The following is a 117,867-nucleotide window of genomic DNA, read 5'->3' as shown; positions in this document are numbered from 1 at the left end:
AGAGGGTGAGGAGAGAGTGTGACGGGTGGTGCTCCAACGATGAAAAGGAAGTGATGAGGAGCTGCATGGGGAAACGGAGATGGGCGGAAAGAGCGGTACGGGAGAGGATGGAGGTGAAGGTGGTGCTGGAGTGATGGAGGAGAAGGAGGGACCAGCTGAAGACACGTCAAGGCAAGCATGAGTAAAAAAAAGAAAGAGAAAAACAAAATAAAAGAAAGCAATGCAGGAGAATATAAAAGGAGGACGTTGGAAGTGAAAGCGGAAGTAATGGGAGGAAGAGGAGAAACAGGAAGCGACGAAACATCGGAGCCTGATGGGAAGAGGAGTTATGCTGGGTCTAAGGAGAAAAATGAAGGAACGCCGGGGGAGGAGCAGTCTGGGAACGTGAAGGTGGAGAAGGGTCCTGACGACGGTGAACGAGTCTCCAGAGATGTGAGTGCGGAGGCGGCGAAGACGGCATGAGGCATGAGAAACGACAGATGGACATTCTACGGGCCATGCCAGATATGCTGTAAAGCTAAGACGGAATGTGGCTCATTTTGAGGGGAAAATCGTCAGTGTCTGGGACCTGATGGTGGGGACAATAAAGAGAGACATCAGACTTTTGTACATATATATGAGAAAAGAAGAGTTTATAGAGGAATATGTGGAAGGATGTTCATTGATCGAAGAGGAGGAGGGGAAGTTACATTTCACTTTTGTGATGCAATAAAGAATGTTTTTGTTTTTTGATGATGCTGGATCCTTGTAAAAGGGGATCCTTGTTGTAAAAAGAAAATGTTATAAACTGTAATATATGTGAATTTTGATAATAAAAGAGAAAAAAAAAAAAAAACACGCCCGATCTCGTCCGATCTCGGAAGCTAAGCAGGGTCGGGCCGGGTCAGTACTTGGATGGGAGACCGCCTGGGGAATACCCGGTGCCGTAAGCTTTTACTTTATTCCTTCGTCAGCAGACGGCGCTGCCCTTTCAATTGACACAGCTGTAAACAGACTGAGGACAATGCAAAGTTAACTATTGCTCTGATAAACAATTTGCTCAAATATTGACATTTAATAACTATTTAAAAGCCAAACCAAAAAAAGGACCACTGTCAATCAACAGGGTGTAGGGGGGCGGGGTTCGGAGAGAAGCAGTGCCGTGAGTGGCTCTGTCCATTGTGATGCTGTGACGTGATTGGCTTAGGTCCAATCTCTACAATGGAAATGGAATATCATGATTGGATGATAGATGGAGATTGGCTAACCCTCAAAAGAATGTGCAGGGACCTCTGCCGATGAAGGAAGAGAAAATAAAAAGCTTACGGCACCGGGTATTCCCAGGCGGTCTCCCATCCAAGTACTGACCCGGCCCGACCCTGCTTGGCTTCCGAGATCGGACGAGATCGGGCGTGTTCAGGGTGGTATGGCCGTAAACGAAAATTGAACCGTCACACATGCTACTTATAGCTGCTTCAACGCAGCCTTCTTCTACAGCTAAAATACAATCTATCCTCTTTTACTCAAGCTTGGAGCCTAAACTACGGGCAAGAGAAAGCGAGGAGAAAGATTTGAAGTACAGACAAGCTTTATTAAAGTACAACCAAAATCAATAAACGGAGCAAAACTGCCATAGAAACAGATTAAAAGTCGTCAGCGTAGTTCCCCCTTCAGAACGGACCATCGTTTGGGCAGATCTTACTTAAATGGCAGCCGATTCCAGCACTTTGCAAAAGAAAGCTTGAATTGAACTTTCCCGCCAAACACTAAACAAGCATTCACACACCAAGACTGAGATGCTCTATTTTATATGACTGCATTGTGGATAAAAAGTCATGATTCAAGATGTAATGGGCAACTTTCAGTTTTTTGCAAAATGTCCATGTAATGTGCCAGCAAACATGGGGCTCCAAACAGGTGATTTACAGGCGTAAAAGAGGATAGATTGTACTTTAGCTGTAGCTGAGAAGGTTCAGGGTTATCAGCGGCGTTTGAGCAGCTTTAAAAAGCATGTGTGCCGGTCCAATTTTCGTTTACGGCCATACCACCCTGAACACGGCCCGATAGCGGACGTGCGGTCAATGTCTCGTGAATGACAGACGGAAAATATAGAGAAATAATCAGCTGAAATAGAGAAATTTTTCTTCATATCTGTGGGTTAATCCCTCCACAAACAGCTCAGCTGGCTGGGGGTTCTCCCCATTTTGAGTTTTTATGGCAGGAATGCCTGGAATAATGGGACAAAAGGCGCGTACCAGCAGGAATGACAGCGGCCGGAGGGAAAGAAAGCCGTTACGGAAAAGGAGACTAAAACGGTGTCTAAAACGGAAAGGCAAGTCGATAAGGGACCGGAAAAGAAGGAAAAGAAAGAAGGAAAGGATGGAGAGAAGAAGTACACGGGTGTTGAAACTCCCAAAGGTGGAAATCGAGAAGATCTAAGTGGTGGAGGAATGCTAACTGCTGCGGGTGAAGCGGCTGCTGGTAAGCTAACAACAACAAAGGATGGAGAGATGGCGGGAAAAATAATGGCGGGGATGGATGATGATAAACGAGAAGAGAGGGGTCAAAGTGATAAAGTGAACGGGGGGAAACAGTAGCGGACCAAGAAACAATGATAAGCAGGAAAAGAAACGCGAAGAAAAGGAGACAATGGGTGTGCAGAAAGAACAAGAAGAGGCGGGAGTCTGTGTTAAATACGATGTTGAGCTAACAGTGATCGTCTCCGTGGAAGGGAAACTTTCGATGATGGACTTGCTGTTGGGTATACAAAATCAATGCGGAATAATTGAGAGATGCAGATCCAAAGTGGATGGATGCTACGAAATAACAATGAAGACACTGGGAGGGAAAAGGGCACTATTAGATGGTATAAGGGAGAAGGGGATATTAGTGAAGGCGCGGGAATTAAGAGTAATGGAGGTAACAGTGTCGTTCATGCATCTGCCGGTCTACATCAAAGATGAGGTGATTTTTGGGAAGCTGTTGGAGTGGGGAGTGGAGCCTGCTTCGCCTATCAGAAGGAGATTCCTGCCAGGAGAGGGGAGAGAGAGGATAGCGGACGGCACACGCATCCTGAAAGTCCGTTTCAATGACAAGGTCTGTTCCCTCCCATATTCTGCCAGGTTTGATGTCGAGGGGGGCATGGAATACTTCAAAATAATGCATGACAGACAGACACAGGTGTGCAGGCAGTGCCTCAAATCCACACACATTTATAGGGAATGCCCGGAAATAGTTTGCCACAGATGTAAGGGGTTGGGGCACTTTGCAAGAAACTGCGAGATGGGGAGAGAGAGACACACGGTGGAGGTCGAGCCCGCAGCTGAAGGTATCACGGAGCAGATGGAGGAGAGAAGCAGGAAGCACGAGAAGTGATGGGGAAGAAGAAGCAGGCGGGAGGAGTAGAAGAGCCCGCTACAGATGTACAAACAGAGGGTGAGGAAGAGAGTGTGACGGGGTGCTCCCAACGATGAAAGGAAGTGATGAGAGAGCTGCATGGGGAAAACGGAGATGGGCGGAAGAGCGGGTACGGGAGAGGATGGAGGTGAAGGTGGTGCTGGAGTGATGGAGGAGAAGGAGGACCAGCTGAAGACACGTCAAAGGCAAGCATGAGTAAAAAAAGAAAGAAGAAAAACAAAATAAAAGAAAGCAATGCAGGAGAATATAAAAAGGAGGACGTTGGAAGTGAAAGCGGAAGTAATGGAGGAAGAGGAGAAACAGGAAGCGACGAAACATCGGAGCCTGATGGGAAGAGGAGTTATGCTGGGTCTAAGGAGAAAAATGAAGGAACGCCGGGGGAGGAGCAGTCTGGGAACGTGAAGGTGGAGAAGGGTCCTGACGACGGTGAACGAGTCTCCAGAGATGTGAGTGCGGAGGCGGCGAAGACGGCATTGAGGCATGAGAAACGACAGAGATGGACATTCTACGGGCCATGCCAGATATGCTGTAAAGCTAGACGGAATGTGGCTCATTTTGAGGGGAAAAATCGTCAGGGTCTGGGACCTGATGGTGGGGACAATAAAGAGAGACATCAGACTTTTGTACATATATATGAGAAAAGAAGAGTTATAGAGGAATATGTGGAAGGATGTTCATTGATCGAAGAGGAGGAGGGGAAGTTACATTTTCACTTTGTGATGCAATAAAGAATGTTTTTGTTTTTTGATGATGCTGGATCCTTGTAAAAGGGGATCCTTAGTTGTAAAAAGAAAATGTGATAAACTGTAAATATGTGAATTTTGATAATAAAAGAGAAAAAAAAAAAACACGCCCGATCTCGTCCGATCTCGGAAGCTAAGCAGGGTCGGGCCGGGTCAGTACTTGGATGGGAGACCGCCTGGGAATACCCGGTGCCGTAAGCTTTTACTTTATTCCTTCGTCAGCAGACGGCGCTGCCCTTTCAATTGACACAGCTGTAAACAGACTGAGGACAATGCAAAGTTAACTATTGCTCTGATAAACAATTTGCTCAAATATTGACATTTTAATAACTATTTAAAAGCCAAACCAAAAAAAGGACCACTGTCAATCAACAGGGTGTAGGGGGCGGGTTCGGAGAGAAGCAGTGCCGTGAGTGGCTCTGTCCATTGTGATGCTGTGACGTGATTGGCTTAGGTCCAATCTCACAATGGAAATGGAATATCATGATTGGATGATAGATTGGAGATTGGCTAACCCTCAAAAGAATGTGCAGGGACCTCTGCCGATGAAGGAAGAAAATAAAAAGCTTACGGCACCGGGTATTCCCAGGCGGTCTCCCATCCAAGTACTGACCCGGCCCGACCCTGCTTGGCTTCCGAGATCGGACGAGATCGGGCGTGTTCAGGGTGGTATGGCCGTAAACGAAAATTGAACCGTCACACATGCTACTTATAGCTGCTTCAACGCAGCCTTCTTCTACAGCTAAAATACAATCTATCCTCTTTTACTCAAGCTTGGAGCCTAAACTACGGGCAAGAGAAAGCGAGGAGAAAGATTTGAAGTACAAACAAGCTTTATTAAAGTACAACCAAAATCAATAAACGGAGCAAAACTGCCATAGAAACAGATTAAAAGTCGTCAGCGTAGTTCCCCCTTTCAGAACGGACCATCGTTTGGGCAGATCTTACTTAAATGGCAGCCGATTCCAGCACTTTGCAAAAGAAAGCTTGTATTGAACTTTCCCGCCAAACACTAAACAAGCATTCACACACCAAGACTGAGATGCTCTATTTTATATGACTGCATTGTGGATAAAAGTCATGATTCAAGATGTAATGGGCAACTTTCAGTTTTTTGCAAAATGTCCATGTAATGTGCCAGCAAACATGGGGCTCCAAACAGGTGATTTACAGGCGTAAAAGAGGATAGATTGTACTTTAGCTGTAGCTGAGAAGGTTCAGGGTTATCAGCGGCGTTTGAGCAGCTTTAAAAAGCATGTGTGCCGGTCCAATTTTCGTTTACGGCCATACCACCCTGAACACGCCCGATAGCGGACGTGCGGTCAATGTCTCGTGAATGAAGACGGAAAATATAGAGAAATAACAGCTGAAATAGAGAAATGTTTCTTCATATCTGTGGGTTAATCCCTCCACAAACAGCTCAGCTGGCTGGGGGTTCTCCCCATTTTTGAGTTTTTATGGCAGGAATGCCTGGAATAATGGGACAAAAGCGCGTACCAGCAGGAATACAGCGGCCGGAGGGAAAGAAAGCCGTTACGGAAAAGGAGACTAAAACGGTGGCTAAAACGGAAAGGCAAGTCGATAAGGGACCGGAAAAGAAGGAAAAGAAAGAAGGAAAGGATGGAGAGAAGAAGTACACGGGTGTTGAAACTCCCAAAGGTGGAAATCGAGAAGATCTAAGTTGTGGAGGAATGCTAACTGCTGCGGATGAAGCGGCTGCTGGTAAGCTAGCAACAACAAAGGATGGAGAGATGGCGGGAGAAATAATGGCGGGGAAGGATGAAGATAAACGAGAAGAGAGGGGTCAAGTGATAAAGTGAACGGGGGAAACAGTAGCGGACCAAGAAACGACGATAAGCAGGAAAAGAAACGCGAAGAAAAGGAGACAATGGGTGTGCAGAAAGAACAAGAAGAGGCGGGAGTCTGTGTTAAATACGATGTTGAGCTAACAGTGATCGTCTCCGTGGAAGGGAAACTTTCGATGATGGACTTGCTGTTGGGTATCCAAAAACAATGCGGAATAATTGAGGGATGCAGATCCAAAGTGGATGGATGCTATGAAATAACAATGAAGACACTGGGAGGGAAAAGGGCACTATTAGATGGTATAAGGGAGAAGGGGATATTAGTGAAGGCGCGGGGAATTAAGAGTAATGGAGTAACAGTGTCGTTCATGCATCTGCCGGTCTACATCAAAGACGAAGTGATTTTTGGGAAGCTGCTGGAGTGGGGAGTGGAGCCTGCTTCGCCTATCAGAAGGAGATTCCTGCCAGGAGAGGGGAGAGAGAGGATAGCGGACGGCACACGCATCCTGAAAGTCCGTTTCAATGACAAGGTCCGTTCCCTCCCATATTCTGCCAGGTTTGATGTCGAGGGGGGCATGGAATACTTCAAAATAATGCATGACAGACAGACACAGGTGTGCAGGCAGTGCCTCAAATCCACACACATTTATAGGGAATGCCCGGAAATAGTTTGCCACAGATGTAAGGGGTTGGGGCACTTTGCAAGGAACTGCGAGATGGGGAGAGAGAGACACACGGTGGAGGTCGAGCCCGCAGCTGAAGGTATCACGGGAGCAGATGGAGGAGAGAAGCAGGAAGCACCGAGAGAGTGATGGGGAAAGAGAAGCAGGCGGGAGGAAGTAGAAGAGCCCGCTACAGATGTACAAACAGAGGGTGAGGAAGAGAGTGTGAAGGGGTGCTCCAACGATGAAAAGGAAGTGATGAGAGAGCTGCATGGGGAAAACGGAGATGGGCGGAAGAGCGGTACGGGAGAAGATGGAGGTGAAGGAGGTGCTGGAGTGATGGAGGAGAAGGAGGGAACGGCTGAAGAGACGTCAAAGGCAAGCATGAGTAAAAAAAGAAAGAAGAAAAACAAAAGAAAAGAATGCAATGCAGAAGAATATAAAAAGGAGGACGTTGGAAGTGAAAGCGGAAGTAATGGAGGAAGAGGAGAAACAGGAAGCGACGAAACATCGGAGCCTGATGGGAAGAGGAGTTATGCTGGGTCTAAGGAGAGAAATGAAGGAACGCCGGTGGAGGAGCAGTCTGGGAACGTGAAGGTGGAGAAGGGTCCTGACGACGGTGAACGAGTCTCCAGAGATGTGAGTGCGGAGGCGGCGAAGACGGCATTGAGGCATGAGAAACGACAGATGGACATTCTACGGGGTGAGGCTAAATTGAAATGACTTTAATAATGATGTATCTCCTTTTTCTCCTTATAATGGTGACAATATCATCATTTAATGGACATGGGCTAAAACAGACGGACAGAAGGGAGAGGGCGATCATGCTGTGTGCCACTGACATTGTTTGCTTCCAAGAAACGCACTGGAATGATAGGTGTGTGGATGATGTGAAAAAGAGTTGGTTTGGTGATGTATATGTGAGTAACGGGGGTACGAATGCTAGAGGGGTGGCGATACTAATTAAGACAGGGGTGGTGGAGAATGTGAGCAAAGTGGAAGATGATGGTGATGGAAGAATGATTGGTGTAATGTTTGATTATATGGGAGAAACATATAAACTAATCAATATATATGCACCAAATGATGAAAGGGAGAGAAAAGGGTTTTTTTGAGGGCTTAGAAGGGAAGTGTGGGGGGAACTGTATGATTGTGGGGGATTTCAATGTGTGGTGTGGGAAAATAGATGTGTCTGTGGGGATGCGCTTCAAAAGTGACTCTTCACGTGGTGCATTGAAAAAGGTTATGAGGGAGAATGGAATGAGTGATATATGGAGAGAGAGGAACGCAAATGAAAGGGTGTTTTCTAGGAAACAGGTGGTAGAAGGGGCGCTCAAGCAAAGCAGGATAGATTTATTAATTTGTAAGGCGAGCATGGGGGGGAAAATTGGGGATATTGAACACAGAACTGCTGCCATGAGTGATCACACGATTCTGTGCTTTAGTTTCACTGAGGGTTGTAGAGGGAAAGGGGGGGGGAATTTGGTGTTTGAACGGGATGCTATTAAAAGAACAGGGATATAAAACTAAAGTCAATGAATGCATTTTGAAGCAGGGCAGTAGGGAAGGAGTGGATGTGGCAGTGTGGTGGGAGGAGTTAAAAAGAGACATCAAAAAAATGAGTATAAAGTATAGCAGTGGGAGGAATAAAAGAGAGAGAGAGAGGGAGGAAAAAGTGAGGAGAGAGCTGGAGAGGGAGGCAGAGAAGATAGATGCAGAGATAGGGAGAGATATAGGAAATTACACTAGACTTAAAGATGAGATGGGTCAGATAGAAAAGGGCAAGTGCATGGGAGCAATCATAAGGAGCAGGGCGGAGTACTTAGTTGAAGGGGAGAAGAGCACTGGTTTCTTCCTGGGAATGGAGAAAAGGAAGCAAGGGAAGAATTTTATTAAGCAGATAGAAGGTAAAGGGGGAGAAACGATCACAGAGTTAGTAGGGATAGCCAGCAGGGTAGAGGAGTTCTACAAGGATTTATTTAAAGAGGAGGTGAACGATGAGAGGAGCTTGGAAATGACCATGGGCAGCATGGATAAGAGCCTGAGTACTGAGGGGAGAGACATGTGTGAGGGGGAAATAGGGGAAGGGGAGATTGAAAATCTGATAAAAGGAATAGGGAGAAATAAAAGTCCAGGGCTGGATGGTTTGACAGCAGAATTTTATATTGAGTTCAAGGACATTTTGGTGCCCATACTACATGAGCTGTTTAAGCAGCTAGAAGAGAGGGAGGAATTGCCGGCTGACCTTTCAACAGGGGTCATCAGTATTCTATATAAGAAGGGGTGTAGGGACAAATTGGAGAACTATAGGCCTTTGAGTATGCTAAACACCGATTATAAAATCCTGGCACGGGTATTATCGAACAGGTTAAAGAAAGTGATTGGGACGGTAGTGGGGTGCACACAGGCCTACAGCATACCAGGGAGGGACATTAGCGACACAGTGAGTAGTATAAGGGACACTATTGCACACATGAAGGGGGGGAAAGGTGGGATAGTTGTCAGTTTAGATCTAAACAAAGCTTTTGACAGGGTTAATCATTCATATTTATTTAAGGTTTTAGAGAGAGCAGGATTCGGGAAGGGATTTATTGGATGGATAAAGAGGATATATGCAGGGGCGGTTAGTTGTGTCAAAGTCAATGGGATCATCACAAATGTTTTCAGACTGGGGAGGTCAGTCCGGCAAGGGTGCCCTCTCTCTGCCATGCTTTATGCGCTATCAGCAGAGCCGCTTGCTACTCTGTTACAGAATAACGAGATGGTGAGAGGGATAGAAGTACCAGGAGGAGGAATGAGTCTGCTGTATCAGTATGCTGACGACACCACTTTAACAGTGAGGGACATGGTGAGCATAAAGGGGATTCTTGATAGCTTACTTGTATATGGAGGGGCGTCAGGGGCTAAGGTCAATGTGGACAAATCAGAGTACATGGTGCTAGGAGGGGTGACTGTAGGAAGAACAGATTTGGGGCTAAAAGAAAACAAGGACTATTTCACAGTGCTTGGGATAAATGTAGGGATAAAAGACAAGGAGGGCAGAGACATCCAGTATGAAAGAATCACAGAGAGCATAAGGAAAACGCTGACCTTTTGGAAAAGAAGGAAGCTCAAATTGAGAGGGAAAATTATAGTAGTGAACGGGCTGATTATGAGCAAACTGGTTTATGTGTTGAACGTTCTGGAGGTTCCTGAGAGGGTACTGAAAGAAATAGACAAAATAATAAGTGAGTTCTTATGGGATGGGAGGGGAGTGAAGATAGCAAAGGAAGTCTTGGAGAATGGTTACAAAGATGGGGGATTGAAGCTAATTAACTTAGACAGGAAGATAAAAGCAAGTAGGGTCAGGAGGATGATAGGATACCTGAGCATTAACAATGACCAACTATGGAAGGTCTTTCTTGGGGATGCGCTGAGCAAGTGTGGAGGGTGTGGTGACAGTGTGATTTATATGAAGATGGGGAAAGGGAGAATGAACGGCATGAGTGAGTTTCAAAAGGAGGTTTTGAGTGCATGGGGTGAGTTTTTGCCAAATGTGAGGTACGAGTGCGTGAATGTGAGGCAAGTGTGGAACCAGCCTATCTTCCTAAATCCTAGGATTAAGGGTGAGAAAGGGTTAATTTTCAATTTGCCAATGTGGAGGGCGGGCTTCAGAACGGTGAAGGATTTGGTCTACGAGTATGTCCCTGGGTTCATGAGGTCGCAGGTCATCGTAGACGAGGTGAGGGAAAGGGATTTAGTGATGGGTTTGAGGACAGCTGAGAACGTGATGGATAGCATAAAGGAAGGGATGCCGGATGAATGGAGAAGGAGGATTGAGTGGGAACAGGCGGGAAGCGATGAGAGCAGGGTTGAACTATATGTAGGAACGGGGGAAAAAACAATCACACTGGGGAAAATAACAACGAAGGGTATTTATGACATGATGAGAAAAGACTGTGTAAGGAGACCAGCCGCTGAGAAAGTGTGGGAGAAAGTTGTGTGTGAGATGGATGTGAGAAAAATGTGGGTAAACTTAAGGGTGAAGGGAAATAGCCCCGAATGTGAACATTTTGACTTTTTATTACGACACAATAGAGTGTTTAATAACTTAATTGTGAGCATGTTTGATAAAGAGGTAAAGAGGGAATGTGATGTGTGTAAAGTGGGTGTAGAGAACTGCATGCATGAGTTTGTGGAATGCAGTGAATTGAGGGGATTCTTTGAAAGAATGAAAGACATGTTGTACAGGTGTTGGGATGAAAAGGAAATAAAGACGAGGGACTGGAAGGAACTGTGGTTATTTGGATGGAGGGGGAGAATGTGTGGATACAATGTTAACCTGCTGAACCTTGTATTAAGCCATGCCAGATATGCTGTAAAGCTAAGACGGAATGTGGCTCATTTTGAGGGGAAAATCGTCAGTGTCTGGGACCTGATGGTGGGGACAATAAAGAGAGACATCAGACTTTTGTACATATATATGAGAAAAGAAGAGTTTATAGAGGAATATGTGGAAGGATGTTCATTGATCGAAGAGGAGGAGGGGAAGTTACATTTTCACTTTGTGATGCAATAAAGAATGTTTTTGTTTTTTGAATGATGCTGGATCCTTGTAAAAGGGGATCCTTGTTGTAAAAAGAAAATGTGATAAACTGTAAATATGTGAATTTTGATAATAAAAGATAATTAAAAAAAAACACGCCCGATCTCGTCCGATCTCGGAAGCTAAGCAGGGTCGGGCCGGGTCAGTACTTGGATGGGAGACCGCCTGGGAATACCCGGTGCCGTAAGCTTTTACTTTATTCTTTCGTCAGCAGACGGCGCTGCCCTTTCAATTGACACAGCTGTAAACAGACTGAGGACAATGCAAAGTTAACTATTGCTCTGATAAACAATTTGCTCAAATATTGACATTTTAATAACTATTTAAAAGCCAAACCAAAAAAAGGACCACTGTCAATCAACAGGGTGTAGGGGGCGGGTTCGGAGAGAAGCAGTGCCGTGAGTGGCTCTGTCCATTGTGATGCTGTGACGTGATTGGCTTAGGTCCAATCTCACAATGGAAATGGAATATCATGATTGGATGATAGATTGGAGATTGGCTAACCCTCAAAAGAATGTGCAGGGACCTCTGCCGATGAAGGAAGAAAATAAAAAGCTTACGGCACCGGGTATTCCCAGGCGGTCTCCCATCCAAGTACTGACCCGGCCCGACCCTGCTTGGCTTCCGAGATCGGACGAGATCGGGCGTGTTCAGGGTGGTATGGCCGTAAACGAAAATTGAACCGGCACACATGCTACTTATAGCTGCTTCAACACCGCCTTCTTCTACAGCTAAAATACAATCTATCCTCTTTTACTCAAGCTTGGAGCATAAACTACAGGCAAGAGAAAGCGAGGAGAAAGATTTGAAATATGATCATTTAAAGTACAACCAAAATCAATAAACTGAGCAAAACTGCCATAGAAACAGATTAAAGGTGATACACAATATAAACTGTTATTTTTTCAAAGACATGTTACATTTCAAAAGCATATATTGCTATGTTTAGGACAAACAATTAAAGCAGGGTCGGCTCCAGAGCAAATCGAATGGGGGGGGCAAGCATTTACACACACACACACACACACACACACACACACACACACACACACACACACACACACAACACACACACACACACACACACACACACACACACACACACACACACACACACACACACACACACACACACACACACACACAACACACACACACACCCACACACACACACACACACACACACACACACACACACACACACACACACACACACACACACACACACACACACCACACACCATTACGCATTGGTGAAAGCAAAAACGGGCTATTTGAAATATACTATACTATACTCTACATTCATAAATGCAGACAGACCCCCAAATCTTTCAATATCAACATAGCCAGGGCTGGCATCATTAAGTAAATTAAAAGCAAGTCTACCTTTAGAAGAGTTGCAAGCGGTGAGTGTTGGTGCTGAAACTCAAGATAATGGTGTTCTTCCATTCGGTTGTGCATTTTCTGGTTAAGTCTCTCTCAAACGCAAGTTGAACCAGCTGGGCCTTTCTTTTGTGGAGCATTGCACGTCTATGGTCCGAAAAAACGTTCCTTAGATTGGAGAATGAATTCTCGCACATTGCTGTGCAGGCGCCAAATGTTAAGGCATGTTTGAAAGCAGTCATACGCTTGGCATTGCCTTAAGGTGCGTGTGGTAATTGGAGAGGATGTGCTGTATAGTCCAATCCCCCTCGATTGGCTGTGACTGTGTTTGCATGCTGAAAAACTGTTTCGCAGCTTCGTACTCTGCCTCAATTACAGGTGATCCTGACAGGTCCATAATGTGCTTCACAGCCTTTGCATCAAGGAATGTGTCACTTTCTGGATTCAGCGCAGCAAGTGATTTGGCCAGCTGCGAGTTGCGCTTGCTGAATCTCTGATCCATTTCTCCAAGCACTGAATCAATCGTGCTGTAGTACAGTCTCTGAAGTTCTGTTTTGTCATCATCCCTGTGTCCTGTAGTTCCCTCGACTACATACCCATCCATATTCGGGTTGGCTCTGTGTCTCCATTTGGGCACTTTGGGTCTCGGAGTAGCGCTGGCAGCCATGGCCATGTCCCACACTTTGTTAAACTCCTCACCACAATGGAGTTTGCGTACACAAGCTGTTGCACAAGAGACTTAAACCTGTCATCAAGTCAGTCTTTTCTCTCTGTAAAATCTTGTTTGGTGGGTCCAGCAGGGCAAGAACTGTGTGCACTAACTGAGCAATGAATGGGAAACTGGGCTCAGTCATCTCACGCAACAGGCCTGTTGCTTCCATTCGTATCTCAGCGCCGTGGGCCATCACAGAATTAATCTCAGTCAAAAGGGATGTTATGTCGTTGAAGGATTTTATAATTACAGACACAGTGGCAAGATGTCCTGTCCATCTCTGTTCCAGAAGGCGTTTAACGTGCACATCCTTATAATGCACAACAACTGTGGGCTTCTTGCAGAACTTGTAGAGGGCATTGCACACATGAAATAAATCCACTAAAGATGTCTCTGCTGACATAGCATGTACTACAACTAAGTGTAGCTGGTGGTTCAAACAGTGTACATAAGGAATCTCACAACCTATTTTTTTTTAGCAGGAGCTTCTGGACGCCACCATGTTTCCTAGACATCAGAGCAGCCCCATCAAATACCTGGCTTAGTATCTTTGATGTGTCCAGTTCAACTTTGTCCGTTAATGTCTGTGCATCACGTTTGTCAGCTGTCGATTAGGGGTGTAACGGTTCACAAACATTTAGGTTCGGTACGTACCTCGGTTTTTAGGTCACGGTTCGGTACGTTTTCAGTACAGCAGAAAAAATTATCACAAAACATAAAATATATTTTTTTTTTTTTAATTATTATTAAACTGTGAATAATGTATTCACTCAAATAAATACAAAATATAATAAAATAAACATTAAGGTGCAGCATTTTGATGAACTGAAATAATCTGTATTTGAACTGTACTGTACTAGTACCTAAGTAGCCAGTTTGATATTATGACTTGCTTGTCATTGAATTTTCATGTTTTTTTAAAGAAAAATTAACTTGTCCAAATTGCTTGCAGAAAGGGCAGATCTGCTGGCACTAACAATGTCTCCTGCTGTGGAGAACACCCTCTCGCTAGGGACAGAGGTAGCAGATACAGCCAGGTAGCGCTTTGCTAACATGGCAACATAAGATATTTGGCGTTTGTAGCTTTGGCTCGGTCTGAACTCTCTGCGAGTGGTGGAGGCTTAAATGCTAGTGGGAGTTGGGTTTGCACTTCAGTCTTTTTTCTTTTGGTACCGTTGATATTCACGTTCGGGTGATGCCTTTAAATGAGTGTGCAAGTTTGATGTATTGCCAGCCGCGTAACCAATTTTAGTTGAACAATGCCGACAAACAGCTTTGGTTCGGTCCACCTGTCTTTGTCCGTCATCCTTGTACATAACTGCGAAACCAAACTGTTCCCAAACCGGAGACTTCAATGATGCTGGAGGATTTTCGAGCTCAACTTTATCTGCGTTCGCAATTTCGACAGTTCCTCAAATTACTGACTAAATTTGAACGCATCCCTGTGACCAGCTCTCATAGTATGCCTCTCGTCCAATGAAATGACTTGCTCACTCTATGACGCGTTGAACCCAATGTGAGCAAATTACTCTGAATGCTGCGACGCAGCACCTGAGATTATTTCCAAAAAGTTGTTCACGTTCTCAATTTTTTTACGTTTGACGTTATATTCGTTCGGTACACTTCGGAACCGAAGGGCCCGTACCGAAATTTTTCGGTACGGGCCCTTTGGTGTACACCCCTTACTGTCGATATGATCAGCAGGTGCTCTGTGCCGTCATATGTCTCATTTACAAATCGAATGACAATCGAAATGTTTTCACACCCCGTGGGGTCACGGGCAGAGTTGGGTGTAACGCGTTACTGTAATAATATTACTTTTGTCGGTAACGGAGTAGTGTAACACGCTACTTTTATAATTCAGTAATCACACTACAGCAGTGGCAGTTCTAGAGCATTTTACATGGGGGGGCAAGAGGTCATGCCAGGGTGGCATGGGAGGGTCGACAGTACGTGGTATTTTATACTGTATATATAACCTATTTATTGTTAAATAATGCCCTAACACCAGTGTTCTTAATGCACAAGAGAAACAAGGTGTTCAGACAAACAAACTCAAATATAGTATAAAACAGCTCAATACTCATGATACCCTAGAATTCTGTTTACTGTAAGTACAGTAAAAGTACTTAGTTATAATTAAGTACACAAATGACATCACCCATCTCTTAAGAGAGCTAAAGGTGACCTGTGCAGCAACACATTTCAACATGTGTCAATACTAAGAGCTGCTAGATTGTGCTGCTGTGATGGAATTCAGTTGCAAGAAAAAGTATGTGAACCCTTTGGATTCTCCACACATAGCGTTGTGTGTTCCTTCCAAACAACTCAACTTTGGTTTCATCTGTCCACAGAATATTTTGCTAGGTGCTCTTTTGCAAACTTCAAACATGCAGCAATGTTTTTTCTAGACAGCAGTGGCTTCCTCCGTGGTGTCCTCCCATGAACTCCATTCTTGTTCAGTGTTTTACTTATCGTAGATTCGTCAACAGAGATGTTAGCATGTGCCAGAGATTTCTTTAAGTCTCTAGCTGACACTCTAGGATTCTTCTTCACCTCATTGAGCATTCTGCGCTGTGCTCATGCAGTCATCTTTACCATTGCAGTAGTCCAGTCTACTGAAGATAAAAGCATGGACAAGTTTTTCCAAATCCTGCTGTGACATTAATCTTTTAATCCTAGATATATTCTTTAGGTGATAGTAGGCTGATTTAGTAACTGTTTTAATGTGACTGTTGAAACTCAGGTCAGAATCCATGACTACACCTAGATTTCTGGCTTTATCTGTTGTTTTGAACATTGCAGACTGAAGCTCAGCGCTAACTTTTATACGTTCTGTCTTGGCTCCAAAAACCATTACCTCAGTTTTATCTTTGTTTAATTGGAGAAAGTTCTGACACATCCAGTCATTGTTCAATGCACTTACTCAGTGTTTGAATTGGAGGATAGTCTCCTGGTGAAATTGTTACGTAAATGTGTGTGTCATCTGCATAGCTATGGTAACTTATTTTGTTGTTCTTCATTATCTGAGCCAGTGGTAGCATGTAGACGTTAAAGAGAAGAGGCCCCAAGATGGAGCCTTGAGGTACCCCACATGTCATATTTGTCAACTCAGATGTGTATTTACCTATAGAAACAAAGTTGTTTCTGTCCTTTAAGTAGGATTCAAACCAATTTAGAACTGTTTCCGAAAGTCCCACCCAGTTCTCCAGTCGGTCTAGTAATATGTTGTGGTCAACAGTGTCAAACGCAGCACTGAGATCTAATAATACTAACACTGAAGTTCTGCCACTGTCTGTGTTTAAGTGGATGTCATTAAAGACCTTTACAAGAGCAGTCTCAGTGCTGTGGTTTGGACGAAAGCCTGACTGGAACACATCGAAACAGTTATTTAAATGCAAGAAATTACTCAACTGTTGAAAAACAACTTTTTCAATGATTTTACCTACAAATGGGAGGTTTGATATGGGCCTGTAATTGTTCATTACTGAAGCATCTAGATCAGGGGTCCCCAAACTTTTTCCTGTGAGGGCCACATAACTTTTCCCTTCTCTGATGGGGGCCGGGTCAGTATGTAACAGAAAAAGTGTGACGATCGCATGGGTGTCTAAACGTAAACATTTATTGTTTTCTAGAAAGCCACACATAACCAAATATTAATAACCCTTTCCGGGATCTTCACAGAAAAAAAGTCAGGAAATAAATAATAACACTATTAATGAAATAAATAACACTATTTATGAAATAAATAATAACCAAATAACCCTCTCTGGGTTCTTCACAGAAAAAAAGTCCATTGAAAATTACTGTAACTTTCTGTTGTGCCGTGCACAATCTTAACAGGTAAAAGTTTAGCTTAGTTGTCAGAGCAGAATCTCTCAAAAATAAACGTGGATTTACGTAAAAAAAACTATTTTTTCGGGGTTCGGGTGTTTTGTTTGATTTTAAATAAACAAAGTCTTGGCTTTCAGAATATGAAACTTTTATTTCCAATTTATTTATTTCTCACTCGCAATCTGCTCTTCCGCAGCGCCGCCCCCCCCCTCACTCCGCTGAAATTATGAATGTAAGAGTATAGTAATCATAGATAACACTGCAGGGTCCGTTACAGTTTGTTTTCATCTGAATTCAATTAAACAAAGTCTTGGCTTTCAGAATATTAAACTTGTTTCGGCAAATTCAGATGATAAATACAACTTTGAAGCTTCGGCATAATTACAAGCGGAGAACGGCAGGCATAACAACAGCCGGTGTTTCTCGTGAGTGTTTTCCCCGGGAAACAAACACAATACACACAAACACAAAATTACACAAGCACACACACTCACACGTATACACACACACTCGTGAGCTTCCCCTCCAAACGAAAATATCTTCCCTCTGTAGTATTTTGATCATTTGCTCCGCTAATAATCAATCAGATCGATGGATTCCAGAGAAGAGACAACTTTGAAGGCCTTTTTCTCAAAATGATGACTCGGTGACAGTCATTATATAATGTGACATATTTCGCTTAATATTTTAAGTACAAAAACAATCCGGATATCATTAGAAAGCTAGGAATATCCTCTTTCCAACTGTGTATACAACTCAAAAGGTGTCTTCGGGTCAATGCGACTGATTTCGATAGAGCAGGTCACAACATTTTGACAGGGGCTAGTCTAGGATTCGCATGGCCAGACTGAAAAATAAAAAAATAAAAAAAATTTAAATCATAATGCGTCTCTGGTATTGTTCAGGGGGCCGGGCCAAATGTGGAGGCGGGCCGTCGCGGCCCGCGGGCCTTAGTTTGGGGACCACTGGTCTAGATTATTCTTTTTTAAGAGCGGTTTAATGACTGCAGTTTTCAGGGCCTGTGGAAAAATACCTGAGTGAAGAGATTTGTTTACTATATGAAGTAGATCTGAGGCCATGCAAGGCAAAACATCTTTGAAAAATCCTGTTGGAATAATATCAAGGCAGCAGGAGGAGGATTTCAGAAGTTGAATAATGTCCTCTAGGTTTTTATCATTAATCTGATGGAATTGTGTCATGGTGTTTGAATTGATGTTATGTGGACACAGAGACCACACATTTGCTGTTCCTGATGCAGAGGCACTGACTGCTTGTCTGATTTTCTGAATTTTGTCAGTGAAAAAGGAGGGGAAATCATTGCACGCCCTGGTGGATAGAAATTCAGAGGCTACTGACACTGGGGGGTTAGTTAGTCTGTCGACGGTAGCAAACAAGGCACGTGCGTTGTTTTTGTTTTTGGTAATGATGTCAGAGAAGAAAGACTGTCATGCGATTTTCAATTCCAAATTATAAAAGGCCAAGTCTCTCTTTATAGATTTCAAAGTGAACCTGGAGATTTGTTTTTCGACACCTGCGTTCAGCTTTTCGACATTCTCTTTTTTCTGTTCTCACGGTCATGGCCTTTCTCCATGGAGATATTTTCTTGCCAGACACTTCCTTTACCTTAGTTGGAGCAATGGCATCTATAACATTTTTAATTTTTGAATTAAAATGATCTACTAACTCATTTACTGAGATGTTAGCAGGGGCAAGTGTGGAAGAAAAATTCTGAGTAAACATTTCCCTAGTATTTTCAGTTAAATATCGCTTTGTGGTTACCCCTTTTTGAACATTTTTGTGAACAGAAATGAAGCTCTCAAAGAAAACACAGGAATGGTCAGAGAGTGCAACATCAGTCACCACAACCTTAGAGATATTCAGACCCTTTGAGATAATTAAGTCCAGAGTGTGCCCCTTATTGTGCGTGGGCTCCGTCACATGCTGAGTCAGTCCATAGCTATCAAGAACACAAAACAGTTATTTTGCCCCTCTGTCCTGGGGGTTGTCAACATGGATGTTAAAATCACCAACAATGACTAGACGGTCAAAGTCAATACACACTATAGACAGCAGTTCGGTAAAATCATCAAAAAAGCTTACACAGTATTTGGGTGGTCTATAGATATTTAGGAACAGAGCTCGAGAGGAGCATTTCAGCTGAAGGGCCACATACTCAAAAGAAGCAAAGTTCCCATAAGATGTCTTCCTGCATTGAATGGAATCATTGAACAGAATAGCAACTCCACCCCCTTTCTTATGCATTCTTTTCTGACTCATAAAACTAAAGTTGGGAGGGGTTGATTCGATAAGAACAGCTGCACTGTTATTTTGTTCAATCCAAGTTTCTGTTAAAAACATAAAATCGAGATTGTGCTCAGTGATAAAATCATTGATTAAAAATGTTTTTCCTGCCAAAGACCTGACATTTAATAAAGCTAGTTTAAGTTTGTTAAACACACTATCAGTCAGGTTTTTTGTAACAAGCTGTGGCTGACATGGAATCACTGCTAAATTAGATAAACTCACACAAACATTTGAGCGCTTCCTGTATCTAAGATGATTCACCGCTCTTAATCTATTACCTATCAACACAGATATCGGCAAAACCAAAGGCAGGTAGGGTCCCGGCATGTCCTGGAAAGAGTTGAGAGTGCCATACGCCCTTGAGCCTGGACCCAGCAGATATCAGTTTGCAGCGTTTTGTACACACACATCTCTATCAGGCTTTGAAGGGGAGGGAGGACCCACCACCCTGCTCCTCTCATCATAGGAGGGCAGGGTGAGGGCTACACTGTAGAAAGGGGGGTTTGGAAATCTGCTTCCATCTTCCTTGTATTGTTGTGGTTTAGATGATTGTGGTAGGCATGGTGATGAAGCCGGGGGAGATGGTGCGCATCTCTGCTTCTGTGATTTTGGTGGGCGTCGTTGAGGGGCGGGGGTAAAGGACATGCTGCCAACCCTGCGTGTCGCCTTCATGCGGTCATCAAACTCCAGGGGGGTGGGCGAGGGTGAAAGGGTGAGCAGAGAGTAGAGAGCTGGGGAATGAATGAAGAGTATCCTCAAAGGCGTTGACAGGGAGGGTGACGGGCAGTGGAGACTCCTCCATTTGTGTCATAGGTCTCCCATAATCAGAACATTCCTCAGGCGGGTGCAGTGATACTTCTTCAGGGTTTTCTGCGCGATGTGTTGTGTCTTTCTCCTGTTTTGATTCCTCTTGCCGCTTGTCCTTGGCAGAGGGAACAGATTGATGACGCAGGCAGTTGAATATGTTAGAGATAAACAATTTCACTCCTGACTTGTTCAGGCAAACTCCATTTGCCTTGAAAAGATGTCTGCGATCCCAGAAAAAGTTAAAATTGTCAATAAAATGGACAGAATGGTCAGTACAGACAGTTGAAAGCCAGGTGTTCAGTGCAAACAATCTGCTGAATCTCTCCACTCCTCTTCTGACTGGCGGTAGAGGGCCACTGATGAACACCTCTGCATTTAGAGAGCTGACAGTTTCCAACAGACATTTAAAGTCTTTTTTCAGCACTTCTGACTGTTGTTTCACAACATGATTTGTTCCAATGTGTAGTACCACATTCTTCACAGTCGGATGTTCAGCCCCAATATGCAGGATCTTCTCAGCCAAGTCAGAGACCACATCCTTGGGAAAACAGAGTACTTTGGTGTTGTTCTTACTACACAGACCTTTTACATCTCTTACAGCAGAGTCACCCACAATCAGAGTTTCAGGCCCAGTCGTTAGCTTTCCCTCTAGCCTTTTACTTTTGGAGTAGCTATTGGTCCTTACCCTGCTGTGTGAAGAGGACGGGTTATCCAGGTCATCAGAAAGAGATCTCCGGCTCTCGGTCAGCGGAGTGTATCTGTTCTGGATTGGCACACTTGGTGGTTTAGGAGGATTGTTTGTAATTCTCCCTTTAGCAGCTCTGTCCACGGCTGTTTAGGGGTTGAAGAGGCGCTCTTCCTGGGTGATAACAATGCAGGCCAGCCGGTCGCATCACAGATTTCAGAGCGCTGGGCTCTTCCTGTTATCCGTCCTCCCAAATCCCATGGAAATGATTTACTCTTAGGCTTTCCACCCAGAGAGTTCCAGGGAGGACTACCACTTGTAGATTTATTACCCGGTACATAGCCTTCCTGTTCCTTGGAATCCTTGTAGCTGCTAACTAGCTGTGAGTTAGCATACCCTTTTCCATTATTTTGCAACACTGGTAAAGTGGTGTCATTCCCACGACATAGTCCATTCACTTCCACGTTAACTTCCAACCGTTGCATTTTCATTTCCAACACAGCCATCTTCTGTATAAGTTTGTGGATGTCATCTGTAGAGAACGGAGGCATTTAGCTACCAACTAGCTTAAGCTAAATAGCATGCAGTAGCCTACCAGGCTTTAGCTGTTGCTAGGCCACGCTACTGTAAGACTGAGGTCGTCGTAAAAATGTTGAAATATGGCTGAAACCCTCCGTCTATTTACGAAGATGAACTGTCCCAGTGATAAGTTAATGTCCAGGAGCCGCTGCTCGAAGTTTTCAGAGAATAAGAATAGGAAAATCAGCATAAAAAGTAAGCAGAGGCAGGAGCAAGCAGAAAAGCGTCTGCACTGTAAGAAAGATAAGCATAGCCATGGTCTCACTAAAAAATCTATTAGAAAGCTGCAACTGATTCAGAACGCTGCTGCTCGAATCCTCACTAACACTAAGAAAGTGGATCACATCACTCCTGTTCTGAAGTCTTTACACTGGCTTCCTGTGTGTCAAAGAATAGATTTCAAAATACTGCTGCTGGTTTATAAAGCACTGAATGGTTTAGGCCCAAAATACATTTCTGACCTCCTGCTAAATTATGAACCATCCAGATCTCTCAGGTCTTCAGGGACTGGTCAGCTTTCTGTCCCCAGAGTCAGAACTAAACATGGTAAAGCAGCGTTCAGTTATTATGCTCCAAATATCTGGAACAAACTCCCAGAAACCTGCAGGTCCGCTGCAACTCTGACTACTTTTAAATCCAGGCTGAAGACTTTTCTTTTTGTCGCTGCTTTTAATTGAACTATTCATATTTTAGACTGCCCTGTAACTTTTATCCATGTATTTTTTCTTTTAATGTTTATTTTATTAGCTTTTCTTTTTAATGATGCCCTTTTCTTAATGTCTTTCATTTTTTGTAAAGCACTTTCAATTGCCTTGTGTTGAAAAGTGCTATATAAATCAACTTGCCTTGCCTTGCCTTACAGGACGGCCACTCCTAGGGAGAGTAGCAACAGTGCTGAACTTTCTCCATTTATAGACAATTTGTCTTACTGTGGACTGATGAACATCAAGGCTTTTAGAGATACTTTTGTAACCCTTTCCAGCTTTATGCAAGTCAACAATTCTTAATCGTAGGTCTTCTGAGAGCTCTTTTGTGCTTCTTAAGAATAGCAAAACTGGTGTGTATTTTTTATAGGGCAGGGCAGCTTTAAGCAACACCTCCAATCTCGTCTCATTGATTGGACTCCAGGTTGGCTGACTCCTGACTCAAATTAGCTCTTGAAGAAGTCTTTAGCCTAGGGGTTCACATACATTTTCCACCCTGCACTGTGAATGTTTACATGGTGTGTTCAATAAAAACATGAAAACATATAATTGTTTGTGTGGTATTAGTTTAAGCAGACTGTGTTTGTCTATTGTTGTGACTTAGATGAAGATCAGAACACATTTTATGACCAACTTATGCAGAAATCCAGGTAATTCCAAAGGGTTCACATACTTTTTCTTGCAACTGTATGTAAGGAGAATAAACACATACCATGTGGTCCAGCTGGAGTCTCCTCTGCCTCCTGATCCCTGCCTCTGTCCCTCTTTCTGACACTTCATCTTTATTCCTCACATACATGTCTTCTTCTTCACTAATGTCTTCATCTCCTCCTCCTCTTCCTCCTGCTGCTCTGACCCTCCTGGTCTCTTCATCTCCTCTTCCTCCTGCTCTGACCCTCCTGGTCTCTTCAGTGATCTCTATTTTCCTTTTCCTCTTTCTGTTCGTCCTGATCTCTTCTCAGATATGTCTTTGTGTTGTTGTTGAATTACTCCAGCTACTCTGGCCTGCAAGAGTCTACTTGTGAAAAGCACTGGTACAAATGCTTGTATAACTTTACACGTTAGGGCCATGTAGCTAATAAGTAGCATAGCCTATAATAAATATAAAATCAGAAATTATTTATCAAACGCACACAGGCAGCTGTGTTTAGATCCAGTTTGATGGTAAAGGATATATCCTGGTTTAATTTATCTGGCTTCATTGCTGTGATGTGTAATGTACGTGGATTTAATAGTACCGCATAGTTTAGCAAATAAAGTGATCAATCTCCCAGCTAGCGCTGTCTGCGTAGTATTTTGTAACGTAACGTCCCAAACAGCGACTGTCTGTTAAACGCTATCGATTCAAACTGCAGCGTTTTTCTCCTGATGGAGAGAGGTGTTGGTCCTGGTGGCGAGAGGTTTTGGTCCTGATGGAGAGAGGTTTTGGTCCTGATGGAGAGAGGTTTTGGTCCTGATGGAGAGAGGTTTTGGTCCTGATGGAGAGAGGTTTTGGTCCTAATGGAGAGAGGTTCTGGTCCTGATGGAGAGAGGTGATGGTCCTGATGGAGAAAGGTTCTGGTCCTGATGGAGCGCGGAGGGGAGTGAACAGTTTGTGTCCAGGGTGGGAGGGATTACAGCCGATCACCTTCTCTGCAGAGCGGATGACACGCTGCAGCCTGCCCTTATCCTTGGCTGTGGCTGCAGCGTACCAGATGGTGATGGAGTATCCTCGGCTGTGCTTTTTTGGTGAGGGAGCAGATGTTCTGCTCCCGTTTGAGGTCCTGGGCGATGATGGTGCCCAGGAAGCGGAAAGATTCCACAGCAGTTACTGGGGAGTCACACAGAGTGATGGGGGTGGTTGGGGCTGCGTTCTTCCTAAAGTCCACAACCATCTCCACTGCCTTGAGAGCGTTGAGCTCCAGGTGGTTTTCCCCACACCAGGTCACCAGATGGTCCATCTCCCATCTGTAGGCAGACTCGTCCCCACCAGAGATGAGTCCGATGAGGGTGGTGTCGTCTGAACTTCAGTAGCTTGACAGACTGGTGACTGGAGGTGCAGCTGTTGGTGTACAGGGAGAAGAGCAGAGGGGAAAGAACACAGCCTTGAGGGGAACCGATGCTGATGGTCCAGGAGTCAGAGAGGTGTTTCCCCAGCCTCACGTGCTGCTTCCTGTCAGACAGGAAGTCTGTGATCCACCTGCAGGTGGAGACGGGCACGTGCAGCTGGGAGAGCTTGTCCTGCAGCAGAGCCGGGATGATGGTGTTGAAGGCGGAGCTGAAGACCACAAACAGGATCCTGGCGTAGGTTCCTGCTGTGTCCAGGTGCTGGAGGAGGAAGTGAAGTGATAACTATTAGTAAACCATAATGATGGATGTTATTATCAGCAGCTGCCAATAGATCCCCTACATCTTGTATGGTGGACCTTTGAAGCAGGGTTACACAAAACACACACACACAAAATTGTAAAACAGTTATTGAGAGCATCCCAAGGGCATTGATCCTATGCTAAACCTTCCAGTACACCAACTTTCTAATACCTTAAAAACGACAACTAGCCGTTGGCACGAATGTAATGCTTCAGCTTCCTACAACTTTAAAGCTGTGTGGACGTGGCTCTATGAAGAGTCGTTCATATTTTCTCATTATTTCATAAGTTTAGAAGGGGTAACAACAGTTACCTTTTGTTAATTTTACCTCGAGCCAAACTTGTGCGACTTGTTTCTGAAATCCCTTTCTCTTAAAGTGAATACATAAAATAAAAAAACAGTGGAGCTTACCCTAAAACTAACCACTGGATAGGGTTAACCCTAACCCATATATATTTTTGTATTATTATTTTTTAAATATATATCATATAGCACCAAATTGCAACTAATTTATATCTACGGTCACTTTTCACATTGAACATGAGCTCTTTTATTAAATAAACTAAACGCTTTCATTTTAAGTTGAGTTTAGTGTTTTTGACCCTAAGAAACACTGATGCATTAATCAATAACAATAATCCACAGCTCCGCTCTCTGCTCCAGAGGATTTAAAGAATATATTAGGGATCGACCGATATGGCTTTTTCAAGGCCGATACCGATACCAATTATTAGTAATCAAGGAGACCGATAACCGATATTTGGAACCGATATACATTTGCAGTAAAAAAAAAAAATCTTGGTGTCAAAATGTCGAATAACACAAACTCCAACACAACTTATTTGAAATACATTTAAGCATAGCCTATATTATGTTTAATTAACTTTTAAACATCTTACAACTGGTTTCCTCTCTGTGCCCTTTTCTTTAGTGCAGTCATCTGCAATGAGTTAGAGAGAGAGACAAGAAGTGGGGCTGCAGGCTGACATGCTTAACTAACAATAATGCTTAATTTATTATATATCTGTCTATCTACTGTAGCATAAAATCCCAATAAACTGCTAGCAACTGCAAAACACTAGTGCTAGCTAATGTTTTGCGAACTATTAAAAGTGAGGCTATTACAGTAGACCTAGCGTTAGTCTAGTAGCCTCACTTCTAATATTTTGCTAAACATTTGCTAGATACATGTTGGCTAGCTAATGAGCTTCACATATCAACCTGAAAAACTGCAAGGCTCCACTTGCAGCCCCTCCCCCCCCGCACCACAGTTACTCCGCTGCGAGACACTGCACGCACCCCCAACTCTGACTGACTTCCCGCGTCCCTGTGTAACTGGGAAACTGATAGAATTGGATCATAAGATCGTGGTGTTTTTGCAACTTCAGCATAGGGGACTGGGATGTTTATTAGGGCTGAACGGTATACCGTGTCATGGCGATAACCGCGGTATGCACATGCGCGGTATTCACACCGCAGGGACGTGCGGTTTTATTCTTTTTTTTTTTTTAAATGCTAACGCACTTTAGCACAGAATTCAAAATAAAGATATCCTTATCACTTATCGAAACTGCACATACAATATATCCGATAAAAGCTGAGACTCCACATATTATTTAAGTATAGTATCTAAGCGATCCGATCTCGCAACAGGGGAAGCAAACAGACATCACAACACGTACCTTTTACGGAGCTTTTAAGGGAGATCGTCTCACCGTAGCTGTCAATCTGATCAAAAGACGTGTTCAATGGTATTAAAACGAGAAAGAAAAAACGCGGCTGAATCGGTTGATTCATAGGTTGATAATGTATCTGTGGCTTTGAAGCAATTGTTTATAATCCATAATTCCATTTTTATGTAAAAATCGGAGCACAAAAGTTAGCTGCTAATGGTAGCCACCGGTTTTTGGCTAAGCGTCACTCTCACTCCTTATTTGTTCATGTGTTGGTGTGTGTAGAACTTCCCCTGCATGCACAGCAAACCACCAATCACAATCATTCTTGATCAGATCACAGCAGGCCCCGCCCCGCTAGTTTGCAGACCATCAAAACACTGGTAAAAAATGAGCGGTAAAAGCGGTAAAAGCTTTAGGAATCCAAAGTACAACATATAATAAGTACTCTGTATCAAGATTGATGCAAAACAAGTGATATTTGACCTTTTTAGACAGATTTAGCAAAAAAAAGCTCTTCTGGGGCCATTTGGGTGGATTTTCCATATCTCTGGCCCACCTTACTGGATTGTGACATGTGACATCTCTTTCTGACCGTCAGAGCCAATGGAATCGAGGGGAAATCACACATTCCTTATTTGGTAATGTGTGTGTGTGTGAGACTTCCGGATCGCCAAGACCGGAAGCAGCAGCTACCATTGCAGCTACCAGTGGCTACCATTAGCAGCTAACTTTTGCTCTGCGATATTTACATAAAAATGGAATTATGGATTATAAATTAAATCATTTTTTTTATACAGAGACGTTAAAAACCTATGGATTAACCGATTCGGCCGCATTTTTTTCTTTCTCGTTGTAATGCCATTGAACACGTCTTTTGATCAGATTGACAGCTACGGTGAGACATCTCCCCTCGAAGCTACGTAAAGGTACGTGTTGTGATATCTGTGTTTGCTTCTCCTGTCCGAGTTCAGATCACTCAGTGATGATACTATATACCTAAATAATCTGTGGAACCTCAGCTTTAATCGGATATCTTGTAAATGCAGCTACGATAAGTAGTAATAAGGGTACTTTTATCTTGAGTTCTGTGCCAAAGTGCGTTAGCATTTTTCGCTCAGGGGTCATTTAGATGCTTCTTATGAGACTTGTGTTTTGTTTTGGTATAAAATGGTTTGTATCGTCAGTTAGCTGAGATTATTTCCGTTAATCTGGTATAACACATTAATAGGTTCTTAAATATTACGATCCCCTGAGACACTGTCGTGAAAAAAAAAAGTAAAGTACCCGCCGGGACTTTGGGGTTTAACAGGTTAAAAAAACGCGATATATACCGCAGGGGGGGGGGGAAAACCGCGATGTCAGTTTTTTTCAATACCGTGCAGCCCTAATGTTTATTGAACTTCGGTTTAACACATGTATGGCTCTGCCGCTCAGCGCTGCTGCTTGCTTCAGTCTGTGTCCTTTCGCACCTGCCTGTAATCTGAGAAGGTCCCGCCTCTCTGGCTGGCTCCCGCCCGGAAAATCTTCAGTAATAGCCTATCAGATAGCGCTGTGGGCGGGACATTGCTCGTGTACACAGAGTGGTGACTGCAGCCAGAGAAACGGCCGCATCAGAGGCAAAGTTTTATCGGCAATTTGATTAAAAAAAGGCCGATACCGATAATCGGTCAAATGCGGAATATCGGCCCCGATAATCGACCCCTAGAATATATCAGCAGTAAACCTAGGGGAAACACTGACATTCAATATTATGTTAGAGACAAGTTAGTTATTACTCACATATCAAAGTATTTTCATCTGCAAGATGGACGAATAGCTGGGTGCTGCCTGGAGAGACTGATGAGGAGTCACCGGCTGGCTTCTGCAGCTTTCCACACAAAGCCATCACATGTTCTGTTCCATAGTCTTCACTGTCCACTGGTGCTCTGTCAAAAGAGTGAACATCACAGCTGTCATGGTCATTGTAAATATCTTTGCAATAAATTACCTCCTCAATTAACCTGTTTTGATCAACACCAATTCTAATTTTCATTTTAACTTTCTTGTAAAAATCATGTTTGTATCACTACACTTCTAAGGCACAACATGGGTAAAAAATTATCCGTATTATTTCCTATGTTATTCCTAGTGTTTCTTTAAATACATTGTTTTTGATTACCACAAATCATTATTTTAATTCTCCAGTTCTAATTGATTAACTAAAATAGTTTATGCCAAGTGTGATACAAATGCAAAAAAATAAAGATACTTTAATGATAATTTTGTTAAAAATAATAATTTTAGCAGAGATTTGGACCAAGCATGTATGATGTAGTAATACAACAACTATTTTAGTTCACACAGTGTGACATTAGCTAGTCATGTTAGCTTGTAATATATAGAGCAGAGCTAACTAGCAAGTTAGCCAAACGTTAGTGGTTAGCAGTTTATGCTATGATAGCTGTTGGCTACTGAACATTAACAAACTGGATTCCGCAGTAAAAAAGCTGTGAAACTTTACAATAAGATTGGCGACAACACTGTGACACCCTGCTGCACGTTTATGTGTAATCGTCCCGCGTTGGAGACGAGAGGATGGCGGCAGCACTGCAATAAGCTGTAAGCTAACGTTAGCAGCCACCTTGTTAACCTGTATAGCCCGATTGTCCCGCCGGTGGGACATCTTGCAAGAAACAAAATCTCAGGACTTCTTAAAATGTACTAACAACCTATTAATGATGCTTACCTACTTAACGGGAAGAAACTCAGCTAACTGACGATATTAACCATTTTTAACTAAACGAAACACAAGTCTAACAGCTAACGGGGCTAACGCTACTTTAGCACATAACTGGCAAAAGCGATCTTTTTTACTTCATGCTATCTGCACAAACGTATCATATGAAAGCTGAGATTCCACAGATTCCCTTAAAATATATGTCTCATCACTCAAAACTTACTGAACTAGAAGAAGAAACGTAACCTTAAATACACAATTAAACATTCACAAACTAAGGATTATCTAAATACATGTTTAACTCCATTACAGTTGCAGGACTCACCAGATCTCAAGTCTTCTGTTCTCTGTTGACGTCCCGATGCTCATATTTAACGTGTAGATGTAAAACTATCCCGATATTAGTCCATAAACTCGTGAGCAGACATACAGACAGCTCTGTAGCTCCGCAGGAGAGCCGCTCAAACTGACGTGGAAGTTTCAAATTGGATTGAAAGGCGCGGACAGTGCTCATTGGCAGGTTTTACGATGACGTTTATATCAACCAATCAGGAGTGTTGTGGACTCATTCCAATCCTGCTTGTCTTGTCTGCCGTTGTATGGCTGGATTCCATTTTAAGAGCCGTAGCTTTTTACATACATTTTACGTTTTTTTTATTTGACACTTTTTTTTTACAGTTAACTATTTTAGTATACTATGAAAACTACTTTATTTACACAAAATCATTTTGGGGTATTTCTGCAATATATTACATTTTTTGTGAAGATGTATACATTTATTTAACATTTTAGAGATGTTTTATAATAAGATTTCTTTTTATTCTACAACAGTACAGAATACAGTTATTTACATTTTTTTTACATTTTGTTACATTAAATTTAAGGTTTTACTGCAAAAAAAAAAAGAAAGTTGCCTTCATTTTACATGCAGTAAAATTATGTGTATTTGATGTGTTTTTACATAGAATTCAATGTAATTTAACATTCAAGACAATTAAACAATGGAATTATCCTGTAAAAAAACGATAATTTCTCATCAAACCAATTTACAGAATAAAACCTTTATTTATTTTAAATAAAAGTAATTTACTGTATTTTTATGGTATTTACACGTAATATAGAAAAACAAGAAAGGTCTGTAAAATAATACAGTACATTTCTGTGAAAAAACTTTTTTTTTTTACAGTGCACAACACGTACCTTTTACGGAGCTTTTACGGGAGATCGTCTCACCGTAGCTATCAATCTGATCAAAAGACGTGTTCAATGGTATTAAAACAAGAAAAAACGCGGCTGAATCGGTTGATACATAGGTTGATAATGTATCTGTGGCTTTGAAGCAATTGTTTATAATCCATAATTCCATTTTTATGTAAAAATCGGAGCACAAAAGTTAGCTGCTAATGGTATTTTTACATAAAAATGGAATTATGGATTATAAATGAAATAATTTTTTTATACAGAGACGTTAAAAACCTATGGATTAACCGATTCAGCCGCGTTTTTTCTCGTTTTAATGCCATTGAACACGTCTTTTGATCAGATTGACAGCTACGGTGAGACATCTCCCCTAGAAGCTACGTAAAGGTACGTGTTGTGATGTCTGTGTTTGCTTCCCCTGTCAGAGTTCGGATCACTCAGTGATGATACTATATACCTAAATAATCTGTGGAACCTCAGTTTTAATCGGATATCTTGTATGTGCAGCTACGATAAGTAATAAGGGTACTTTTATCTTGAGTTCTGTGCCAAAGTGCGTTAGCATTTTTCGCTCAGGGGTCATTTAGATGCTTCTTATGAGACTTGTGTTTTGTTTTGGTAAAAATGGTTTGTATCGTCAGTTAGCTGAGATTATTTCCGTTAATCTGGTATAACACATTAATAGGTTCTTAAATATTAAGATCCCCTGAGACACAGTGTCGTGAAAAAAAAGTAAAGTACCCGCCGGGACTTTGGGGCTTAACAGGTTAAAAAAAAACCGCAATATATACCGCAGGGGGGGAAAAAATCGCGATGTCAGTTTTTTTCAATATCGTGCTGCCCTACCGTATAGTAGGTCTACAGCACAAAGAACACAAATAATCAATACTTACATATTTTCACTTGTATGTAGTATTATAATAATTGAAATGCTGGTTCTTCTGGGGGTGTTCTATCCACGCTCATCTGGCGCACCGCAGCTGCACTGTGCAATCGCTGGAGGACTGGGCTGTCACTCAAAAACTGAGTAGCCAATGGGGACGCACGCCTGAAAGTCCCGCCCACCTGGGACGTTTGTGTCAGAATCGTAAACAAAAAATGAGGGAGCACAAAACGAGAGAGCAAAAGTCTGATCATTGAGAAAGAAGCAAAGAGAACTGCAAACAAAAAGATATGTTAAAACAAAGAAAAAATACTTATAGTTTACATGATTACACAAATGATTTGTTTGCAATTTATAGCTTTATTTGTGAAATAAAATTTATTTTGCTTGACTTTTTCTCTTAAACTCTTAGTTTTGATTGATTCTGAGAAAATGTTGCTTTATCTTTATGAAACAAAACTAATTCCATAAACCTGTTGCTTTCAAAGGGTTAATGAAAAAAAGCACTTTTACTTACCCCTGAGTTACTTCAGTTTAAAATGGATGTGTATGATTAAGGCATATGTGCCTGTTTGTTTGTAGCCATCCAAGATAAAGTTAACATGTCCTTTATATTATATTTTTGGTTGACTAGACGAGGAGAAAATAAATATATTGGTCTACGGCAGAAATTGCCTCTGCAGTATAGCCATGTTAAAGAGGGCCAGCTTCGTGGCACAGAGAATTCTGGTTTTAGACTTAACATACACAATCAACCAAACTCCTTTGTCTGCTGGAGTGTAATAAGGCAATAGTTTGCCAACACATATCCCAAAATAGGGTCAATGTTGTGTTTAATTTGTTTTGCTGCCACTCAAATTGAAATAAAAACCTTACAGAATATTTACATTGAAGTCTTATCGTCTCAATGTGTCCGTTATCTCATGGCTTTTGTGTTTTGGAGGATTTACTACTATTTTGATATTGCTTTTCTAATTTTTTTATTTTCTATAAAATGTGTTTACTTTTTTTTAATGTAATGCTCAGGGCTGCACATAACTGGTGCGCAGGTGCGCATGCGCACCTCCGCCCAAAAAAGAGCACCGGGTCATTTGAAAAAAGGCGCATTTGCGCACCAACATTGAGAGAGGGAGAGGGAGAGAGAGAAGGGAGAAGAGAGGAGAGAGGAGAGAGAGAGAGAGAAATAAAGATATTTGCGAGTTGCATATGAACGCGTTATAGATGTTCGCCTAGGGTGCCAGATCTGTGGAGGCGCTGCGCTGCCAGTTCTGGGAGGGAAAAAAACATTTTTGACCGTTGGGGCTCATCCTAATTTTTGGCCTTGATGTAACAATATTCATAATTAAGTAATTGTAACACCCTTTTCACCCCGGTTACACGTTTCATTTGCCCTGTATGCTGGGCGCTGTAAGTGATGAAAATGGGGGATGTTGGCTTATCTGGCGCCCGCAGCTCACAGCCAAAATGCGAGGGAGAGAGGGAGGGTGCACCGGTACGCGCTGTTGTTATTAGAATCTGGTGCTAGCTGCTCTAAAGGATATAAGAAGAAGATGTTTCTACAATAATGTGGAGGGAGAGTCCTCTCCAGTCAGACTGAGAGGCTGATACTACAGCTCAGTGAGGTAAGGACTCTGAGTGTTTAGATAGTTCACTTTAGTCTAAATTCAAACAGTTTGGTCACAATTTATGTAAACACACTTATTTCCAAGGCACTCCTTTATAATTATTGGGATAAACAGGTTTGAAATCATTCCAATGTATACTATAGGACAGTAAACCAAAAACATCCTATAAAACTGGAGAGATAAAAAAATGCATAAATAAAAAAATGTTAAGGTAAAATAAGATATGAACAACATAAATAAAATAAGTTACATTAATTTGTTATTGGCTATGGTAGGTTATTGGTTATGTTCACATACTTATTTGATTACATCCACTTGTCTAAGATGATGGAGACTTTCGACCCAAACCCAGCTGTTGACTTGTGGATGCAAGCAGCTAATCGCAGACTCAACCAGAGAGGAAGAAGTAGGCCTACATCATCAGCTACCATGTCTGACAGAGAGGAAGACAGTGAGGAGGGTAGTGATGACAGCTTGTAGGATTACTGGTCGTGCTAATGTTGTCTTGTGTTCACCTCTGCATGTGTGTTCAGTGCCGTGTGTCTGGCAAATAAAGTCAAGCCCCCCTCAAAAGTTACGGTTTATTTCATTTTAAGGATGAGCACCAAGCAACATCTCCAGGTGCTCCTTTGAGAACCAGGGCAAAAAAGTTATGTGCACCCCTGGTAATGCTACATGTTTGCACAACTCACTGCATTGTGATACTGTTTCAGCCCATCTGTGGGAATTATGTGTTGAACAAGAAAATTAACAAAAATATTTTGAAAAGAAAGAATTGCTTGTCTCAGTGATGACGGAACCCGGCTCTCAGAATGCCAACACATGGCCTCAGAACACCCAGAGCTCTACCTTCACTCACACACACCAGATCAGTAGAGAAACACAACTTCTCAGTATCCATCCAGCTTCGCAAAACCAAATGAGGCCTAAGAGGTTAAAAACGAATCGTTCTCTGCACTCAGAGAATGATCTAGGTGAGTTTGACATCCTGATTTAATGCACTTCCAGATTTTAGAGTCATTTTTTCTTTAGTGTCTTCCTTGAAACAACATAGAAAACGTGCCAGTGTACAGAAAATTAATAACTAGAAACACTTTATATTTTAGGAATAAAGTTAGTTTTGCTTGAAATCTGTCTTGTTATAAGATACAGATGTGTGTTAAGATAAATCTTGAAACAAGTTGATGTTATTACAATATTCTTCAGTCACACCTATTCACTTATTTAAAAAAAAATGTATGACTTAATTACACAGAAATTACTTGATCAGCTTTGTTTGCAGTGTGGGAGGATTATGTTATACTACATTTTATGTTACTGTTACATTTACAGGTAAGCATGATTGTAATGTCACACCTGAATACTTGAAATGTACAATCGTAATTTGCAAAGATACTAAAGACTTTAGTAGTTGAATAAATATAGAGTAAAAAGAAAAGTATTTAACCACCACTGGTAAGGCGTAGAGGTCAACGTGATGGACAGGAAGATAATCTACCTCGCAGACATACAGAAGATCAGACTTCATGTTTTGTCCACTCAATTCACATTTTCTTTTAACTTTTGCTCAATTCACCTTAACATTACATTAGTTGTTGTAATTGTCCAATATCAATATTAAGTGGATGTTATATGGGTTTGTATCTTTGTAGAGAGCAATGGCGACAGGACTAAAACCAAAAACTGTCTTGGGGAAGACTATAGGGTTAAAGCCAAAAAGAGAAAAGTCAGCGAAAAACCCTCAGTCATCCACAAAAAGGCGTGGTGCCAGCAAACCTGTTGAGGTCCATGGGACCAAGAGAAAGGCCAGCAGTGGAGTAGTGATCCCCAACAAAAGGCAGAAGGGTAGAAACACTGACTAACTCTGGTAAACCCACCAAGGTGGTAATGGAGAAGAGTTTGGAGAGGGCCAGTGCTGAGCAGCTGCCAGCATCACAGACTCCAGATACAAGGAGAAGGGAGATCGGCTCTGAAGTCTCCCCCAGTCCCAGCAGCTCTTCAACCTCCGAACAACACAATGGGAGCACACCCCAATTCGTCAACACCATCAGAGGTAAGCTAGATGGTGTGAAAGAAAGTACATTGGTGTATATCAATCCTGGCTGACATTTGGTCAATAAATAGTCACATAACTTCTCACTAAACACAATATTTAACATGTTCGGAATAAAGATTAACTAACCACCAGGTGAACATCCACTGGTAGACAGTGGATGTTCACCTGGTGGTTAGTTCATCTTTAAGTTAACCATAGTGCCTGGCTTTAGTTTAAACGATGGGCTAAAGTAAGATGTTTTCTCCATGTACAGTATAGCAAGACTTACATCTATATTTGTGTGTGTAGCCAATTTTGAGGCCAAGTACGAGGAACTTGGATTGCTTGGAAAAGGAGGCTTTGGTTCTGTTTATGCTGGAAACAGGAGAACTGATAATTTTCAAGTAAGTTTGCCATACATATTTTCCCATCACACATACAAACAGTCATTCCTTCCTGCACTAACCAAAGTACTGGTAACTCTGTCCCATAGGTTGCAATCAAACAGATCCCCAAAGCTGATGTGGAGACTCAACCAACGGTGAGTGGTTTGAAGTCAATGTTGAACGTTCTTTGCAGTGGAGCATTCATTCCATGTAATTAGACCACTTCAAACCAGTTTTCAACGGGAACGATTCCTGACTTGAATGTTGTTTATTTCAGATCCTAAATGGGAAGATTTACATGATCCCCAAGGAGGTGCTCCTCATGTTGAGAGCTGGAGATGGACCAGGGTCAGTGGGGAAATCCGCTGCCGTCTCTTTACTCGACTGGTACAGTTTTGATGAGGAGGTTCTTCTCATCATGGAGAGACCAGTTTATTCTGTGGACCTTTGGAACCACCTTAATGACAACGGTGGTGCCCTGAGCGAGGACCAGGCTAAGGTACTTAAGCTGAGCGGTGCATATTACTGTCTCAGTTTTCGGTGTTCCCTTCAAGCTGTGCTAACCTACTGTGTCTCTGAATTTCTTAACCAGAACATCATGAAGCAGCTGGTGGAGGCATCCATTCAAATGCTCTCTGTCGGAGTCTTTCATCGGGACATCAAAACAGAGAACATTCTGATTGAGACTCGATCCGATGAACCCCGAGTGAGGATCATAGATTTTGGTTGTGGCTGCCGTGTGAGGAAAAGGCCTTTCAGCTCATTCTCTGGTACGACGTCTGGCTTCTACTCTCGTCCTGAATTCAGCTGTTGATCTGGATGATGACTTATCTTCTCCTCCCCTTTGTCTGTGTATTGTAGGAACCTCTGCCTACGCTCCTCCAGAGCTCTTCATTAAGGGGAAATACAAGGCAGGCCCCACCACAGTCTGGCAACTGGGCGCGGTCCTGTTTGAGCTTCTGGATGGGGACAAACAGTTCACCACCTCCGAGTACCTTTGTGACAAAATCAAACTCAATCAGAAGCTGTCCCAAGGTAGGATGATGCCCGGTCAACACAGTACCTGAGTTTTGGTTCTTATACTGCTCACATTTTTTTCCTTCCAGGGTCCATTAGATCATTAGCCAATTCAACCTAACCTTGTTTATTAACTTCTTTCTTCTCTCTCAGACTGCCAGGATTGAATGAAAATGTGCTTGGCAGTGAACCTGAAGGAGCGTGCCAACCTTAAGCAGATTCAGGCGCACCCGTGGTTCCAATAATCCACCACCACCGCTTGGGTTTGTCTTGGAACAGAGATGGGCCGTGAAATATATTAAATATATATATATATATTAAAAATCAATATGTATTTTCATTCATCTCACCTCCAGAATTGTATCTTTAATAATGCTTCAAAAATATAAAACAAACATGTTTTCAGCATTTCAGCTTAAACAAACCTTAAAGGTTGGATGTGAAAGTATCGTTCTAGCTCAGTCTAACCTCAGTCCAGAGAACTAAGAATAGAGCAGCACCAACTCGAGCACACAAAACGAAAAGAGTAGTGCAGGAATGAGTCCTAAAACCTGTAAATCAGTTAGCCTTTTACTACTTCCATTTCCAACGTCTCGAAGTGAAAGGCTTTTTGTATTAGTTTTAAGACGCCCAAAATAAGGTCTGTATTTAATACTAGCTGAAAAGATGTTCACATTTTGTTCTATGACATAACACGTCCGTAAATACCACAATGCTGAATTTCCAAAGCCTCTTTGTCATAAAAACCCTTAGCTTAGCTGTGGTGACGCTCGACCAGGCAACCTTGATGGAGTTTCTTTATAGACTGACCTTATCTTTTCTCTTTTGGCTTTTGCGTTTATGATAAAAAAAAATAATGAAGCGGTGGAGATGTTGCTGGTGAACAAAACATGCAAGTAATGTAAACATGTGTTCAACATAGATTTTATTTTCAGCAAAATATTCTAAAATCCAATGAAAAAAATCCCATTCCCAATTTTTTCAAATCTTTAAGATGCAGTCCATATTATCTTCCAAAAGAGTACACCATTGTTTTGGTTTGTGCATTCCTCCTACTACAATTTTCTATTATATATATATTTCTAATAAATATTCAATCAAACTTATCTACTTCTTTCATGTTTACACATCTTTGTTTCCATCAGGGATAGTTTTTAAGTAACCAATATGGACCTGTATTGAAGCTCATGGTTTTTGTGCTGTGGATAAATAATTAAACCATACCCATTACATTAAATATGCAATAAGAAGGTATTGGTATTATAATGTTTTTGGTTTTTTTAAACAGAGAAAACCTTTAGAAATTCTAAACATAGCACTCAACTGAATTATTGGACAGTAACTAGGTACTTGAAAGATCCAAACCTTTATTTTAAATTAGTTCAACATAATAAAATGTAAAACAACCCTTAAAAGTAAGTAAGGTGCAGTATAAAAAAATAATTAAAACAACGCTCTAAATGAGTTTTAACATAATAAACATCATAAACTTAAAATACATATCATATATATAAATAAATATCAAACTATATACATAAATAAGTGTCCAGTGTCCATGCCTCTGGTGGGGGGATATACATTTTTGTATTTCCTTTGGCACAATGTAGTACTGGCTGTGTCCAGTATCCGCTGTCCCAAACCTCCCACACTTTATGCACGTGTTGTGCAGTACTTTGGGGGTTAGTTTTTGGCTGTATCATACAGCCAAAAACTAACACTAATACTACTAACAGGCTGGCATTCAGAACCGGTGGAGCAGCGATCCGGACAGGAGCCTGTGAGGTCACTGGAGTAAATATCATGGAGCCAAAAGGTGAAGCAGGGAAGAGCTGCAGCTCCATCTGAGGGCCAGAGGGTGGAGCAGGGAAGAGCTGCTCCACCTTGCTTTGATGCCTTTTGATCTGGAATGTGACAACAGCAATGTTTAAGTTTAAGCATTTATTAGAAATTATCTATAGCAGTTAATGTTTATAACTAAACACATTTATAATAAAAACTATATATGTAATGTTATGGTTTATAGGAGAGTATAACAAACATGGAAATCAAATACACAGTCACATTGTATATTACTTTTTTGGTTGAGTCCATCTTTATGATGGAACCAAATGTGGAGGTGATGCTGGCCATGATGTGGTCCATGCAGGAGAGGATATCCCTGCCGTACATGGACAGCGACTGCTCGGGATGAGGATGGGCTCTGGGGGCTCGTTAGGACTGGCTCACTTTATGCTGCGTTTCCATTACAGTTTAGTAGCTGGGGCAGTAACTATAGTAACGCAGTTTAGGCGGAGCCGTGACGTCATCTTCAATGAGAACCACAGAAAAACAACATCAGCCGTTAGCTGTTAGCGCTCACAGCTCCTCATATCTGTTCAGAAACTAGACAAAAGTTAAACAAGTACAAACCACAGACTGCCTGTGTCATGGTGAATACAGTTGCTGGTTTATTTATGTCTGTATAGGCCGTTGTTGTGAGTGTGGACGGTCAGAGCATATACAGCGTTAGCTTGTAGCCGATCTCCATTTAGAAAACACGCATTTTAAAAGTTTTTTCGCCTGCCGTCTGTCTGCAGACTTGTCAAAGCATTAATTCATGGTTTTTACTAACCGGTATCAGTATGTTGTTACTTCGGCATCATTTTGAAACGTGTATAACAATTAAATCACAGGTTTTTCCTCGCTAAACTCTATTGTCTTTACCACCAGTCCACGAAAAACGCCAGTGAGTTAGAGGAAGCGGCTGCGGAACTGAACATGCAGATTCTGAAAATCGGACAAGTCTTTACAATTAGATGGGTTTCCAGCAGTTACAACACTGTCAAAGCTGTGCTGAAGCACTTCCCAGTGTTAGCACATCATTTAAAATCTGCTAGTGAAGATAGCTCACGTTCTGGTGCAGAGAAAGCCAAGTACACTGGTTTACTAAAGCATCTGACATTCACTGGATTCCTCACTGATTTAGCGACAATGAAAGACGTGTTACGTGAATTACAAAGTCTCTCCCTGAAACTACAGAAACGCGACACGTCCCTGGTTGATGCAAGGCGCTACATACATCAGACGATCGAGGTGCTCTCTGCCACGAAGGACAACGATGGGAAAACAACTAAAAGTCAAAGCGGGCATAACAAGCGCCCAGTTCGAAGGGGTTGATATTAGAGAAACTCAACCTACAGTAAAGAAGTCCCAATTGTACCAGTCAATCATTGATAATCTCACCAGGCGTCTCCCCGATAGTGAGCTGGTAACTATGTTGAAGCCTCTGGATCAGCACTTCTGGCCAAAAGAGAGGACAGAGCTTGTTCTGTTTGGAGAAAGGGAGGTGGGGAAGTTTGCTAAACTTCTCGGAGAGTCCGCAACTGAAGCTGTCAGTGAGTTCAGAGACTGGAAACTACAACAACAAGGCAAGGAACATCAGGGTAAAACCTTGAAAAGACTGATAGTGGCGAGCACCACTGTTCTTCCGACATCTGCAGAGTGCGAGAGGGGCTTTTCTGCATGTAATGACACCGACTGTAAGACCAGGAACCGGCTGCGAGCCAGAAGCCTCAACGCATTGTTGTTTGTGGACTTAAATGAGCTTCCTATCAACAAATGTGACCCTTTCCCATTCATCCAATCGTGGATAAATAAAGGACATCGGACTTCCACATCATGGGTTCCAGGACCACAGCCTGCTGAAAACAGACCACTTTGGGCTATTTTATCTGCGTAAAGATATGTGCGTGTCTGTGTGTGTGTGTGTGTGTGTGTGCGTGTGTGTGTGTTTGTTGGACCACGTAATTAGCAGTGAAGTCAGTCTCTCTCTCGTTTTATCTGTGAGAGCTAATTTTTGTATTTTCTTTAATTTGTATAGCTCTTACGTTGTTATTGATTGTGTACGAGTTCATGTGTTTGAGCATGCGCAGTCTGTCCTGAAGTTGTGGACAGAGTAAAACGTAATAAACGGAGGCGCTGTTTGTGACGCTCCACAAGTACAGAGTTCCTGAGTTTTTGTGATTTTGTAATTATCTTTGAAGCCCTAACACATCAGACACTAATTGTATACTCGCAAGGGTGTGCAATATATACCATCAGTTGGAGTCTGCACCTCCAAGGTGCGCAATACATTATTGCGCAATCTATGCCTGTGACTGTGTGCGTGCAGGCGCAGGCATGCGTTAGTTTTAAAGACCCCCATAGAGCTCAGTTTATAACTCGAACCCTGTGTCAGAAGCATACTTGAAATGCACATTTCATTTGATTTGTTTGTTTATCCAAAACACAGAAAGTGTGTGTTTTGAAATGTATGCATGAGGCATTTCTCAATCTGAAACGATCATAATTCTTTTTTAGTCTGGAGAGTCACTCAGTGTAAAACATTTGATTGATAATATTTGCACCAGTATAGTATACATTTTCAGTAATATACTTATAATTTGTAAATAATAAGTAATAGGTACATATGTTGCTATACTTTACCTTCTGACAGAGGACACGTCACTTCCGTTGCCTTGGAGCTGGTTTATCCCTCCTGAAGGCCAAAGCCCGTCCATTCTGCATCTCCCATTTCTTTATGACTTATAGGTTTAGTGCTCATCTAAACTTTAAGTAAAATACAATTGCAAGTGTTAGAGAGAACTACACTGCAAAGCGAACAACACTGATACCATGTCAACCATTATTTATACAGGTTATCTACACATAATTATAAACACAATGTTCATAAAGTTATCCTTTTATCCATCAATTATTGATGTATGTATATTGAATTATAATTAAAGTAATATTATATACAGTATATAGCTATCTTTAATATATATTCAACAATATACTGTATCCTTCCTGCAGCATATAACACACTTTATCGTATCATACTGAGCAACGATCCCCTATCTCACATAAAGATATTTATATCATATAATATATGATATACTTTAGGTGTCTATATTAACAAATACACTGATAAACATAAACTCATAAAACGCCACCAGTAACCAATAGGCATCTTAACCCAAATCTGTAAAGTAACTAAAGGTATTAAACACATGTAGTGGAGTAAAAGTACACCATTTACCTCTGAATTGTAGTGGAGTAGCAGTACAAAGTAGAAACATATGGAAATACTCAAGGGAAGTACAAGTATCTCAACATTTTACTTAAGTACAGTACTTGAGTAAATGTGTTTAGTTACTTCCCAACTCTGTGTATACATTATATATGATGACTAATGTACCACTGCTCAACAGAAGTGTAGTTACTCATTACAACATGCCCATTCATACAAGAGTCGTTTAACAACTTATTTAAATGACTGTTGTCAATCGGATGTATTTACAAATGGCTGTTGACATTGATTAATATAATAACGTGTATTCAACCTAGACAAGACAAGATAGCATTAGCAATGCTGGCTTGCTAACTTTATGCAGACTAAAGTTGCCGTATACCGTAATGTAAAGGTGACGCCAAAGCGACGGTTGTAAAATTAGGTTTTATGACTGTAAACAGGAAAATAGAAACATGTAGTGTTGTTACATACTTTGAATATCTCTGATGCGCCTCGCGACATGTCCACTGTCAATCAACAGGGTGAAGGGGGCGGGTGAGGAGAGAAGCCGTGCCGTGAGTGGCTCTGTCCATTGTGAACTCTCTGCGTGATTGGTTTAGGTCCAATCTCACAATGGACAGCGATTATCATGATTGGATGATAGATTGGAGATTGGGCAGCCAATCCTGTGGCATAGGACGAGATCGGGCATGTTCAGGGTGGTATGGTCGTAAGCGAGAAGTGAGGAGGCAATTTGTTATTTATAGCTTGCAGAAGGGCCACTATAGAGTGGCGAAGTCACGCCCATCTACTTCCACCCCATGGGACCTTATTTCTGAAAAATTATGTATTGAAGTCAATGGAGAGAGAAAACGTATCTTTCGATCCCGTTTGAATTGTGCCATGAATTACACATATGATGTTTGTCAATCTTAACAAATCATTTCCATGTCAAAAAAGTCACAGTTTGTCTTAAAACTGTTGAAATATAAGACTAAAATACGCAACTAGAAAGACTACAAATCCCAGAGTCGCATACATTAACGTTACACATTACACTCCTGTTACTCACCAAAACCTTGTAAAGCCGGTCCCGCATGATGGCTCTTACGGAACTGACTAACTCCCCTTTTGTGTATGTACAGTTCTCAACATGGCCAGACTTGTAGTGATTTTCACCTATTTTAATACTTTTCACTTCATTCTGAAAGAAAGAGGTGAAATGTGCTAACATGACGGCCATCTTTGTGTTGGTGACGTATGCAAGACCAGCGTTGTAGTTCATTGAGCGCTTCACACAAACAAATGTGTTACTTCATAGTTTTACGACACACTTAAAAAAAATTGACTTTCAAAATTATCTTTTAAATTGACAAACATCATATGTGTAATTCGTTGCACAATTCAAACGGGATCAATACATGATTTTTCCAAAATAAGGTCCCATGGAGGTCCACCGGAAAGGGAGGGACTTCGCCACTCTATGGCTTTTTACCTTTGAACCAAACCCTTAATTTCACAAGTAATCAAGGCACATATCATTAACTGTGGGACAGAGACACGTTCTAAAATTCATAATTTGTATTAAATGTAATTTGGAAACTTGCATTGGTTGCAAGATAAACTGGTTAGTTTAGAATCACAAACAGAAACTATTCATTTAAAATTATCTTTATTACAGGGTGAATAGTATATTTATTTAATTTTCCAGAGTAACTCATATTTAAAGTCATTTTTGTGGTTTTCTACAATGACCGGCACTCAGTTACACTAAAATCAAAAACAATCAACTGAAACAAAAAGGTCCCATTTGGTTTAAACACTATGTAAACAATGGGCAAAATACACAGAAAAACTAAGTTTACAAAAAGAGCAGCATGGGAACCTAAAATAAGGTGTAGGTTAAACTCTTAATTTCCACAAAATCCATCACCACTGCAACCCTTTCCTCCACTCTCACCGACTGCCTCACTGAAATGAAATCCTTGATGCAAAACAACTTCCTCAACTGTGATAAATCATACGTGGTCATCATCGGTTGACAACTCTGTCTCCCTCCCCTTACATCCGCAACCTTGGAGTAATCTTCGAGAGCAACTTCTCATTTGAAAACCATATCAACCACATCAACAAAACTGCATTTTTCCACCGCAAAAACATTGCACGCCTCCGCCCATCACTCTCCTTCTCTGCTGCCGAAACCTTTATATATGCCTTCATTTCATCCAGACATGACTATTGCAATAGCTCTACGGTACACAAGCTGCCATGCACTATGCGGCACACAATCCAGCAGGCACGTTTACCAACACTTACACACTCTCTCTCTGCCTCTCTCTCTATGAAACTAAATCCAAGCCAGTAGTACACAGTAAGCAACAGAACCACATCAGAACCTACGGGCAGCTCAGTAAACAGTAGCATCACAGAGAGAAGGGGGTGTGTACTTCACTCACCCTATTAGACTATTAGTAGACAGTGTTTCCCACAGATCTGAAATATACTTGGGGGGGGAGGTGACAACAACATTAAACTTTCTGCTGGTCGCTTGTTAGCAGAGCCCTTCACGCGATGGCAGAGCGAACAGGTACAGGCAGGGCCCATAGTGATAGCCCTATAGTTTAAATCTACTACCCACAAATAAACATATGGACATGGGTTACTATTTAAAAAAAAAAAAAAGGTAAATGTATTTAGGAACCTATCAATGTGAGTTTAAGTGGGGGTGGACATGCTCCCCCAGTAAGATTTGTTTTTAAATGTTGGAGTTAAATGCATCAATCTGGTGCATTTTGTGGGGCAAATAAAGAGACTAGATCTATGGAAGCACCTATATTAAACAGAACTGTATACATTTCAATAATCATAAAATCATGGCCATAACCAATAACATCATTTCCAATATGAAAAAAACACTGAAACTTGTTTATTTATTTATTTTTGGTTCATTTATAGTTGTGAGTGTGTCTGTGCTCCTGAACCAGCCTCTCCTGTCTCCCTCCTCTTTGAGGCAGCAGCAAAGACTAGTTTTAGCTCTCAACAAGTTTTTAAAAGTGTATCTTGCCTTTTTTCACCTAGTTAACTTTGTATTTATTTATTCATGCATATTTTACTAATCACTACCCTCTCAAATGGAAATATGTGTTTACATAAATGGTGACCAAACCGTTTGAGACCCACTGAGAACTTAGACTAAGTTAACTATCTAAACACTCAGAGTCCTTTACCTCACCTGAGCTGAGGTTATCCCGAGCTTGAATGACACACAGAGACCAATCAAGGGCATTAGTATGATCTGTATGACAGTAGCCATGTCGGCAGGCCACATCATGTAGACAGCCAGTCACCCTGTGTGAGGCAGGCCACTTAACAGGCCTGGCCATCGGGAAATCCCCCGGTCCTCCCGATGGCCAGTCGGGGACTGGGTAGAGGAGGCGCAGAGCAAGGGATCATTGTCCACAAGTTAATCGATCGCAGATGGCGTCGTGGTCACGGACGAAAAAAAACTAAATGGGTCGGGAAATATACTTGGGCGGCCGTTAATATACCTGGGCGGCCCGCCCAAGTATAGTCTCTGGCCGTTTCTCAATGTGGAGTGCACATGCTGCAGAGCCACTATTTCAAGTATACTACGTCATAGAGTGGCGCCGAAGGACTGTTTAAATGCATATTAAATGCCCAGCATTCTGCACCACTCTGACGTAGTATACTTGAAATAGTGGCTCTGCAGCATGTGTACTTGACATTGAGAAACAGCCTATGTGTGGGAAACCCAGGTAGAGGAAGGCCATCCTCCTGTCTTAAATAGTGGTGAAGTGGTCAATAAACATGCAGTAGAATTTCCCAACAGCCTTCAGGTCCTCCACAACATTAGAGTCAATAGATATGTTGGCTAGCAAACTAGCAGCTGAAGCTTTGCACTCCCAGCTAGCCACTCCATGCAGACGTCATTAAAAGTCAGAATCCCTTGTTTTTCCTCTGCGTATGAAGCTCTAGTAGTCTGGGAGTTGGCCTTTCATGACATTTAATCTTGAGTTGCTAATTTAGTCAAAGTAATTTTTTTCCCCTCAAACTCCAAATGTCCACTCTCCATAACTGCATTTGCTAATGTTGTTACTTGCTAACGGTGTTGTTGTTAGTACGATGTTGATGTGATTTGATATGTTGGGAGCAGAGAGAAGCCAGAGGCCGGCATGACGGGACTATAGCCCCAGTTAGCGCCGTTTCTTTTTAGAATTTGTAGTGTTTTTTTTAAAATGTTGTTTTGATTAATTTTAAGATATAAGGTGGCTTTGAGTATTAATAGCACTCTTTAAAAAAAAAAATGGCTCACCATGCAGCAGACAAACAATTCCTATGTTCTGGCCCCCTCAATAATTTTTTGACAAACTACTGATGTGCAGGACAATTGAAAGCAGGACTAACTGTAAGGAGCAGCAAGTGAGCATAACATAGCAGAAACTGATGAGGCCAATGCATCAATATATTATAAAAGACTACCTACCTGTACCACTGACCATGACAGACAGAGCCTAAGGGGGGGAAACAAGGCCTAACAGGTGCTTTTTATAAGCAGCCCTAATGAGGGGAGTGGTTGTGGGAGGAGTCAGGCCTTGAGCTGTATTCAAGAGCACTGCACTCTTTCTGAGAGTATTACCTGGACCCGCTTAATTTCACATTGACGACTTGGGCCCGTCTCAGGTCGGTTAAATGAAATCCTTGCTCCCCTCACTTGCGTCGTTTCCCTGTGTTTAGTCCCTCCCACCAGGGAAGCATGGAGGGACGCAAGGAAACCACGAGAAGCAGGGAAATGAGTTTTAAGAGCAATGGGACGTCCTTTCCTCCGGAGCGTCACGTGAAGCGACGTCCGTTTGTGATGACGCCGCACAGCTGTTCGTCTGACAGCAGCTCTGTCCCCGTTATTTTCACAAACACCCCCGCCTCTGTTAGCACACATTTACAGACACAAACATTTGTATCATCTGTTGTAGACCCCAATAAATAAAATCAAATAATAACTCATTCTCAAAAAAGATAAACGCCATTCTTAAAATGTATAAACGAACAATAGTTTGATTAATATTGATTAGAGTGCACAATAGAAATAAAATAATTGAGAGAAGAAAAAGAGATATGTTATCTATCAAAACCCAGTTAGATTAACATTCATTGGATTGCACACTTTGTTTGTTTGTTTGTGTGGATATGTAGCACATTAACATTTTAATAGCACTTAATGACTGACTGAATGGAAATGACAATAAATGAATGAAAAAAGCGATCATGAAAATGTTTCCAATAAATGAATAAAATGAATTTTGACCACTTTGTTGTTCAGATATATCACATATTTGTAACTAAATGATACATGAATTGAAACAAAACACAGTAAACTGAGGAGTGACTCCCGTGAGGTTCATGTGTTTTCTTCACTCCGCTGGGAAACTGCTCTCATGCACTGCATCGTCCAATCAGTGAGCGATACAAAGTAAGGGGGCGGGGCGAGTGTCTGAGGATTTCATCGGAGGATGGTCTGGTGGTTCCTCGATTATAGCTCCTCCATTATCGCTCCTCGCTCCTCGATCCTCAGGTCCTCCGGCAGAAATAAGAGCCAAGGGACGGTACTCAAAATGGCGCAGGCAAATCAACTTCCGGTGAGACTGAGGAGCGAGGAAATGAAAATAGTCGACCTGAGACAGGGCCATGGACGTAGGAGGCGGGAGTTGTGAAAATGGGATATAGTGAGGAGAAAGAAACGTAAAAAGGGAGGAAATACTCATTCGGATGAGAGCAATAGTGAGGATGAATGGAGAGAAAGAGTAGTCGGAAATAGGCAACAGGAGTTCATGGTGGTTGTGAAACTTGCGCAAGAGGGAGCTTCGTTCGGCGTGTGGAACCCTATACGGTTAACTAAATCCATCGGTAAAGAAATCGGGGAGGTAATGAGTGCTAAAGTATTGAGGAATGGATCAATGTTGATCAAATGTAGGGATAGAGAGCAACAGGGGAGAGCAATAAAGATGAGTACCGTGGAGGGTAAGAAAGTGGAATGTTCACTGTTCAGTGGCAGTGGCGTTTTCTCCCGGAGGCCAATGGAAGCCAGGCTTCCCCTGTTTTTTCGGATTGTAGTTATAATTTAAATAAATAAATAAAAACACTTTGTTTTGTTTCGATAATTCTCCTTTGCTGTGTGTTGCTGCCGGCCCGTCTCTCCCCCATTCTCATTGAGTAGTTTACAAAGAGTGAAACAAACAGCGCCCCTGTAGATGTTATGGTGAAACAGTAGATTGCACTCACTGTTGCGAGAGGAGGCCAGCCGAATCTGGCTTCCCTTGGTGAAAAAAAATGGAGGGATTGACCAATCAGATGAGGCTCACGTGATGCCCCTGCCAACCTGTGATTGGTCAGGGCCATGCCAAGGGAAGCCAGAGGCGGCTGGCTTCCCTTGCCTCACAATCCAATCAAATCGTCTCAACTTAGTGTTGCAGTGACGCGGCCTAAAATCCGGAAGTAAGCTGCTCTCGGTTTCCCTCGACAAAAAAGCAATGGTATTTCTCCATAGGATTTTGGAAAATAGCTCGAAATAAGGTCAGTGGAAAACGAACCTGTTAGATAAATGCACGTTTTGTTCAGTCAGATAATATCCACATGTCTACCCTACTTTTATAATTTTCGAATCATAAATCGAATCGATAGAAGATAGATAGCGTCACTGCATCACTCTCACAGCCGTTAGAAAGTAACAAGCAACTGAAGCAAGTGCAATTATGGAGGGTGGAGATGTGGAGTATTTAATCAAAAATAATTGTACTAAACATCCGCTACAGCAGCAACAACAAATACAATCTGATGACAGGCCGATGCCCAAACTGGAGCTGTGTACAGAGAGGAAAAAAGGAGCGAATCGGACGTAAAACGTTAAAGGTCTCCTGATTTAGTTTGTGAATGAATGCTTATTAGAGTTTCGGCAGGAGAGTGCGCTGCGGACCTCTCGGCTAGATAACAGGCGTGTGTAAGTCCTGCATCTGATACAAATGTGTGTAAAATGATACCGGGTGCTGTAATCACTCATCTGGTTACGTTATTACATTGACCACCACACCCCCGACCCAAAAGAAAGGACGTATTATTGGCTTCCCCTAATTTTTTCCCCACGCCACGCTACTGTTCAGTGGTAAAAAGCTAGTCAGGGGAGTTGTGACAGGAATCCCCGTCAGAATATCAGCTGATGATGTGAATGGGAATATAACAAATGCAAAAATAAGTGATGTCAAACGCATGAAAGCAAACCGCAATGGGATTAAAGAAGATAGTCTTTCGGTTCTGATCACCTTTGATGAAAAAAGGCTTCCGGAAAAGATACTTATTAGATATATGTGTTATGATGTGAGACCGTATGTTCCACCACCACTAAGATGTTTTAAATGTCAGAGATTTGGACATGTGGCGGCAGTGTGCAAGGGAAAACAAAGGTGTGGCAGATGTGGTGGAGATCATGAATACGGAAAATGTGAAGAAGGGGCAAAACTGAAATGTTGCAATTGCGGAGGGGAGCATAGTTCAGCGTACCGGGGATGTGAGGTTAGCAAGAAAGCAGAAGAGGTGCAGCGAGTCAGGGTGACGCAGGGAGTTAGCTATGCAGAGGCAGCAAAGACAGTTTCAGGAGGAACGCAGGTTAAAATGGGGAAACAACAATAAGAGCAAAGAAACAGGAAAAGTCCACAACTGTGTTAAGTTGAAGGAAGACACTCTGATAGTAAGTAAAAGAGAGTTTGTACTGTTTATGGCAGAGATTATCAACTGTTCAGCGCAGACTACAAGCCGGAATGAAATAATCAAAATAATTGTCAAATCAGCGGAAAAGTACCTTGATGTGAAAGGGATGCACTGGGAAAATGTGAAAGATATCCTAAATGATGACGTCCAACAACCTCAGACATGGACTGGATCATCCTGATGGTGTTAATTGTACTGTAGTGGAATGCTAGAAGTTTAATTGCAAATGGACAAGAGTTCAAAAAATATATTGACAACCTGGGAGAGAAACCTAATGTTCTTTGTATTCAGGAAACATGGCTGAAACCACAACTGGATTTTATTGTGAAGGGATATACTGCAGATAGACGAGATAGGGACTCTGGCAGAGGGGGAGGAGTTGCAACATTCATACAGAGTGGTATAAGTTACAAAGTTATGCATGTAAGTACAGATCATGAAGCAATAGTTATAAGGGTATGGAATGATAGAGGACCTATAGATATAGTAAATTATTATAATCCATGTGGGAAATTAGATCAAAGTATATTAGAGGATGCTGGGGGTTCACTGCAAGACAAAGTAATATGGTGTGGGGATTTTAATTCACATAGCTCGCTATGGGGAAGCAGTAGCACAGATGCAAATGGTGCAGTAGTTGAGGAATATATAGATGACCACGGGCTAGTGTGCATTAACACTGGAGAAGGAACACGATATAATTGCACGAAGAATATAGAAACAGTACTCGATCTGACATTTGTATCTAGCGCAATAGCAGGGTACATGGAATGTGGTAAAGCATACTACAGTGGGCAGCGATCATTATCCGGTAATGATTAAAGTTGGGACCAACATAAGGTTTGAAAAGGTAAAGAAAATTCCTAGATGGAAATTGGGAAAGGCTAATTGGGATGCCTTCCAAGTTGTAAGTATGAATAGATGTAAAACACTTCAAGAGGAAAATTATGATGATATAAATAAATGAAATGATGAGCTGGTTAAGGTTATCATTCATTCAGCTAAAGAAACAGTTCCGGAAATTGCAGGAGTTAGGCGTACCAAGAGTGTACCCTGGTGGAATGGTGAATGTAGCAAATCCATTAGAGACAGAAATAAAGCATTCAGGCAACTCAAAAAACTCCATTCTTAGGAAGCTTTGAATCAGGATAAAAGGGCCCAGGCTATAGTGAGGAGAACAATAAGAACGCAAAAACGCACTTTTTGGAGGCAATATTGCAATAGTATTGGAAGAGAAGTACAGCTTGCAGATGTTTGGGGCATGATTAGGAGAATGGGGGGAATTCAAAGGAATTATGAGTTGACAGTTTTGAGCAGAGGGGACATAATGGCTGTCACAAACTTAGGAAAGGCGGAACTTCTAGCTCAAACATTTAGGAAAGTTCATAGTTCGGATAACCTTACAGAGGAAGCCAGGCAGTGCCGAAATAATACACGAATGGAAAACCCTAGAATATTGGATAGAGTAGAAGTGTTAGGGGATCAGTTGGACCTGCATTTTAGTATGTTTGAGTTGAGAAGAGCAATTATTAGTGCTCGTCAAACCACTCCTGGGAAAGATGGTGTTTGTTATAAAATGTTGGAACACATGACAGATAACACTCTAGTCATTGTGTTAAGGTTGTTTAATAGGGTGTGGGATTCTGGCCAACTTCCTTCAGTGTGGAAACAAGCGATAATAGTGCCCATCCTAAAGCCAGGGAAAGACCCTTCAGATCCATCTAGCTACAGGCCTATTGCCCTGACATCTCATTTATGCAAAATCATGGAAAGAATGGTTACAGAAAGGTTAACATATATCTTAGAAAGTAAAGCTCTGTTGTCCCCATATCAAAGTGGGTTCCGTAGGGGTCGGAATACAATGGATTCTATATTGTGCTTAGAATCAGACATCAGGAAAGCACAGACCAACAAGGAAGTAGTGATTGCAGTCTTCTTTGATATTGAAAAGGCTTATGACATGCTCTGGAAGGAAGGACTACTAATCAAGTTCAAATCATTGGGAATTGGTGGTAAAGCATATAATTGGGTTATGAATTTTTTACTGGACAGAAAAATACAAGTAAGAGTAGGTGCAGAATATTCAAGTGTTTATGCTATGGAAAATGGTACTCCGCAAGGTAGTGTATGTAGTCCGTTGCTGTTCAATATAATGATACATGACATTTTTAATCAAGTTCATCCAAGTATGGGAAAATCTTTGTATGCAGATGATGGGGCTTTGTTGGCAAAAGGCCGCAATGTAGCACATGTTGGAAAGAAAATACAAGCTGCAATAGTTGAAGTGGAGAAATGGACAAATAAATGGGGATTCAAACTGTCAGTAGCTAAGACGCAGGTCATTTGTTTTACAAAACGGCATAACATTGCTTCTATATCGTTAAAATGGTATGAGCAACCTCTTGAACAGGTTAATACAATAAGATTTCTTGGTGTTTGGTTTGACGGAAAGTTAACATGGAGCAATCATATAGGAAAAGTTCAAAATAAATGTAAAAAGGTCAACAATGTACTTCGGTGTTTGGCGGGACAGGAGTGGGGAGCGAGTAGCTCATCACTTCTGAATATATATTGGGCACTCATGAGACCTGTATTTGATTATGGGTGTATAGCGTTCATGGCAGCAGCAGAATCAAACCTTAAAAAGCTGGATGTCCTACAAGCTCAGGCCCTGAGAATATGTAGTGGAGCTTTTAAAACATCTCCAGTATCAGCAATACAGGTGGAAATGGGAGAAATGCCTTTAAGGATAAGAAGAGTGAAGTTCATGTTGGCATACTGGGTAAACCTTCAGGGGCATAGTGATAGTCATCCTGCGAAAAGTATCTTGAAAGATTGCTGGGAGCACAATGAGTCACATTTAACAAGTTTTGGATGGATTGGCGATGTTAAAGCAGCAAGTATAGGTTTGAATCAAAGACAGTATTGCCCCACAGTTCCAATCTCGTCCATTCCACCCTGGTTGTTCCCATTGCCAAGTGTATACCTCAATATACGAGAGGAGTTAAAGGAAAAGAAAGAACTACCAGTATGGCGCATAGTCCAGAATTATTTTGCAAGATATCACTCTCAGACTCAACAATCATATTTACAGATGGTTCCAAAGATCCAGAGACAGGGCGTGCAGGGGCAGCAGTTTATATCCCAGTGAGTAATACACATATAAAGAAAAGGGTAACAGACCATGTGTCAGTATACACCACAGAGTTGTTGGCATTGGTGTTGGCATTGAAATTTATAGAGGAGAAAGAAATACATAATAGTATAATTGCATCTGACAGCTTTTCAGCATTATCAAGTATACGATCAGGCAGATCTTCATTTAGAATGGACATAATAAATGAAATATTTCTAATTTTATATAAAATGCAAATCAAAGGCATAGCAACTCGTTTCATCTGGGTTCCTGCTCATGTTGGTGTGGAGGATAATGAACAGGTGGATATTCTGGCCAAACAAACACTCAGAATTATGAACATAGACATAGAAGTTCCACTCAGCAAAGTGGAAGTTAAAACATTCATACAGAAATATGCACAAACAACATGGCAAGAACATTGGGATCTTAGTGATACAGGAAGACATCTTTATAAAATTCAAAGGTATGTGGGGGATGGAAGGAAGGTAGGGTTTAAAAGAAGAGAGGAAAATGTAATTTCTCGGGTGAGAATAGGTCATAGGTCTCAATCGTACATTAAGTATAATAGGAAAGCATCCAACCGGAAAGTGTATACACTGCAGCCAGCCAGAAACTGTTGAGCATGTTTTACTGCTTTGCAGGAAATATAGTACTCAGAGAAATGTGCTTTTCCAGACACTCAAGAAAGCAAAATTCCATGACTTGTCGCTATCAGGGCTGTTAGGGAAAAAATCAGGCAATATATATTGTGAGATTATTATGTTTCTAAGAGAAATTGATACATTTAAAATAATCTAGAGTTTTGGTTCTTTGTTTTGTTTATTTTGTTTCTTGTTTTCTGCCCACACTCCAGTCCAGTTGGTGGCGGTAATGCACCTACAAGTTGGTTTGCCAACCGCCAATAAACACTAAAGAAGAAGAAGAAGAAGAAGAAGAAGAAGAAGAAGAGAGTATTACCTACTACCATATATACAGTCTATGCCTACTACACATATAAAAGTGTTTTAAGCTGAATTGCATTTGTTTCAATACATTACTTGTTTATGAGGCAGGAATCTGGGGCAGGCCAAAATCATCCACCAAAACATCATCCTTAAAACAAAAATAAGATTGATGAGAAAAAACTTAAATTGCTGCATTCAAAGGCAAACAGATCCTTAACTTACACTTACAAGTGTTACAATATCCTTTTAATCGTCTCAAACAATATAGATTCAGTCAGGGGGTAGGTTTTTAGAGCTGCTTGACAATTGCTTGAAACAGCCTCACAGGTAGAGACTACACTACAAGGGAGATTAGTCAGTAGCAAAAGTACAGATTTTTTGTTTATGTAAAAGGAAATAGACCATTATTTATTATGACAATACACCGTTTTCTTTTCCTTTACAATATTTATTTTTACATTCCGTTTTTAGCTCATCTTATTCTATTTTAGATGTAGCCATAGTATATTTCACTTCTCCTGCATGACTTGCACATTGGTCACTTGCAACATTCTCTTGCACTATTTTATTTCCTTTTCTGTTTCTTTTTGCACCGTTTTTTTTGTTTTACGTCTTATAGGCTATATAGTTAAGTTGCATTAGTGAAGGAGCCTTGGACTTAAGTGTTTCATTGCCATAACTAAACTAGTTCCAACATATGGAAATAAAACCTTCGAATCTTTGAATGAATCATAAACCTCCCACGGCCTATGAATGCATCATTCCCAGTGTGCCCCTGACGTCAGCCTGAACCAGGAAGTGTCCAGTTTGTTGTGAGTTGTCGCGGTGGTTTTGCTGTCGATACTTCCTTCTTCCTCCTAGCTTAAATGGCGAGCTCTGCGGGTCCTGGTCACGGCGGGCCGGGACTCTGGTCCTCGGTGCTGCTGCTGCTGCTGCTGCTGCTGCTAGGGCTGACGGGGATGAGCGTTCCGGTCGGTGCTGTGTCCGAACCGGGTAAATGGATCGTGAACGTTGACAGCGTGAGTTAAGAGTGTTATAGCGTTAGCGTGTTAGAGTGTTATTATATCTGATGGTTTCACAGGTAAAACAGGTTGGAGCGGAAGCTGAAGTATTGGTTCCACTGCGTCTGTATAGTATCAACAACGTTTGCTAGCTAATAGAATATGTGGCACAATGCTTGGTGGTTTAAAGTAACTAAGTGCGTACTAATAAGTACAATTTTGAGAGACTTGTACTCTACCTGAGTATTTCAATGTTTTGCTACTTTTTACTTCTACTCCACTACAATTCAGAGGTAAATGTTGTACTTTTACTCCACTACATGTATTTAGTACCTTTAGTTACTTTGCCCATATGGATTAATAATGTGAAATATAAATGTCACTTATAAGGCTTTAGCGACACCTGGAGTAAATTCACAAGCTACCCTGCTGCAGTATACAAAGTTATTCAAACTAGCTGTACCTTTACCTGCTTGATAAACACATAGAGGCATCAATAATTATAATCAAAATAAATAGTATATATTTTATTCTGAAATCGGCCAATCTGCATAATATAGTAGAGTAACTTTTGGTACTTTAAGTATATTTTGATGCCAATACTTTTGTACTTTTAGTAACATTTTGAGTACTTCTACCACCTCTGACAATGGGTGACACAGTCAGGCAGTTATACATGTATCCTACTCAAGTAACGTAACTATAACTAAGTATCCTACAGTAAAGAGGAACTTGAAGTTAACTTGAATATGTCCATTTCCTGCTACTGTATACTTCTACCACCAGGGCCGCCCCTGGCCAACATTGTGAGATGAGCCCCCCCCCCCCCCCCCCCCCCCCCCCCCCCCAACTGACAGGAGTGAAACAAAGTTTTTGGAAACAAAGTAGGCTACTTTGCAAATATAATTCCTGTTTATTATTATTATTATCAACACAGTTACTTGTTTATACAGTGAGGTAAATGGTAAATACGTCTGCATTTCCTGCCAAATACTAGCCTCAAAAAGATTAAAATATAATTAATGCAAATAAACTACTACTAATAATAATAATCATAATCAATTCAATAATATAAATACTATATTATTTTATTATAATATAGTTGTAATATAGTCAAGACAAAACATGCTTATGACATGCTCAAAAACTGATATTTCTTAAATCTGTATTCAAATGTAGTTCCCACACATTTCTATCAGTATTTCTCTGTGTTGTGGTTGACATGATGATGACTGTTAGCAGTTAAGGGGAGAGGCTGAGCATCACCATGAAATGTGCAAATTGACATAAAAATGAATATAAGGGGAAAAAATGCTCCATCTTTTTTAGGCTGTAAACTTTAACTGTTATGTAAGCCAACTAGACAGACAGTTTATCACTCTTCTTCCTGTACATTAGCAGATAAAAGGCATCACATACTTGAATGAATGGTAAATAAAGAATGCTGGAAATAACTGCATCTCCATTAGCCTATATGCTATGCAGAGACGGCCTTCTTCATGTCGTGAATTGCAGCTGATGTTTTAATATGGCAATTGGCAAAAGTTTGACATTTGACTTATCCAACATTCGCAAGTTGTACATTTCACTCATACAATAACCCACCTTCGAGTGATGCTCTAGTTTCTTCATGTTTTTATTTTTTCCCCTCTTGCTTGCGCTGGACTGAAACTGTCTTTTCACCGACATCTCTTCACCTGCACTAGTGGCCGTATCAAAGCCGTGATTGGTCAGATGTCGATTCATTGCAACGGTGTCGGGTTACAGACGTGCTCCCCTTGTCACCTCTCACTCCTGTGTCAGCGGGGGGTGCGCGGAGAACTGCGCACAGCAGCTGTGACCCTCTGGGCGGGGCCCATGCAGCCTGCGTGATTGGCCTTTAGGCCTGTCTACCACACCACATATGAGAGGCAAATATTGTACAATAATTAGGATGATGCAATATATGAATCAAGTTCATGTGTTCACATTTACCTCAACCAGAACTCCAACAACAATGCTGCATTCAGGAGCTCCTTAGATGGTCCCATTTCCTGATTGAGGAAGTATTTTTTTCTCAATTTCGGTGTGTTCATGACCTTAAAGTTGAATGTGGGAAAACAATTAGGCAACAAAGAAGATGTGTTTTATTGCTCAGGGCGTCAACAACATGTTGGTATCTGATTTTGATGTTGTTGTACCGACCAGAGCATTTCATGTGAATTTTACCGGTCAGGAACTTATTTTCTGACTATTCCTTATCCACGAGACTGTAGTACAAATGCCCCATCTAGCAATGTTAACAAAAGTGAAACATAAGTGTGTATGCCCTATAGGGAATGGGGCATTGGGCCTACAAATATAAAAATGTTTCTAATGAAAGTTTCATGAAAATCAGTCAGTCGTTTTTCCTTTATTTAGCTGACAGTCAGACTAGCTAAGCCCTAAACCTCAGATATAAATCACACAAAGCACTGACATAAAACAAGCACTGCATGTCTTAAATAAACTGTAAGATAGGAAGATCAGTTATTAGCTGCCATGAAAGTGTAATACAAAGTAGTACCTTGCCAGGTGTTTGTGGACAGATTCTGTGATCGCGATAGCATCACAACCACAAGAGGCCTTCATAAAACTTTACAGGTGTGTAGGTGAGATTAACATTTATTTGAGATTGAAGATGGGGGCGGTCCAAGCAAGGGTGTCACAACCAGTGGGGTAAGAAGTGTTCCGGTCTGATTTGATGCCATGTTTCCGTTAGCCAGTAATTACCAGTATTGCACGAGAAAAATATGTCAGAGAAATTTGAATCTTTCAGGTTATCATTTTTGGGTAAAATATAAGAACAATTTGAATTGCATCAAAAATAAATATTCAATGCTACAGGTGCTAAATGAGATGCCATCGCTCTGAGGACAGCGCTCTGCCATGATGGAGGGTGGAATTTCCAACGGCCTGCAAAGTCCTCAAGTGATTACAGCGAAATCTAACCCTGAGTTGGCCAACGGACCACAGTAGCTTCTAAAGCATAGGGAAATCATTTTTGTTAAGAGTTACAAATATTTACAATGTCGTCCGGGACAATGACATTTCCCCGGAAATGCTGATTAGCCTGAATTTAGCATCACAGTCTCTAGTTTTGTCTGCAATAATTAATTTCATGATTGAAAATAGGCAGAGCTGTGAGACGCGAATATTCATTTACTTAGAAGAAGTCTGATGAGCTGTTTGTGTTTGTTGTTTTCCAGGAAAGTCTGAAGAAGCCGAACTTCTTCTTTTTCACTAAAACCTTGTTCAATAGCAGCTTCATCCATCTCAAAGGTAAGATAACCTTCCTAATGATAACAATTCCCTTCTTTTGTCTTTTATTTCTGACACATTTAAAGAAGCAGTCTGACATTTTGGAAAATCCTTTTGTTGGTTGAGTAAATAAATATCAGTGTCATGTTTTCAGGTACAGGGATCAACAAAGTCTGATTAAGTTGGCAAAGAGAAAAACACAACGTTTTCTTGTTAATTCGTTCATGTCTTTCTTTTCTCTGTGTGTGGTCAGTGGTGACAGAGACCTGTACGTCGTCTTCATCCGTCCAGTTGGACGTGTCCTGGTATCTGAGGAACTCACACTGCTACACTGAATTCTTGAGTTTGAACGTGAGACATGCTATTTTCTACTGTCCTATTCTGTACTGTACTCTACTATACTGTACTCTTCTCTACTGTGCAGTACTGTACTTTACTATACTGTTCTATATTCTACTTTACTGTACTATACTTTTCTCATCTTTACTATACTGTACTATATTCAACTGTACTTTACTGTACTTTACTCTTCTATACTGTATTGTACTCATCTTCTCCAGTACATTCCACACAAAAAGACATTTTTAAATACAATTTCATAATCCTGGTGTCCTGCCCCCAGAACTATCAAAGCTAATGAAAGACAAGCAAGCTCAAGTGTCTCATTTAAAGCTCTAGTCTTAACAAAATATGTTAAAACTGCTAGAAATGAGTCTTAATATGATTCCTTTTCACTGTTAATAAGTGTCAATGTCAAATTTAAATGCATTTAACTTGACAACTTTATTAAGGGTGAGTTATCATTTTGAATACAAAAAAATATATTGGCAAATCATCACAGATGAGTGGGGGGAGGATTCTTATAGAATGGCGACCAGCTCAAGGGGTACACGAGACAAAAAAGGTTGTGAACCACTGCTTTACTATACTCTTCTCTAATATACTAGGGATGCAACGATATACCGAATATCACGGTATCGCGGTAAATAAACGTCCCAATACCGTCGTGAGACCGACTAAATCTACCGCGATTTTAAAAAAAAAAATGTAATTAATTATTTTTTTAAAACACTTTTTTTGTTTTAAACCTTTATTTAACCAGGTGGTCCCATTGAGATCATCGATCTCTTTTTCAAGAGAGACCTGTCCAATATGGCAGCAAGTAGGTTACAACATGAACATAAAACAACAGATAACACAAAAGGACATCGTATTTACAGGGCTACATTTACACACCTAGAGACATTGACAAGTACCAACAGTATATTTATATCTCGCCCTGTCAATAAGCCTCACCTTCTTGGCAACAACTGTATTGTTTTTGAAGTGGTGGAGAGACAATGCACAGTTTGACCCACTGCTGTCACCCATGGCCAAAGCATATCTCTCCGTCCCACTGAGGTGGCGTTAGACTTTTTCGCTGTCCGTCATTTTGACAGACAGGATCGTAAAATGTCTGTCATAATCCCTTATTACCCGTTGGGTCTGAACAGTTCACAAGAGAGCACGCTCGTGAACTGTCAAGGGGGGGGGCGGTGTTATGCCGAGTGTGCATGCACCTCGCGGGAGCGCGCACAGCGTAAAGCAAAACCTCTCAGACATGTATTGATCTGTACGGCAAAGTACGGTTTGGAAACTATATCATTTCCTTTTGGAGGGCATGCATAACACGGCATAACACCAGAGCCTCGCTGCGGGGAAACGTTGGCGCTGTTCCGAGTTTGTTCTAATCTGTCAAAATGACAGACTGCTTTCAGATTTTTCCGTCATTGATAAATAAAATATTCGGTTAACGCGATCACTGCTGTCCCAGCAACATCAGTACCAAGCGAGAGAGTTTTTTCCAGAGCAGGGGATATTGTAAATGCCCAAACATCCAAGCTTATAAATACCTGGAAATGTGGACATTCTCATATTCCTAAAAACCTGTCTGATGATGCTGAGTGAGTGACTTAGTGAGTTTGAGTTGAGTTACTTGAAAAACTAAAGTGAAACTTGATTTATTTTATTGCGGGGTCTGATTATTAAATGTCCTTGTTTATTTGTGAGATGCAGTGGCACAAAGAAAATGCCTACTTTGTTTGGTAGTACTAGTAGGTACAAACACACTGGTTTTCTTGTTCCAGTCTGTTACTGTCACTTTGTTTTTGACACTTTCAAATACTGCTATCCTACTAAAATACTGTACAAATCAGATTTATTATTTAATAAAGAAACATTTTCTGAGTAAAAAAAAATTGTATTGAAGAAAAAAAAATGTAATTTCCCCCCCCCTTTATTATTCAATATCGCGATAAATACCGTACCGTGGACTTGTTATCGCGATATTATCGTACAGTGAGTTTTTGGTATCGTTACATCCCTATAATATACTGTACTGTACTATAGTCCTCTCTACTAAACTCTACTATACTGCTCTATACTCTTCTATACTGAATTCTACTATACTCTACTAAAGTCCTCTCTACTATACTGCTCTATACTGTACTATATTCTTCTATACTGAATTCTACTATACTCTACTAAAGTCCTCTCTACTGTACGATAATGTACTATACTCTTCTCTACTGATCTCTACTGTGCTATACTGTACTAGTCCTCTCTGCTAAACTCTACAGTACTGACTGAATAACACCTCTAACAACCTATTTGTTTGATTGATTGTTCGTCTCCAGGCGTCGAAGGCAGAAAAATATTTCATGTCGAAGGAGGTCAAGCAAGGAGGCGGAAGCGGATATTATGTTTTTCATCAATATCCTGCCATCACCTGCAAGCACCACATGGTGATACACACACATTTAATACATTGACACACATGGCAGATGAATAATCAAGTGAGTGTATGTGGGGGCTATGTTTTAATATGGGTGTGTTTGTTTTATGACACAGTTTCACCTTGATACATTTGGGACGAAAACACGACTAGAAGAAATCCCTCAGCAGGTGAGACCCTTTCTGTTTCCCTACCTGTCTCCACAGGAGCGGCACAAGAAAAAAACAGCACAATCAAAATCTACTGTTGGACTTTAAGCAGCTGTAATGCAAACTATACAAATGCAATGTTCTCAAAGGGGAAATCCATCATTGCTTCTTGTCATTCGTGAGTATGCAGGTGTTTTTAGTGCCTTTCCAATCTCTGCATGCCTATTCTATGATATTAACTGCTCATGCTTATGATTGTATTTTGCTGCGCTCACTTTGTAGCGTAGGATTTATCCCAAAAGTATACCATTTTTAAATTTGGGCGCCAGACAGAATATATAAAATATTTATCTGTCAAAAATAAAAAGGTTTAAATAAACAGATGGAGGGATAGCTTGGTGACCTATAGAGATGGTACAAAATCAACTAATTCATCAATTTGTTTTCATCAAATTAAATTATCTGTATTTGTCCAATATTATAATCGATACATACCAAAGCAAGATAACACAGTCCTATTACCAAAAAACTAAAACCAAGAAGCAAAAACCAAGTATGTCAATTTAAATAACAAAACATAATTTAATTGATTGGTTGACCGGAAAAAGTCCTTGTCCTATTTCTGTATTTTAGTTTTTATTTCCCCCCACCCTGCTACAACTTCACTTTTTGTTGTCACACTGCATGGGGTGGTTTACAATAGTAAGCATTTGCTAAAACAAAATGTCTTGCATCGCATCTCCACTTCCTCCCACTGTTAAAAAGTGAAGCCAAAATAGGCTGGATACATGACATGCCAGTTTAAGATTCTATTGTCATTTGGAACAACAGTTTGAGCATTAGTGAAACCCCATGACCCAATCACAAGCCAAATAGGCCACAGCTTTATAGTGTGAGCAACCTAGCTGCTACTTTAGCAACATGGTAGCTGTTTGGCTACAAAGGCCAGGAGCTGGAATAGGCTTTCACAACATCACCTATTGTTTTTTGGACTACAGCTTTGTAACCTTACATTTGGCAAGTTTCCATCTTGTAATTTTGCAACCAGACATGACATGGTAGGGTTGAGCTAAGTACAATAGAGCAGCGAATTATAAATATTTAGCCATTCAAATACTACAATTTACTGTTGAACTGAGAACACAGAGAAATGGTTAAAGTTCTATGACAGAAGGAGTGCACTCAAATCGGACAGATTCTTGGCAGTTGTCCATCACAATTTAGCCCCGCCCTTAAGCATACCCTGCCTTATCCTTTTTTTCACTTTGAAATGGATAATAAATACATATTACTAGCGCAGTGCTCTTTCAGGATGTGCTCAGTCAACGTATCATAGGTGCAAAGCTTTATTAAAGTTAATAGTTTATAACCTCAATAAAGTCAAAGCTTTGTTAAATATTTATGCCCCAGCGTTGTTTTAAAAGGAAGTCTTTTAGAGGGTCGCCGCACCTTTTAGGCTGCTTCAGGCATAGATATATATAAACACTAGATGACTCACCCGCGCTGCTGGCCAATGGAGACCGACGTTGCCACTTGGCCGCCATCTTGCTACAGGCAGTTCTCTCATTCATAACATTATGGTTTACTATTTAAATAACCATAGCTTGCTCAATTTTCAAACGGTTTGGTTTTTTATAAACATCAAAGATGTAGTTATGATACTGTATACTTATAGTCATGGACTTTCTTATGAAAATAACATTAAGCAGATAAAGCAATAGCTATACACACACACAAGGTATTTATATTAAATATTTGCCGGTGTATATATTTCCATTTATTTTTATTATATTGTTAATATTTAAAATAAATTATAAAATTAAAATATATTTATATTTTATATATAAAAATCGGTCTCATGTTACCACTCTGTAAGCCAAGAGTTGTTAATTTAGCAATGCCTTGGCTTTAAGAATAGGGACACAACTAATGACAATAGCATATGGTGGTATATTATTTAGATATTCACACCTTTATCAGAAGAACCAAACCAACATACAATGAGCTCACAGACAGGCCAGTTCTGTCTCATTTATCACAATTATACGAATATATAAATAATAGTAATATGGAAATTAATAAGTTACTTTTTTAACAATTCAATGTTCACTTATCAATACTGTGAGCCTGATTTTTCTTACATTCTCCAACAGAAAACACAACTCAGCGTACTTTTAAGAAATTGATCTTAATAGGCTTTTCCCCTTATAAGGCAAAAATATGTTTTGAGGCTCTGGACAAAAATGGCTATTTTGATTGTAAAGGTTGCCAATCCCTGGGTGTAGTTTCAATGTTTGCACATGTTTATTCAAGTGTATGAGTGACATAGAGCAAGTGAGATGGCCAGTGGTTCTCAAACCTTTTACACAGAGTACCACCTCAAATTATATTGGGCTCTCCTAGTAACACCATCATAGACCTTCCTGGGTACCACCGAGATAAAGGATTTAATATGACAAGCCATATGATGCTCTCATTTGTTAGTGACATTCCACATGCAAATAAAACAAGATAAGAGGGTACTTTATTGATCCCAATTTGGGAAAACATGTTTAGTTACAGCAGCATAAGGGACAAAGCATTTTACAATGAATTAGAAATAAGCAAGAAAAATAAAGAAAAGAAAGAGGAAAATATACATGTTGAGTTTGGCAGGATATTATATATATATATATTATACATAAATATAAGGCATATGGAATATTAATGTTAAATATTAAATAGATTATATATGTGTAAAATGTACAACGTGGTTATATTCAAGAAAAACTATGGAGCAGAGAGTTATCTTCCAGCCAGAGGTGATTTGTTGAGTTATGGCACTGCGGAGCTGCAGCAGTCTGTTGGAGAAGGAGCTCCGTTGACTGTCCAGCTGCAGGTGGAGAGGATGGGTGGGGTTATCCATGATGGACAACAGCCTGTTCAGTGTCCTCCTCTCCACCACAGCTTCAAAGGGGTCCAGCTTGATGCCGATGACAGACCCAGCTTTCCTAATTAGTTTATTGATCCTGCTGGTATCACCGGCTCTGATGCTGCCCCCCCAGCAGACCGGAGCAAAGAAGAGTGCACTGGCCACAACAGACCGGTAGAAGATCTCCAGCATCTTACTGCACACGTGGAAGTATCTCAGCTTCCTCAGAAAATAGAGTCTGCTCATCCCCTTCTTGTGCACAGCATCAGTGTTGATCCTCCAGTTCAGTCCGTTGTCTAAGTGCACTCCCAGGTATTTGTAGTCCTCCACAACAGCCACATCCTCTCCCAGAATGCACAGGGGTAGAAGAGACGTCCTCACCCTCCTGAAATCAATGACCATCTCTCTGGTCTTGGCCACATTCAGAATACTCACAACATTAGGCTGAGGTTCATCTTCCGCTCTTCTTGAAGTGGTTGTGCTTCTTGTTGCTTCCGGCTAAAATAAACATAATTAAAGACATTTTGAGTGTTTAAAATGTGCTGTAATACACAACACATTATTTATTCCTAAACTTGCAGAAAGAAAAACTAAAGTGTGACATTTAATCACATATTTATCAATCAATCTTATACACCTTGAATTCTTGTTGGCCAATGATACACATACCCTTTGAAGATGAGCTGGGAAATTGAATACTGTTGGCACAACACCATCTTTAAGCCGGACAGTCTGCCCCGTCCTGTCAAAGTCCTCACTCCTGAAGTACTCACTGCAGAGCAGCGTCCTGCCAGAGGAAACAAAACCGTCCCTTCTTAGGGCAACTTCCCACTGCCTCCTCCTCTCTCCGGTTTTGGGAAACCTTAAAAACATGAGAAATGTAGCCAGATATATAAATTATTGTCAACATTGTCCGCCCTTCTTTCCTTTAACATTAATGGTAAGGACAAAAATACACACCGAAATTATCATATTTTTGGGGTAATTGTATGTATGTATGTAATGTATGTATGTATACTTTAAGAATAAGACAACCACACTAAGAGTAATAAAAAAGGTGTCCAAAAGAAACATTACATAATTGTGTAAAGAAATGGTAACAACATATTCTAAAGAGGCTGGGTCAACAACAATCTTGCAATACTATTATCTCACATAGCCCCACTGATCCTGTGTAGCAGGACTTGTAATGTACATACATCCACTAAGTAATTAACGATTATCCTAATTATAGTCATAATAATGTCATATCTTACACGTGATTCCACGGGTTCTTGTTTGCAGACTGCGGCGATTAGAGCAGCCGTAGGCTGCACAAAAGTCAGGCATAGTCAGGTACTTCTGTAAATACAAAGCCAGCAATTTCCTGTATCATAATGTATCTAAAAATGTAAGATGTTTTTAACAAGCCAAACCACTTGGAAGAAATCATGTGTAACTTAAGTTATGTTGAAAAGAAAGAGCAGTTCTGCCTCTCCCACTGGTGTAAAGTTGCTGGGTCAACTTTGTAATACTAGGTCTCACTCACAGCCTCTTGTTATTAGCCAGCTAATAAATACAACCACATACACAAAGAAAAGCTGCAATTTCAACATATCCATGCATCCTGTATCATAGCCATGCTAATAACGTTTATAATAAACAAAACCGTTTGTAAATCAGTCAAGATTTCAGCGATTTAAGAGTATTTGTGTGCAGATCACTCACCTTACAACAGCTACCATAGTGCGTACCAGAGTAGCTGTTGACTGTAGCAAGATGGCGGCCGGTGAGCTACGCTGGAAAATCTCCCATGAGCCATCTAGTGTTTATATATATCTATGGCTTCAGGCACCTGAACTATTAATGCTTAAATAAACATGCAATGTGTTTAATACACAAACAGACATCCTCATTCCTGTCACAGGTCATTTATTAGCATAGACGCTGCACTGTGAAAAATCTGTTTGAAAAGTACTTGGACTGTTTAGTTTGGCTCATGTCCCATCTGATTGACATATGAACACCTATATGGTGCTGACCACCAGGGGATGATAAAGATCCACAGATTCCACAGTCATGGTTAGAACAGTGAAGAGTATTTTTGCTGAACTGGCATTTAACGAAATTGTCACAGTATAATTATTAGAAAATAAATATTTAATCTCCAATAATTAGCAAAATATAACTCACCTTAACTCTATTGTTCTGTGTTTTTAAATTATTATTTATTTGAATTCATTTTTTAGTTCATTTTCAAAAAGTATAAATGTTAGTCTTGCCTTTGTTCAAAATGTTTATGAACTTGACAGACCATTCCAAACGTATATTTTCGTATAAACCAAAGGTGTGCACATCAACTCTCTCACACAGCAGAACAACACTTAGAATACTCAGTAAAGAAAATACAACATACAGTATAGCAGAACAGGAAAAACATTAGAACGTGTAGTTTGTGTAGTTCATGCTGTTAATTTAAGTTCATAGAGTAGAACACATAACAGAAAATGTAGCAGAACCAACATTAGAACTCCAGTAGAACATTCATTTAACAGATATATCATAAAGAGAAACGTAGTGAAAGAGAAAGTATGTTTGATGAACACTTTGAAAGAAAGTGGAAGTTCGGACTGTCCGAAACACATGCAACGTTTTCCTGTTGAATTACATTATGAAAGAGACATTTATAAACTAAATAAACTACCCAGTATAAACACTTGTATAGCCTATTTAAATCATTAGGGTATTATCTTTCCCTGATATGTAGATTAAGGCATTTTGTGACGTGAAACCTTTTTTAAAATTTATTTTAGGTTTTGAGCTTTTAAAAGTTGCATGTTTGAGTTAATTCACTGATCCTATTGTTCTTTGTTCCTCAGGCTGCTGCAGAACTGAAGCAGAATGCTTCAAATGTCACAGGAAAGGCTGTCGTCACTACTAAAGAGGTTAGTCTGCTCCTGTCCTGCTGGGTGAGGTGAACCTGTATCAGGCGTCCTGTGGGAGGAGCCTGTGACTTGGGAGCGTGCCGTGCTGGTTTTAATGCTGGGTGATACCAGGTTTTGTGTTACAGAACATTATTTATCCTGCAGAGACAGGACACCAACCAGCAATATTATTTGTGGGGGTCTACCAGTGGAGCAGAAGGGACATTTTCCAACCAGTAGTATTTCAATCGATAGATGTTATTTTAAGAATTAAGCTGTTAATAGCAAAGGTGGCTCCATTTCATAGATGAAGGAATTAGCATTTACTCAATAATACTTCCCCCTGAAAAGCTGAGGGACGTAGCTGTGAGCCTCACTTTACCGGAGGTGGTGAAGTTCACAGTGTGGACAATAAGCCACAAAATGGCGGGATTTCTGCCTTTTTATATTCATAAATGTTTCACTATATTATGACTTAGTTCTCTGATATAGTATGACTTTCTTCTAATTAAATCAAAATTGTATATATGTAGTATTAATTAGTTTTATTTCCCTCAAAATTAGAAGAAATCTTGCTGAAACACATTTGGACTTTTAAGTCAATCAATACATGTGTGTTGACTCAGTGAGGAGAATAAGAATTTTTTTAAATGTGAAGTTTTCCCTTCTGAATTCGTGAGCATTGAACTTATTGTTTTGAACAATGAGTTCAATGGAAATTCAAAGGCTTTTAATTTCAAAATCGCATGCAACATATTTTTTTATATTTTTTAATATGTTAGAAAACCCAAAAGCCTGGGTGTCACATGTTATACTCAATATTGTGTTTTCTTTCAGATAAAGACCTTTATAATTTGAGTTTTGCATAACATTTTTACCAGAATGCAGAAAACGATATATTTGACACTAACATTTTTCTATTGGAGCTTCCCCAGACATCCCCACTTCATATTTTTCCCTCCCAAAGTCATGTAAAGGAAAGCTACGTCCTTAGCTCCATCTTTTCTGCTGCAGTCATAAAGAGTGATGATAACTTTATTTAACTTTGAATACTCCTCTATCTTTGTTTTTCAGGATGCAGCTCAATTCAGTGCGGTGGCTGAGACCTGGGAGGACGGACCCTACATGTTCATCCTGAAAATCAAAGAAATCAAAGACAATGCCTGGGCCCCGGACATCGCTAACACCCTCGAACCCTGGAAATTACAGCGTCAGTCACACACACACACACACACACACACACACACACACACACACACACACACACACACACACACACACACACACACACACACACACACACACACAGATGTATTATTTTGTTTTTCACTGTAGTATCGAATTGGGATTATGTATATATATAATGATAATTGTATTAAGGATCCTGGAATGTCACTAGTATTGACTGCTTAATTTCTGCTATTGTGACATCCCTGATCCCTGATGAAGAGTTTCATTATTGTCTTAGTATTTTCAGTGGGTATTTTTCTTTTTTAAAACATTTAGTTAAGCCTTTAAGTAAATTCCATCCTCTTGTTTTAGTTTTTTTTCGTAGTATGATGTTGAGGTACTTTAGGCAGGCTTTGTATCAAAGTCATAGTCTTTTGGTACCGTGATAACACTACTAAAGGCTGTATTATTTTTGTTTAGGTTGAAGTTGAACCGTCCATTTTGAAGGTGTGTTTTGGCGTGGTCAGCTGATCTAAAGTGTTAAACTAATGTAGTGAGCCGTGGATCTGATGAACTCTTTGTTTGTGTTTGCAGTGGAGATCAGCATGAAGGGTTCACATGACTACATTTCAGCAACTGAGTGGCCTATGATGGTGGTAAGAACACACACACACACACACATACACACACACACACACACACACACACACACACACACACACACACACACACACACACACACACACACACACACACACACACACACACACACACAGCTCTCAGTATTTTCTCACTTCCTGTTTGTGGCCTGCTTTTTTTGGTTCCTAATGAAGATGTAAATCTGTTGAGCATTTATTTTGCGAGTCTCAGAAATGTATGAAAACAGCTGGTCAGTGTATTTTTCTCAAACAGGAGTAACACCGTTGGAAAGAACATCACCCGATTTATGCTCTACGATTGGTGTACCTTTTGATATTCTGACGGCAGGCTGACGCTACAGTGTCTCACTGTCGCCTCTATATAGGAACATGTGTGTTACAAGAGAGGATAGGCCATGGTTAGCATCACCTCTTCACATTCTGATCATAATCTCAGACATTTTGTGAATGTGGAATTAAAATTCTGGTCATAGCTTACACATTTGCACATTTTTATGTTAAAGGCATTTAACAAGCAGGCACTGTGTTGGACGTTAGGCCACACAGTTAACAATGATCATTGCTAATCACACTTTAATACCTCCATATACGAGCAGGTCAAAGTTCAAACCATTACAAATCTATTCTTTTTGTCAATTTGCATTTCTTGCACAAGTTTTCCACAAGTCAGAAGTTTTTTCTCCCTGTTATTCTGCAGTTCCTCATGGTGATGTGTATCGTGTACGTGCTGCTGGCGGTGCTGTGGTTGGTTCTGTCGGCGTGTTACTGGAGGGATCTGCTCAGGATCCAGTTCTGGATCGGAGGAGTCATCTTCCTGGGCATGGTGGAGAAAGCCGTCTACTACGCTGAGCTGCAGAACATCAGATACAATGGCTTGTCAGGTACACTGAAAAACAGAAACGTTTACTTTAATTAAATGTATTATGTCAAGAGATTTCAAAACTCTGTATTAGGCTAGTTGATAGCAATAATATTACGTTTAAAAAAATATTAGCTTTAACTTGATATTATTGCTTTTAACTAACCTAAATTGTTGACATAATGTCAACGTTAAAAGTCAATGTTTCAGAAGAAATTAAGCGTTTCATTGAGTGATTGAAGTGAACATTTGTTACGCAGGGCTTGGATTGTTAACACGTTGTGATATGTCCTCCTGCAGTCCAGGGGGCGGTGGTGTTTGCTGTGGTGCTCTCTGCCGTGAAGAGGACTCTGGCCAGAATACTGGTGATCATCGCCAGTCTGGGATATGGCATCGTCAAGTAAGCTGAAGGAGTTTCATTTCACCTAAAGTAATGTCTACACTTAAAATGATAGCTATGAAGGGAACTATGAATACATAGTTTCAAAAATGGGTGTCACTCAAGTAGTAGAGTCCAAAATGACGATGAGCCAAATCCATCCAAATGTTAACGGACATTAAACATGGAAGTTAAGGAGACATCCCCCCATGATTAATAATCAATTATTAATCTGGGTCAGGTTATCCATATATTGCAACGTGGCAGGGGATGCTTCATGTTGAATAAACAAAAATACTACATTATTTTCTCGGGCACAAATGGCACACTGAAAACACAGAAACATTACTTTAATCGAATGTATTATGTCAATGAATTTCACATAACTGTATTAGGTTAGTTAAAAGCAATAATATTAACTTGAACCTAATATTGTGTATTTTGTATCACCAGGCCCAGACTCGGGGCGTTGCTCCACAGAGTTGTCGCGGTCGGTATGCTCTACCTGATCGTCTCTATCATTGGGGGGATCCTAAAAGTCAACGCTGTAAGTCACAAAAAAGTGTGTGTGTGTGTGCATGTGCTTTTGTGTGTTCGCATGTGTAACCTGTATTTCTCCAGGATCGAGGCGACAACATCCGACCTACACTGTTGTGTGAAATAGTGATGGCCTTCACTGACTCCTGTATTGTCTGGTGGATATCCTTTAACATGTGTAAAAAACACACACACACACACACACACACACACACACACACACACACACACACACACACACACACACAATTTTGTCTTAGTTGTTCCATGATCAGTTATTTATTTATTAAAAGCTTAAAATGACACAAATGATTTTCTACCATAAGTAAATAAATTGAACTATGATTTATGAATAAAACAAAAATGATATCATTTAAAATATTCAGATCTTAGTTCAGAGGGTAACACCCTTTTTTTTTACATAACTGTCTATAATCATTGTCTGTTATTTTAGTGTTCGAGTGAACAGTAAGCACTACGTTTGTGCCTTGGATTCAGCCCCAACAAGGGCATGGAAAGGCATCGAAGGAGGTTGTGCTGAGAGAAAGTAAATGAATACTTTTATAACCTCCTAAATAATGTTGTGCATTAACTATAATAATTACTGTTCAACAGCCATCATCAACAGAAACAAAAGTTGAACACTTATACACTTATATACACAAACCTTTTTTTTGTGTGATGCGTCTTCATTTTCCTTTTTTTTTGTGTGGTCACCTCTCTTTGCCTATTCTCAGCTCCCTCGTCTTCTCTTTCACCCTCTTTTCTTTCCACATCCTGCTCCTTTATCCACCTACTCTCCCTCTTTTGTTTGAAATGTTTTTCCCCTTTCCACCTCTGTCATTCTTTTCTTCCCCTGTAGGCCAAAGGTGATGTAGTTCTCCTGGCTGCTATTGCCCTGGCTGTGCTCGACTCTGCCCTCTGTTGGTGGATATCTTGCACCTTCCCCTCTTTTAATACAACTACACTTTTCCCCCTCTCTCTCGTTTTAATTTGTCCTTTTTGCCTTCTTAGTATGGTGGCACACTAAATGCTAATATCAAGTTTTAACATGAACAATTTGAATATACAGCTCTGGAAAAAATAAAAATAAACCACTCAATGTGTCTTAAATCTCAATCTCTACATGTATGGCAGCCATTCCATCAGTAATTTATAATATAAATTAAATATTTTACTCAAACACATACTTATAAATAGTAAAACCTGAGAAACTGATAATGCTTCAATGGTCTCTTAATTTTTTTCAGAGCTGTATATTTGGCTGTATTTTACTGATAATTGACAGTCTATTAGCATTTAGAAAATGCTGCAAAGGTATTGAAACAAGTTTATATATTCAATGTGCATGTGTTGAAGAAAAAACATTCTTTGACCTAACAAGTCTTATTCTACAGTCCTTAATCAGTCAGAAAATGGTAGACACAATATTCTTAAACAGGACATTGGAACCAGAATCCAGCAGTAGAGTGTATTTTACCGGTGATTGTTGTTCCTTGACTGTGTTCACATCTTCGTGAGTCTGGCCCAAACGATGAAGCTGCTGAAGCTGAGGAGGAACACGGTGAAGCTGTCTCTCTACAGACACTTCACCAACACGCTCATCTTCGCCGTCATCGGTACGGAACATACTCTTTAAAGTGGTCTTTAACACCTGCTGAAAACAGACGTTGTGTATCTGAAGCTTGTGTGTTTGTGTGTTTTACAGCATCTGTCATCTTCACCATTTGGGCCTTCACAACTTTGAAGAGTGATACTTGTCATTCTGTGAGTACTTAAAGCTTTACTATAAACTGTGACCTTTAAAAAAACAAAAAAAACAGGAATTTTCAGTGTTAAACCTGCCCATAAAATCTTGTTGCATTTGTATAATCCATGAATTTCACTGAAATTAATTAAGTTAAATTAACATTAATATACAACAACAACAAAAAGTCTCTAGATATCCGTTGCAGCTGCTTGAGTCAAGATCAATGGCTATATGCCTTATATCAAAAGCTGTTGCGGGCCATGCATTTCACACCTAGGCCTTCAGTAATAATAATTAATACTGTACAGAAACGCATATCTAATGTAACGAGAATGAAAGCTGTTACTAAAGAAAATGCAACAAGTCTCCTTTCACTGCAGCCACAGCTGCGCCACACACATCATCTCTAGCAGAACTGCATCAATATTTACTTAATAAAATGACAAGAAAATATAAAAAATGTAAATAAAAGTCATTATAGCTGATACTCACCAATACGTTTGATTATTTATACACAAAATCCATCCTCGTTTCTTTCTTAAAGAAGAGTTCAATCAGTCTGTTGTACAGATTATCTTAGTGTTTCAGTTCCAATAACAAGTCCTGTTCTATCGCCATGGAGGCTAATGCATAGTCATCCCCTTTAAAAGCAGAGGTGGCCTCTTGTTTCCGGTCTAGAAAATGTTATGTTCTAATGCCCCTCTTGGGATGTGCTTTGAGCTGTTAAAGATGACATCAAGCAATAATGATTCAGACTGTAGTTACTATGAGCCTGTTTTTTTTAATGAAAAATGGTTTAGATATATTGACTAGAACTTTTGCATCTATGCTGACAGGGTTATTAAAAACATAACATGTTTATAAAAAAACAAAACAGTGGCACTTCACCAAAGATGCAGAATTAACTTGGTTGGTGGACAAAAATCTTACTTCCAATCTATTAGCTACTGGCATATTTTAACAGTATTTGGATGATAGATGGTGCTAATTATCCCAATCTCATCTAAACGTATTCCCTGGAAAGAAATGTATAAACGTTATCCTCGAGGTATTTGGGTCATTTTGCGATTTATCATTAGTAGGTTTAGTGTATTAGTAAGTCAAGTGTATTTTAATCAACTTAAAACACTGGAATCACTTAAAATGTGCATTTTGCATTTGTGCATTTGTTGATATTTCAGCATTAATACACAGATCAAGAGCAGAGAAATATTTGTTGTTCCTGAAAATCAAGATTTTTGAAGTGCTTTCATTCTGATCTCTCTCTTTGTGCCTGCAGGACTGGAGGGAGCTGTGGATAGAAGACGCGTTCTGGCCCTTCTTGTTCTCCATCATCCTATTGGTCATCATGTTCCTATGGCGACCATCAGCCAATAACCAGAGGTAAGAAGGATGTCAAGAATGTTTTTATTTGTTTCTCTTTTTAATGGTAAAGATAATCCACTTCCTTTTTTCCTCTGTGTATCAGGTACGCCTATAGTCCTCTGTTCGATGAAGAGAGTGAGGAAGAGGAGCAGGAGCCCATGGCGAACGAGGCTTTCGGTAACAAATATTCGTCCTTTACTCCCTTGCTTCCTCTTTTCTCTATCCTGTTGCCTCCTTTCTTCCCTTCCTGAGTTTTTCTTTTGCCTCTACCACATTAGTTGATTTAAATGCCAAATTAAACTTAATGCGGCCAAACCAATACATGATCCGCTTTTACTGAAATATGCATCATAGAAAGTTATACCTCTTAGTTAATTACTTCCTGACTTACATATTTTTGTATCTCTGTTTTAATTCCTGTGTCTCCAGAAGGGATGAAATTGAGGGGCATAAAAAACGAAACCAACGGAACACCCAAAGCCAACAAAGTGGTGAGTAAAACATAAACAGCAGCTGCCATTTTTTTCAAATGTGTGTCTGGCCACAACCTTTTTTCTTTTAAATTCTCTATTTCCAAACTAATTTGATGTTAGTAGTAGTTCCAGTTTAACAACAGTTTGCCTCAATTGTAAGTATTTTTTCTAGGGCTGTCAGTCGATTAAAATAGTTAATCGCGATTAATCGCAAATTAATCGCACATTTTTTATCTGTTCTAAATGTACCTTAGAGGAATATTTTTCAAGTTTTTAATACTCTTATCAACATATGAGTGGACAAATATGCTTTATGCTAATGTTTATTATCATTTGAACAATGACAAACAAATATTCGCCTCAATTCAACCTGGAACCTCTCATACAATAATACAATACAAAGTGTGTGTGTGTGTGTGTGTGTGTGTGTGTGTGTGTGTGTGTGTGTGTGTGTGTGTGTGTGTGTGTGTGTGTGTGTGTGTGTGTGTGTGTGTGTGTGTGTGTGTGTGTGTGTGTGTGTGTGTGTGTGTGTGTGTGTGTGTGTGTGTGTGTGTGTGTGTGTGTGTGTGTGTGTGTGTGGTGTGTGTGTGTGTGTGTGGTGTGTGTGTGTTGTGTGTGTGTGTGTGTGTGTGTGTGTGTGTGTGTGTGTGTGGTGTGTGTGTGTGTGTGTGTGTGTGTGATTGTGTTGTGCGTAGTGTGGGTGTGTGGGTGTGTGTGTGTGTAGTGGTGTGTGTGTGTGGTGCTGTGTGTGTGTGTGCGCATCGTTGGAGCTATGTGCAATTCCAAGGCATATGCTCGAACGGGGAGCTGCCTGGACGCTGCATCATGTTGCGCACTATCCGTGCTGACTGTTTCGTACAATGTCCCACTGTCTGGCTTCCTGCATAAAGTCGAAGTTGCTCGGCGCAGTTGTCGGCGAAGAATGTCGCTCCTCTGTTTTTCTTTAAACACTCCTTATCCGTTAGCGCGGCTAGCTAGCACCAGATGCTAACAACAACAATACACGTAAGTCTCTCTCCTCCTCGCTCGCATCAGGCCACACATACACACAAACCCTCCCGGTCCTCCCAATAGCCAGTCGGTGCCTGCCGGTGAGCGTGGAAGTGTGGTCTGCCGCAAGCGGGCGGCAGGAGCGGGGCTGTCAGCATCAGCTTGTAGATGGTATTTTAAACTCGATGCGCTCTGAAACTACGGGGCGGCCGAGGACAAAAAATACACATGCGTTAAAATAATTAGTGGCGTTAATTTTTTTTTGCGTTATTAACGCGTTAACTTGACAGCCCTTTTTTTCTCAACACTGTTGTACATGTGCAGGAGCTGAGATGGAAGGTTCCCTGAGTGATATTGGGATCATTTGGTAGTTTCACTTAAAGGACAGATATATATTCCTTGAACATACCAGGTGGTTGTGCTGGCATGAAAAATCTCTTACTGTTACAACCCTACAACATGTCTGAGTGCACAGTAGTGTTAGATACAGAACAGCGTGGATGTCTGTGTCAGGAAATATCCCAGTTTCACAGTATAACATAGTTATCATTATCACCAATTACAATGACCCTTGAACTACGTTTTTTGTCTGTACAACTCACACACGAAGGTCAGCCCCCCCCCCCCCACCCCCCCCTCACAGTTTATCTTTTGGTTTATACTTTGCAGCTCCTTTTTTTTGCAATCTTGATAATCCCTGGTTTGTTTTTGGGATATTCCACATTGCAAATGTTATTTCTCGGTGAGGGATGGAGATCAGTACAATACAAAGAAGTAAATGTTATGATGACTGCAATACGGCGTCATATTGTGATACCGTTCACACATGTTTTTCCTGTGCTTTCGGCCCATGTGACCATCAATTGAGATTCTCGAGGGTGGGTCGCATGGACAAAAGAACGAGATGTAGATAATGAAATGTATCTTAATGGGTATTTATTTCAGATTCTCAACACTAGGGCTAGTGGTTTGGATTGACATCATTTGTGTTTATATTTGTCCAGGATGGAAAGAAACAATTTCTCTATGACAGGACACATTTTTGAAAATAAAGATAAATTAGATTATTGTATTAACTATTTTAAGTTTATACCGTTTATTTAAATTTTAAAAGATAATTAAATGAAAAAGGTTAAGGTCATTCTGACTATAACAACCATTCAGCATATTACAGTCATGCTACCTCCATTCAGCATATTCAGCACTCTGCTTCATCCAGAGTGAAACAAAGCCCTAAAACAACTGTTGGTGCCACATGCAATATCATCTTTTTTACATTAAATCAGCTTAACACCACTTTGTTGTTTTTCCAGGATGAGGATCTAAAATGGGTCGAAGAGAACATCCCGACATCTTTGGCAGATGTGTAAGTCTTCATCAGCGCGACATCAGTATCTTGGCTATGATAATTATGCATCATAAATGAATGTTTCTTAAATGTTATGCTTTTCCTTCCTTCTCACAGTGCATTACCCCCCCTGCTGGACTCTGATGAGGTAAGGCTTTTACACGTCATTACTAAACTATGATGAATCACACACAGAAAAGGAAATGAGATTCAAAATCAACTTTATAGATCCTGTTTCAAAGTTGAAGTCGTTTAAAAATATACAGCAACCAAAAACAGAAGAAGTAATGTCAGTATGGTGCATTTACTGACTAGTAAGCAGGTAACTGTAAACTTTGATTAAGAACGTTTAGATAAGTTGTCAACAGTATTATTCTGCCCCCTGGGCACGTAGCAATGATGTACACATCGCCAGATAGTTAAACATTTTATTGTAGTAATCTTGTGAAACTGAAAGTAAAAACTACAAAGCAGTTACAAAATATAAACATAAATGAAATCTATAAACATAGATAAATCATAACAATGCCTCTCCAAGGTCTACATGAGCAGATGGAGCCGGATGTAAGAGGAGGTATAACATGTGGCTCTCTGTCACTACCCGATCTGCATCCCTGCCCTATCTGTACTGCGCATGTGCGAGATGGTCCGCCATATTGGACAACTCCATACAACAACCCAACTAGGACACTTGACACAGTGGCTTTTGGCAAAGCACAAAAAGAAAACTCAAAAAACCGAGAGAGATGAGTTATTGTTATTACAACGTGACTTCACTATTATTTAACAACTCTTTTTATTGGGTTCTTTTATTTGGGGTTAAGTACATTGTCAGAATACGTGAGAAATGGATTTAACTTCTGTTAGTAAAATCCATATATGCCATACATTTGTGCATACATTCACAGTATATATTTATTCAGTATGATAGCTGTCTAACAGAAGTTAAATCAATTTCTCACTTATTCTGACAATGTACTTAACCCCAAATAGAAGAACCCAATAAAAACTGTGTCAAGTGTCCTAGTTGGGTTGCCGTACGGAGTTGTCCAATATGGCGGACCATCTCTTACATGCACACTGCAGATAGGGCAGGGATGCAGATCGGGTAGTGACTGTGGGTGTTTCTCAATCTCGAGTAAAGCTGCTCCAGAGCCACTATTTACTTAAAATCCCCACAATGCTTTGCGCACGGACCAATTTCCCCAAATCTGTGGCGGAAAATGTAAGGCGGGGCCTCTCATATGACGCACACCTACACACTTGCTCGCCTGTTCCACTCTTCGTTTTCCGAATGCCAGGAAGTATTCTTGCCTCGCCTCTGAAACAAGACGCTCAGAAGACATGTGCTACCAAGCAAGCGTACTCGACATTGAGAAACACCCATGGATGTATAATAATAACTGGATACAGCGTGGGAGGCGGGGCCTCATTCATTCCTATGAGAGTTGCTCATTATCGCATGATGATAAAATGGCCCAACTTTTGAGAGAGTGAAACGTCACAGATTACCCGGCATGCCTGAGAAGTACCCGTATGTGCACTCATAGAGCATGCGCAACTTTAACCAAAATGCTCGTTCACGTCAAGCACGTCAATTTGCGTACACGTAACAGCACCGCGCGTTCATGACAGCATGGTAATGATTTGTTATTATGATGGATTTGATATTAACGAGGCGGCAGTTAGCAGCTAGCGGCTAGCTAGTAATGATGCTAATGTACACATCAATCGTTATGTACTTATATTACGCTGTAACAGGATCTAGTGATATCCAACAGAGCTTCATTTAGCATGAAAGAATGATTGCACTGTATATATATATATATATATATATATATATATATATATATATATATATATATATATATATATATATATATATATATATATATTAGGGCTGTCAAACGATTAAAAAATGTAATCAGATTAATCACAGCTTAAAAATGTATTAATCATGATTAATCACCATTCGAACTATGTCCAAAATATGCCATTTATTTATGCATATTGTTGTGGGAATGGAAAGATAAATGAAAGAAGGCGGATATATCCATTTAACATACAGTATCTATGTTTATTATAACATTTTTTTGCGTGTCAAAATGAAAGACAACCCACACACCTATCAATCATCAAACCGTGGGGAGTACTTTGTGACCACAGAGTGTGAACGTTGTGATCAGCTGTTTTAGCGCAGTTCTCCAGTGAAGGGAGGAGTCTCCCTCCGTAGCCGGTTGGCATAGTTTTGGCACAATTCCGTTGTACAGCCCGACGTTAACAGCAGCCCTGTCTGTGCACACGGAGACCGACTCTGTCGTCCGGTGATCTAACCGCCTTCTGGAAAAGCTTCACAAGTACGTCGGTACGCAAATGCGCTTTGTGACACAAGTGACGGTACGCATTTCAGATTACGCACATAACCTGCGTACCAGTTATGTGCACCCCTGTACTACAGCAAACGTATTCTCCGTCGGGACTTCCTGCAACAACACCACGCGGTTATCAAAGATGTTCTATTGAGAAGACGATCACTACGTGACAAAAGTTTTCAAAACCGTGGCTACTGAAATCAATCTTACTAACTGCTGTCTGTGCAATTTACGAGTTGGCACTGGCAGACTTTATTTTGCTTCTTTTAACATCATTTTTCATGGTGGGGCTAAGCCATTTCTTGGTATGGGTGTAGCCTACCCCAGCCATACCCTGGCGCTGCCACTGGTGGCACGTATGGGGCGGGGCATTCTGCACATGCGTTAAATGCGTTAAATATTTTAACGCAATTAATTCAAAAAATTAATTACTGCCGTTAACGCGATAATTTTGACAGCACTAATATATATATATATATATACAGTGCAATAAGCTTCTTAGTGCAATAATAAGCTACAGGGACGTTAATCTACCGTCGGTAATATTAACTTTATTTAATACCACATTTACAGTATAAGATTTAATCATACAGCCCATGTAGTATAATATTTTACAAATGATGAATTACAGCAAACATGTGCAATATATCCATTATTACAGCTCCGTGGGATGGCAGTAAGGCGATATGGTCCGTTGTTATTGTGCATCCATGGGTAAAGATAAACGCATGTATTGCTGAACACGTAACATGAACCTGCCGGGCGGCGCGGTCCCGTGGGTTAGATGCGCATTCATAATACAGAGGGAAATAACTCTCAGAATAACGTTATTAGCAAATGTTTACAACTTGAGGAACGAATGTTTTTAATAAGGGCTATACAAGTGTTCATACTGGGTTGTTTATTTAGTTTAAAAAAAATTATCCAACGATTTACAGACCACTCTTTCTCCATGTAAGTCAATGGGAAAAAGTGTTTCCGGGCCTGGCAACCAAACGGAAGTGTAGTACCGCCGTTTGGCCACCACAAATATTTTCATCTGAGTCAGGCGCACTTCCTGGGGGCTTGGAAACACCCCGGTTGCATTCCGATAATCCAAAAATCAGCTCCTAAATTCTAACCCTATCTCCTATTCCTTGACCTCTGAGTGAAACATCACGGGGTTAAGGGATAGTGGATAGGATAATTCAAAAGGACTTAGGAGAAGAGACTGCGGTACTTTAGAGAATCCGACTGCACTTTCACTATCCGACGTGTTTATGATGCGCCAGCGGACGTCATGAATGTGCGTCTGCTGCTGTGGGGAAACTATGGAAACTAAAGTTTTCTATACAGCGGACTACAACATGGATGTTTAATAAGAACGAGGGGCTACTGTAAACTCATCTAGAGACTCTGCACCGTGCTCTGATGCTGTTGCTTTGCTTTATGAACGTGAACAACAGAGAAACATATTCTTCATGACCAAAGTTGGAATTGAAATAAAAAAGGAAAGTGAAACTTATGCTCGTCACCCTCTCCCTCCGGTCCACATTAATACAAATGATCCCAATACGTATGATTGTATGAACTATGAAAATATCTTAAAATCAATACAAATGTATTTATTATAAACGTTAGTCTTTAACATCTATCACTGTGTATATCACCATTCAAACATCTTTTAAAAGTTGAACAAACCCCACACAGCTCAGTAAAGACTGTGAGATGTTGACTTTATTTGATCATTTCAGTAAAAACTAACGTTCATATTTCTCTTTTTGATTATAATACTGATGAACATTCAAAACAAAGTACTTTGGCAACTTACCACATACGTTTTAAAATGCTTAATAAGCACCGTAACTTTCATGATATCATTTCTCGGTCATAATCGTTTGTTTCCGTGACTGTTGAGTGACGGCAAATGCTGCGGCTGCAATGCATTGTGGGGCAGCATTTTCTCCTCTCCTTTCGGTTAGGGAGGTCCAGTGGTTCCTAAGCTAAAGGAGGTTATAAAGGAAGTTTGAAACCTTCTTTCCTTTCATTTGGAGAATTGGAACGACACTTATCATGGCTGCCACTGACGTACTTCCGGGTCATTTCACTCCATTAGGAAGGTTCCTAAGCTAAATGGACTATTGGAACGCAACCCCCCACTCTCTAGCTTGTCTGTCAGAAAAACATGGCCGCTGACCTTTCAACTCAGTCATGTGACTATGTGATGTGACCTCTACTGGCCAATGAAAACACAAACAGCCAAAAATAGCATGCATATGCTGCAATCAAGCCAATTGCCTCTAGGATGTGCTATAACAGCAAAACCGAAACTTACATGTAACGTGACAAGTATAGCAAGTATTACCTGTAGGCTATGCTGGTCAAATATCTTACAGAATGTCCTTCATTTATCCTCCATGGTAAAAGCATTTCCCATCTAGTTTAATGTCATGCTCAGATCAATATTAAGAATTTGAGGAAAGCATCTTCAGCTCTTGCAAAAATATGATGCCAAGTACAAAGTTTAAATGATGTCACCAGAAGGGATGAAAAAAAAGAAGTATATAAAATCATAGATGTTGTTTTCTACAATCCGTTTTTAATCATTTCATGTTTTACAAAATACATCTTGAAAATCTCCACAAGATTGATACACACACACACACACACACACACACACACACACACACACACACACACACACACACACTTGTTTATCATATTTGTAGTTCTTATTGTCAGCAGCAGGGGGTGGCATACCATCAAGGCAGAGCAGTTGTTGCTACGGTTACATCACACTGTTGTTATCCTTCTCCCTGTTGTCATGGCGAGCAGAACAATGTGATTGCAACATGCTTGTGTGTGTGTTATTGTCTTTATTATTTGATGTTCTGTCACAATCTCTCTCAACCATCTCCAAATTATTTACTCTTTCATCTCCGAGCTGAACCTTTTAAAGTGATCCATCAATCAACAAAGTGCCTCTCAAGCAGAATCAATTTCTTATGTAAGCTTCTGTATGAACACTGATAGATTTTAAAGTCCATATTAAGTACTTGCTCTATGGAATTACATTTTATAGGGTTCCTGTTGTAAGACATGAAGCAGGGAACAGAGAAAGCTTTGGCTCTGGTTTAAATATGACTTCCTTAGATCTGTGAGCTGTAATTATTGTGCTTTGCATCAGGATCCTACTATTAAATGGCTACACACTAAATAAACCAAGGACTTGATTCCCCATATTGATTAAAAACATTTGTATTAGTTTAAAAATGATGGGATTGCTTCCGCTAAGTAAATAAAACGTGTACCAGCGTCACCGTGTACTTATCTCCTTCTGCTGCTCCCGTTAGCCATCATGAATCTAAAGTGTCATGATCTCAATAAATAAAAAATGAATATTCAAAAAGGATTTTAGTTTGTTTTCTGATGGAGGAAACTAATGTTTGAGCAGACTTTTTTCTGCTGATTGATATGACTGCACACACTCCCTTGATCCTCCTGAGCAACGGTCTGTTAGCGAAAATGTGCAGAACGCTGGTATGTCCAATTGGATCAATCAGTGTCAAATATTCAACTAAGCCGTGTAATAATAAAGGCTGTTATATTAATTATGCATTTTAAACTGTTTCATAATATGTAAGTGAACAATGCATACATTTTTCTTTGAACCCTTATGTTGTGCTCGGGTCTCCCGTGACCCGTTTCAAGTTAAAATTATATAATACCTACGCTCTAGTTTTTTTTATCGGAACAAGGTTTCATGATATCCTCCACAACAGCTAAACACTACAAAACTGTTTTTGACCATTTTAGCCAAGTCTGAAGGTCTCTAAAAAATAAAGTGTATCATTTGATGTTCGGGTCTGGGAAGACCCAGCAGAATTGTTGTTGGTAAAATTTGGCCCAATCAAGATTAATCTTTGACTTTAGACACCCCTCCCCTACCCCCTTCATACACTGTAACAATAATTGTTCGCAACATGCACCTGGTCTCCCCTCCCTCTGCCCCCTCCCCCCACGGGAACTCGACCTTTCACAAAGAATATGTACACTAACACTTGAACCTGAACACACACATGAACGTGTGCAATATGTGGTGTGATGAGTTTTGGGGCCATACAATTACAACAGGATTGTACGGTTATGAATGATAATAAGTTAATTATGATGTAGTTAAAACAATATTGGATGATAGTAATTTTTCTTGTGTGTTTTGGACTGAAATAAATCATGGGTCAAAATGTACCCGCAAACACCATGAACGGTAACAGCTTTCGAACACAACACAAGGGTTAAGATTAGATTAGGAAAATAATTGCATTAACTTCCTACTATCTAAGGTACAAGGCTTTTATTAGTCATACGTACATAGCTACAGTGTAGTTATGACGATGAAAATCTTAGGTCACAGGCTCCTCCAACAGTGTAACACAATAAAACAGATAAACAGAAAAAATAGTGCAAGTAAATACAAAAAGTGAAATAGTGCAATAAGAGTCTATAGAGTATATACAAGTGATCGGAATATGATATATTAGATAAATAATTTCTAAGTTGCAGCCAGATGAATGTTATGGATGTTGTTTCAAAAGTTCAGGTGTTTAATAGTGTTCTGGCCTGTGGGATGAAACTCTCCCTGAGTCTGGTGGTTTTAGTCCTGATGCTGCGGCAGCAGACAGAACAGTTTGTGGCTGGGGTGATGGGGCTCTTTGATAATCCTAAGGGCTTTCTTCCTGAGCCGCTGGGAGTAAAGATCCTCCATTGATGGCAGCTCCGTTGTGGTGATGTGCTGTGTCCTTATGGCATACTATGTAATGCTTATTATTTAAGAGGTGTTCTTATGAAATATTATTCCTACAGTAACAGATTATGTTATTCATCACGATTAGGAGGTAAATAAAGGGAAATTGCTTTACCTGCCTCCGTCTTCGGATATGCCGTAACTTTTAAAAACCGCCAATCAGACGTTGTTGCGCTCTTGAGGCTGTGATTGGTCTGCTCTGAAGAGGTGAGAATTTGGGTCAGGGTTTCTCGCTCTAGCACGCCTTTTCCTTTTTTTCTTGACAAGACTTTTCCTGTAATTTTTTTGTGTACTGATGTGTGCCGGTGTGTGCCGGTATCACCATATTTAAATCCTATGATGTATAGCTTTTCACCCTACCCTCGTGTGTAGCTCTTTTGATTTGAAAAAAAAACTAGTTTCAATTCTTAGTATCAGGATCAAAGTTTCTCATGCAGCTGTAAAACGGTATTTATTATTGTGTTATGTTTTCTGTTACAGGAAACAATAATGACTAAATACGAGATGTCCAAGATGGAGTAAAGCGGAAGACGAGAGATGAGCGGGGGGGAAAAACACACCAGTCTGGTAAACAGACAGATACATGATACAGATAAATGTTGTGTATAGGATGGATTTAAAGGGAATCGATGGGAGGAAAAGGGAACGCAGGCAGCGAGTGTTTGCTTTGTGAGACGGTGTGTCTGAATGTGATCTAACCCTGACTTTGTGAGCTTTATAAGCCTTGACTGTACATAGACTGGGAGTTAAATTGATCAGAGCAGCACACAGATTATTTTTATTTGTATTTTATATATAAATATCTAAAGTTTATTTAGACAAATTTGATGCTAATCGTGTTCTGCTAGAGAGCAGCTTGTTTGCATTTGTGGAAATGTTATCTTTTTCAATATAGTCATCGGACATTTGTGTTTTCACTGTTGACACAACATGAGCGCCCCCAGTGGTTGTGTTGAGTCCTTACCTGTGTTTTTCAGATCTGAAATAAACTAATTAACTGTATGTAAATGCATATACACATCATTTTCACATTCTTACTTATTGGAGCTGTGAGGTTTGTCGTCATTTGGTTTTGGTTTCAGCTGTGGTTCCAGTGCAATTTGAACCAATAAACTGTTCATGTTGAGATTATTTTATAAAGACTACATATGAAACTGAATTGAGTGGTCGTTTTTACTTTGCGTCATTGTGAAGGGAACAGTTTGTGGCTGTGGTGATGGGGGTCTTCTATAACCCTGAGCCGCTGGGAGTAACGATCCTCCATGGATGGCAGCTCAGTCCTGGCGATGTGCTGTGCGGTTTTCACCACCCTCTGTAGAGTCTTACGGTTGAGGGCGGTGCAACTGCCGTACCAGGCCGTGATGCAGCCAGTCAGGATACTCTCTATGGTGCACCTGTATAAGTTGCAGAGTATCCTGGAGTCCATGTTGAACCTCGTCAGCCTGCGGAGGAAGAAGAGCCGCTGTTTTGGTGATGGTGTTAGTGTGATGAGTCCATGTTAGGTCCTCAGTGATGTGGACACCAAGGAACCTGAAGCTGCTGACTCTCTCTAACGTAGTCCCATTAGGTGCTTTCACACCGGAGTACTTTTCACAGGAATAGTTCCGATAGTTCCTGTGATTTTGCGTTCACACCAGAAAGATCTGGAACTAGAACTTTTTTTTGCAAACCTTTTCACCCCTTTTTAGTCCCTGCTAGAGAGCAGGGACTTTCCTGGGGAGAAAAAGGTTCCAATTTCTGATTGGCTGGGCGAATTGCAAACCACGCCCCGTAAAACTCTGAACATCTTTTGTGAAGCCGCCATTTTATTTGCTCGCATTAGCATTATTAGCATTAGCCCAGCGCACCAACGGAGAGAGACTAACTTATGGCAACACACAAGAAAACATGGGAGCGGTGGAGTGATGAGGAGGTGTCGGCGCTTCTGGCGATTTACTCGAAAGCCAGTCCCCAACTCCGGGGACTTCCGGCCGGGGACTTCGGGTGGCAGTATACGCCGTGAAGTTGTTTGTAGCCTGCCAGTAAACCCAAAGCAGAAGCAGAAGAAGAAGAAGTGACGTCCGCGGCTCCCTCAGGGACTGATTCCGGTGTGAACGCGATTTACTAGATAGTGTGACTACCCGATCAGCATCCCTACCCGATCCGCATTGCGCATGTGCGAGATGGTCCGCCATATTGGACAACTCCATACGGAAACCCGAATAGGACAGATTTTGTATCAAAGGGTGATGTATCATTTAGGAGATAAACTCAGCTTTATGTTTCTGCGCTTCATTTCGCAATGCATCATCTGTTTGTTGTTGAACTTGATTGTGTGAAGTGACTGTAATATTTGGTTTGTAAAAACATAAAAAGTGAATAAAAAAAACCTGGAAAGTAAATAATTCGCTCCATTGTTTGTTGTCTTTTGATGATTTGTGAAGAAATAAGCCTTAAAATCGTATTTGGTGTTTTATAATGATACATTTTGCATAAGAAAAAAAAACCCCGATACAGATACATCAAGTTTGCATCCGTTATGACAATCTGAATTCTGGCAGTGTGGGATCTTGTATAAGTAGAAGGTCTCTTTAGTGGGAACAAACGGTTGATGTGATTGGCTGACATTTTCTTTCTAGATCTGGGTATAAAAAGGGACCAATATCTTTAGTGGAGAAGCTTGGTACTGAATTATTTTGGTCAATACCTTACTGACACCAAAAACAGATACCCAACCGATGGTTACGTATTGTAACCCTAGTTCTACACAGACGGAGCACTCTACTGGACTCTTTGGGTAATACCCAGGGTTGGGAAAGTTACTTTAATTGATTTACTTTAACCTGTCTAAAAAAAGTAATCAGTAATGTAATCGAATTACCCCAATATTAAAGTAATGTATCCTGATTACCTTCATCTTTGTGCTCAAAATGTTTTTAAACTTCACCCCAAATCGTCCATCTGCAGACTTGTATGATCTAATGATAGTAGCTGTAGTCTCAATATCAGACACTTAGCCGTAGTCATCCCTTAAACAAACTTTTCACATATTTAAGTCTAATGTAATTTAATCTAAGTATACAGACAAAAGCCTGGCTGGTCCACGCAGCAGGCATGCATGTAGGTGTTTGCTGTGTATTGAGCAGCTGGTGTCTTTAGGTTATAATCCTGACATGTAATCCATCTTTCAGTGTGCTTAACCCCAGCTGTAACCCAAAGGAAGATAAATCTAAAGACGACTGTAACCACTCAGACATTATCATTATCCCGACATATTCTCCATCTGCTACTCAAAGCGGCTTCCATTTAGCTGAGGAAGCACCGCGTTAGTTTGGATTTCATCACTTTTCATTTATACTTCATTGTAAAAACTGACATGATTATTACCCCAATTTGTCCATTCAAATGTGAAACCACATAGCATCAGTATTCCTGTGTGTGTGTGTGTGTGTGTGTGTGTGTGTGTGTGTGTGTGTGTGTGTGTGTGTGTGTGTGTGTGTGTGTGTGTGTGTGTGTGTGTGTGTGTGTGTGTGTGTGTGTGTGTGTGTGTGTGTGTGTGTGTGTGTGTGTGTGTGTGTGTGTGTGTGTGTGTGTGTGTGTGTGTGTGTGTGTGTGTGTGTGTGTGTGTGTGTGTGTGTGTGTGTGTGTGTGTGTGTGTGTGTGTGTGTGTGTGTGTGTGTGGTAACTGTACTCTGGCATTATGGCTGTAATAACATAATCCCAGAGATTTGGCTTGACAGCAAGACAGTATGCTGCCGATTTCCGTTAGGGGATTATCGTCACCACCACTTTACAGACGGTTAGACATGTGCTAGTATTTCTGCCTCTAGTCTGAACCTGCGGCCCATTTAGTGGCAGGTTAAAGAAGAGTGAAGTGAAGAGTGTTTAGGAAGTTAGGACAAGGAGGCATTATAGTTAATGTCCATTTAACCTTTTATTATATACATATTAATTAAAGGTCACCGATTATGCAAAATCCACTTTTTCAAGTCTTTTATACATAAATATGTGTCCCTTCTGTGTTAAGAGATTCGGAAAGTTTCAGGAAATAAGATTCTTTCTCTTTTTGTCCAGATCCTTTTATATAAAAACCTGTCTGAAAATGAGCTGATCAGATTTTGGCCACTTTGTGATGTCACAATGCTTTTTTGTGGTTGTGCAACCATTAACCAATAACCGCCCACCTTATCACCTGAATCTCCTCCAACGGCACCATTGTGTTATTTTAAACCAATCATCTTGCAGAGGGGTTGTGTCCACCAATTTGCATTTAAAGTTAGAGACACAGAATCAGCACTTTTGGAACTGGGCTGTAACATAGGGGTATGAGGCATGCTACGATGCATGATATGTGTGGTATTTCCAGCCAACCACTTCAGAGACATGATTTGTATATCTGAGACCAATAATATAGTGTTGAAAAAAGAGTATAATAGGAGACCTTTAAGTTAATTTATATTTTATTTCATTAATCCTAAACTTTTCGGCGAGAAAATGAATAACAGTGAATTCACGCAGAGGCCCAGCAGGCCCGTTAGTAATCTAACCATGGATTTATGTTTTTAATGAATGAATTTGCTTTTAATACTGAATATTACATCGAAAGAATGACAGTAAATTATATATTGTACTTATATATACACCAATAAACACTATCAACATGACAAAATCTTAAATATTTATAATAGAGTGGCCTAGTTCAGTGTTATTTTATTGAAATAAGATTATTACAAGAACATGAGTGCCATCTCTTTTCCCCTCTACATGTGTTACTGTTTTGCACGTGAAATATTCTAATAACTACCAAAGAATATATATAAAAATGTTATCAACAAAAGAGTTACAGCACCACCTTTATCATTTGCAACGTTTAAGTAACATTAATGTATCAATAATTATGATCCAATATAGCAATATATATCATTTTGAAATGTAAATGCGGAACTTTTAGTTGTGCATTTACACAGTATTTCATCATTAGCTGCAAACGCCAAACTAAACTTGAAATAAATCCCCATTAGAAAAGTACTGTTGTACAACAAGGTTAACTGACATGAGTTAAGATGAATAAAATTATGCATTATCCTAAAACTTGACCACTAATTACTCCCCGTCCTGACGTGATCACATTGTGATTAAACGGTAACATGACATGTCTCTCAGCTTCCTTTGTTCATTTTAAAGTTGTGTCAGCAGCTCACATTCAGATCTGCTTACACTGAGCCGGCTGCTTCAGTGTTTGGAGCAGTGTATTGAAGCCCAAGATACAGAAATGATGCAGTGCGTTAGAGCTCCGGACAGACTTGGCTACACATTGTTCTGGCTCTTCAACACCTTCCAGAAGAGATAGAACAAACCCACGCAGGACATTAAGCCTCTTTCTGACAAATAATCTAATCTAGAAACTGAGAGGGTGAGGAGAAAACGGTCTTTTTGTAAATGGTAAATGGAATCAGATAAAGCATTTTCTGAGGCGTTTTCTGGAAACAAACAGTTTTTTTCCCACTATGTCAATAGAAAATAACACTTATTACAACTACTGATTTTGCTTTCTTCATGTTGGTGCAGAGAACGTTTTCCCAATTTATATTGAACCTTACTTTTAGATGAACTTGAGACTTTAATTTAAAGTGCAAAGATTCCCAATTCCTCTAATGTAAAACAGAGAAGGAAAATCCTGCTAGGAAATGTCCATTATCATATTTATGTTTATGTTAGTCATTCATTGGATCACAGGGGGCTTGACAGAATTTACTCCAGGTGTAACTAATGTCTTATTTAAGTGTTGATTATATTTCACATAATTAATCCAAATCTGCAAAGTAACTAAAGGTACGAAATTAATGTAGTGGAGTTAAAGTACACGATTTACCTCTGAATGTAGTGAAGTAAAAGTACAAAGTAGCACAACATTGAAATGCCAGAGTAAAGTACAAGTACCTCAAAATTGTACTTAAGTAAAGTACTCGAGTAAATCTACTTAGTCCCTTCACACCACTGGGCATCGGCTGGCATATGCACGCCCCCGCCTTTGTGAATGAAACACCTCAGTCAGATAATACATACAGATCGACTTTAATACAAATAAATCTTGTATTATTCCACCCATTACATAAAAGGATGAGATTATCGATACACAGATTAATGATCATCCAATGGGGTTCCAGCCTTTAGCCCCGCCCCTCCCTGAACCCTCCACCCCGTCTGTCTGCATGCAACACTCCAATCCTCCAGATAAAAATAGAAAATCCCACAATGAATTGCAGTTTAGTTGTTAGATTTTAGTCTTTATTGTACTATTTTTTTTCTTGACAATTTGCTAGCGGACATGTGAAAACTTGGACCAACAAAACATCATCATTATTATTATTATTATCATTTTTTTCATAATTACAGCATATCGCCAGAATGCGGTAACAGTGAGAAGATGTGTTTTTAAAAAAGAAAACAAGAAAAAAAACAAGAGAATCCAAACTGAACAGGAAAAAAGAAAACATTTTGACTTTAATATTTGATGGCGTTTCTTTTCTTTTTTTTAATTCATGTACACAATAAAACAGTCTAAAAACATTAAACACACAGAGCTGAAGACATTGCAGTGATAGCTGGGATGTGGCAGTCCTCAGGGCAGTTTATATACTGTAGCAACATGGTCCTGCTGTACTGTCAAACTACTGGGGGCGGAGGGGGGTTGAGAGGGACTATAAACCAAAATGGCCGTCAATATAAAACTACCAGTCTTTTTTTTCTTTTTTTTTTTTAAATCCACCAATCAGGAGTCGTTAGAGACAGAGAGCAGAGTTAAGTAGCTCGACAAGGAGACACATAGGGTGGCGGGGGAAGTAGGGGGTGGAATGTCTAGATTTTTCATTTTTTACATTTCTGTGTTTTTCTTTTCTCTCGTAGACAATATAAAATCTCACAGACAAGCAAAGAAAAAATAAAACACTGGATGTACATATTTGTATGTATGTATGCATGTATCGGACGGAGGGGTTATAAGGATGGAGGGATGGGTGGATGGGGGGGACTTGAATTATTGCTTTCTGAGTAGTTATTATTTTTCACTGCTCATCTACATGGATTTCATCTTTCTCATTCTCTCAATCTCTCTCTCTCTTTCTCACAATGGTGTTTTCTGTTTTGTCAACACGTGATTACTCTTTTTATTTGGGAGGAAGGCGGAGAGGGATGAAGGGAGAGAGGAGGGGGGAGAGGACGGGGGAGGGGTAAAGTGGGGGGCGGGGCTCAGAGCTCCTCGCTCAGCGAATCCCGGGCAGTTCTAATCCTCTTTGTGTGGCCTCACACGTTTCCCGCCTTTTTGTCTGGTAAATGATAACAGAAGAGATTGAAAAAATGTATTAAAAAATAGGTCTTGGAAAAGGGATAATAATAATAGTAATAATAATAAACAGTCATTAAAAAAGGGTTATATGTGTGTTTAGTGGTTTAGTACAGATGTCTCTCTAGTGTTGGGTTAGTTTAAGTTATTTCGTGTTAAGGACATACACAAAGCAAACAACAACAACAGAACAGGTTTTTAAGAAAAATATTGTACATTATAAAGGATGATCAGCATAATCACATGGTGAGGAAGATGTAGAGTCTGTCTGCCTGTCTCTCACTGCCCTTGTTTGTCCTCCTGTCTGTATGTGTGCCTTATTTTGTAATGCCCTTGTTTTTGTCTTGTATTCTTGGACTGTAGGCCTACTTTGTGCTCAGAGCTCACAGACACTTGACTTTAAGAAGGGTTTTATATATCTAAAATGAAATACCCTGACAATCCACTGAATAGTCATCTGTCTTTCTGTTTACTTTCCCAGAGAGAGAGAGACAACGGAGAGAGAGAAGGCTAGCTAATCTGACTCATTGAAGAGGCTCCATGACACTTTGATTTTGCCCTCTAATCCTTTGATGGACTAAACTCTATTGATGTCTGCTAAACCAGCTTTTCTCTTCCAAAGCAAACAGTAAGCTAACTATCTAAGCTACAGCGAGTTAGAGCGAGCAATCAGCTGAAGAACGTCTGACATGTGTTAGTGCTAGTGAAATGGAGATTTCTGACTCTAATAATATAAAAAGAGAAATCTGCCTTTAAAGATTCTAAATATTTTGCAAAATCTTTGGATATAATTGTTAAACTTCCCCAATTATTCACAAATAATTATTTTACAAGTTTTCTGGAATGTTAAAGTATGTAAATGTATTATCTAATCCTAACTTTTGGCGAATTTAGAAGAAATCGATTGAGGTAAATGGACAGTAGGTATATGTGTATTTAGGTTTTGTTTTTTTCACAAGTCTAAAGGAAGACATGTTATGGAAGCCCCGACACTCAAAATGGAATAGTTCATGAAGAACAATGTTTTCTCTTCTCCCAGTGTCTCGTCTTACTGACAGATATACTGAGCATACTGTGTACTACACTTTCTTTTGAAACATAAGCACATGCTCAGTTTGAACATTTGTAGTCTAATCGTCAATATTTTCAAGATAAAATATTCCTGAGATAATAATAATTTTGGTATCACTTGGCTCATTTAGCATTCCCAAAAAAGAGGACAGAAGAAAGAAAGACAGGACACCTGCCCAGCACAATTAAACGTGAAGTCTCTTATTGTAAAACAACAACAGTTTGCTGTGGGCTGACTTTTAGTGTTGGCTGGAAGACTTTGTTTGCATAGAGAAGAGAATCAAAACTGTATTGAAGTTACTTCAGTAAAAAAAGCTGTTACCGGTCTGTGGAGGGCTTGGCACAGTTTCAGGTCTCAGTAAGCCAATAGGCGTTAAACAGAGTTTAATTTAAGAAAAAGAGTTACAAAGAGCTTCAAAGAGGCTCCTGGTTAATCGCACGGCAACAGCAGGAGCCGCGGCTCTCTCTGCAACCATCTGTTGGCCTGCATGGGATCAAAGCGAGGCGGTTGCCGGACATCGAGCCTCACGCTGCACTTGAATGGAGAGGAAGGCTGGATTTGCTAAATAATAGAGGAGGGAACAAATCGCCTTCTGGTTCACAGACTCTTCCCCTCCTCATGCTCAGCGTCCAGCAGCTTTGAGCTTCGGCTCCCAGGTGGGAACTTGTAAAACGGTACAAACAAGAAGTGAAGCTTTGCTGGAAATAGCTCAGAGAGAAAAAAAATGCCTCTAGATAAATAAAAAAAAGCTGGAAAGTACCGGAGATGTAATATGTCATCTCCATCATTGTATTTCCTCTCATTCCTGCTAAATCAATTTATGTCTGCAGGTTATGATAAATTGCAGCAAATAAAAGCTAAGAATCATATAATGAAGTCTAAATCTGCTCTTAGAGGATTGTTTTATGGGAGCTGTATAGCTCTACCATGTAGCAGTTAATGTGATATTTATATTCTTATTTAAGTTCATAAACAGTCAGCTTCCAACCATGTAGCTACCTTGGGAATCTACGCTCACCACCTGAGTCCTGTTATAGTTTAGTTGTTTGGCTGTTCATGGACTTGATGTTATAATGAAATTAGCAGGACTAAACGAAAGACTAGATTCTCTCTCTCCATCTCTCTTTCTTCTATTGAAAACTCGCTGGATATTCACAGGTTACCAAACACGTATTTAAAAGCCATACTACGGGTATTTTAAAGGGATTTAAGGAAGAGCTAGTTTTTCAGCATGCATTCACAGAGGAAACGTTGACATGCCTATGCGCCTATGTACATGAGGTTTGGCAGTGGCTTTATTTGTGTATGTGCAACCTAGCTGGAGTCAGGATGTGTTTAGCCTAGCTTAGCACAATGACTGGAAGAAGAGAGATTCAGCGAGCCAGGCTCTGTCTTAAGCTTTAAAGAAAATACACTTACCAACATCTCTAGGGCTGATCAAATGCGTTTCAGCAGCCATAAGGGCTATTCTAATGTTCATACTGGGTAGTTGATTTGGCAAACAAATTATTTTCCAGTGATTTGCAGACATTTCTTTGCCATGGTAAATCAATGTTAATAAGTATTTTTGGGCCCAATGACTCACAAGGAAGTTCTAGAACCACTGTTTGGCCACTATAAGAATTAGCTTCAAGGCCCAGTGCACTTCCTGGGGACCTTGGAAAACGCCCATCCCCTTTGTTTATGCCATTGTCCAATCGGAGGAATTAAGAGGAGGGGCTTCTGTGGTGTATGTTGCTTGATATGCTATATGACTTCATCACCAGTAGGTACTAAACAGCCAACAACTTTTAATCAGTGTAGAGTTCATGGTTTGCAATCATTCTAAAACTGCTCTGTCTGATCCGGGTGTCTTCAACAATTAAAAAAGTCACATACTTTAAGTCGGCAAATCACTTTTGTCTGATCTAGGCTTAAGCACTAGCAATCTGTCAGGTGGTCTGTTTATTTGTTTTGTGTATAGGTACAGTGTTACTTGCAGTACATTGCATTGTAATATTGGCATTCTGTTTTTAAAATACATCTAAAATCTTTGTCTATGTCTATGCTGTTATTATTTTACATGCTGTAACTAAGACAATATAGGAGTAAAAGCTAGCTTACTTCAACATACATGAGTGCCCCCCAAGTATTATTTATCATGTAAGTGGTTCTTGGCTTAAAACAATTGAGAACTTCTGCCACATGCTCACTTAGAGTTGGGAGTCTGGACAGAGCCAAGACAGCTGATTCCACCTGTTCCTGTTCTCATGCTAAGCTAGGCTAACCACTAGTTCAGTCCAGCTCTTTGCTTAACACATTGAACTGAGATTGATATCAAACAGCAATTAGGCAAACTACTTTTTTGAAACATTAATTTGCATACAGGAATGTGTGATATCCTATGCTAATATGTGTAACTTTACATTTGGCACATTTAAGTGTATTTCATGCAAGTATTAACTCACATCAACAGTGCGCTTTCACATACATGTGTTTACCTATACATAAATGTGCGTTTGTGTCACCCTGTGCTTTCTTAGTATCGAATGTCAGCCTCATAACACCCATTCAGACCGTTGTCAACGCACAGCTCCCTTTCTAATTGGTCAGTTGCTGCTGACATCACGTTCTGAACAATGGCCACCGCTGCATCTCGAAGATCCCTCTTCGTCATTTCCTCCTCTTCCTCCTCATCCTGCCCTTCCCTCTCTCCCTGCTCACATGACTTTGCCCCATCTCCGTTGTGTGGAGACTCTGCCTCCCCTCCCTCCCTCAGCTCCTCCTCCTCCTCCTCCTCCTCCTCCTCCTCCTCCTCCTCCTCCTCCTCCTCCTCCTCCTCCTCCTCCTCCTCCTCCTCTATGCTAACGGCTAGTGCTAGCTCAGGCTCTTGACAGCTGCTGGCTTTTGTTTGTTTACTGCTATCGTTTGTTAGTACTGGTACTTTTTGTTGTTGTCTGTTGTTAGTATCTCCTTCTTTGCTGCTGCTGCTGTTTTGTGGCTCATCAGATTCCCGGTCGGCGTGCTCTAACTCACCGCTGTTCACAGCCGCCGTGGTGTTGATGATCTTGGCGTTGGCCTCCTCTTTCACTCCTCCTGCATCCTTGCTCTTCTTCACAGGGCTGCTTGCCGTTGTTTTCTCCTCTTCCTGGTGATTGTGTGTGGCATCATCCTCTCCGTTGGAGCAGCCGTTCTCCCCGTTGGTAACCGGAGCTGGAGTTGGCGTCTTCTCCTCCACCTTTGCTTCTTCCTCTCCATTCTCGGTAACGGGCATCTTCTCCTCTGCAGGTATCTTCTCAGACTCCACTGCATTTTTTTCATTGGTCTCCCCTGCAGCAACTTCACCATCAGCAGCTCCTTCCGGCGCCACTTCTCCTCCCTCTCCCCCCTCCGCGGCCTCCTCCTCCTCCTCCTCCTCCTCCTCCTTGGTGCCTTCACCCATGTCCACACTCGTGGACTTGCCCTTTCGCAAGATGAAGTTCTTCAGGGAGACTGCTCGGCCGTAATGCGAGCGCTTGGCCTTGGCTGTCTTGGCGTCTTTGCCCTCCTCTGCTGCTCCGTCCTCACCTGCAGGGAGGAAGACAATCAAGGTTAAAACTTGTTTATACGATATTTATCGACTTTCTCTGAACAATAAACTTTTTAAGAGGAACTGCACTTCCTCCTGCAAATTAGTGAGTTTATAGTTCCAACTATATTTAGGTAGCTATTTAGTTACGTTGGCAGTAATGAAGATGGTTTGCATCTGATAAATGTGGGTCCAATTTGTACTCTACTCAGCCCAATTTAAGTCCCTATGTAGCAACCCTTTAGTAAATGATCTTGCTCTATAGCTGCTAGAGGCTCCACTTTTTTCCCAATACTAATTCCAATGCAACATCTAATTTAAAGCAATGTATTTGCTTCACATTTTTTTAAGGGAAGTCCGTTTAAACCAATATCCTCCAAAATGTGAATCATCTAAAACCAAAATACAGCTCAGGGTTCTATATTGTTGTACCATTTTCTCCATTCAGCAAGAAAGCAAAGAGCAAGCTAAATGTAGTCTTTTCCGTTGACTGGAGCTACATATGGCGCGTTTCCACTGCAGCGCGGAGCTCGCTTTAAGCGTGCCGAGCCGTGCGGGCCCGTTTTTGGTTGCGTTTCCACTTGGCCTAGTACCGGCTAGCGGGTTCTAATTCACAGTTTTTCTGGCCCCATAAAATCGTGGTTCTAGGGCCAGGAACAACCAGGCTGAGTCGGGCTGAGTATGCTAAACTAGAGAGAGAATCGCTGGCAAGGGGGCTACAACTACAACAAGATGAACATATTTGACCGTGATTTAATTGTAATACACGTTTCAAAATGATGCCGAAGTAACAACATACTGATACCGGTTAGTAAAAACCATGAATTAATGCTTTGACAACTCTGCGTGTTTTCTAAATGGAGATCGGCTAAGCTAACGCCGTGCTCCGACCGTCCACACTCACAACAACGGCCTATACAGACATAAATAAACCAGCGACTGTATTCGCCATGACACAGACAGTCTGTGGTTTGTACTTGTTTAATTTTTGTCTAGTTTCTGAACAGATATGAAGAGCTGTGAGCTTGAGTGCTAAGAGCTAACGGCTGTGTTGTTTTTCTGGGGTTGTCATTGAAGATGACGTCACGGCTCCGCCTACACTGCATTACTATAGTAACTACCCCAGTTCCTAAACTGTAATGGAAATGCACCATAAAGTGAGCCAGTCCTAACAAGGCCTAACGAGGCCTAGCCATACCGAGCGAGGCCGAGCGAGGCCGTGTAGTGGAAATGACAGAGGCCAATAGTGACTTGAATTTCACACCAGATGTTGAATATTTAATTTGGGAGAATGTTCAATTACATTACCTCCCCCAGAGTTAGCGAGCCACTCAGTCCTGCCCGTACAGCAGGGGTGGGGAACCTTTTTCCTCTCAAGGGCCATTTCAATGTTTTCAACATCCTCAGAGGGCCGTACAAATGATTGACCTCTGCTTAAAAATACTAAAATCACAGCCCACTCATTTCACCTTTCTTTCATGCTGTGCAAAGAAAAAGCAACCTCTTAATCCAGATATCTTGCCATGACTCACGCATGCACGTGCACGGTCATGGCATGACCACCAAAACAGAAAGATATGGACACAAGATGTGAGCAAATGTATTTAGACTCCTATCCATGTGAACATGATTTAAGTGGGGGGGACCTAACCTCCTCTAGGGGGGTCCGGGGGCATGCTCCCCCGGGAACATTTGTTTTTTTAAATGTTGAAGTTAAAAGCATCAATCTGGTGCACTTTGAGAGCAACATTAGGAGATCTATGGATACATCTCTCAACACCCAGATGAAACAGAACTGTAAGCAGATTTTCTTTTTCTTTATGGGTATTTTACAAATCACTCTCCTTTCAAACTGTATTCTTGTTTATTAATTAAAACTTTTTTTTACTGTCATATAGTATTTTATACCTGTTTACTTTATTCTCTTATTTGTTTTATAACTATAATGATCATATAAAGATGTGCCTTTACCTCACTGGTTGTAGAAAAAGCTTCTTATATTCGTTAGCATAGCTAGCTAACCAGATGCTAATAACAACAAAGTTATTGACTGTATGATCAGTATGACAGATCGCCACTGGGCTTACAACTAAAGACACAGCAACGCAAAAACTGCAGCATGTGTACGGCTCCTTATGGGTACTGCAATTTTTGGAAGTGCCGGAGCGGAGCGGCGTTCTGGTGCTCTCCGTCAGAACTACACCCCTGTCAGACGAGACATATACCACGTGATGACAAGTTAGGCTTGTGTTGTGTTCAAGGACCCTGACCTTGGCCAGGAAAAACAGGCACTCACTTGTTTAATTATTTTGCGGTCTAGATTTCTTTAATTTTTTTCTTTTTTGCGTGTGTTTATAAATTACCTCGAGGGCCACACCAAATGGTCTCGCGGGCCGTATACGGCCCTGGGGCCGGAGGTTCCCCACCCCTGCCATACAGGGACAGATATGTGAACACGCTGTCAGCTTCAGTGTTTTTTAATGGTGTTGACCAGAACAAACAGCTTACAGTTTTGGACTTTTGACCACGTAAGGATGGGTACTTGGATTGTTGGATGCCAAAATACCTATGCAGCAGTGGTTTCCAGCCTAGGCTCGGGCGCTTTCTAGTGTCACAAGATAAATCTTGAGGGGGTCTTGAGTAGACGAACGGTGTAGGAAAGAAGACAAATTAAAGCACTGCTACACTCCTCTGATCTGTGCATGTTTTGAGAAATATTGGACGCCTTAACCTTTTTGAGCTTCAAAATGATGTTCCAATGGAATCTCTTTCACACATGGTTCCCTGTAAATGTATGGGATAACCTTCAGGCACCACTTGTGATTGCTTCTATTCACGTATGCAGACATTCTTGCTTGAAGCTAGAAATTGAGGTTACAGATGTCCTTAAATATCAATGTATTAAACATAACCCATGCAGGAAATGCTCCCGGAAACTTCAGGTATAGACTGGTTGTGGGAAGGGACAATGGAGGGGATACCTCTTAGTTGAACAAACTCTAAGACATCTCAAATGTTACAAGTGGCCCTAACCAGATGCACATTTTTCGAAGGGTTCACATTATCTGCTTCCTCTCACCTGAGGCGGGGGCTGCAGCTGCCTCCTCCTCCCCACTGGGGACGCTCTCCGTGTTTGCACGTTTGGACTTGGGGATGACGCGCTTCTTGAAGGAGGTCCAGATCTCGTTGGCGTGTTGCGTCACCGTCCCTCCTCCTGACGTCGCTGCCTTCTCCTCCTCGCCTCCCTCAGCCTTCTCCTCCCCTTCCTCGGTCTTGGCCTCCTCTGCTCCTTCCTCCACCTTGGCCTCCTCTCCTCCCTCAGCTCCTTCGGTCGCCGCCTCCTCGTCCGTCTTGTCAGCAGAGTCTTTGTCGGAGCCTTTGGCCTTGCCGCTGATGCCAACGATAGACGGGTCCCTCTTCAGGCCCTGGAAGGTCCAGGAGCGTTTCAGCGTCCACCTCTTCTGCCCTGACTCCTTGGAGTCCAGCGTGGAGGAGTCTCCGCCTCCTTCCTCCTTCGCATCCTCCCCTCCTCCGCTCTTCTTGTGCGCCTTCTGGGCCATGAGTTTCTTGAAGGAGTGCCAGCGTTTCATGTGCTTGGTGGTTGCCGAGGAGGTCGGTGCTTTCTGCTCTCCCTCTGCGCCTCCCTCTGCGCCTCCCTCTGCGCCTCCCTCTGCTTCTCCCTCCGCTCCTCCCGCCGCTCCTCCCTCCTCTATGGTGGAATCTGTAGTGGCGTTAAGTGCTTCAGGATCTTCCATACGGTCCAGGGACTTGGATCGAACCGTCTTCTTGGGTTCCGCGCCCTCCTTCTTGTCGGTGCTGCGATGGGAGAAGATCCTGGCCACTGGCTTCCTGATCAGATCCCGGACCGTGGATTTAGACTCCGCCGGTTTCTTCTCCGCTTTCTTCTCCTCCTCTTTTTCTCCGTTTTCCGGAGCCTTCTCTGTTGCTGCATCTCCCTCTGCTCCTCCCTCAGCTGCTGCGGCCTCCTCGCCTCCTTTCTCGCCCTCTTTCTCCCCTCCTTCAGCTGCGTTCTCCTCTCCTCCAGTGGCTGTGCTTGGCTCTTTCTTCTTCCTTCCTCCCATCACCTTCCCCAAGCCGCTCTTGTTTAGGAAGGAGTCCAGGAAAGAGGTCTTGGGCTCGGCAGTTGAGGCACCTTCCGAACTCTGGGTGGGTGCCGCATCCTCGCTGGCTGCTGCTTCTCCCTCCTCGGCTCCTGTCACTGCCGCTGTGTCGTTATTCACTGTTTCTTTGTTGTCGACAACCTCGCTGTTGACTGCGGTGCCATCTTTACAGACAACTTCACTGTTGACAGTCTCTGAGTTTGCGTTGGCGTTGTTTGCCGGTTGCTCCGCTTCTGTCGGCTTGCTCTCTGGGGTTTTCCCGTCCTCCTGGACCACCGGCGCAGCGCTGGCCTCAGTCGCCGCCATTTCGGAAAGGGACAACAAATGATAACAAAACTAAAAGTGTGTTCCTTCCTTCCTTTCCTGGCCTTCTGCCCTCCTCTTCCTCTCTCTCTGGTGTTTCGTTCCTCCCGATGTGATGGCGCTCTCAGGTCATGAAGAGCAGGTCGGACAACAGTGTTGAGGAGGAAGGCTACTCAGCATCCTACTAGTCCTCTAAACTCCTGCAGAGAGAAACAGAAACAGGGAGAGAAAGAGGAAGAGGGAGGAGAAGAGGGGCAGAGAGAGGAAAATAGCAGATGGTTAATAGTTGGAATCAACACTGACACTCAATTAGTCTGGTCTAGACTGTGCATTGAATGTGAAATGAAGTGTAACAAAATAGAGAATCTCCATGGGAAATGCAATGCAATTATGATGTCTCCTAATCTGTCACACTTCCAAAATGCACACCCTGTGTGTTCGGATGTGCGACACACACTCCTTTTTTTCTGATTAATTAAATGGCTGCAGGGGTTTTGGGAGATGCAAAACCTGCACCAGACAGCAGAAACAGCCCTGATCTGGTGACGGTCCCAATGTTCAAAATCGTGTTCTGTTTGTCTCATTCAGCTCAAACGCGTTATTTAGGAAACCGTTTTACTTATAAGCATTGCATGGTCATACAGTGGACTTTTTTCTGAAACAAATTTTAAATACAATATCCTGGCTTTAAGTCCCTATAGGGTCCAGCTCCTAACATATTTGATCCCAGGTTTCCCATAAAAACTAGCACCTTTCCTTTGACTCTTCATACTAACATCTACTACATTTCCCACTTTTGAGAAAGACCCCCAGAAGCCACCGATTTGAGTTTGTTTCTTCATAATGAAATGCACCTAATGTAAGTTGCTTTGGATAAAAGCGTCAGCAAAATTAAATGTGATGTGTTGTTAGCGGTGTATGTGCGTGTTATTGAAAGTGAACTTCAGTGTGTGTGTTCATGGTGAAGAAGGATAAATTCATTGGCGTCTTTTTTGTCTTGTCGTTGAATTAGTTGAATACATATTGAATCTAACTTCCCCTTTAAACAGTCCCGCCTGGTTGTAACATCTTTAGAGAATTTAATGAATGAATCTCGAGATCAATGAATCTATGAGTCACACGCTGATGTGGAGTAACCGGCTGTTCTGCTGTGAGAAGAGTCCAGACGTTAAGCAAAACACATTCACACTCTCTCAGAGGAGAAGGTGAGTCAGACTGAAGAGAGGCAGAGAAATGCAGACAGAAAGGCACTCAGGTGGAGAAAAAAATCACACAGGGGGGGGGGTCGGAGGAGGGAGCAAAACACAGCCAGGCAGACAGGCAGGTGAGGTGTAAACACATACATCACATGCTCCAGATAATCTCACTGTGATGTTGCCATAACTGACTGTCCGACCAACTGGATGGCTTACTGGTTGACTGGCTGCCATATTGGCCTGCTGGCTACACTGCGGCGCTCAAAACGGTTAAAAATCGGTCAACTTTTGCCGCAAAACAATAAAATGTCATCCAGAGCCGCATTGGCCAACAAAATACACACAGTCACACACTCAACAGAATGTTGTTTTTCTGCAGATTTCGAGCTAGGGGATAGAATGAGCATTACCAAACATCGCTGTAGAGTTGCACAACCCTATATTGTGGTTGAATATGAACCAATAAGATGTGTCTGATGGACCTCGTAAGTTATACATCTATTACTTTTTTTGTTGTTTTTTATTCTCTGTCAAAGCGTCTTTGAGTTTTTAGAAAAGGGCTATACAAGGCTCATGTACTATTATTATTATTATTATTATTAAACCAGACTTCCTTAAAAACACATCTTTGTACCTGAAACTACAAATGTTCACCATCATGCATCATTGCTGGTATTTATCTTGATAGTCTTCTGGAAGGTTGTTTATAACACTCTTTAAAGACTCAACTGTGAGGCTCATTGTTCAACTTGTTGATGTTGTTTAGATCCAAGTCCATTACCAGGTTAAAACGGGTCAGTTTAGCCAAATCCCGCCAAAGGTCGCCAACACAGCGGTCTTGCAAGGATACGTGACCTGACCTGACGGGCTCTCAAACTACAGTATCCTGTTACATGAGTGGCCTCCTTCTCTCTTGTTTACTATTCTGAGTTGTTAGCCTGTTAGCTCTAATGTACACAAGTCATTAACTCTGCTTTCTAGTAGCCTAAAGATAGAAAAGAACACTTCTACCCTGCCAACAGACAGTATTAGAATCCAAGTATAATTCAACAGCTGTATCAAACGCCTCACTGGCATTGTCGCTAAGGCTAGCTAGCCAACAACAATAACACGATAAACAGCTTTTTGATTTTTTTTTAGCTGGAACTGATTGATTTATCTCTCAGAGTTAATTGGAATTTAGCAGGGAGTCATTTATCCTCAATCCATCATATCCTAAAGGCCACAGTATGAGCTCACGCTGGCGATTTTGGCTCTTTAGTTTTTGTTTGCATACGATAAACAAAGCAGCTGAATTTGGACAGAGATTATGAAGCCCTTCATCTTCTATTCCGCTAATCAATTATTCAGCTTTTGCTGGCTATTATTGTCAAAATGTTGCACATGCTGCAGCGGATTTTGCTCTATTTCTTTTTTTTTGAAGAATCTATTTGCGATGAGGATCACATTCATCTTGATAAACGACTGTATTGAAGGTTCAATCGTGTTTTTTGAGTCAATACAGCTCACAGTAGATCTTCAAAGAACCAACAGAATGCCTTGCCAGTAACATTGTCCAATAGTGGGTGCCAAATAAACGTTTAATGTGTTTCGCCCTCATCATCATCATCATCATCATCATCATCATCATCATCATCATCATCATCATCATCATCATCATCATCATCATCATCGTAACTGTGGATTCACTAGATTCATAAGTTTTTGATTTAAGGATGACTCAAACGGCGATACACTGAGGAATAAAAATCCCTCACACTGCGTCTTTAAACAGACTTAAAGTCTTATTAATGTGAGTTTCTGCTGGATTCTCCCCAGCTGTTTGAGTCACGTTCAGCCACACGAGACCCAGCCCCACCATGGGCGTCTTTGTTTCGGTTTCCTTTTTTTTCCAGTTGATTTTTTTTTCTTTTTTCTTGGTTGTTGGTGATTGCGCTGCTGCAGCAGAGGAGCATTGGCGGAGTGTTGGATGGTGGATGAGAGTCTGAAGCCTGAGGTGTTGGAACAGCATCAGACAGAGGAGGACGACAAAATGGAGGGAGGGATGGGAGGAAGAAGAGGAGGAGGGGGTGCAGGCAGGGTGGGAGGAAGAAGAGGAGTGGTGCCGACATGAGCTGATTACAAATCGTCTTTCAGTTTGTCTGTGCCTTTCATTCATCACCTTCGTCTTTCTATGTTTGTCTTTTCTGTCTCTTTTTAGTTGTGTCCCTTTCGGATAACTATATCTCTGTTTCGTTTTTACCGACAATCACTGTCTCTCCTTCCATCTGTCTCTTTGCCTTTTTTACTTTCTGTTAATGCTTCAGTCTCTCTTCATTCTTCACCTTACTGGCTTCTTTCGGTCTCGCTTATCGTAGTCTTTATCCGTCTCTTCTGTTTTGCATTTTTTTCTCTCATTTACCTCCATCTGTCTATCCGTATCACTCTTGTACATTTTCCCCAGTCAGGCTTTATCTCTTGTTCAGGCATTTCTGACAATTCAACTTTTTATATAATTATAGCACAAAGCAAAGACAATGCTAAGGTTCCCGTAACCTCATTACAAAGTCACATTTAACTAAGAGAATCAAGGACAATGTTTGACATTGATGTCAAACAACATGGGTTCTGCAGTTTTAACACTTAAAAGCCACCTGTAGACATTGAACTGTGTTTGAGAAATAAGATTGTACATGTTAAATCCTGTAATCACTTGTTACAGTAAAGTAGCCAGATTTAGGTTAACCTGTTGTTCATATATTAAATTACAATGGGACAGGAAGCAGCGGGATGCCAGTCACTTTATGAGTTTTGTGGTCATTACATGTACAATACAGATTGAGTTACTGTCTCTCTTGTGTGACTAATAAAGCCACAAGCTGATTTATATTTCCATTTCTGGACAGAGACACAATTATCAACTCTGTCGCCTGGAAACTAAGTGTATCTACTAATTTGAACAGCAATTAATGTCTTGAGTAAAATGGATTCAAATGTTTTATATAATGAGGAAACATTTTTCATAATACAAAGCCACAAAATGCCCACTAACAATAGGCTTCATTTATTTTCCGCCACAGGTGTCAAACTCCTGAGCTCTATGGGCCCACACACCCTGACCAGGAACCCATAACACACCACGTAGTTAATATAAAAATTACAACTGTTTTCCATTGCAAATGTTTTATTGAAGATTTTGGAAAATCCAATGTCCAATCCATTGATTATTATGTATTTTAGTATTTGCCTGAATTCCATTAGAGTTACAGAAAAAAAGAATATCACATTATCGATTCATCAAAAATTAAAATGATTAGCCTAGATTTCATTTTTTCTAAAATATACATTATTTTTGGGAAATTCACCATTATGCCTTCCATCTGTTAAAAGACATGGGTGTAAAAGGAATACTGCTTAAAAAATCACCACATCCTAAGCATTTGCTAAACATCTGTGCTTGAGTTCCAATACAATAAAACATTCTATTTACATTTATTTTCTGTTGTCTTAGTTTGCATATTTGGTATTGAAGAGTTAGCAATATTTAACTTTTGCTTACAGGGTGCACAGAAACATTTGGAAATTGTCTGAAGGTGGCGAAAGACTCAAAATTAAAGCAGTTCCCAGCTTTGGCTGTAGGTGGGGACATTGACGTGTAACTGCAGCTGTGACACTGACTTCCTGTAGTTTTCGCTGCAGATGTTGAGACTGAACAGCTGTCTCTAGGGGAAAATGTAAAGCCTGGTAAGGCCACCTGTGCATAACCTCTGAATCAGGACCAATCGTCCCTCTACAATGTAAATATTCCACTACAATGAACATGTCTTCACGGATTTACTCTGTTGATATGAAAAGGCTTCTGGAAGCAAACAGCTCCTGCTGCAGATAACTTTAATGCAGTCATTCTGAGCTTCCTGGGTGCATTCCCAGCTGCATGTGTTTTTTACTCTCTGATGACAATCTAATACCCCGGTTAATGCAGCTTTAATGGGGGTCAACGGTGAGGTGGCAGAGTGGCCAATCACTGTTTCCCTCTTCACACTGTGATAATAGCCCTCCCTCTTCACACCTTACTGCTATCAACATGTCCTCAAACCCACTGCATTCACACACAAACACACAGCTTCAGCCCTCCAGCTAAACCCTTTGTGGTGCAGATGTGGCATCATTCAGTGCCTGAATGCAAACAGCATGGTTCCTGAGCTGAGAGAATAGTGGGCTGTTAGAGGAAGCTCAAAAGCAGCATGTGTGTGATAAGATAGGATCTTGTCTTGAAGCAGTTTCAGTACAAAGTAGGAAAGAAGCAGCAAAAATACCAATGAGCAGTTAACCAGAATCGATCTTTCACTCCATACATGCAATCACCACAAACAGTCAGACCTGTTAAGTTGGTGTTTAAAGAGCTGCTCCATGAGAGAGGAAGTTACATTTGACTTATTTGTAGTCCCATCGTTCAAAGAACTTACCACTATAACTTAATTTATTTCCTTCAGTTAATCATTTGTACACCTAAATACGAAATTGAGACAATGACTTCTTGGATTTGGCCCATCCTTTCTCTATTGCACAGAAATGTCATAATTTCACAACAAAGCACTTGAAAATATATGAATTTAAGGAAAAACATTTGTAATAAAAAGCATTATGAGCACAGTCATTTCAAATTTGGTACAACAAATTGTTATGATTTTCTTTTCTTTTCAGTATTACCTGCTAGGCTCCATAATATTTCTAAAATAAGACTGTTAAAATTAAAGCTCAAACTAAAGGGCACTGGAGGACTTGAGCCTTTTTGAAGCAACAATGACTCTGAAAATGTATGAAGATGACATTCCAGGTGATGTATGGAGCCGTACTTGTAAAATATGCAGCTGGGAACACCGAGAGACCGCAGCATTTTGTAATAAAAACCATCAGTCAAATTAAATTAAATCAGGCTTTCAGGGAACCCGGTCCAGTCAAAGTGTTCACACTCCACGGAGCTGTCGGAGTTACAGTGACGTCACCTCTCCCTCCAGGGCAGAGGGACACAGTAGCTGCTTTGGGAATTGAACATGTGACCGCTCAGACTGAGGCTAAGCGGAGCGGAAACTGTGTCCGCACCGAGACGAGAGCAAATCGTATTCATTTGTGCAGTTCATACAACGAGCAGCCTTAATCAGGTCGTTCACAGGAGCCTGACAGCGATCCTGTGACCGGACGAAATATCTGAGGGGAGGCGTAGAAACATGTTTCCCAAGACTACAGCGTCTAATCAGCACATACTAAATATGACATACACTGAAAAACTGACATTGACTGTAATTAAATGTATTATGTTAATGGCCTGAATCTGAACATGTAGTAGACAATCCAAGAATTGGCCATGAACCAAGTGAGGGAGGTGCAGAATCAATCTCAATCTGTCTTTCACAATTTCGAGGAGACGGCCAGAACGTGTATTCCATTATCTACCTTTGTCTAATCCATTGTTTCAAGACTAAACTGTCTCACAAAAGCGGAACTCACGCAGAGAGACTTGGGATGCATCCAGAACGCGGAAATGACTGCAAGCTTAGCTCTCAGTGTGGCCATTCAGGACGCTTTGTACAACAGACTTGAACCACTGGTCATAACCATAGATCCGTTGTTGCATTCGGGTGGCTAATGGCTTCACTATTAGCCATTAGGTTTCTTTAAAAACTATCTCCAGCTGCTTGGTTTGGATTTAATCCGCATTTCTGATTGGTCACAGTGGAGCAATTCTGATGATGCACAGTGCACGTAGTGCAACTTCTGCTTTTTTTAAGATTTAGCTGTTGCACCCAAACATTTTAGCCTAATTTACTTCCATTGAAGATAGTTGAGTCTAATGATACTGGAAAGATTCCCGAAGAGCTTGAATCCAAAGCCCGCTGAACTTTCACAACAGAATCCTTGATCCAAACCGCTATAACATCGAATCAATTGTTCCTCGGCCCAAGGGCAAACGGTCACTGTTCCCAAGGTTTTTTACTGAAAAATCCTGCTCTCAGACAAACAAATTGATCTTGCAACAACTCCTGCTGGAATTCTATACCTTCTGCAAACTTTGAGGGTTTGATGCAGCAGGTTTGTTAAATTATATCTCTAGGATTATTTTATGAACCGTTTAAGCGCAACCTGATCTGGACACATTTCCCCCCCCCTCCAAATTCACACAAAAATGCTCACTTTGCAGTGGAATCATTACTTTTAGAGGTTAATTATGCAGCAGGGCAAAACTATAGACTGTAATCTGGCATCAACCCTACCAACACATGCCAGATGAAGGTAACATTGGTTTGTAAAATCAATCAAAAACAGAGCTTTATCACTTAAATCACTTTGATTACCTGGTCAGGTCTGATTAAATCTTTGTTCTTTGCCTGTTGCTAAATGTGTCCAAGCAAAAACAAATGCTTCTGATTGAAGACAATGAGCAATAAGCACACATTTCCTGTTCTTAAGTAGACTTTTACCTGTACATGTAAATCAGTTAAATCCGTCTTAGCGCTGTTAGTTAAATGGTTTCATCTCAGTAAGATAAATGAAAACAAGCTATTACGAGCTGCTAGTTGAACCATTATTGTTGGAGCTGATGGTTAATATATCGTCCTCTTAGGCCCTAGCCACACGAGGACGATAACGGTCATATCCGCTACAGTTCTCATCTAGACGGTTCGGCCACACGAGGCCGATATGGAAACACATAAAACGATAACGATAACGGGTCCCTAGGTGGGTAGATCTTTGAACTAAACGCTCTGGGGGGCCAAACGGCTCCGTGTCTATGCCCTATACGATCATTTCCTGATAACGTTGAAGCAATAGCCCCGCCTCTCCCCACCTCTCCTGCTCAGTGATCAGCTGCTAGGAAGAGGGGGAGGAAAAGAGAGGCTCCGTTTTTTATTCTTATATAGAGTCGTTATTCATTTGTTTTAAAGCTCAATAAATAACAAAGAAGACCTCTGACCGGCACTTTTCAAATTTTGGCCGGAAGATTTAAACTTTAACGGACATGTTGACTGGCGAAAAAAAGTCTAACTGAAACTCTCTCGTCCCTTGGAAGAGGCGGAGAGGTGGACGTTTTTCATCTGCTGGTGGACTACCGGGGAGATTTACAGCAGGAGCAAACGCTTGCCTCGGGGAGGGAGAAAAAGAATCAGAGCGTCCGCAGCGGAGAATAAACAGAAGGGCAACCATGCACGGGAAGCCTTCTTCGCTGCTTTTGTGGCAGACTACTGCGCCACTTACAGGCCCGGTATATGTACTACAGCGTCTCCAGCGCTTTTGAGCGGTCTTGTGTGAACGGACACGTTTCTGGTGCCTGTTGCGTGTGGACGGAATACTTTTTTGATATCGATTTCGGTCCGTTTGCGTTATCGTCCTCGTGTGGCTCCAGCCTAAGTTCCTAATGGGTTGACATTAAAGTAATTTGGCCTTTTCATTTTCTTCAATGGTAGACATATATTTGTCCAACCAACGTTGTCAAAATCCCAAAGTATTCTATTGCCAATGGTTTGATAAAAGACAAAAGCAGCAACTCCTCACATTTTTCTTGGTAAATAATTCATCGCTTATCAAAAAGGTTGTTCATTCAGTCTTGGTCTATTAACTCATTTTAATGGCACTCCTGCTAATCTGCTTTTGGCCAAACAAAGGAGGCTGCCAGCAATGGAAGCTCCTTTCTCGTCTTCTCTTTGCACAGATTTTTTTAAATGTTCAGCGATGATTTCATTGGCATCCAAAAGCTAACATGGAGCATGTATGAGCGAGGCTGGCACGGCAAGCTTCAGCCAGATAAACTGTTGTTGTTGCTATGGATTATGGCCCTGTCTGTTCCTGTGACAGATTGCCCTCTGAGGGGACATACTGGCCTTTTAGTGTAAAGGTATTAGGCCAAGGTCTAATCCAGAGCAAGGAGAGCAGCCAATGTAAACTGGATTCAGCCCATGGGATGACACACCACTCAGTCTATCCCTCTCTCGTCCCTAGGGCCTATTTTGTCTCTCTGATTCTATCCGAGATCCTCCCTCCAATAAGTCTTTGTCATTCTTTTGTGTCTGTCACTTATTTTCACATTTTATAAGTGACACAGTCTGGTATTTCTCTTATCGTCAAGAATGCATCCACAGCCTGATATATCTTCATCCTCTGTGCCACAGACCTCCATTTTTGTCCAGAAACAAAGTGTTCCACCTCTTTTGCATGATTATTCCACACTTCTCCGACCACAAACAGAATACAGAACACTCCCGACGGAAAACCTGTCCCGCAAATGTATATAGATCCATTTTGACTAAATCCCAGATACTCACAAGAGCACTAAATGTGGATCACTTCACCGCTGAAAATAGTCCCAAACAAACAAGCTTATTCCTCCTGATGTATAAAAGCGACAACAATGAGATGTTTTAGGAATTTAGCCTTTTTTTAAAAAAAAATGAATATTTTGGTTGTATATTTTAATAATGTACGTCCTGACTAGGATCTAATGGGCATTGAGCTGTCAGAGAGTAGACGGATAAACAAGTTGGCTGGGTTTAGACATGGGATATGTTAAAAATAGGATATCAATTTTCTGCAAAAGTATCTTTTAAGCAAAAAATATAAAGAGTCCAGCTTCTTCAATGTAAAAACAGCAGTTTTTCTCTATGCTGTATTAAATTAACTTTGTATTTCTAGGGTTGATAAAGATATGGGCTTACAGGGAAGATGATAGACTGTTGATTCATCAGGTGATCAAATATTTTGGATCAGTCCTGGCAATTTTAAGTTGCAGCCTTTTATATCTGCATTGTCGTTCTCTGTGATCTTTTTTCAGTAGTAATGTGTTGCTCAATTTCTGCAGATTTCCTATCCCTTGAAAGACAATGTGTGTGTCTGTGTTAGTGTGAAATCTGTTTTATCTGCCTGAAGCAGCTGCTTGAAAAGTTTGAGCTGAATTGATGTTTTTTTTTCATGGCCTTTTTACCATGCAGACCTATTTTCAAAATACAACTCCCTTATTATCCCTGCTGTTGTACTTTGGCATGGGAAGCAGGGTTGGGAGTGATCAGAAAGGCTTTCATGTGCACTGCTATCAGGGTCCACTTATTTTCAACCCAGTTCGTCCTCAAAATAAAAAAACCGTTGAGCAAGGTATCTTTGTGCTAGTTCCCAGCAGTGTGTTTGCTCATGAGTAATCTGCAAATAGAAAAAGAAAGAAAGAGGATGCCGTTATGAATTTTGAATTTTTTTCCCAAAAAATGTATTAAACAATAATGAACTAGAGCCACAACGATAAGCGTATGATTAGTCGGTCAACAGATATATCAAGTACATATCTTTAGGGTTTCTAATGACAAAACATGATATTTAAAAAAGTCTATTTGGGTTTTTAGAAACTGGGATGGATCTATAAAATAGTCTGTATATGATTAGATATTTCAAATAATCGTTGGAATCTGTTCTCTCCTATTTATCCATTAGAAGTTGCCTTTTGATACCTCTGCGAAGGAGGTTATGTTTTTTGTCGGTTTTTCTGTTTGTAAAACTATTTGTAGCCATTTTTGTGAAACGTATTGAAAAAAGGTTGCAAGGTCTAAGGAATAACCAATACATTTTCTGGATTTGGACCAAATCTTGGGGTAAATAAACGTATGATGTTTCAATGTAGTTAACATTGCAAGATCAGGCCTTCTTGCTGCATTCAAGTAACAAAGGAATAGTTTGAGAGATGAGTATGAAAGTTTGGTAAACGCTCTGAGCAATTCAATTCATGATAGTCTTTTCTCTTGAACGCAATGGGACCAATCGGGAAACATGTGGATGCAGCATTGGATGAAGGCGTACCTCTGTGCTCTCTGAGTGCCATTCCAATGTTATTTAAATAACAGATTATGCAGCAGGACTCCTGGATGATGTAACGTTACAGAGACTGCCCTTTAGCCACCACATACCTCCACCACCCTTCCTGCTGATGTGTCCTCGAGGAGAACCCTACAACCTGCATGCAGGCCGTAGTCCCTCTCACACTGCAGCTGACCTCAACCTCTGACCTCTGAAAGTTCAGGGTCTGCAGGGAAAAGAGGCTTTCCCTGTAGGAAGCAATAAAGTTTCAAATTACATGACACTTGATTTAAGCCTGTTAAATCCATCAGAGGGATCAGGAGAGGCTGCACGCAAGCTCTCACACAGGTTCACATGTGAAGGAAGCGATACATAGAGCAGCTCAGAGCGGGAAAACACATCCACCACACCCTCAGAGCATGAAAACAAGAGCGTAATCAGGATTTAACCCCGTCATCCCGGCTGTAGCGCTCGGCTGCTTAACTCAACAGGTTTGAGTTAACTCCCAGTGAACTCACTAACATACTTACCTGACCAAAACACCACTCAATTATTGAACAGAGTATGTGATTCCACCTAATTTTAGTGTATTTTCACCAATTAATAAGTGAACAAGTCATAAAAGAGTAGTCGATAGCAGCTTGTAGTAGCAGGTAGCCAATAAAGACAGAGGAGCAGACTAAAATGGACTTCAGATAGTTAGCCAATAATAATAATACTATGTCTTTGTGTTTAGCATCCAAGGCTGTCACATGATTTAAAAAAAATGCTGAGGTCATGATGTTTTGTGACTGACCAGGAAATGTTACAGTTGAAAAGTGGACGAATTAATGCTTTTGATGTCAAATGTAAAGAGTCCTTTCTTAACCGATCAAACGTATCCGTGGTACTTTTCATATTGCTTTGCCTGTTATCATCAGTAAACTATTAAATTAATTAATTCCAAACCTACTGCAACTATCTGCGTCATTTAAACAAACAAATGGTTTGATGTATTCAGCTGTAATTTAAATATTGATCTGTATTACTACTGTCTTTGGTTTACCAACTGTTAACCGTTTTCTGCAGAGGAGGCAGAACAAAATGTCACCATTATCCACAGATAAATCAAATTGATTCCGATATTTCATCCATATTCCAGCCCAGTTCTGACTGACTGCCGCTGCAGGAAATATCCAAAACGAAGCACTCACATTTCAAAATTGTCTGGAAGGCTGAAATTGTGGGCAACTAGGAGGAGAAATGCACCATGGAGCCAAATCTCCACCATTTACTGCTTCCAAAAATACACCTTCATTCCAACTGCGCACTGTTTCTTTCTGTAACAACCCAGTTCGCTATAATTCATTATTTAAAATGGATACAGTAGAATAAGGGACTTTTAACAAATAGTGTAAGGCCCGTCATTTAAATGCAACTTATTTCTAATGTATTCCAACAAAAAGCAAACAGACATGAACCCTGTTTTCATCTGCCACTTTTCACGATAACAACCAGAGGTGGAAGAAATACTCCGATTCTTTACTTAAGTAAATTTACAGTATAACAATATCGCTTCTCCTTACTTGGTTGGACATCACTTTGTAAAAATGAGCTCAAATCAGGCATGACCTAACACTAAGGCAACACAATTACTTATGCTGTCGATGTCTAAAACAATAGAAAAATGAAATAGATACAATTAATTGTTAACCTTTGTCAGATCAGTAAGGGACTGAAAGGCCCATTGTTCCAAAATACTATTTGTCTGAGACTCCCATTTCAAACACCAATTTCCCCTGAAGGCCCTTTGTTTTTAAAAAGACAAACTCTGCTATTATGGTATTTTTAATCTGATTGGTTAAAACTCATTGCCCTGATTGTTGGATTTGTTAAGTAATGGCATGAGGAGTGAGATTGGTGAGGGTCCAGGTAGGAATATCATAGTAAACCAATCAGAAGCAATGTGGGTGGGTCAAGCCTTTGCCATTATTCTGCATAATAATTAGCCATGTGCTTCAGTTTTTTGCAGGGATGGGCTTTTGGATAAATTGACTTTTTTTCCACCAGAGGTTTATACATTTTTAAACTTCAACAACCAACCAAAAATCAACCGGAAGCTTTCATCCAGTCATAACAGATTGGTCAAGTAAAAATGACTTTAAGACAAATTGAAGACCAAGATTTATTATTGGAAGTTACGTCCAGAAGAATTTACCTATTTTAGGCAAAAAATATATGTTTATTATGTTTGTGTTTTGTGTCAATTTACAATATTTTCAGCTTCTACCAACCGTAATCTGGAAATAAATACTTTTATTAATAGAATATTTATATTCTAGAGTTGACTCTCACCTCTAATTCACCATTATCAAATCCTAATCCACATCTTAGATTAGGGAGAACTAAATTGGATACATTACCAATGACAACCCTGGTTATAAAACTCCAAAATGACATGTTAACAGCAAATCAGCATTACAATATGAATTCAGATATAAATTGGGGCCATCAGATGCCCCAGTGTTCAACTTTTCATGTCCAGAGCCCTAAACTCACCCAGATGAGGCATTCTCTTGTTCCTACCAATGACCCAACAGCTCATCCACCTTCATCACACTATAGGCATTCCTCACAACAAGCCCGCAGTTTAAAGGGACATTCTCTGTTTTCTGTTTTCCCCTCCCTGTCCATAGTGGCATCATTATAAGAGCCTATTATGGCGGTACAGAGGCCAACTCACAGACTAAATGCCTTGTTTCTGTCCACCATGGGAGCCTTCTATAGAGCCGCAACTCCCTCCTTCAACAGAGAGGCCCCTTCATTACACTGCCCCCTCCTCCTCCTCCTCCTCTCATCCTCCTCACTCTCTTCTCCCTCAGACACAGACAAGCCTTTATCTGCCCATCATGTGCTCGCTCTCTCTTTCTCTTTTTTCTCCAGCCTGACCCTGTTTTCCACAGTGAACAGGCATGCCGGTTAGGATTTGGGGGTTGGGGGGGGGGGGGTGTCTGGGACTCACACACATGCAGAGCGGGAGGGAAAAGGCTGATTTGGAAAGCCAGCTAAATATTTTATCCATGGCCCCGCTATCTGTCTGTGTAGCTTAATACCGATTTGATGTTATCTCCTAAGTCCTTCCAGCAGAGGTTTTCTATTTTCTGATCAAATAATCTCTTCGTATCTGCTGGGAAATAGTGCACCATGTCATCTTGCTGTCTTTTTGTATCCCCTGTTTAGATGTTGGACTGTACATCAGCCAACAAGGCTAACAACCACCATTATGAAGTTGAATCAACAATGAAGCTGCACCAAACTACTATTGTCAATATCAAATAATCTGTTCATTATTATACTTGTTAAGACATTCACCATCTGGTCTAAAAAAACATCCGAAAACCTCCATCCCATATTCCCAAGTCCCAATGGACATCATTAAATAACTTGTTTTGTACGACAAACACCCAGAAACTCAGTTTAGAATAATGTAAAACAGAAAGAATTAGAAAACTCTCCAATTCTAAAAACTACAACCAATGGGTGTTGGCTAATCTGCTCAATTGAAGTTTGAATTACCAATTGATGTTAGAGTTCTAACACAAATCAGTCAATTGGTAAACTCATGGTGTCTACAGTAATCAAGTGCATCTCCATAGGACAGTAGACTCAAGCTCAGAAAAAGCCAATGGAAAGGAAAGAGTTCTCCAAAAACCAAAGAAAAAGTGGTGTTCGCCCTCCACAACATCTGTTCCATGATGTTCCAAAATCCTAAGGCTTTTCCAAAATATGATCTCTCCAACCCTGTAAAAAATCTTCAGCAGGCCAGTTATTGAAATAACTTGTGGCTCAGCCTTGTTCAGAACCTTTCTCTTTATTGTAGTCCATAGTTATCAAAGCTTCCTTGGATCACAATTAAGTCAATCTGAATTACAGAAAAATGTGTACCAAAATCGTTTTGGACATATCAGTTCAATGCCACGGGAAAGGGTTTCATTGAGTAATAGAACAATCTTAACATTTATAGGTGTTTTGTTCCCGCCCATTTATTACAAATCCTATACAATTACAAACATTCTAAAACATGTTCTACACCTTTCAGGCATCTGATGGGTTTCCCTTACCATTTTCTTACAGAATGAAAACCAACCTGCAAAAAGAGCTCCTGGAGCTGCATGAACAGTGACAGTGTATTGAAGACTTCACACCACAGTATCTGCCTTCACCGCTCAACCATGGCATACGCATTTGACAATGGCTTACATAACTCAAGCTGATTTCTCTCCTTAATGAAAAAACTCTAACCCCTAGATTCCACCGGGTCCGTCTGCGCCGAGTCACGGCTGCGCCACGGTTTAGGTCCGACCACCTCCAGCGTCATTACCCATCGGGCGCATTTCAGAAGCATTTCAGAAGCGGACCGTCTTGCGTGCCGGCTCGCAGTTTTTGTTGATTTGGGCATATTTCCTGGACAGGCTACTTTGTACAGACAAAGTTAATAATAATTGTAATATTCCAGTTATAAACGACATGCCCGGCGCTATGGAACGTGTTGCGTCGAAAATAGACTTGCATCCTATTTTTAGTGGAGCCCAGCGCCGAGATGCTTCTGGGACGCTTCTAGCCGTAACGTGGCACGTCTGGTGAAATAGCACCCATTGACTAGAGTGGCCGCGGTCGCTGTGAACACCGCGGCGCAGACGGACCCGGTGGAATCTAGGGGTAACAGATGCTGTGCAGAATGATCGTCAGCCATCCAAACATGGGTGATTCAGAGTTAATAGGCCAAACAAAGATCACATCAGCTAACACTATAAACTTTTACATTTAATGAAAGAAAAACATTAACCTTGGGGGTAAACCCAGAGGTGCGACTTCTCTCTGCAACAGCGTGTTAAGGTCCTTACACACCAAGCCGATTTTCGCCGTTGATAGATGTCAGGCCGTCGATGAGCGTCGTGTCGCCCTACTCAGATTGGTGTGTACTGCACCGTTGTGTCTTTTCGGCCGTGCCGACACCTTCCGTCGCCGATTTGACATGTCGAATCGGGAGGCCGTCGGCCAAATAAAACACTCTGATTGGCTGTTCAGCTTATCGAATCAGTGCATGAGAAGCGAAACGGAAGTGAGGGACCCAAACAAACTATTTCATTTAACTCCAGCTCTCGACACAGGTTCGGGAAAGCCCCATGAGCTTCTCGTTGTTGAGTGAAAATGGAACGCACGCGCTATTTGTTGTTTGTTTATGTCACGCAGTCTGTTCTTCTTCTCTCGATTATCACGCAGTCTGTCTTCTGGTAGTTGCCTCTTTTGAATGACAAATACACACTACCGCCGCCTGCTGGTAAGGAGAGTTATTGCCACTCACGCATGCGCAGTTCGTACGTGCTTCTTGGCTGTCGGCTGAAGTCTTTGCGGTGTGTTCCAGTGCGAAACATGGCCAAGACGCAGGAGACGTGAACCGACGTTCCGTCGGGACGTGTTCTTTGGTATTCTTTGGTGTGTACGGAGCTTTAAATCAGTGTGACTTGGCTCCTCCAGCAACTTCATTGATTGGGGGAAAAGGCAAAAGAGGCCATGCGAATTAAACCTTTACATTCCAGTAAAACCCTGCATGGGTAATGAAGTGAATCGTCTGCTGCAGGCTGCCTTTATATACTGCACCGAATTGAAAAACCCTCATGATGTGCATGTGACCAGGGGAAAATGCAGCTGTACATTACTGAACAATTTTCTCCTTGTCTTGCCACTGCGGTCGCCATGTTGGCTTTCTAAATAACCGTTTTTCCTCCATCTGCTCGGCAGATTTTTGGCCGTTTGCTGGCGTTCACGTGGCGGACCGTGAATGCCCCCCCCCCCCCGCACCCCCTATTTCACCCACCTTATCAGATCCTTTAGTTTGTCAACTAACCTCTAACATGTCTCCTATATTTTCCCTCCAGTTTCTCCTCTTTTTCCAATCTGCCTCCAATCCTCACTGAAAAACTGAACGATGACTTTAATTACATTGACTATGTCAACAGAATTCACATAATTGCATCAAGTTAATTGAAAGCAATAATATTGAGTTTAAATAACTAATATTAATGTTATTTCTTTCAACTAACATAATAGAGTTATGGGGAATCTCTTGACATAATATATTTCAGTTTTTTCAGTGCTCCATCTCCCTTTACTCTCTTTAAGCCCCCTTCTCCTCTTTCCTTATCTCTCCTGTCCCTTCTCTGTCTTAACCCATTTCTTTGTCCCTATATACTTTTCTTCACTCATGTTCTTATCTTCTTTTATCTGCCGTTTGAATGTATTCTCCTCCACCCACCCCCTATTGATTATTTTTCTTCTTCCTGCTCGTGTTATTTCCTGTCTTCTTAAACTCTTGTTTTATGTCCCCTTCTCAAGATGTTCCCTTGCTGTCCTATTCTTACTCCTCTATATCAGTCCTTATTTTACTCTCCATCAATGTCTCTTCTTGTTTTAACTAATAATTTCTCCCTTTCCTCACTTCACTTATCAACCTTCCTCCCCCCTTTACTGTCAACTACACTATTGTCCTCCTGCCCTCCTTTAATTTGTCTCCTTTCCTACCCTTAACCTCTTTGTTTATATCCTCATTATATCTCCTTATTACTGTCTATTGGCATTTTCCATTTCTTTTATCCTTTAGTTTGTCCTACATTCCTCCCATTCTCAATCTTTATTTCTTTCTTGTACGTTTTTCTACTCTCTCTTCCCTTTAAAGTTACCATCCATCCTTTGCTCATCTTTTTTGCTCTATGGTCATGTTCATCTTTATATTCTCTTCTTCTTGTCTGCTTTTTACATCACACTCTTCTCTCCTTAATCTGTCCATCTTCAATTATCACCCTTTAACCATTTTTTTTTAATTGGCTTGTCCTCATTGTTTTATCCAATTATTTGAACTGCACAATCTTTAATGTAATGGTTGAATTAATTTATACTTTGTTGTGTATGTGTGTACAGGAATGTATTTGTCCTGTCTTCTATCGGTCTGTTTGCTGGTCCCTTTTTAATAACACTAGACTTTAGCTGCCCCTATTCTAGCACTACATACACAGTTGCACACAGATATGGATTTAATATAACTCCTCCTGTGCACACCGAAAGGTGAAGGCTGCTGTATAAACAGATAGTAAAGTAATATTTTCCTGACAAATAATAGATGAGGGCAAGACACTAAAAGCCAAAACATGTTTTTTCATTTACTGGTAGATGAAGGGATGTCCAAAATATCCAACTAATTGGCAACAAAATCAACCAAGAATTATAAAATAATTCTGTTCCGGAGATTTTTGCAAAAATCTGCATTAGTGAGCATGCTATAGAATTAGGGCAGGAAAGATTTATGCCAATTTCCTCTGTGGTGTTTCCCATTAAAAGACAATTTAAGTGACTTTATATCTGTTTACAAGTACATTTCTGATTTTGAATGCTAAAAAGACCCAGTTTCCTTCATTTTTGTCTTCTTTGCTCACCATCCTCCAATCCATCTTGGATGTATACTTTTTTTTACCTGTCTCACTTTTAATTCACCGCCTCCCATTTATTTCAGTTCTCTCTTTAAAACTCCCCCGTCATTCTTCCTCTAATTTCTTCCCATTTATTTCCTTCTTTTGTTATGCTAAAAGAAGGCTGCTAGTGAGCGCGAGACCAATCACAGCCACGAGCTCTTCTTCTTCTTCTTCTTCTTCTTCTTCTTCTTCTTCTTCTTCTTCTTCTTCTTCTTCTTCTTCTTCTTCTTCTTCTTCTTCTTCTTCTTCTTCTTCTTCTTCTTCTTCTTCTCTTCTTTTCTTCTTCTTCTTTCTTCTTCTTCTTTCTTCTTCTT

At 40.8% G+C, this 117,867-nt stretch overlaps 3 protein-coding genes, 1 long non-coding RNA gene and 3 other non-coding genes across 7 annotated transcripts; 2 read left to right on the top strand and 5 right to left on the bottom strand.

Annotated features, from left to right (window-relative positions):
- Positions 1-1,298: 1,298 nt before the first annotated feature.
- LOC117534837 lies at positions 1,299-1,417 on the bottom strand. The gene has a single exon (XR_004567326.1). It is a non-coding gene; the product is annotated as a 5S ribosomal RNA (ribosomal RNA).
- Positions 1,418-4,703: 3,286 nt separating this feature from the next.
- Positions 4,704-4,822, bottom strand: LOC117534836. Its single transcript, XR_004567325.1, has one exon. It is a non-coding gene; the product is annotated as a 5S ribosomal RNA (ribosomal RNA).
- A 6,922-nt stretch (positions 4,823-11,744) lies between these two features.
- LOC117534835 lies at positions 11,745-11,863 on the bottom strand. The gene has a single exon (XR_004567324.1). It is a non-coding gene; the product is annotated as a 5S ribosomal RNA (ribosomal RNA).
- Positions 11,864-34,387: 22,524 nt separating this feature from the next.
- LOC117534834 (serine/threonine-protein kinase pim-2-like) lies at positions 34,388-36,372 on the top strand. Its single transcript, XM_034199069.1, has 7 exons — positions 34,388-34,701; positions 34,993-35,087; positions 35,177-35,224; positions 35,347-35,568; positions 35,662-35,839; positions 35,931-36,104; positions 36,240-36,372. The coding sequence occupies exons 1-7, from the start codon at positions 34,536-34,538 to the stop codon at positions 36,251-36,253; spliced, it is 897 nt and encodes a 298-aa protein (XP_034054960.1). The 5' UTR covers positions 34,388-34,535; the 3' UTR covers positions 36,254-36,372.
- Positions 36,373-53,633: 17,261 nt separating this feature from the next.
- Positions 53,634-83,837, top strand: zgc:162698 (uncharacterized protein LOC560165 homolog). The gene is made up of 20 exons (XM_034199068.1): positions 53,634-53,996; positions 57,206-57,278; positions 57,511-57,608; positions 59,933-60,040; positions 60,147-60,200; positions 65,949-66,014; positions 67,068-67,203; positions 67,758-67,819; positions 68,520-68,703; positions 68,982-69,081; positions 69,514-69,607; positions 69,682-69,759; positions 71,108-71,216; positions 71,306-71,364; positions 72,627-72,730; positions 72,816-72,889; positions 73,142-73,203; positions 75,489-75,541; positions 75,641-75,671; positions 83,159-83,837. The coding sequence occupies exons 1-20, from the start codon at positions 53,844-53,846 to the stop codon at positions 83,198-83,200; spliced, it is 1,740 nt and encodes a 579-aa protein (XP_034054959.1). The 5' UTR covers positions 53,634-53,843; the 3' UTR covers positions 83,201-83,837.
- Positions 63,203-64,601, bottom strand: LOC117534833. The gene is made up of 3 exons (XR_004567323.1): positions 64,347-64,601; positions 63,760-63,952; positions 63,203-63,588 (listed from the first exon to the last, which is right to left on the bottom strand). It is a non-coding gene; the product is annotated as an uncharacterized LOC117534833 (long non-coding RNA).
- A 5,080-nt stretch (positions 83,838-88,917) lies between the features above and the next one.
- si:ch211-137a8.4 (neurofilament heavy polypeptide) lies at positions 88,918-99,268 on the bottom strand. The gene is made up of 3 exons (XM_034199067.1): positions 97,698-99,268; positions 94,087-94,617; positions 88,918-89,982 (listed from the first exon to the last, which is right to left on the bottom strand). The coding sequence occupies exons 1-3, from the start codon at positions 99,043-99,045 to the stop codon at positions 89,960-89,962; spliced, it is 1,902 nt and encodes a 633-aa protein (XP_034054958.1). The 5' UTR covers positions 99,046-99,268; the 3' UTR covers positions 88,918-89,959.
- Positions 99,269-117,867: the final 18,599 nt, after the last annotated feature.

The sequence above is a fragment of the Gymnodraco acuticeps genome, unplaced genomic scaffold (assembly GCF_902827175.1).
Source record: "Gymnodraco acuticeps unplaced genomic scaffold, fGymAcu1.1, whole genome shotgun sequence".
NCBI lineage: Eukaryota > Metazoa > Chordata > Actinopteri > Perciformes > Bathydraconidae > Gymnodraco > Gymnodraco acuticeps.
The sequence above is the reverse complement of the archived record's forward strand: the minus strand, read 5'-3'. Positions and strand labels throughout refer to the sequence as shown.

What these genes read in the sequence shown, in the direction of transcription:
- zgc:162698 (XM_034199068.1), top strand. Translation starts at nt 53,844, where the DNA reads ATGGCGAGCTCTGCGGGTCCTGGTCACGGCGGGCCGGGACTCTGGTCC. An exon ending in CATGGCGAACGAGGCTTTCG is followed by an intron (nt 72,890 to 73,141) that starts GTAACAAATATT and finishes CTGTGTCTCCAG; the next exon opens with AAGGGATGAAATTGAGGGGC. An exon ending in CACCCAAAGCCAACAAAGTG is followed by an intron (nt 73,204 to 75,488) that starts GTGAGTAAAACA and finishes TTGTTTTTCCAG; the next exon opens with GATGAGGATCTAAAATGGGT.
- si:ch211-137a8.4 (XM_034199067.1), bottom strand. Translation starts at nt 99,045, where the DNA reads ATGGCGGCGACTGAGGCCAGCGCTGCGCCGGTGGTCCAGGAGGACGGG. An exon ending in AGCTGCAGCCCCCGCCTCAG is followed by an intron (nt 94,618 to 97,697) that starts GTGAGAGGAAGC and finishes TCCTCCCTGCAG; the next exon opens with GTGAGGACGGAGCAGCAGAG. An exon ending in CACGGCGGCTGTGAACAGCG is followed by an intron (nt 89,983 to 94,086) that starts GTGAGTTAGAGC and finishes ATCATTTACCAG; the next exon opens with ACAAAAAGGCGGGAAACGTG.
- LOC117534834 (XM_034199069.1), top strand. Translation starts at nt 34,536, where the DNA reads ATGGAGAAGAGTTTGGAGAGGGCCAGTGCTGAGCAGCTGCCAGCATCA. An exon ending in GGAGAACTGATAATTTTCAA is followed by an intron (nt 35,088 to 35,176) that starts GTAAGTTTGCCA and finishes TCTGTCCCATAG; the next exon opens with GTTGCAATCAAACAGATCCC. An exon ending in TGAGCGAGGACCAGGCTAAG is followed by an intron (nt 35,569 to 35,661) that starts GTACTTAAGCTG and finishes TTTCTTAACCAG; the next exon opens with AACATCATGAAGCAGCTGGT.